Source organism: Carassius carassius, chromosome 9 (genome assembly GCF_963082965.1).
Source record: "Carassius carassius chromosome 9, fCarCar2.1, whole genome shotgun sequence".
Classification (NCBI taxonomy): domain Eukaryota; kingdom Metazoa; phylum Chordata; class Actinopteri; order Cypriniformes; family Cyprinidae; genus Carassius; species Carassius carassius.
The window spans coordinates 13,806,282-13,947,300 of NC_081763.1; the positions used below are offsets into that span (position 1 = coordinate 13,806,282).

The 141,019-nt window shown below is 37.2% G+C and overlaps 12 protein-coding genes and 1 pseudogene across 23 annotated transcripts; 5 read left to right on the plus strand and 8 right to left on the minus strand.

The window, feature by feature from the left end:
• Window positions 1-687: 687 nt before the first annotated feature.
• On the minus strand, window positions 688-7,313 carry LOC132148990 (BTB/POZ domain-containing adapter for CUL3-mediated RhoA degradation protein 1-like). 5 transcript variants are annotated; one of them, XM_059557843.1, is made up of 7 exons: window positions 7,130-7,313; window positions 5,270-5,546; window positions 4,998-5,101; window positions 4,696-4,782; window positions 1,811-1,863; window positions 1,381-1,576; window positions 688-1,304 (listed from the first exon to the last, which is right to left on the minus strand). In XM_059557843.1, the coding sequence occupies exons 2-7, from the start codon at window positions 5,508-5,510 to the stop codon at window positions 1,059-1,061; spliced, it is 927 nt and encodes a 308-aa protein (XP_059413826.1). In that variant the 5' UTR covers window positions 5,511-5,546; window positions 7,130-7,313; the 3' UTR covers window positions 688-1,058. The 5 variants fall into 5 exon arrangements, with proteins under 5 accessions (XP_059413826.1, XP_059413824.1, XP_059413825.1 ...); XM_059557841.1 differs by having other exon boundaries at window positions 4,932-5,101; window positions 5,270-5,539; window positions 7,130-7,311; XM_059557842.1 differs by having other exon boundaries at window positions 4,696-4,776; window positions 4,932-5,101; window positions 7,130-7,311.
• Window positions 7,314-7,726: 413 nt separating this feature from the next.
• Window positions 7,727-17,078, minus strand: LOC132148992 (seizure protein 6 homolog). Its single transcript, XM_059557844.1, has 18 exons — window positions 16,824-17,078; window positions 16,550-16,678; window positions 16,236-16,454; window positions 15,237-15,373; window positions 14,824-15,016; window positions 14,123-14,308; window positions 13,817-14,000; window positions 13,421-13,584; window positions 13,063-13,257; window positions 12,170-12,308; window positions 11,891-12,087; window positions 11,614-11,808; window positions 10,834-11,028; window positions 10,374-10,565; window positions 10,248-10,286; window positions 10,031-10,148; window positions 9,417-9,528; window positions 7,727-8,973 (listed from the first exon to the last, which is right to left on the minus strand). The coding sequence occupies exons 1-18, from the start codon at window positions 16,879-16,881 to the stop codon at window positions 8,944-8,946; spliced, it is 2,682 nt and encodes an 893-aa protein (XP_059413827.1). The 5' UTR covers window positions 16,882-17,078; the 3' UTR covers window positions 7,727-8,943.
• Window positions 17,079-19,181: 2,103 nt separating this feature from the next.
• Window positions 19,182-23,944, plus strand: LOC132148569 (aspartate beta-hydroxylase domain-containing protein 2-like). Of its 2 annotated transcripts, XM_059557260.1 has the most exons (7): window positions 19,182-19,597; window positions 19,695-19,771; window positions 20,224-20,655; window positions 20,767-20,973; window positions 21,413-21,620; window positions 22,274-22,387; window positions 23,208-23,944. In XM_059557260.1, the coding sequence occupies exons 3-7, from the start codon at window positions 20,230-20,232 to the stop codon at window positions 23,315-23,317; spliced, it is 1,065 nt and encodes a 354-aa protein (XP_059413243.1). In that variant the 5' UTR covers window positions 19,182-19,597; window positions 19,695-19,771; window positions 20,224-20,229; the 3' UTR covers window positions 23,318-23,944. The 2 variants fall into 2 exon arrangements, with proteins under 2 accessions (XP_059413243.1, XP_059413244.1); XM_059557261.1 differs by having other exon boundaries at window positions 19,182-19,771.
• A 1,725-nt stretch (window positions 23,945-25,669) lies between these two features.
• LOC132148570 (calcium-binding protein 5-like) lies at window positions 25,670-30,308 on the plus strand. 2 transcript variants are annotated; one of them, XM_059557263.1, is made up of 8 exons: window positions 25,670-25,876; window positions 26,228-26,389; window positions 27,129-27,201; window positions 27,591-27,621; window positions 28,425-28,568; window positions 28,717-28,826; window positions 28,930-29,077; window positions 29,929-30,308. In XM_059557263.1, the coding sequence occupies exons 3-8, from the start codon at window positions 27,154-27,156 to the stop codon at window positions 29,955-29,957; spliced, it is 510 nt and encodes a 169-aa protein (XP_059413246.1). In that variant the 5' UTR covers window positions 25,670-25,876; window positions 26,228-26,389; window positions 27,129-27,153; the 3' UTR covers window positions 29,958-30,308. The 2 variants fall into 2 exon arrangements, with proteins under 2 accessions (XP_059413246.1, XP_059413245.1); XM_059557262.1 differs by lacking the exon at window positions 25,670-25,876 and having other exon boundaries at window positions 26,161-26,389.
• A 5,227-nt stretch (window positions 30,309-35,535) lies between these two features.
• On the minus strand, window positions 35,536-47,409 carry LOC132148993 (phosphatidylinositol transfer protein beta isoform-like). The gene is made up of 11 exons (XM_059557845.1): window positions 47,274-47,409; window positions 46,823-46,853; window positions 46,464-46,609; window positions 45,200-45,291; window positions 44,989-44,996; window positions 44,755-44,829; window positions 44,084-44,167; window positions 43,765-43,842; window positions 42,810-42,917; window positions 42,044-42,166; window positions 35,536-36,411 (listed from the first exon to the last, which is right to left on the minus strand). The coding sequence occupies exons 1-11, from the start codon at window positions 47,360-47,362 to the stop codon at window positions 36,364-36,366; spliced, it is 882 nt and encodes a 293-aa protein (XP_059413828.1). The 5' UTR covers window positions 47,363-47,409; the 3' UTR covers window positions 35,536-36,363.
• Window positions 47,410-50,960: 3,551 nt separating this feature from the next.
• Window positions 50,961-55,181, minus strand: LOC132148994 (heat shock 70 kDa protein-like; annotated as a pseudogene).
• A 3,532-nt stretch (window positions 55,182-58,713) lies between these two features.
• Window positions 58,714-74,423, plus strand: LOC132148995 (SH2B adapter protein 1-like). Of its 2 annotated transcripts, XM_059557848.1 has the most exons (9): window positions 58,715-60,524; window positions 61,205-61,306; window positions 61,526-61,617; window positions 61,762-61,847; window positions 62,118-62,270; window positions 64,643-64,854; window positions 70,168-70,342; window positions 71,962-72,052; window positions 73,373-73,528. In XM_059557848.1, exons 1-9 carry the CDS (start codon window positions 58,848-58,850, stop codon window positions 73,392-73,394), a joined length of 2,610 nt encoding a protein of 869 aa, XP_059413831.1. In that variant the 5' UTR covers window positions 58,715-58,847; the 3' UTR covers window positions 73,395-73,528. The 2 variants fall into 2 exon arrangements, with proteins under 2 accessions (XP_059413830.1, XP_059413831.1); XM_059557847.1 differs by lacking the exon at window positions 71,962-72,052 and having other exon boundaries at window positions 58,714-60,524; window positions 73,373-74,423.
• A 1,089-nt stretch (window positions 74,424-75,512) lies between these two features.
• LOC132148996 (ataxin-2-like protein) lies at window positions 75,513-86,586 on the plus strand. Of its 4 annotated transcripts, none has more exons than XM_059557849.1 (24): window positions 75,513-75,811; window positions 76,046-76,143; window positions 77,132-77,171; window positions 77,321-77,377; window positions 77,821-77,892; window positions 78,048-78,225; window positions 78,310-78,428; window positions 78,555-78,646; window positions 79,103-79,330; window positions 79,421-79,776; window positions 79,859-79,945; window positions 80,791-80,922; window positions 81,003-81,071; window positions 81,158-81,219; window positions 81,611-81,957; window positions 82,050-82,119; window positions 82,212-82,361; window positions 82,482-82,545; window positions 82,979-83,139; window positions 83,489-83,615; window positions 83,732-83,904; window positions 84,015-84,197; window positions 85,752-85,926; window positions 86,165-86,586. In XM_059557849.1, exons 1-24 carry the CDS (start codon window positions 75,791-75,793, stop codon window positions 86,218-86,220), a joined length of 3,117 nt encoding a protein of 1,038 aa, XP_059413832.1. In that variant the 5' UTR covers window positions 75,513-75,790; the 3' UTR covers window positions 86,221-86,586. The 4 variants fall into 4 exon arrangements, with proteins under 4 accessions (XP_059413832.1, XP_059413833.1, XP_059413834.1 ...); XM_059557850.1 differs by having other exon boundaries at window positions 75,514-75,811; window positions 83,732-83,841; XM_059557851.1 differs by lacking the exons at window positions 75,513-75,811; window positions 76,046-76,143 and adding an exon at window positions 76,490-76,599.
• A 123-nt stretch (window positions 86,587-86,709) lies between these two features.
• LOC132148997 (uncharacterized) lies at window positions 86,710-94,943 on the minus strand. The gene is made up of 13 exons (XM_059557853.1): window positions 94,547-94,943; window positions 91,830-91,934; window positions 89,492-89,534; window positions 89,100-89,134; window positions 88,942-88,990; window positions 88,806-88,864; window positions 88,441-88,473; window positions 88,231-88,273; window positions 88,050-88,117; window positions 87,856-87,948; window positions 87,722-87,772; window positions 87,209-87,289; window positions 86,710-87,087 (listed from the first exon to the last, which is right to left on the minus strand). The coding sequence occupies exons 2-12, from the start codon at window positions 91,930-91,932 to the stop codon at window positions 87,213-87,215; spliced, it is 654 nt and encodes a 217-aa protein (XP_059413836.1). The 5' UTR covers window positions 91,933-91,934; window positions 94,547-94,943; the 3' UTR covers window positions 86,710-87,087; window positions 87,209-87,212.
• Window positions 94,944-96,262: 1,319 nt separating this feature from the next.
• On the minus strand, window positions 96,263-106,814 carry LOC132148998 (protein spinster homolog 1-like). 2 transcript variants are annotated; one of them, XM_059557856.1, is made up of 13 exons: window positions 106,551-106,814; window positions 102,137-102,346; window positions 101,366-101,431; window positions 101,137-101,273; window positions 100,839-100,990; window positions 100,340-100,406; window positions 100,024-100,166; window positions 99,124-99,276; window positions 98,738-98,927; window positions 98,523-98,588; window positions 97,664-97,762; window positions 97,421-97,589; window positions 96,263-96,764 (listed from the first exon to the last, which is right to left on the minus strand). In XM_059557856.1, the coding sequence occupies exons 2-13, from the start codon at window positions 102,342-102,344 to the stop codon at window positions 96,694-96,696; spliced, it is 1,521 nt and encodes a 506-aa protein (XP_059413839.1). In that variant the 5' UTR covers window positions 102,345-102,346; window positions 106,551-106,814; the 3' UTR covers window positions 96,263-96,693. The 2 variants fall into 2 exon arrangements, with proteins under 2 accessions (XP_059413839.1, XP_059413838.1); XM_059557855.1 differs by having other exon boundaries at window positions 102,137-102,349; window positions 106,551-106,813.
• A 3,963-nt stretch (window positions 106,815-110,777) lies between these two features.
• On the minus strand, window positions 110,778-114,572 carry LOC132148999 (NFATC2-interacting protein-like). The gene is made up of 9 exons (XM_059557857.1): window positions 114,487-114,572; window positions 113,819-113,926; window positions 113,592-113,646; window positions 112,684-112,795; window positions 112,398-112,481; window positions 111,970-112,222; window positions 111,686-111,830; window positions 111,368-111,477; window positions 110,778-111,286 (listed from the first exon to the last, which is right to left on the minus strand). The coding sequence occupies exons 1-9, from the start codon at window positions 114,517-114,519 to the stop codon at window positions 111,125-111,127; spliced, it is 1,062 nt and encodes a 353-aa protein (XP_059413840.1). The 5' UTR covers window positions 114,520-114,572; the 3' UTR covers window positions 110,778-111,124.
• A 2,419-nt stretch (window positions 114,573-116,991) lies between these two features.
• On the minus strand, window positions 116,992-121,049 carry LOC132148571 (SAGA-associated factor 29). The gene is made up of 10 exons (XM_059557264.1): window positions 120,881-121,049; window positions 120,502-120,581; window positions 120,297-120,372; window positions 120,034-120,106; window positions 118,787-118,851; window positions 118,579-118,708; window positions 118,314-118,460; window positions 118,171-118,206; window positions 117,515-117,677; window positions 116,992-117,273 (listed from the first exon to the last, which is right to left on the minus strand). The coding sequence occupies exons 2-10, from the start codon at window positions 120,574-120,576 to the stop codon at window positions 117,157-117,159; spliced, it is 882 nt and encodes a 293-aa protein (XP_059413247.1). The 5' UTR covers window positions 120,577-120,581; window positions 120,881-121,049; the 3' UTR covers window positions 116,992-117,156.
• A 4,174-nt stretch (window positions 121,050-125,223) lies between these two features.
• Window positions 125,224-126,244, plus strand: nupr1b (nuclear protein 1b). The gene is made up of 3 exons (XM_059557265.1): window positions 125,224-125,469; window positions 125,723-125,860; window positions 125,942-126,244. The coding sequence occupies exons 1-2, from the start codon at window positions 125,370-125,372 to the stop codon at window positions 125,848-125,850; spliced, it is 228 nt and encodes a 75-aa protein (XP_059413248.1). The 5' UTR covers window positions 125,224-125,369; the 3' UTR covers window positions 125,851-125,860; window positions 125,942-126,244.
• The last annotated feature ends 14,775 nt before the right edge of the window (window positions 126,245-141,019 follow it).

Below are 141,019 nucleotides of genomic sequence, written 5' to 3' on the forward strand. Positions count from 1 at the left end.
CTTGTTTTGGAATAGGTTTTCTTTGCTATTTTTAAAGAAAAAAATAAAATAACTTGACAAAAACTATACCAAAAACAATGTTTATTGAAAATGTTAATGTAATATATATAAATAAGACAATATCTGGACGGAATTCTACATATACTAGTTTAATTGGCAGAATTAAACGGGTGTTTTTTTGATCTAGGACAGTAATTACATACATTTATGATTTACAATGGTCAATAAAACATAATTTTGTGAAGAGGTTTGTCGCCTATTAGCAATGTGATTCAAATGCGCCATCTTTGTGTAGAAATGATCCTTAAAAAAAAAAAAAAAAAAAAATATATATATATATATATATATATATTTCTTCTCTTTTTTTCTTTTACTGTGGCAAGAAGTCTAACAAGTCTACATTTTTCTTTCAGAATGTATTGTTACATCATTTTAAAAACTAATGTGATCTTTTTCTTTTTCAACTAAAACAACATTAGTTTTAGAAATACTGTTTAACACACCCATAAACTTTTTAAACACCAGTTGTGAGGCACAGTTGTGTAAAATTATTTACTTGTTAAGTTTTCTTTTTGTGTTACAAAAAGGATGTTTCAAACTGGACCCCCAGTGCTGCAACAACACATTTTGTCAGTTGCTCAGAAGATAACATAAGACAACATATCACCTCCACCATGTACCTCTCAAGTCAAGCATACATCAGTTTACCACGAAACACAGAAAGATAAACTTTCACACGGCCCATACAAACAAATAAAAGCAAAAAAATACACTTATTTCACATTGAATCTTGAAAAAGGGAAAATTCTGGACAATAATTTAATGCAATAATAAATTAAATTTAACAAAAAATAAAAAAAGGTAAATGTATCTCACAGATTCAAATTGTACCACACTGTGGCAACTTCAGTATTGTTTATAAACTAGTCTATAATTACCCCCCACCCCTCCCATTTCAGTGCAGCATTGAACATACCAAAGTTGTCTTTCTTTCCTCAACCAATCTTTCCATTGTTCACATGCATATTGGTAGTACAATGTCTTTGTACCATTCTGATTCAGTCTTTGTAGACAGTCTGCTGTCCGTGACCCCTCTCATCATGCATAATATGTCTCCGCACATGGATACGTCTCACCCGCCTATCCCCGCCTCCCACACCTGCCCCTTCCTCCTCCGACTGGCCCACACCTGGCGACAGGACGCCCCCTGACTCCAGCAGGGCCATGCCTCCCGAACCTCGTCCGTTTTCATAGATCAAAATGTTGAGTGTCTCCTCGAAGATACGAGCCTCTGGGAACTCAACCTGTGTGAACACATGAAAAATAATTTAAGAAAACAAACATATCACAGAGACTAGAGTTCAAGTCCTTTTTGCTCACTTTGGTCTGTTTCTTCTCAGTGGCATAAACAATAGAGGTGCAGCAGACTTCGGCAATCTTGCGTCCCTCGCCGTAAAAAGACCAGCAGCATATCTCATCACCCAACACGTCTTTAATGAACAGCACTCTGCCGTTAAAGCGCAGCCCCAGCTTATCGAACAGCTCGATGTTCTTCAGAAGGTTATCATCAGAGTTGCTGAGGAAACAAAATGTACATTTTATTGAAAAACGGCACCTCCCACACACATTTGGCACACATTTCAAACTCATTTTCTTACTGCTTCCTACAGTAACCAGGTATAATTACAAGGTGTCATTGAGCTACATAGCTTTTGCCAAAAAGTGAGGTGTGTGTACGACTAAAATTATTAATTTAGATTCAAAACAGTATTTGAATAATCACATTATGTTTCAGCGAGTCTTAATGTACCTGGTATAGGAGTATTTATTGTTCCCTCTGTTATTCTGCAGTTTCACCACTGGCTGTATTGAGGAAAAGATTAAATATGAAACAAAGACCACTAAAATCTCATCACTATTATTAATATCAATGTCATTTTCCTCAGAGTTCCATACTACATGCCCATATAAAGCAGCAGAACACTGAATTTGGGTCCTTAAAGGTTGGAATATGCTACATGACTTTTAAGGCAAGACACCACAGATGAATAGAGTTGAAAAATTAAAATAACATACCACCTTATGGATATAATTATAATAGATATAATAGATAACTAATAGATATCATCATACTTCCCCAGCTGATTAATCATGGGACATTAACCTGTTAGTTCGTTGAAAAATCATAATTATGTCATTAATGACTCATCCTCATGTCGTTCATCTTCGGAACACAGTTTAAGATATTTTAGATTTAGTCCGAGAGCTCTCAGTCCTTCCATTGAAGCTGTGTGTACGGTCTACTGTCCATGTCCAGAAAGGTAAGAAAAACATCATCAAAGTAATCCATGTGACATCAGAGGGTTATTTAGAATATTTTGAAGCATCAAAAATACATTTTGGTCCAAAAATAGCAAAAACTACGACTTTATTCAGCATTGTCTTCTCTTCCGTGTCTGTTGTGAGAGAGTTCAAAACAAAGCAGTTTGTCATATCTGGTTCGCGAATGAATCATTCGATGTAACCGGATCTTTTTAAACCAGTTCACCAAGTCGAACTGATTAAAAATGTATTTTCGATGCTTCAAAAAATTCTAACTGACCCTCTGATGTCACATGGACTACTTTGATGATGTTTTTCTTAATTTCTGGACATGGACAGTAGACCGTACACACAGCTTCAATGGAGGGACTGAGAGCTCTCGGACTAAATCTAAAATATCTTAAACTGTGTTCCGAAGATGAACGGAGGACTCACGGGTTTGGAACGACATGAGGGTGAGTTATTAATGACATAATTATGATTTTTCGATGAACTAACCCTTTAAGACTTTGTGTTGAACGTTTTCTGAAATGTTTAAATTTGCAGATGGTGCATTATTCAATTAAATATGTGACAGTTTACATACAAATCTATCTTTTTTTTTAAATACTGTCAGATAAAAAAAACATTATAACATGTTTTAGGAATAAAATGTTATATAAATCTGGAGAATTACATAAAAGCAAACCATGTTGGTTTAATTACAGAAACAGCTTTCACCTCATACAGCAAGCCAGAATTAAAATTCTATCTTTATGGGCAAACGTGTTGCCCTCGCATTGTAGTGGTTGGAGTTGGGGGGAATCAGATATGTATATTTAGACGTAGGTTGGATGTCCAGATATCGGATGTGTTTCTGATTTAAAACCACATTTGGATTTGGCTCAGATCGAATATAAAAAAAATCTGATATTGTGTGGATTTTTGTCTTTTCAGGTGTGCAACAAATTTCGATCTGTGTCAGATGTGAGCAAAAAAAATAAATTGCAAACAGCCATAGAAACTTACACCACATTGCTAGGTGATGCATGTAAAAATGGCAACAAAATGCATGCTAAAATTTGCTCAAAATATCAAATGTGGTTTAAAAACTCTAGTCTCAGCCTCGCACACGGACTGTTGGCTAAATATCTGATGCATATGGGACACAAAAGTGGAAACACCTCTGGAATGTCGAAGTCATCATCGGATTGGTTGAATTATACAGGATTTCTGGGAGACGTGTGTGTCACGTTTTTTAACGTTCCACTTGGAAACAAAGATACCATGACACCAAACCCCTCACAAATAAGAAAGCTGTCGTGTTTAAAACTGATGATGAGCGCTTATCAGGATAAGAGAACTAAAAGCTGGATGCTCAAAAGTATGTAAAATATTTAAAGTTCGCAGCATAGAATCTTTACAATACATCCGAGAGCTTTACACACCGGGCTGTTATTGAGGTGACATTTCTATGCTCCGAAACATGACAATGAAGGAAATGAACAGTGATTGGTTGTTTGATGTGTCGGTCAAATGGCCTCATGTGCGGGCCTTGGCCAATGAAAGCTGCCATGATGCGAGACTAGATATGTTCTGACTCCCACTGTACACTACGGGTGCTTCTCAATTCTTATTTGTGCATCCTCATTTCCTCTCCTCGCTTCCTTTCCTCGCGTCTCAGCTCCGCCCCCTGTAGGATGCGAGGGAAGGCTGCAAGGAAAAGACGCGAGGACGGAGGGATCGAATGAAAGCTTTTTTTACACATTGGAATCCTTGATCACTCGAGCGTCACTTCGTTGCGTCATCAGCAGCGCTCAGAGGATCTGCCCTCATGTTGTTGAAATTTGTTTATTTAAGAAATTCATAATAAAGAAAGATACCCTGTTGAAATATGTGAGGTGTGTGGTTTATATAAACTGCAAAAGTAAAGTAGAAATCAAAATTATTGTGACCGATGTGAAGGGGGAGGAGAATTTATACGTGCGTCACGTTTTAGTCGATAAAACTCTTCCGCATAGGATGCACCTGTGTATCCTCGCTCATGACTCCTCTGGAAGCCTCCTCACTCCTCGATCCTCGACTCCTCGCGGTGCAATTAGAGAATTGAGATGTCCTTCAAGATGGCTGAGCTCGATCGGTTTCCGGGTCATAGGATAGAGGACGGAGGAGAGAGGAGACGAGGAGGGATATTGAGAAGCACCCTACATGATTTTCACAACCGACCAATATCTTCAGACTGGCTCTGACTTCTGGAAACAAGAGCTGACTTCTCCAGTCTGTGAATCAGGGAAAATCTCTGGGCAAAATTTGTGTATTCCAGCCTAAAGAGATCTCATTGTTCTTGTTGTTTTGGTCTAAGGGTGAAGTAAATATTCCATTCTGTTATCTCACCTTCCTACAGGTAGCTATCATCCTCTGTTCCTCTTTGGCTGAAGTGATCATAGGAATGTGACATCCCCTGCAGACATACCTCTGTTTCTGCATCAACATCAAACAAGCCATTAGTAAGAGACAGACCAACCCTCAGACACTTTCCTTGGCTCAAAGAAGCAATCCACTTCTCTACAGACATGCTATTTTAGACCAACACTGATGGTACAGAAACACGCTCCAGTGGATCCTCTGACCTGTAATGTGCTGAGGCAGTGCTGCACAAGACCCTGCAGCCTGTAGTACTGTGCCTCCTTCAATACCTCCTCTAGCTCCCGTGTGCTCTCTGGCAAAGGAACTGTCCCGTCCCGCAGGAAGTTTAGCACCAGGGAAAAGTGTCTCCCACATCTGTCCAGTACCACCCAGCCTTAAAAAGCAAGTGTTATTTAAAAAACAGTTATTTTATATTGCAGTAATATTTATTCATATTTACTATGCTTTTGATCAAATAAATTTAACCTTGAGGCATTAAACCCTACCAACACCAAACGTTTGAAAAGTAGCGTATAACATCACATTCTCGTGCTTTTCTTACCCTCAGAGTCTATGGTGACCTCTGTGCTCCCCTCACAAATACTCCTGAGCAGACTGTCCTCCTTGCTGAGTGTCTGGACCGTGGTGTAGTGGAGAGTTCCCCCCACATTGAGCTTCACATACTTACTCCCCGCCGGACTCCTGCCAGCCTTTTCTTGCCCAACATGGCTGGAGGAAGATGCGGCAGAACCGGACACAGTCACCACATTCCCACAAGATGAACCGGATGCATCGGCAGACATCAGGGGAGTAGAAATCAAATACTACTTATCTGCTGCCTAAAAATATAAAGCACAGAAATACAGAGAAGACAGAATTTCAGTCTAGTTGTTATGCACAGTACTGAGTCATTCTGAAATGCAGTGGTTAAGGAATCATTCATCCTAACTTGAATACTACATAAATGTTTACTCACTTTAGTGTCATTCCAAACCTCTATCATTATCTTTCTTCTATTGAACACTAAAGGAGAGTTTCTAAAGGATATTATACTTGTTTTCATTCATGTAATGAAACTGAATGAGGACTGGAGCTGTCAAGCACACAAATTACAAAAAGCAGCATAAAAGCATCACAAAAATGGTCCACATTAAATTATGCACTATTTTCCAAGTATATATTCTACAGTCATACAATAGCTTTGTGTGGGATCAAAATTTCAGTCAGTTATTGACTAAAAATCAGCACTAGCTCTCTTTGGTGTGTTAACAAGAGTTCATGAAAGAAGTTGCCATGTCCAATTTGTGAACAAGGCTGTTTATATAATTTCAAAACGATAATATCTGGTTGCAAAATACTTGGAATACAGCACACAAGTCATATAAGTCATATGGATACTTTTGTGCTCTATAAAAACTCTTTTTATCATTTAGGATGCCTGACAGTCCCAGTCCAGTCCAGAATATTTGCAAAATGCATCTTTTGTGTTCTACTTTGAAGATCAAGTCATGCAGTTTTGCATATAATAGCAAATAATATCAGAATGTTCTTTTCTGCCCTACTGTAACTATTCCGTTATAAAGAAACCTAGCCAGAAGGACATCAAAGCAATCTCTAGTGATTACTCACAGGATTTCTCATATGTACAAATGACACAAAATTTTACAAGAGCAAAATAAACCAATAAATGTTGTGACATTTTCGGAGATGAGTGAATAAGGTGTCAGTACAACGTTATATACAGTCATTAACTGTGCACAGCTTATGTGAAAACCACTGTAACTTTTTCCAAAAACATAAAAGACAACATCCAAAAAGCACGAAACATAACATATGAAATATAAAGCAATGCTTTTAGCATCTGTCATTGAGCATCCCAATTTTTCAGAGGGCATCCTAAAAATGAAAACATCTGGGAAATACATAGGGCTGGGCAAAAAAAAAGAAATTAAAAATGTAAATCGACTTTTCGATTAATAGTTTTTTTTTTAAATGACGTCGATTTGATATTGAGGGGTAGAGAGAATCGAATCGAACCGGGACATCTGAATCGATATCGAGCCCTAGAAATATAACACCCCTTTAGTAGTACCCTGAGACTTCGGAATATGTGTCCAGTCAACTGGGGAAGCCCAAAACTGTGCTTCCGTACTGATATCAGAGGAAATGGACAGAATTAGGTCAACACATTCAGTATGATCTTAATTCCAGTTGAGCGATCTCGCTAATCCTCGTCTAGACCACTCCAGATTAATTTCCCAACATTCACTAGTCATTTACTTGACAACAGGCGATTAAAGGGAAACACATCTACATAACGTGTCTAATGGCTATGATGTCTGTGTCTTATATTAAAAAGCTCATTAGCCCCTGAGCTAGCTCTTGATAACATTAGTGTGACTGTCAACGAGCAAACACTCACCGAGCTGGGTCCCCGCGATAAGGTGCACAGGATATACACTATTCGCGGCGGACTGTTACATCTATTACACTAAGCTTGCCGTGATTTTTCACCAAATCATATTTTCCTCTGTTGTAATGCAGCGCGACTGTCTTCTTCCTCTTTCTTGCTTGTTGTTGTGGGTTGATGGCTGCTTCTCCTCTCGCGAGAAGTGTCTTTCGTTGACTGATTGGTCCACATCAACGTCAGTTAAGAGACTTAGTCCCGCCCCCAATAACAGAACAGAAGCGCCGCGTAAAGCGCCGTTTCTTTAGGTCAGTGTATTTTCTTCTAACACAAAATATCATGTCAATTTTAAAACTATTTCTCCTGTCTTGGGAACGTGAAATACGTAAATGAGTGGACCATGTGATTGTGTATACAATCATACAAATGTGTGTATGTGTATATTTATCTATCTTGTGTGTATTTATGCACACACACACACTTACACACACATATACAATACATATATACGTTGAACAATGTATTCATACATACAGACAAATATATACTTTTGCTGATGGCAAGAAATACCAGTATGTATTATCCATTAAGTTTTGATTTATGAAAGACACATTCACCATCCAACAGAGAATTTTATTTAATCTTAAATCTCAGCAAATAAATGTCTTTGTGACAAGTATATTATGTTGATAAATAAATAACAATCAAGTAATACTATAATGCAACAAAGCCCTCCACAACATGGGCTCTGGTAATGGCACAATGGAAAAGACAAAAATCACTGCATGTTAACAAGAAACCATGAGATAAATAAATAAAAAATGCAATTTATAAAAAGCATTTCAATTCGATTACTGCATCACAGCAAGCAGTTTTTTTTCTCCTGTATATATTTTCCTCAACATAGTGCATATGCAACAACATCAACTCTGATAACAATGACAGTAAGTATAATTGATCATGAATCCCAAGCTGAAGCGGTAAAATGTACAATCGTTGCGTGCTGTAAGCGAGAGGACATTCTGCGCCTCTGAAACATGGTCATTCAACATCAAGCAGAAATAGATTCTTAAGAAACAGCAAAGAACAATATGAAATGCTGGCATTGTCCTCATTATTACATAATAATGTGAGAAATACTATGGCAACCAGTGAAACGTGAAGTGACGTCACATTATGGGATGTATTTTGGCACCGAATCTGTTTGTATACTCCATATTCAATCAAAATATTTACATTCAATATGTTCCTGTCATCATGTATATGTGTTTGTAAATGTGTGGCCATGTGTCTGTATACAAATATGGTAACATGAGAGTATAGTTTTTATATTCCAGATTATATACGTGCAGTATGTGTACTTATCTTTGTCTCACTTGTGTCCAAGTCTCTCTCTTTCTCTCTCCCCATTCAATTTCTTTCTTTCTTTCTTTCTTTCTTTCTTTCTTTTACTCCATCACTTTACAGTTCCTAGAAAACATGCTTGACTGTGGGAATCATACTCACAATATGTACTTACAACTATTTTGTTGTTACTTTCTGTATTTCTGATGTACATATACAGCCAATAACATACACACACGTAAACACACACTAACATACTACACAGGCACCTGCATAGACTCATGAGCAAACGCACTTGATTTGTACATACATCAGTGAATCGACAGAGAGGGAGGAGAGAGAGACTGTGTAGAGTGGGATTTATGTGTTATAATTAATTGAATAAAACAAATGAATGTCTTGCAGAGAGAAAAAAATAACAGTATCCTTCCTTTTTTTCTCCTTTTCAGTCACCCAAAATTAGGATTAATTTGCCGACTCCTGTCTCAGATGGACACTTCATACTCTCGTGTGTCCTACAGTGAGAGAGGGAAACAAAACGCACTTTACTAGCAAATACAAAAAAATCATCATCTAAAGCATAGCAGTGTTGCTGAAGGATCATGTCACACTGAAGACTGGAGCAATGATGCTTTGTCAAATAAATAATAAAGTAAATAAAAATAATAATTTCAAATGTAATAATATTTCTTTTTGATCAAATAACTGTAGCATTGGTGAGCATAAGAGACTTCCAAAAACATTAAACCCAAACTTTTGAATTGTAGTGTAACTATATATTTCTACAAATAAAATAATGCTGAGCTGGAAGATCTGCACGATTGAAGATAGCAAACAGACTATGATTCCCTAAAGAGAAAATATATGTGTGAACATGGCTTTGATTTCTTTGTGTTCAGGTTCATATTTGCAAGTATATTTTGTAAGTACAAATTTCACTAGGATGTGAGCATCTTACCCCTGCTTCATAGAGAGGGTTGTTAAAGTCAGACTCCACTGTTATGGGACTGTAGGAGTGAGTGTGAGAGAGAGACTTCCAGAACAACGGTTTCCACTGCCACCTACACACACTGAGAGAGACAGGAAGAGACGACCAGAGAGGTGTGAAGAAGGTTTTGACAATCGGGGAAAATCACTGAATTTTAAGGTCAACAAGAAATTGTGCTAGCAAACCATTCTGCTTTAGTAATTGTATAAATTTCAGAGTCAAATTAAAAGCAGGATTCATTGTATCCATAGGAAACTGGATTAGCAAATTGTGTAAGGTGGCCACTCCATGCCATGACTTCCAAAAGTCAGAGAGCCACACCTTTCTCTCTTTCTTTCCAATTTCTAGACCAAGAAGCAACAATTATTTTTTGCAAAATAAGAAAAAAAAAATCCAAAGTTGATTCTTTTAATTATTTACTAACAATTTCTCAGTGAAAATTGTTTAAATAAAGCAATTTATTAAAACAATTTTCCTAAATATTTGTTCAGTGTATTAAGAAAGTTAATAGGGCCAAGTTTGATTCCATGTTAACTTTTAACACAAACCAAAAGCAATGAGAAACCCAAGCATGCCAAACTTACTTGGTATAGTACATGTAGATACCACCAATCAGAAGGATGACCAGAATGATTGGCAGGATAATAGCCAATGCAATGTTCTCACTCAGCATTTGATGAGAGGCTTCTAATGACTGAGAAACTGCAAAGAGTGAAAGTTAATAACATGGACATCATAATGTGACACAGTGGGCCAAATTATCAAATATAAATAGTACTCAACATTGAAAATCAAAGTTACCCTCCAATTTATGATCATCCAGTAGCCCTTCATAGGCCACTGCAAATAAATAGAACATGACATTTACAAACTCTTCAGACAGAAATGCCTACTCTCTATGTATTAGACTAGTTCACATCCACATACCTTTACAGAAGGGTGGTGGGCTATTCCACTGAGAGGGGTGTCCTGGGACACAGTTGATGATGACTTCCCCAATGAGCTCATAACCCTCATAGCAGAAGAAACGCAGCGTCTCGCCTGCCTGGTAACTGTGCTTGTACAGAGTCTGGTAACCATTGTCAGGCACGCCAGGGTTTGGGCATGGATCATATTTCACTGTTTAGCAGGAAAATAAAGGGTAACATATTAATACATTAGAGAGAACTCTTCACTGGTACTTGGGACAAAATGTTTAGCCGTATTTGTAATGTTTTATCCTGCATATACTAGCATTCACAAGTTTGCGGTCAGTAAGAGTAAGAGTGGTCAAAAGTGTTTTTTAAAAATCACTTAGTGCACCTTTAAATCCATACAGAATCTTTTCTCCCACCAGACACAATCTCCCACATACCTCATCATGTGCACAAAAATAACATGTACTCACAGACACACTTTGGGCTGCGGTCACTCCATTTGGGCATGCCGGTGTCTCTTCCATGGCAGGAGATCTGGTTCGGGCCTTCCAGCTGATAACCTTGGTTACATGTGAAGCGTACCACTGTCCCCACAGCAAAACCAGACTCCGGATGTACTGAGCGTGCTCCATTGACCACTTCTCCTGGATCAGGGCACTGTTGGACTAAAGGGACATCAAAGCCAGGAGAAAAAGTGTTTGTACATTATAAATCAAATAGTCAAATCATGAGTCTACTAAAGCGAGTTTTCCACTGCGTGGTACGACTCGGCTCAGGATTATTAGAGTGGGCATGATTAGAATGAGCGGGATTATTAAAATGTTGCTATAAAAACTTTTTCATTCTACGTCACCCCATGAAGCTTTCACTGGATCTGCTCTTCAGCTGTCAACAAAAGAAACGTCTACTTCCTGAACAGAGAATGAAACAGCCATTTTTTGATTGTTAAAAAAAAGGTGCACTCATTCAAATCAGTTGTGAAGCATTTAGTGACGATTCTCTCCAGCCAATCAGTGATCAGCAGAGTTTACACGTCATGTTTTGGTAATGGTATGGTTCACTTGGAACCTCAGCTGAGGTGGTACTGAAAAAAAAGTACTAGGTACCAGGAACTGTAACCAGTGGAATCCCCCCCCCCAAAAGTGTACCGTACCGTGCCGTACCATGCAGTGGAAAAGCGCCATAAACGTTCAAAAGATGAACCGTTAAATACCTCAATGTGTTCTAAAGTTAAACATAACTCAGCTCACTTTTCACACAGGTGGGTGGGTTGTTGCTCCAGGAGAGATCCCACTGGCAGGTGATGATGTCAGAGCCAAAGATGTCATAACCAGGCTGACACTGATAGGTCAACACACTGCCTCTCACCAGAGACGGGTGGGAGGAGCTGCTCCAGCCAAACTCAATTTGTGGAAGCACAGGACATGTGTCATTTGGTTCCACCTCTGCAAGAAATAAAAGGAAGCAGCTTCACTGTAAGCTACAGCACAAAAGGTACAGGAAAAGGACAAGCCCTTTGACGTTTACCTCTGTAGTGAATGAGGAAACCTTGGCTCAATATAAACGTAGAGTCATCAGGATCACTCTGAAACTGAATGGTGACCTCTGAACCTCCTGATACAGCCCTGAACCTTTCTCTTGAGCCCAGGTACTGGCCAATCACATGTGACGTCAGATCATGGCCATCAAATAGAGTGAGAATGTCGTTATGACGGATGTTCAGTCTGCAAGCAAAAGGCAGGAAAATAGAATTAAACAAAAACCTGAATTGAGCACAAACGGTTTCAATCAAATAGATATACTTACATTTGTACATCCAGTTCAATCCGCTTGTCTTCGCTGACATGTATTTGCCACACACAGTCCTGCCCCTTAGAGTAGCTCTGTGGCCAGTCAGGAGACAACACAGTTCCCACTGGGTCCGTGAGCTCCCCGCCGCACAAAGCTGAGAAGAAGAGAAAGAGATGGAATCATATTAAAACAGCTTCATATTATTAGGCCAGAGTGATTACATAAGTAAGCTCCTTGAATGCCTAGTAGATACATTTTAAGACTGTTGTGAAATTTGCTTTGAGACAGAATGAAGGATCAAACTATTCTTTATAATTTGCACTAAATTAATGAAGTAAATTGATGGTAAATTGACTAATAAGGATCAGTAGATGACTTAACACCACCTTTAGATGGCATGACACCATCTGTCATAAGTTTGAAGTCAGTAACATTTTTAGACAAAAAGAAGTTTTGTCTACCAAGGTTGCATTTATTTGATTACAAAAACAGCACATATTGTAAAATAGTGAAATAACAATAAAGTTTAAATAACTGTTTTCTAATTTAAGACATTTTTTAAATGCAATTTATTTCTGTTATAGCAAAGCTAAATTTTCAGCATCATTACTTCAGCCTCCAGTGTCACGTGATCCTTCGGATCATACTTAGATCAACATTTGTTGTGCTGCTTAATATATTATGGAAACTGTGGTACATTTTTTTCAGCATTCTTTGAAGAAGTACAACATTTATTTGAAATGAAATATTTTTGTAACAATGTAAAAGACTTTACTGTCACTTTTGATCAAATGTGTGCTTGATGAATTGAAGTATTATTTTCTTTAATAAAAATATTTTAAATTTGACTGATCCCAAACTTATGAATGGTAGTGTACAGATATTGTAAATATGTAATGTATGGCTACCTCTGCAGACAGGTTCACTCTCATTCCAGTGAGGGTCATTGGGGTCAACACACTCCATAACTCCTGAGCCTTGCTCCATGACAAAACCAGGAGAGCATGAGAAGGTTACTATAGTACTCAATGGGAAGGTGATGTCACTGCTGCTGAAATTCCCATGAGGCAGGTAAGGTTCATAACAGTGTTCCCCATCAAAGGCTGAAAAAGAGAGAAGAGGAAGTAGGTTAAGTTATTAAGTAAGAGAGTGGAAGTATTCTGCATTCCGGTAACATTTTACTGTTTGTGTTAATAAATGTAAAAATAATGACAAAGTTTATAGTACTGAAATCTATTTTGTTGAATGTGTACCATGTTATCTTACCCTCATAGCGGAGTGCCAGCAGTAGTGGGATGGAGGAAGAATCTGCTGTGAGCTCCACATAGAGGGACATTCCCTCGCTCACGAAGCCTCGTTCTGGAATGTCATCTAGATCCGAGTCGAAGAGGAGCGGAGCTGTAGTGCTATTCCCACTACGCACAATCAGCCTAGGAAAGGGATGAAGGGGAATGGAAAGGGATCCAAAAGAACATTAAGAAAATTGTGACATTAAAAGAAAGTAAGGATCCACGAAGTTGTACTGGAAGAAGTAGTAGATCTCATTTGGTGTTCATTCATCAACAGAAAATTCTGTTATACAGTACTGCAACTACATGAGCGGAGACAATAATCAAAATAAGTAACCTAATACACAAGATTAAGGAAGACATGAACTCTTACTTGTCATTGTCTTCATCAAGAGCCACCCTCTCAAAATGGAGGTGGAGCCTGTGACCTTCCTTGGCTTCCAGCAGCCAATGACAGCTCAGGTTGCTACCGCTGCTATGGTTACTTGCAGATGGGAGGGTTGGGGACAGAATGCGTCCAACAGTAGCATTTCTAATCCACCCTCCACAAGATACAGCTTTAATTTACAAAAACACATGTGAATGCTTATACACATGGCAATAAACAGAATTGTCTTCAAGCTACTGTAGATATAAAAAAAAAAAAAATTTAAATAACTGAACGAAAATCACAACCCACCCACACACTGGGGTTCTGGGGTGCTCCATTTGGGTCGGGTGGAATTCAAACAGGTTGCAACCTCATGACCTCTGACCTCAAATCCAGGATCACAATGGAAGTGAGCCTGACCCCCAGGATGAATGTCAGTTACGGTCACTCCACCGCCCTCAGGGGAGAGAGGAAACGAGCAGGACAGGAGGAACGCTGGAATGGGTTATTAACAGAACAAGACAACTCTGTCATTCCGGTCATGTCAAAACAGAGAAACTACACTTAGCTTACAGTACAGTTTAAAAGTTTTGGGGTCAGTTAGTTATTAAGAAATATAGTAATTAAGAAATTAATCATTTTATTTGGCAAGGATGCATTGATTGATCAAAAGTGACAGTAAAGACATTTATAATGATAAAAGATTGCTAATCCAAATACATAATGTTCTTACTCATACTGCAGCACCACTGTTTTTGACATTGATAATAATAAGAAGCGTGTACTGAGCACCAAATCAGCAAATTAGACTGATTTCTGAAGGATTAAGTGACACTGAAACAGTTATTTTAAAATGCAATAATATTTCACAACATTGTTGTTTTAATGTGTTTTTTATCAAATAAATGCAGGCTTGGTGAGCATAAGAGTTTTTTTTTTATTATTATAAAAAAATCTTACAACCCCAAACTTTTTAACGGTAGTCTGAATCTTTGTTACAAGATAAATACCTTGATAGTGAAAGCTGAAAACACCATGATTGGCTTGCTTCAGGCTCTTATAGTGGATCTGCACTTGGTTGGTTGAGCTACGAATCACCTGACCTTCACTCATTAGTGTCTCATTGGCCAAAACCTCAGGCGCTGTCCCACCCAGCTCCAGAATGGTAAGTGACTCCTCCTTGGACAAGTTTACTTTCTTTACCTTTAAAACAGAAAGACAGGTGTTACCCTGACAACAGTTAATGATGTTGTTGTCCAAGATTGTATCAAGGGCAAAGATTTCAGAACTCATTAGTGTGATATCACCCATGCAAATGCCAACAAGAAGCATCAGCTGTGTTAACGGCTAGTAACCATGCTGAGGTAGAGAGAGGCTATCTGAGGTTATAACAGAAACCGTGGTAACAGTGAAGCTATCACACCTGTATTTCAACACCATATCCAAGATACACGGTGATGCTGTAGGTACACTCCAGCGGGGAAAAGGGTGATGAGGAGGAGAGGGGATCAGGGGACTCGACTATTCCCTCCATTCCTGACAGACTGGCATTGCACTGAACTGGAGAGACAGTTTCATAGTTTTAAAGACAAGTTTAGTTTTTTTTAACAATCACTAGGACCAGTTTCTTAATTAAAACTTTTCAAACGATGAGAACAAGAGCAGTCTATGTGGGCCAAACTGTGGCTCATTTAACATTTTCCATACAATTAAAGACTACATCTTCAAAATTACACTAATTATTTTATCAATCAGACATCACCGAAAATTATACGTACCTACTGGACAATTTGCATCTTTATAATTTGCATGTTTTTCAAAACCTTTCATCACAATACATTACTGACAGAAAGTGCTTAATTTCTACAGTACTACCATTTTAAAGTACATTCCAAATCTTAAAAATGAAATACTATCAAGACAAGTTCATACAGCTGAACACCTACCAAGTGTTAGCCTTTCAGTTTAATTACCATCTATACAAAAGGGGACAATACGAATATTTTTGTACTGTAAACATAGCCCATGTAATATATACTGCAGTGAATACTAAAAAGAAAGCTCTCAAAACAAATCACTGTACAGTGCTACCTGTTATTACCATTTTTAGGTCACTGTGTTATTATTGACAAAGTGTACTTGTTGGGTGACAACCTTTGATAGTGTTGCAACATTTTGAAACATATGTGAAGAGTTTTGGTGCATTTTGGATGTAAAATTTACTGCTGTGCCAAGCTAAAAGTTGGTTAGGTTTGAAGAGATTGAACAAGTGACTTTAGTGTTAAGAAATGTGTCCTGGCAATTGTAAAAAACTGTAAAATATAACTTAAAATCATTTAAATGGCCTGAGCCCCATTAAAGGACAATATCTGTAGCATTACTAGATGTCTCCAACTATTATGTGCTTTGCTGGTTATGATACCTGGTGTGTGCACCGTTGTTATTGTTGTTGTTGTGATAAGAGTGGTTGTTGTCTCTTCTTCAGCTGGTGGTGATGTCACAGCACTCCCAAAAACTGATTGGCCTCCTTGAGGTGCAGCCGATGAGGTCACTGCGGTGGTGAGGATTCCGGGTGACATCACTGTGGAGGCAGGATCTGATTCTCTGATGGACGGGACGGCCTGGGTCGGGTTAGTTGTACCTGTGAGTTAAATCCCAGATTTAGATAATGGTAAATAGTAACATAGAACTGCTTAAATTATGCAGTTTGCTGTGTTCTCTTTAGGAGGGACTGACCTCTGCTACCAGGGGTGTGGCCCAGGTACTCCTTACTGAGAAGTGCAGCATGGATGAGTTCTCCCAAGGGGCGGGGACTGGAGGTCGCGGTGGGAGGAGCCTCAGGATCTGACGTCCCTAAAGATGCACCTAAAAAGTATGCACCAAGGAACTGTCAAACTTAGTTTCTTTCAGCTAAATAGGTTCACTTTAAAGTAATCTACATAATTTGCATTCACCTCACTTGAACAGTTAAACATACAAAAGCACACTCACACAAGTATGTGCACATTACCTGAAGCCAGGTGCAGCAGTGTGACAGACAGTGTCACAGCAAAAACTGTGGACACCATTTTTTTTTAAATAAAAGGACAGCCTGGTTGCAAGCAAAGAAGAGAAAAAAGAAGTAGTAAGAGGGAAAGAAGGCTAAAAATGGAAAGAATAAAGTTAAGGGAGATGGTAAGTCATAGGTTCTTGAATCTTGAAGAACCCATGAAATCAAAACAAGAGTTTTGAGATTTTTATTTCACATGTTAGATTGGAAGTCAAATGTATGCTCATAAAAGTTGATATATACATAACATTCATTTAAAATTAGTCTTTGACTTTCTATGAAAATGCGTCCAACATTTTGACATAATGTATTAAAGATTTCAAAATTTTCTAATTAATTGAATAATACTGAAAAAATGTTGCAATGATTTCTGAAGGATCATTAGACACTGAAGACTGGAGTAATGATTGCTGAAAATACTATAATGTGTAATAAACTATACAACATTGTGTTATTATAAATTGTAATAATGTGTCAAATTATTACGGTTTTTACAATAATAATGCAGCTTTGGTGAGCTTAAGAGACTTTCAAAAACATTTTAAAAAGTCTTTCCAACCTCAGACTTTTCAACGTCAGTGTAAATCATCACATTCTTTCTAAACAAAAGCTCTCTAGAATGAGAATATCCCTCTCTCATACCTAAAACTCACTAGTAAGTAAAAAACACATAGTTTATGCAGCTTATTAGCTATTGTTTTAAAGCATGGAGTACTTTGATGTGACCCGCCTAAACTTTCTATTTCAAAAAATAGGAAAATACAGGGACAATAGAAAGAAAGAAAAAAATGATGGGGTCTTGAGCTAAAGTTAGTTAAATTAGTTAGTTTGGTGGAAGTTAGGTTTTTCCCACTTCTATTATAAATAAGTAATGATGATATCTGGCTGAAAAACAATGCAGTTTCTTAATTCAGAAGTTCAAAGAAAAAAAATAAACTGCAGAAATGCGTCATCTCGTAAAATATTCCATCAATGTGACTGGGTCTCTTGTCGTCTATCAGATCTTATGGGCCTGCCGTGACAGTGCACGAGACATATGGCCCCTGATGTGCCCACGTTCAGTGATCAATGATGTCACCAATAACACAAGAGACAGTCAGGTAACCGAGAGCAGGTCTGGGCTGATAGTGGCCCAGTCACCACCAAAAGCCTCATTTAGTATTTACCACACACGCCGATGCTGATAAAACAAACAAATAAACAAAAAAGGTTTCGTGATACAAATAAAAAGATGAAATCATACTTAGGCTCGTTAATTTATAATAGCAACACTGATGATAACCACGACAGAATATGCGGGCAGATGAAGCTGCTGACACTGCGGGCAGAGCCTTCAGATCATTTATTCAGACGCTCTTCTCCTCGTCTGCTTCAGAAAACATTGCCTATGACGCAAGAAGCCCATTCCCTCCCAAAACGCATTAACAAGCCGTCTAGACTGAATAAACCTGTATTTCTTTCTACAGAAAAGCAATATTGGATTTACAATACAAGTGATTCACAATGATTTCATGAACGCATCCATTGCATGTTTATGCAGGTGGATGTCGCGCGAGGTACCAAGCTCGCGAAAACACCAGTCTGTCGGAGGGAAACAGAACACATACGCACCCGCAATACGCCGTCTCTCTTTTTTATTCGTCACAGTGTGTCCTCTTGGTTTCCTCCCGCGTCCTGTTGATTATTGTAATATTTCGTGCGTGTTTTTCTGTAGCACCACTCTCGCTGTTTCTAGCGCGATCTTCCGAGTCTCGCTCCTCCACCCCCCTCCAAAATACCACGACTGGCGCTGCGCGTCAAACGGATTCTAAATAATTATTTGAACGCTTCCGGCCCAGTTATTGTCGAATACGAGCGTTCTATTCGAACGCACGGAGAAGATGACATAACGGTTTCGAGCCCAAGGGAAAAAATCAGTTTGCGTCCGTTCTTGGTTGTATATTTCATTCGTTTATTTTTGTCGGTTTAGGCCTATGGTAGGCTAGCAGTTGAGTGTGGAACAGGCATATAGCAGCTCCTACCGTGGTTGGCGCGTTTACTGTCAATTAGCGATCGTTTTGTGAGTCGAATCTTTTTAATGAACCGACTCATGAAACAGACTGAGCCTGGTCCGAGCACTTCTCGAGTCAACAACAGACTCACAGACAAAAACCACAACAAACAGATTTTAAATAAGAATTTTTTACGAAGCGAACTGAATTTTCAGCATACTGAAAACAAGTTTTACCAACACACATATGAAACACTTTTTTTCTTCAGTTTAACAAAGTCTTTTGAGGCTTTTTTGTAAATTACATTTAGATTCTAAATGATGTTTTATGAGCTAACTCATTGCTGCAAACTAAAACAATAACACTGTAAACAACTGTATGTGCACATCATGACTTTACCTTAACGTTTTAAAGCACGCGAATATTTCACGCAGTGATGTCAGTTCCCAGAACTAGTTCATCAAAACCAACTGAAAGAACTGATTCACCAAATGCCTCGGACTACCTTTCAGTACAGACTGGTGCTTGGTTGGTTTAATTGTATTTTGTGTCCATCTCACTTGCTCCGCACAGTGGTTGAACTTCTATAGTGCAACGCTCTGCATTGGAGCTGTCCAGCGTCTCGGTGCTGAAACTTGTCCAGTCGGCTTTTGGCTAAGAGGGGGTTATAAAATTCTAGAATAGGGCTTCACAACCCAGCAACGAGGGCCTGGTTGATTCAGATGCGTCAGTATATGGACAAAGGTAATAAAAACGCATCTTTGGTCTGTTCTGTAAAGAAGGAGGAGTCGTTCTTCCAGCCTTACGGAAGCGCTGTATGCGGAATCTACTGTATTTACAGGGCTGCAGATAAACAGAGGAAGGGACGTGGTGAGAACGACGGGGGAAAGAGAGACTGATTAAGACCTGGAGAAGTTGGTAAGAGAGCACACATATACAGAATAACCTAAAATGTAAGAAATTTGCTCTGCAAGTGTCTGACTGATAACTTGTAATGTTCGGTAAAAATCGGTTCTTTCCGTCGTCACGTTCTCTCCGGACATCCGTTTCAGCAACGTGAATGCTGTCTGAGAATGAAAGCGACCACACAAACTGACTACAGCAGGAGTCATTATGCAATACGGCGAGAGATATTTCACCAAGTGAAGCCCTTACCTCAAATCGATCAATATTCATCATCTGTGGTCAGCTGATGAATGAACTATAAACAGGGATGAAGGGAAATTAGTCAGAGAGTGTAAAGCCAAAGTGTATTGATTTTACTCACTGAGAAAAAGTATCATGTTAATAAGCACTTACGAAGTTCATGAAGATCATGATTATTGAATCATTTCTTTATTTCTTTCTTACATTCTTTCTTTCACCATAAGCTCATTATGCCCTGGTCTCTGGACTCGGTGCTGCTTCCCCCATGTGCGTTGCTGGGTGGTCCTCCCCTCAGCGGGCTGCTCTGGACCTTTCTCCTCCTCTTCCTCTGGTACTGCTACCGAGTGGGTTCTGACCCACCATCCCATTCTGGCATGCTGAAAAGTGGCTCTGGCCGATCCTCATTCTCTCGGTCATCCAGCTGTTCCCCGGTTGACCCCAGACACTTAGTGCCTAAAGCATCTGCAGCTATTACCATGGAGATGGTGGAGGAAGAGGAGGGCACAGAGAGCTACCTGACACCAGTGTTGAGCCACGCCCCTTTCCCCACCGAGGCTGCAGCAGAAAGCAAGAAGCTGTATAGAGCACTACAAGAGTATGCCAAGCGCTACAGTTGGGCTGGCATGGGACGAATTCACAAGGGCCTGCGCAATCAGGTCAGAGATGAGAAAAGTAGGATAACTTGAGGCACTTTTCTAAATATTTGTGTTGTATAACAACATTTATGTCACTGTTTGTCCCTTGACTTCTTCCTCGCTGATGTCTAGGCCAGGATCAATGATCGGCCATCCATTCAGAAGCCTCATCTCTTCTACCTCCCAGATGTTCCCAGCATACCTTTCTTTCCCAGGGATGCTCATCGTCATGACATTGAGGTTCTGGAGGCCAGTTATCCCATAATCCTTGCTGAGTTCCAAGCAATGTACCAGAGGGGGGTTGATACAAAGCTAGGGTGGAGCTACCAAGGACCAAAGGTGACTAAACATACTCGGCTCAGCTATTTCAGCAATTCCAATGGGTCAAATAGACTATTGTAAAAATCACAGTAAAATCTGTTTATTTTATTTTTATACATCTTCACAAACTATACATTCACAGCTCACAAGAATAGATAGACAGTCAGAGAGACAGACAGATAGATAGATCCTCTACTTCATTCAGCACACACATTCACCAAGACTCGTTCATTCTCTGGCTGTCCTTGTCACCCTCTCTTAATGTCTTGCAGTCATAATCTGTACTGCACTGCTGTTAGGAATCTGTTTGGATCCAATTCATCATTCTTGCATAATAATCAGGCTATAAAAATTCAAGTTATACACATACAACCTCACAGCTGAGCCTGAGAAAAGAGAGGGAATATGTTATGTGCATATGCATGTATGATGATGAGCTCATGTGTTAATCTCTCAGGGCCAGACTGTGTTCCCGCTCTATAATGCTGGAGTGTGTGTGGCCAGAAACTGCCGTGCGTGTCCGTGTACGTACCGAACTCTCCTCTCTCTCAGAACCTTCATCAGCAGTAACTCTCTGGGATCTGCTGGCTTCTGTCTCCTGGGTCCTGGGGCCACACTGGGAGGGGCCTATGGCCCTACAAACACACGTCTGCGCTGCCATCTGGGTAAGTCACAACACTGAAAGCACAGAAAACTGCTCTACATCAGAATACCATTTGTAAGTTCGGGGTCATTAAGATATTTTTATGTTTTTGAAAGATATGTCTTTTGAGCAACATGACTGCATTAAAAATACAGTAAAAACACCAAAACTGTGAAATATTATTACAGTTTAAAATAACTAGTTTCTGATTTACTATATTTTAAAATGTAATTTTAAACTTCAGTGTCACTTTCGTCAGAAATCATTCTAATGTGCTGATTTGCTGTTGAAGAAACATTTCTTATTATTATCAATGTTGAAAAGTGTTGTGCTGCTTAACATTATTGTGGAGACCATGATACATATTTTTTCGGGATTCTTTGATGAACAGAAAATTCAAAACAATAGCATTTACTTGTAATAGACTTTTTTAAAAACAATGTAAATGTTTTTAATGTCACTTTTGATTCATTTAATGCATCCTTATATATAAATGTACTGACCCCCAAATACTTTTAATGAAAGCTGCAAAATTATTTGAAGTACGGTAAGGGAAAATACTGTACAAAATTTTACACATGCAAATGCAAATGTTTGCATACAATTGGGGAAAAATAATTCAACATTATGTGATTTTTGTCATTCTTATGTAAGTTATGTGTTTCTGTGTGTCAGGTCTTCAAACTCCTGCTCAGTGTGAGCTGGTGGTGGGTGGGGAGCCTCAGTGTTGGTCAGAGGGACACTGCCTCCTTGTGGATGACTCCTTCCTGCATACCATCTCGCACAATGGTCAGAGAATTACATCTTACAAACCTCATTATTCATAATCATAATATGACTAAATGACTGAGACTCACTGAGAAGAGCTGTTACAGATCACAAATCAGCTCAACAAACTACATCAATACCTTACATATGTGTAAGACAGGAATAGCTGAGTGGTACTTGAACAAAAATTCTGATGGAGCACATGGATCATTTTGAACAAGTATGATGCTTCTGTAGTTTCTTATTTGTGTCAACTGGGTCAGAGATGTTTCTTTTGAAATCCTTTTAAATACAATCAACACAACTTGTTATTGACATATACTTTTGATTAATATAATGCATCTTTGCTAAATAAAAGTATATTTTCCTCCTAAACTTATGTTAGTGTAAAAAAATGTATATAAAAAAATGTATATGGATATTTTAGAATTACATGGGAAATGTCTGCATTCATATCAAGATCTTTTTATTTCTATTGGATTTTGAGACATTGTTGAGACTTGATAGTATAATCTTATAAAAATGGTTCATTATATGGTTCCATGAAGAACCTTTAACATCCATGGAATCTTTCCATTCCACAAAAAGTTAGGAAAAAATCAGTTCTTTGAGGAACCCAAATGGTTCTTTAATAGAATTACTGCCAAAACTTCTTTATTTTTAAGAACGTAGACTCTTCTGACACTCTGTAGGACACACATTACCCCAGCAGAGACAAACTGAGACAAAGAAATCTATGCAGAGATCTCAATTATTTATTCATAATAATTTATTTAAAAAAATGAGATACTACAGTACAGAGGTCTCCTGTGTAAGCAACATCTTTACGTCTGTCCTCTAGGGGGAGCTGAAGATGGTCCCAGAGTTATCTTCAGTGTGGACCTGTGGCATCCTAACGTGGCTGCAGCAGAGAGACAGGCTCTAGACTACATCTTTGCCCCTGAACAGTAATTCCAGCTGCATTTCCCAGGACGCACTAGTCAAACCCACTTCATGTGGGTTCAATGCAGAAAATGTTGTTTTAAAGTTTGCAAAACATCTTTTGGTTTAGTTAAAGTTCATAGTGAGGATATTTATCATTTAACTACTACATACTTTCATGTCTGACTCTGTTCAGCCGAGACCTTTGAAATGTTTCAGACAAATGACTTCAGTCAGAACTGCAGTTTATCATACAGATCAGACGACATACTGTGACAACACGCAAACAATTTTCGAACTTCATATCTATGTTTGACTTGTGCCTGTCTTGAGAATCCCGCGCTCCTGTTCTATGGTTTTTGTGCCTGATTTCTCCTCTTTACCTCTCTGATGTATACTGTGATACATGGTTCACCGTAAATACTGTACATGTGACTCACGGTTATGCTGTATATTTTGTTTTATTTCATCAGATGGCAATTTATTTTCAGACCTGTGAAGCACACACCGAAGACAAAATACTGTATATGAACAGATTACTTGCATGTGTTCTGAATTTCGATTTTGTTGCCAACAATGCACTTGATGACTGTCCTGCAAGTCAAGTATGTATTCAGCGGAGTTAAACTCAAAAATAAAAGATTTTGTCAAATTGAATCCCTCTAGTCGCTGATGGCATCGAAGGGGGAGGAAATATCAGTTTCCACTCACCTTCACACACTCACAGTTGGACAGATACACTCAGCACCCAAACAGACAGCTGGGGTCTGAGGGCTCCTCTGTCAGCAATTCTATCTTCCTGCATTGAACCCTGTGTGAGCAGAACAGAAAATAAAAAGGATAGAATATCACAAAGGGGATCTGGGGCCTGAATACTATCAAAAATGCTCGAGAGACTGCATAAGATGAAGAGGCAGCTAGAAAGAGATGGCTAGGACAGTGTGTTTAGAAATAATGTGTGTGATGTAATGTGTTTTACACATCTGTTTAGTACTGGCATAATACAGTGGAATTACAAAATGCTGCTATATATATATATATATATATATATATATATATATACATACATACATACACACACACACACGCACGCACACACACACACACACACACACACAAAGCATAGTATATACTTTAGTATTTATTTGAATAAACATTTCAAAAGTTTCAAAAGTATGAGGTCGGATAAACTGCTTTTTGTTTAGAAAACTTTTTATATTTTTAGTCATCAAGCATGTCTTAAGTTGATCAAAACTGCCAGTAAAGACTTTTACATATTTCGGTTTCAAATGCAGTTCTTCTAAATTTTTCTATTTATCAAAGGATCCTGACAAAAATGTATCTCGATTTCCACAAAAATGATAAGCAGCACAACTGTTTTCAACATTGATCATAAAAAGAAATGTCACTTGAGAATCAAATCAACATATTTAGAACGAATGAAAATTCAGCTTTGTCATCACAGAAATAAATTGCATTTTAAAATATATTATAGAAATCAGTTATTTGAAATATTACACAACATTAGTGTTTGGACTGTTTTGGTCAAATAAATGCAGACGTGGTGAGCAGGAGATCTTACAGACTCGAAACATTTAACAGTAGTGTAATTATAATTATATTTAAAAATATATATTTAGCATTATAGATATATTATATGTATAGCTATATTATAACTATATTCATAATTTAATAGAAAATAATTATAAAGTTATAAAAGAACCATTTATAATGATTAGAGATTACCCTTACCCTAAAACACAACTTTTCAGTTAAAAAAAAAAAATAAATAATGATAAAATATGATAATATATGTTTTTGTTAATCTTGATTGTTTTTTCCCCATTTAAAGATGTATCCAGATGCCACACATAGTTTTCTTGGACTTGTCTTATTTTTTGCACACTTTTGATACCAAAGAGATGTTTCTGGTGTCCTCTTACTCTTATCCATAAATTATTCATATTTGGTCCTGTTCAGTAAGTTTATTCAACAGAAAAAAAGACTGTGACAAATAAGTTTCAAGATGTCAAAACATTGTGATCACAATTTCACCATCAGTTGCCATAGTAACAGTGAGGTTTATCCTCCTCATAGATTGTGTTTATCTATGCATTTCACATCTCTGTCTAACTATTAGTTATTCCTCCACATCCTCTCCAAAAATCATTCCTTCTGCTCCTGCTTGTCGATATACCTCATTCTATCATATGATCATTTGATTTTTTGCTATTCAACTATTCTAATCCTCTTTTCTGATTAGACCAGTTTACCCCCACCATCTCTCTCTGTCTGTTGAGCAGTAATCTTAGCAGACAGTACTAGTAATGTTGGGGAGTGCAGAGAGCTCCGGGATTACTGGGCTACTCTTATGCAAACACAGCAGGATTCAAGAAAATGCTGTGCATTATCATTTTACGTAACAAATAATTCATGCATGCGTGCATAACATACTGACATAGACAAACATGATGACGATGTAATACGTCATTATATTCAGTCCTTTTATAGAACACATACACATTTGGGTTATGATACATTTACATCTGCAGCAAAAAAAGGACACAGCTCCATTAAACAGCATTTAAGGTAACCTTGTTTTGCATTTTTAGCAAAATGAATTTTAAATAATATTTAGCTTATTAATTTAAAAAGATTTTCAATGCATCACATTTTGATATTTGTTCATTATAATAAATTATAAATGAATGCAGATGTTTTTTGGACATGCGTGTAACATGCAGACTAAAGAAAAATCAGGGGGGAAATATAAATCAAATGCATGTCAGCCATTTGCAGTCAGAGAAACTTGTTTTGTCTGGTTCTGTTTAAGAAGCTGGATTTGATCTCTCAGACTCCGTTTCTCTCTCACTCTTGCTCTCGCACACATGGGCTTCTTCTCTGACTTACTCCCTCTCTCTGTATCAATGAATCATTCAGGAGCTGTTGACTGACAGTGAGAAAGGTTTGTTCTTGCTCTGAATTGAAGAGCAGGGGGAAAGAAGAGTTGGCTGACAGAAGCACCACGAAGCAGAACAAAACTTGGGAGGACTGCTTTTCCTTCACTGCTTCCTGTGAACAGAGGAGCTGAGAACTGAACAGGTGAGGTCATATTTGAGTTAGAAACTTCACCTCTGAATTGCAATATATAAATATATATATATATATATATATATATATATATATATATATATATATATATATATATATATATATATATATATATATATATGGTTTACTGTACTATTATCTTACTACATATTTTATATTCTGTTTGTGACCCTTTACAAAAAGGTTTCATTTGTTAACATTATTAACTATATAAGTTAACGCAAACTAAAAATGAACAACTCTACAACATTATGCTAAACTTAACTTAATTTTGTCATTTACTAATTCATTTTTAAAATTAAAAGTTGTATATGTTAACTTTAGTGAACAAACAATGAACAAATTATTTTAATTATCTAAGACTGACAGATAAAATATTGTAAAAACATATATTGCTCACTGTTTGTTAATTTTAGTTAACTAATGTTTACTAATATGACCTTATTGTAAAGTGTTGTAAAGTGTTACAATTCTAAAATATTTCTACCAAAGATTAAAATATTATTTGGAATGTATTCTTTTTTAAAGCTATGTATTTATTTTGTACATTTGTTCTCTGTTTTATTCAAGAAATGTCTCCGAAGGATATGTTGGATTGTAAATCATATTCATAATCTATAAATGAAATGTGATGGCATGTGTATACAATTTGGTGTTATATTCAGAAGTTGAAGAGTTTAGTTTAAGTAATGTTCACATTACAGTATGTTAAATATTTGAACATTTTTAGAGACACACAGAAGAAGCTGTCAGATATGAGTCTGGGGCCTGCGTGCATTTTCCTGAGAGGAGCTAAAAACATCGTAAGTCTATTGACTTTTATCTATTATTTTATTTATGTTTTCTGTTTGTCCTGTAATATACTGGAGTGATACAGATTACACTGCTACATTACAAAATCCAGCAATTCCAAGCTGAACTCATACAAAAGCAAATAGTTAATACCCATCTCGGGTTATACATATCTGAACTGCTCTATCTAGCAGAAAAATGTCTCTTTATGCTAGTGGATATAAGTGATTAATGGGCACCTGCAGGAAATATAATTATACTTATCTGAGAGATTGATTTTAAAAGATACTTTGTAAATGTTATGTAAAGGTCATGCAGTTCTGCTGAATACAAAAATGCAGTTAAATGTGTAAAACTGATGCACATACACAAAGAGATCCTAACTGTAGCTGTTTTACAGGAGCGTCCGCTGGCTGATGAGGAGATAGACGGTAAGCCATTTGTTTTACTCTGTTTACCCTGAAATAAAATACAAATGAAACCGTATTTAAAACCAACCATTACAAACAGATATAGTTTAAATATAAGAGAGTAGCTGTTTTAAATGATTGTAAATGAACTAGTCACTTATTTTGTTAATGCACACCCCCCTTTTCTGGTTCATTTATATAACCAGATTAACTTTACAGAATAAAATGCAAACCAGATGTGAAATGCCAGATGCCAATGCAGTTCAGTGAAGTCAGCGATCAGAATCTATTACTGAAACTGCTTCTATTTAATAAACTTTTTCAATTTATTAAAACATTTGTTGATGCATTAAATTATATTATCATCAGTTTAAGTGAAAGCTGCGTGACCTCCACAAGTTTGATTTGAGAATGATTCAAATCTGAATAAAATAGTCACATGATCAGTCACAGATTTACTTGTTTGATTAGTGACCTAGACATTTAAATCTTTTTTTTTATAATAATAATAATACAAACTTTCTTTTAAGGTTAAAAAAAAACTCCAAGATTTTCCATTTATTTAAAAAGGTGGTTGTGACGAGTGGGGCGGGGCCGAGGGACATGGGAGCGAGGCCTGGTCCTCTCTCGTCCTTCACTGTCGTCGCTCCAGTTTTATATCCTTCCATCTCCTCCATGGGCCTCGAGACCGGTGGGACGAACAGGTGTAGTTCATCTCCAATCACTCCACCGGCCTCGCTCCCATGTCCCTCGGCCCCGCCCCACTCGTCACAGTGGTTATTTAGAGGCCTGTTAATTCAGTGTTAAATCTGTGTGTGTTGCAGAGCTGCGCGAGGCGTTTGCCGAGTTTGATAAGGATAAGGATGGTCTGATCAGCTGTAAAGATCTGGGCAACCTTATGAGGACGATGGGCTACATGCCCACTGAGATGGAACTGATTGAACTTAGCCAGAACATCAACATGAACCGTGAGACAACTATGTTTTGTGATTTGATGCTCCAGTCAGTGCACTTTGTGCTAATGTCTGTTCATCACTCTGCCTGAAACACTGTGGATTAATCTTAATCCATTGTAGTTTCATTTATTTATTTATCATTTATCTGTCTCTTTGTCAGTCGGAGGATGTGTTGATTTCGAGGATTTTGTTGACCTCATGGCCCCAAAGCTGCTGGCGGAAACGGCTGGAATGATCGGACTGAAAGAGTTAAAAGATGCATTTAGAGAGGTAAGAAAATGTGCCTTTTTCTTTCAATTTCAAAAACATATTTCAAATAAAACCTATAACTTAGTGTAATATTTAAATGTAATCTGTTCATATTTTTGTGTAGTTTGATATAGATGGCGACGGCACTATCACCATTGAAGAACTGAAGCATGCCATGCTAAAACTGCTTGGTGAAAATACAAACAGGAAAGAAATAGAAGCAGTGGTCCGAGAAGCAGACAACAATGGAGACGGAACCGTTGATTTTGAGGGTAAAATAGATTCATATTTAATCGAATAATGTAGGCAGCATACTTTTGTTGACCCATTGTCATAATTTACTAACTGTCATGTTTTTCCAAACCTGAATGAGATTCTTTCATTTGCTGAACACAACAGAAGATATTTCAAAGAATGCTGGTAACCTAATAGTCACTGACTTCATATTTTTCTCCTTCTACTATGGAAGTGGATAGCTACCAACAACTGTTTGCTTACCAGCATTCTTCACAGTATCTTCTTTTATGTTCCAGACAGGTTTGGAACAACTGTAGGATGAGTAATTGATGACAGAATTTTCATTTTGCTGTGAACTGTCCCTTTAATGTTTAAACATGTTAGTATTCACACAGGATCATCTTCACACTCTGTTCTAGTTAAGCACTGCCACACATCTGTAACACTGACAGATCTAAAGTACTTTTCCATGTCTGAAAATGCACGGAAAGGGATCTTTAGATACCATCCTGCTAGACTGACCTTATTTAGTAATTACCAAAGCTGAACATTCTTTAATATATTAATGTCAGAGCAGTGGAGGTGTTTCAGTAATTAATCAAGACCCACACACCTGCGCTGCTTTATCTACAGTTGGCCCAGAGGAAACAATTATATTAGAAAATAATAGAAATTCATAACAAAAATTCAAATAATAATCATTCAGGATAATAATTCTTCTAAAATGTTCACATGATGCTGACTGTTGGGAATTGAGAACCAAAGATAAAAATAATACATTTTAGTAACATCTGTTAGTTATGAACTGGATACTAAGACTTAATCTGACAGTATCAGCTTTGACTCTCTAGTTAAAACTTTGGTCTTTTTCATCTTTCTTCTTCAGAGTTTGTCAAAATGATGTCTAAAAATTGAGAACTACCCGAGACATTGAAGAAGAACTGAAAATCCCTGCAAAGAACAAAACATCTGACTCCGTTAAAAATTCAATAAAGTCACTGGAGATGGTATTATGCATATGGGAACATTATTTTACACTACTTTGTTTGTGTATATTAATACTCTTTGAGGGACACTTTGTTTTGCTTTACTGTTACATGACATCAAACACTGAATCTTCCTTAAACTCTGTAAATTATAATATTGTCATATATCAGTATTATGTAACAATATTTTGGTACATGTCTGATATATGTTCGGAAATGAATTGTGTCTTTCATTGGACATGCATACTTGAACTTTTGGCATAAAACCAAGTTAAAACCCCTCTTGGACTGTTATTAATTTTACATCAGTGTGTGTGTGTGTGTGTGTGTGTGTGTATGGCCTGATATTGCTGTAATTTGATCATCTAGGCTTTAGTTAAGCTCATCAGTAAAAATGACAAATGTCATCAGAGGATTGCTGTAGTGCATCAGTGTGTGTCTGTACATACTCATAAACAGACATTTCAAATTGAAAGCACACTGCATGAGTAAATGTTATGAAAGAAATAGTCTGCCATAATCTGCCTGTCATTTCCCTATGCAAGTTCAATCAAGATTTACATGAATTCATTTAGCAGCAACTTTTACCAAAGTTACTTACAAATAAGAGTAATAGAAAAGGACGTTTTTTTTAATAAATAATAATTTTAAATAAATAATATCAGTAATGCTACTATGAACATTTTAACTTAATGTGTGTGTGTGTGTGTGTGTGTGTGTGTGTGTGTGTGTGTGTGTGTGTGTGTGTGTGTGTGTGTGTGTGTGTGTGTGTGTGTGTGTGTGTGTGTGTGTGTGTGTACACAAAAAACATTTTTGAAATATCTTATGAAGATAAAGACGTGTGAGATGTTCCATGCATGACTTTTCAGTTTAATACAAAGTTTAAAGTATAAAATAAAAAGTGAAACATCTGTTTAAGTGGACTGGAGAACATTCTGCATTAGACCAATAATCTCAATATTGACACAGATTATTGGCACTTGTAAATTGCACTATATGGCCTGAGAAATGGCATTAAAGGCAGAGGTCACTGGGGGAAAAAATATTATAATAAATATAATCAGATCCTGCAGTCCACTAATCCCTTTAACCTCATCAGCTGATCACGCATTTCCACGAACTCCACGGCAAATCTGCTTAACTCATGCTTCTCAAACTGATCTGCTAAACCTGTGCTGCTCTTAAGAAACATCTGCTTCATGATGAACCGCTGTGCAGTCAGCATGCTGACTATACCCTCTACCTTAACTATCCAAAACCTTGCTCTCTTTTAATATAGTGGACAAGAAATATCTTCTGTAATTAAATCCTTCTATTGTTTCTGATCTGGACAGGCAGCAGCCCAGATAAACCTCTGTGCCAGATGTGCTGAATGACCTCACTAAGCCATTAATGATATCCGCTCTGTCAACGATCTGTTTCTCTTGGAACACAACAAGGAGAATGCATACACACGCACAGATTTACACAATATTACATCATAACCTGTGCATTTGTTCCAGGGTTCCTAGTAAATCATATGAGGCTTATTTGCGCTGCTGATTATTTAAATGTTTATGAATAGGGTATTTAGGATTATGTATGGATGTGTTATGGAGTCACTACATAAAGATTATAGCCTTAATGTTATCATCTGAAATAAACAAATTAGAATTAAAGCTGCAAGCAGCATTGAAAGGGCCCTTGCACCCGGAGCCAGTGAAAACAGTGAAAGGTTGGCAATATGCATTTATAGTGGTTTATATTGGAGGAAAATGTCAAAGTCATTTCTATATGCCAAATTTCCTGCTGCCAGCTGGTGACGTTATGAACTGAATATGGGCATGTAGATATCTTCAGGCCAGGACTCTTATCAAACAAGCAATTTAGGGCAGATCGGATTTATTCAAGTTAGTGTAAAACAAGTAATTTCCAGTAGCCAGCAAGTGGCTGTGATTGTGTTCAGGCCAGCACTCTTATCAAACATGTGTTTTTTGTTGCAGATTGGACATTATATGGCTGAGTAACAACAACTTCCTTTTCCATGGCAAAACATTGAAATTTGGCAGGCTACCACAGACATGCCCTTTCATGAAAGTTCAAGATCTTTGTAAGTTAACATCGCAAAGGGCTTTAGATTAGACTGACCAAATCTGGTGTCAATCTGATTAAATCTCTAGGAGTTCGTTAAAATATAGCGACTGAAAATGACAAAAAAGGAACACATTTTGCATAAAATTAAAAATGACTGGCTTCCTGTTGAGTTTCGGATTTTGCATCATGAGAATTTTTTGTAGGTTTTGGTATGTTACATGTGTGTACCGAATTTCGTACATGCACATGAAACGTAGCTGGAGGGGCACTTCGTTAAAAGTGTATAAGTGGTGCTATCAAGCTATTTTGCCACACCTAAATCTGAAATGTATACGTACATTTTCGCCATTTCCAGTGTGTGTGCATGTGCGTGTGTGTGCAAGGTTTCATCAGTTTTTGAGCATGTTCACACTCTAAAAAAACGATTTCATTTTTTCATTTCAAATATTCTGCACTAGGTCACTAATCAAATAAACAAACGCATATTGACTTTTAATGATATATACGGTCTAATGTGTAATGGGGAAAAAACTATTAAATTGCAAAATAATGCATAAATGCAATAATAATATGATAATAATTATTATAATAAAAGCATTTTCACTAGTCTCTGACTTTTGGCACTCATTCTAATTTTTATTTGTGTCTTTTTAATATTTAATATTGTGTGTAGAGAACATACAAGGTCAGTTGTTTAAAAAAAGGCAACAATTTATTTTAAGGACCAATTCTGACTATTAACTGGCATGCATATTACTTACATATTGGCTGTTTGTTAGTTATTATAGTAGTTATCATTATAGTTATTAGTAATTATAAAGCACATATTCTGCATGCCTTATTCTGCATGACCATATTTTAGATCTTTTAATTCTACTCCATACCTAAACTTAAGACTTACTATTAATATACAGCAAATTAGGAATTAATTGAGGCAAAAGTTGTAATTAATAGTTAACAGAAATTAAAGTGAAAAATTAAACCTTAAATTAAAGTGAGACCAAATTTTAAATATGATTATATTACACATACATTCACAAATATACGGTGCCCTGTAAAAATGGGTGCAGAGAAACCTTTCCCTTTCACTTTTCACTTCACAGAAATTACTATAGTACATTTTTTTATGGGTTATGAGAAGTAAAATTGTGTGCAAAGAAAATGTGTTCATTGTTTTTGTTGCTGTTGTTGTACAACTTGTTAGTCAAAATTATTAAATCTAAACTTCTGTTAACCTGAGCTCTTTTTTAATCATATTAAAGTATTATAAATGCAAATATTACATGTATTATTAAACATTAATATGTGTCAAATTTATTGCATTTAGCAAAGAAACAAAAATATTTCAGATTTTTCCTTATTTTAAGATTTTCACCCTTATTAATATTTCCTATCAATCAAGTAAAGGAAGATGTCATGGCCAAACCGCAAACATCACGAATAGTCCAAAATGTTTTCTTTACGAAACTCCAGGACTTAAAACTATAGCATATATGATTTCAGAGCAAGTCTCTGCATGGATGCCATATCGAAAATGAAAATGAATAACTGATACCTATCGTAATAGATGATGAACATAATGGGTCGCTCTGGCTGGAGCAGAGGCAAGGACAGACATGGAGTCAGAGCATGACTGAGAGAATTTGTAAAGATAAATTACATAATGCTAACCTACTTTCTTGTTTATTTATTTGTATTATTTAATCCCACTATATAGGCATTTTTCTGCTCTGATGCTACATAATCCTTTATTTATCCGTCACACTCTCCTTCTGTCTTCCACTCATTGTATGCATCTAATCCAGTATTTAAGTATTTAAAGCGGGATGTTTTCAGTTTCAAATCTTTATGATATAACAGGTTTGGTGTTCTGCTCAGTCTCTTCACCTCAGCATGTTCGCTGTGTCACATTTTACATTTTTCAAGTTTTGTTTATAAAAAAAGTCTAGCTTTCTTCATCTAACATATAAAATGCACCCAAATGACAAACTGATTAACAATTTTTCCAAAAATATGTGATAGGTGCTAACCTTTCCCTACACAAACGATCCATCCATTAATAACACTAACAACCATTAATGCTAAATCTGTGACTTGTCCCCGATTTCATCTTCTCCACTCTTTTCTCTCACTATAATCCTCTTTTGCTTTCGTCCTTTACATTAACAAACTTGATTGCTAATGTTTGTGCATTAACTAGTCAGCGCTTGCAATTTTTACGAAGGCTCAGGATATATGGGGTGGATGACAGTATTATGTTACTGTCAGATCAGATATTGAATCTATTATATGTTATAATTTTACAATATGGTTTGGTAATTTAGGTCACAACTACAAAATGTGGTTAGGAGAGCCAGTGCTCCTAACTTCCCTTCAGGAGATTTTTGAGAGGTCTGTGATCCAAGTCATATTCTCCATTAATAAGGAGAAGCCTATGAGCTGATGCCCTCGGGTAGGAGATATAGTACCTACTTGTAAGATAAATATGTACAGATTCTCCTTAATTACATCATAAATTACATTATTAAATAATACCAAATGATCTCTCTGCGTGGGTATGGGAAATGGGTTTTGTGAAATGTATTTAGTGTAATATTAATATTGTGAAGTTGAAAATTTGTAAAGCTGACCTGCTTTCTTGACAAAATTCTCTTTATGGAGACAACAAAAGATGCTAAATGAGTATTGCCCTAGTTTGCCATTCAATAGCTTACCTTTACATCCTTAACCGTGTTCATTGCGTCTAAATATTGACTTACAATTATCTAATGATGGGTTAATGAGCAAACAAATCACCCCAAGATCATCTCAAATGTTGCTCTACAACATTTAAAACTTTCTTTTTTTTATGTTTCACTGGTGCACAGAACTTTCATGAACACCTGGTCGAAAGATTTAAGGCGTTTCACATAATAAGGTGACAAGGATCTATGCTTTATATATGTAAACGTTTCTGTATTGAAAACGTGTCACTGTCGACGATCTAACATGTATATATATTTTCTGCAGTGTTTTTCAGATTGAAAAATCTGAAATTGAAGTCGAACTACACGAAGACCTAAAGGACGTCACTACCAAAGCAATCCACAAGAGGACGCTGTTGGTCACGTGGTGAGAGGACGAGGTCACATGGTGCCACACAAGCGCGTTCACGAACCTACAGATTATGAATCTAAATTGAGGATTTAATCTAAGATCACATACACGGCAACATGCTTTATTTATATCTTAGCTTTTGTACCCGCTAAAATAATATAAGATATTAAAAACAAATGTAATTTCAAATAAGTCAGGGCATAAATCATGCTTGTTAAATCAATGTTTTTACAGAAATCTACAGAAAAAGATACAAGGCAAAGCTTGCAATTTAAAAAGGCCAAAATCAGACACCTAAAAACAACAGTGCAGAAGAATCAATGGATGCACACAGCTCATGGTAGTCAATGATCTTTTCTTTTATTTGTTGTTACAGTATTGTAAATTGTACTTAACTCTCCAAAAATTCAGACCGTTCCCACCCGAGCGGAGGGGCGTGGCCTGTGGCATGTCAGTCAAAGGTGGGAGGGGCTTCAAGGCTCTTCCACTCAGTTTAAAAATGAAACCATATCCATCCACTGCTCTCAAGGACATCCGCACTGCAACCAGTGCAGAACCAAACAACTAAACCAGAAAACCGTAATGCTTGAAGCCACATGAGTTTAACAAGCCTTTCATCTCAACTTATCTTTAACCTGACATCAATGATCTTACCTCTCGAGGCATTTACAAGCTCTACCGATATTTCCTGAACAACGTGACAAATTCAACAGAATTAAGAAGTAAATTACTTAGTCATTTATTTATGTTCAAAATACATGTAGTGAAATGTTTCCTCAGACTCTCTGCGGAACGGGCTTGGGATTCGTTACTCCACTGGTGCACTCTGTAAAAAGCTGATGGTTGCAAAATGAACCAAAAACCATTAAACAGTTATAATATTTAATTATAAAAAGAAATGCCGGTATCACTTAACATATCTTAAGTGAATCCAAAAGAATTTGGCAGCAAATTATGAAGTTTAAAGTCAGACTGCACAAACCACGGATACACATGCATACTGTGCACATTCACGCTCATGGAAATGGACATGTCCTGGGTAAGGGATGACAGTATCCTGTTTGGAAGGGCTTGATGATGTGGCACGTTGTGATTGGCCACCAGGGCTGAAGGAGGTAAAATAAAAAGAAGCCTCTATTGTGTTTGTTCCATTCTTTAGGCTCTCCCTAGTCCTCGCCTGCTTTCATCCCTCGCACAGACCCTTGGCTACGCATCTGAAAATTAAAACAAACAGATTTAATAATAATCTGTCACATTTAAGTTTTTTTAAAGAAAAAAATTAATACTTTTATTTAGTTAGGACAGATTAATCAAAAGTGACAGTACGATTTTTAAAAAGGAAAAAAAAAATGTATCAAGATTTCCCACAAAAATATCAATCAGCACATCTGTTTTTTACATTAATAATAAGAAGAAAAGATTCGGTTACACTTTACAATAAGGTCTCATTAGTTCATGTTAGTTAATGCATTAATAAAACAAAACAATTACAATGGACTAGGGCTGTAGCTATCGAATATTTTAGTAATCGAGTATTCTACCAAAAATACCATCAATTAATAATCGGATAAAATGTGTTTTTGCTTAAAGTGCAATATTAATTATGCAAGAGAAAATAAGACTCCTAGGTCTCTTAAAATTAACAACTAAGTTTCCTTTTTTAGAAAAAAAAAATATATATATTTTTTTAAATGCATAGAATGCAATGCATACATCAAAAATAAACATTTAATTATTACCCATTGTTTCTCTGTCTGTACTTGTACTGTGAACAATGACAATAAAGTTGACAGATGAATTAAGTGCATTTAAAGGAGCATTGCGTAGGTTCTGAAATTTCGAACCGTTACTGACACCAGTTGCCGTTAGAGGAACTGCAGCCAGTCTCATGCTCGTTCTCAGTGCGCACGCTCTTTTTTTTTTTTTTTTTTTTACTTACGAGGAGTGTCCGTGGGTGTCTGAATTGTGCTGGAGGCTGGTCGCTTCTTTCCATCCGCAGAGTCCTTTTGAAAACACTTTTGCCGCTGCTTACTATAATGGCTGGTGTGCCATACTGTTGTAAGCCCAACCGTGGTGGACAGTCGAGGTGTCATTCTTTTTTTTACATCATGGTTGGCTCATACATGTACAAATGAAAACTCTATCTTAAAGATTTTTTTTAAGTAAAACTCTCCACATAGCTCCTTTAAGTGCCATTCAGTTGGGGTTTTAAATAAAGCATTTTCTGAGATGCACATTAAACACATAGAACCACATAGGACCACAGCCTGCCTTCCAAACCGTGCGGTTCACGGCCCATAGACAGACAAAGCCTATACTTCTGAGGGAAGGCAGCTTCTGCTCTTCATGCCAGGGCAATACTCAAGGTGTTTCAGGCAGACGGTGGCACAATAGCGCTGACGTCATCAGGGATTTGCGCGCGGCAACTGATCTCACGCTGATGACTACTAAGCGCTCTGCTCAGCCGTTTCATGGGGCTCATGGTCGTCCTTACAGGCACCTATGGCTTACCCTAGCTGACCTGGAAGACGCGGACCGTAGGACGCTCCTAAATGTTCCAGTTGCTCCCTCCGGCCTCTTTGGTGACGCCATAGAGTCATAGAGCGTTTCTCAGAGATGCAGAAAGCGCGCCAAGGCGATGAGCCACGTGATGCCCCGTCGCTCACTCCAGTCATCATCTGCGAGGTTCTCCTCTTCTGCACCTCGTCAGGCTCTAACACCAGCTAAAACAGCCCGCCGTGGCACCCCGCTCTGAACCGGACGCTCGTTTCGGCCGAACAACCCATGCGCTGAGCCACAACCCATGATTGTAATGGCCTCGTGAGGGCGCGAGAGTGCCAACACCACATAAACACGGTGTCACTCTCCCTGTTCAGATGCATCATGTCCCCCATGTTCCTTCGGGCGACGATTGCTATGTCTGTTTAAATGCTGTTTGTGTGAGTTCCACAATAAAAGCATGTATACAATCAACAAAAGAGCTTTACTTCCTCTTACACTCAACACTGTGTCACTCGCCCTGTCTCAAACAGCGCAGAGCCACAACCCATGATTATAATGGCCTCTCGAGGGCATAAGAGTGTCACACCATTATATAGCCAACGCGAACCACCCTCCCACCAGTGCTTCTAGCCTCGCGGGGGCGGGGCCCTGGTCAAAACAAGTCATCAGTGGCTGTAGACCTAACGTGTCCGCGGTGTCATTTCATGGACGGTAGGAGGGCTATCCCGGGAGTTTCGCCGTGGATACTGGGAATAATTCATGACGGATATTCTCTCCAATTCAAACGCTGGACCACGCTTCAATGGCGTGGTCCCGTCACTGACTTTGCCCCAAAACCGTCCTGTTCTGCGACAGGAAGTTCTCAGTGTGCTCGAGAGGGAGCAATAAAGCGAAATTTCCCCTCAGATCGAGCGGAATGCGCATGTTGAATTATCTGGACGATTGGCTGATTTTAGCCCACTCAAGAGATGTGCTATCAATCATGTGGAAACAATGCTTCGCCGTTTGGATACACTGGGACTGCGTGTGAATATGCAAAATAGTGTGTTTTTACGAGTCGGACTGTAACATATCTGGGAATATGTTTGGACTCGATTGCGATGCGAGCCCATCTCTCTCTAGAGCATTTCATCGACTCTGCGCTGTTTCAGACCGGGCGGGTCGTTTTAACTGAGGGAATTTCAGAGGCTTCTGGGACTGATGGCGGCGGCTTCTTCAGTGTGCCATCTGGGTCTGCTACATTGCGGCCGCTACAGTTTTGGCTGTAACTCGAGTTCCGCCGAGGGCGTGGTCTTCGGTCCACAAGCACATACGGTCATTCACAGTTGCGTCAGCACTCTGAGACCGTGGAACAGCAAGGATATGTTCAGCCCAGGAGTTCTCTATGAACGCGTCTACTTCAGGCTGGGGAGCAGTGCGTCTGGGCGTACCTGCCTCAGGCCTGTGGTCGGAGTCAAGGAGAAGGTGGCACATAAACCGTTTGGAATTAAAAAGGGAAGCGGTGTCCTTAGCCCTGCAAGCCTTTCGGTCGAAATTGGAGTGGCAACATGTACTGGTTCAAACCGACAACACGTCTGTGGTCCCGTACATAAATCGCCAGGCCTGCGTGCGCTCCAGAGCTCTATTCAAACAGGCAGCGAGTCTCCTGTTGTGGGCGGACCGACACTTAATCTCCATAAGAGCGTAGCACAACCCCGGTACTTTGAACCGTGGAGTGAGCATGCTTTCGAGGAACAGGATTCCTCAAGGAGATGGAGGCTTCACCCAGGATCAGATCTAATGATTTGGGAGGGAGGAAGTGGATTTGTTTGCCACGAGCGAGAAAACACACTGTAATCTCACTCCCCCCTGCCGGGAAATGCTCTGAAAGCGCCTTGGAGACTTTCATGAGTTTTGGTGAACGATATTACATCGGTTTCGGACCTGGCGACTGTAATGTCACTCTCCGGCCGAGACCGGGTTTCGTTCCGAAGTCACTCAATACACCGTTTTGTTTCCCTGCCCGCCTTATCTGTTGAGCCGTCAGCCTCGCGTGATGCTGATGCTCAGAGCGCCGGGACCCTGTTAGGGTTTTACAGATGTATATGGATCGCTCGGCCGCCTTTCGTCAGTCGGACCAGCTGTTCGTGTGTTGGTGGATGTAATAAGGGACGTGCTGTTTTTAAACAGAGACTTTCTCACTGGATCGTGGATGCTATCGAATGCAAGGCGAAGGATTATCCCCTCAACATCATAGCTCATTCTGCGAGGACAATATAAATGCTTCCTGATCGGCCTGGTCTAGAGGTATGTCTGTCCAGTATTTATGTTTTGCTGCTGGCTGGTCTTCCCAGAACACAATTGCCAGGTTTTACAAGCTGGATGTACCCTCTGTAGAGTCACATGTACTTTCGGTGAGTTAAGTTTTATTTATTCTGTTATAACCAGCTATACAGTAGTTACCATGGCTGCTAACTCTGTGTTATGGTTTATATGGTTTATGCAGTAGTCACCGCAAACGCCGTCGACTCTGTTTAACTCTCATGCTTCAGTGCTTATTGTGTTGTGTCTGTCCTGGTTAGTGCAGACTTCGATTTATTGCTTGAAGTTATGCAAATTTTGTTAGGGTCGGAGCAGATGTCTCATTGGTCTAGTTCCGCCTATCAGATGCAAGCCCTCTTAGCGACACGGCCATTGGCTAGAACTGTCCTGCTTATGTGTGGGGGTGATTGTCTCCGTTCAGGGCTTATCTTCACTGCTCTCACGACGGGATTTTATACAGTTCCCATATACGTCTTAGCTGACGTAATGTTGAGTTACCGCCTCGAGAGGGAACGTCTCCGGTTACTATCGTACCCTCGGTTCCCTGAGAGGCGGGAACAAGACATTACGTTAGCCGCCGTGGTCGCTGTTTGATCAGCTGTGCTAGCGTTCAGTCGTGATTCTGACGTAATTTTCGCACCCATGCATTTTATACTGTCCGCTGTCCTGTCAGTATTTGCATGCTTCGCTTCAATTGGCCAGCTGCCCCCAGCTGGCATTAGCCAATAAGATTTCAGAGAAAGTGAAGAAGGGAGGAGTTCCCATATACGTTTTAGCTGACGTAATGTCTCGTTCCCGCCTCTCAGGGAACCGAGGTTACGATAGTAACCGGAGACATTCTGTGTATGTGATGTGACGCTAGTTTTACTCAAATCAAACGGTCAAATGCTCATGAAGTGACTGTCAGGGCAGTTCTGGAGATGTTGTTCATGTGTTCACGTCTTTATTTAGTGAGACAGCAGACGCTGAATTCACCGCGAGCTTCATGCGCGCTTCCGTGTTTAAAGAATGAAGATGCGCTTCAGCTTCATTAATTAACAAAGACATGCAGAACATGCAAGATTCATATTTAAACAGACTATTTCGGTTTAATATTTACAGATATTAGTCCATATAGTGATTTGATGTAAGTGCAATGACCTATTTTGGATTAATTCATTCAAAATGTGGCAAATTCCGTGCCATTCCGTTTTTATGACTGGATTCCGCGATTCCCTCCGCGTTTTCTGCATCGCGGGAATCATAGGGCCCTAGTTGTGGTATGCCAGCACTATCTTGCAATGGACACACGCCACAACGTTCTCTTTACGTTTGCCCGCGCCCTCAAATCAAAACACTGCTGACTCCTTGCAGTATGCGATTTCGGAAGCAGCGCTTGTGTCTCCTTCCGCTTTTTGGGTGACGTAAACGCGTTGTCTCACATTAAAAAAAATAATTGCCAAAGAACCTGACGTGAGATTTAAAATAAATTAAAAGAGGCTTCGACGCAGAGGAATTTGTCTCAATCATTTTTTGCAATCGAGTTACTCGAGGAATCGTTTCAGCCCTACAATGAACAACACGTTTGTTAAAGTATTTATTAATCTTTATTTAAAAATAAGTTCATAAAAATGCAACTCTTCATTGTCAGTTCATGTTAGCTTAGGTCTATTGAAAAATATTAACGTCCAACTTTTGAGTTGAATAATGCATTAGTAAATGTTTCAATTATGTAATTTAGTTCACATGAACTAACAATGAAAAATACTAGGTATTTAAAGTTAAATAACGAAACATTATTGTAAGGTGTTAAATTATTATTACTGTATTTTTGATCAAACACATGCAGCATTGGTGAGCATAAGAGACTTTCCAAAATTGACCGAAAATGATGATTAAAATACCTTTGGAACATCAAAGTCCAGCTTTATGTAACATAAAACTGATAAGAGTGTATATCCAGGTATAAATCATCTCCATTAATCTTAATAAATCCGGATGTCTTGCAGTCATTCTGTTGATGATGGAAGAACTGTGTTGCATGGTTTCTACAGAAACACAAACCTGGTCCAACTCCCTCTGTGTTTCTTCCTCCATCCTACGAATGTCATCCATAGTGAGGTCCACCCAGCGGTCCAGCCAACAGAAGAGCTGCCGATGGAAATTAGTGAAAAGCCTTTTCTCCTGCTACTCAAACAGAGAGAGAGAGAGATGGGGATGATATTAGTACAACAGCATGAACAAAGACTTATTAACACCTCACAAGAGCAGTCAAATCACCAAGAATCTAGTCCCATTGGTCTGAAAAGTGATAGGAACAACTCCCAACATCAGGGCTGATTTCATGTAGTTTGCTCATACTTCATAGTATATTGCACTCTGTTTGCCATTTATTATTAATATAGGAATGAATTTTTGGCTTTAGTTCTATTGGAGGTATTGTGCAAATTTTTAGGTCTGCTGATAATGCCTTTTTGCAGCAGTGTCTGCTTTCTCATTTGCTGTGATTCCACAGAGCCCAGGTACCCAACCAGATATTACATTTAAGACCCATTAGTTCCAGCAGACAGGACTATGAATCTGTAATTTTAAGAAAATGTATCTGGTTGCATAAGTCTTTATGTAATCCAATTCCAATATTGTTAGGGGGTTTATGCAGATGATACATGGTCCTCATTTTTTGATCCATCAGTAACTATAGGGATAGAATCATTTCTCTGACATAGATGAGTTGTTGTTGAAAGTTAACCAGCACAAGTAAGTAACAAGTAAGTAAGTTAAGTGTTTTTGTGCTGGTGCCATATTGAATTCTTCAGTGCTGATGGATCACCTTATGAATGAAGTTCTCCACACGTCCCTGCAGACCCCACCAGCGAAAGTGAACCGTCACCAGCTTGTACGCTGTCATATAGGGACAGTTACCATTATGAAGCTCTTTCTGCAAGAGACAGAGATGGGTGGGTGCATGAGGAACAGATATTGTAGATAATCACTCACTTTGATAGCTAAATACAATCGATGTGAACAGAAACTGTGCATTCAAGACTGAATGAGAATATCAATGACAGCATTAGCTCAGTTCTCTGAAAAGAATAAATCCAAAATGGAAGACAAGGCTAGAGAAATATGTTGATATCAAATAAACCTATTTCAGTACTTAAAAGTATCAATAAAAAAGTAGCTTACTGTAATTTAAACTGTTTAACTCTTGTGTCATGCCAGCTACAATAGATATACTTAAGGCAAGAATCAAGTGAAAAATAGAAAGCTAAATAAATAACAAAACCATATATGCATAAAAGATTTCTAAATGTAACCTTTTATAAACAAAATCCAACAAAAACATACAAAACAAATCAACAAAAAGTAAAGACTCCTAGAAATGTTCAAGACATCACAAACAAGCTTCAGAGATAATGGACTCTGGTATAAGGGGCATAAAGAAGGACCTTCAGCCATTAACAAAAATTTGTAGGATGCTGCCTTAAGGTGCAACATTGATATTTTACCGTTGTTCACTGAATTTTTCACAGACAAAATGCAGTTATTTCAAAAGAAATCCACACAATCTGAAATCGTGCATGAGGACTAAAGATTTCCCCACATGGATTTGGTGTGAAAGTGAATTCTATGTGCTGTGCATTATGTATCACTACACTATTGACAATAAGCAATGAACCTGTAAAAGGCAGCTTTCTATGTAGGGAGTATTCAACAAGGCAGCTCACTAGGGGTTTGTACTTTTGTGTTTCAAAATGCATATATGAATATGGCCTTTTGTGTACCTTCCATTCAGGTCCCAGAGGTCCTCTCCCAGTTTTCTCTGAGTGGTAGATGGCAGGGTCCTCTTCTGGTTTATAGTCCTGAGAGATGAATGAAACAGAGATGGAGGGATGAGGAAGGAAGATGACAAATATAAAAGCAAAATGGCAGGTCAACAGAGAATTCTGTGCTTATGTATGGATTTGATTTAAATCTGTAGGATTTTAATGAACTCGACATGAAGTAGAATAAGATTAAGACCTGGAGCGTCTTTAGCACTAATACAAATTCGGGACCTATAATTTGACAAACACAGAAATGCACTTGTCTATTTCAACTCACCACATCATCCACCTGAGAGCGATCAGCTATATCGATCGGCACAATCTCAATGTCCTCCCACTCCTCAGGGGGAAGACCATGAGGCTGCATGAGAGGAAGAATACAACATTTCAGTGCAATTTACTCAGACGTATAGGGGTAGAATTGTTGTATTATTCCAAATAAACAGATTATGATCCACAAATAAATGTAAAGATATTTACAAAAAATGTACATATCGACAAATAAATAAAATGAGATCCACAGATAAATCTCAAAGTTTCACAACAATAATTAAATTCAATGTTAATGAACAGGTTAATAAATAACATGATTGGTAGTAGCGAGAACGTGCTATTATTGGTCAGCAAAGTGTGGCTGTTATCTGATTGGCTCTAGTAGATGGTGGGAGGAGTTTATACTTTTGTGGATTGTCAGCGTCTTGACATTAGAAATGTTTCAAAATCCACAAATGTTTCAAAATCCACAAATGCACAGCAAGCGATCTACAAATGTACAGGACACGATTCACAAATGAATGGCAGGCAAAGTTGTGACTGAGACATAAAAATGTATTTTTATGAATATGGCTTTTATTTTAAGACTCTCTGGTTGAAAGACTCCACCTGTAGCATCTGTCGCAGAGTTATTTGGCACGTAAAGTTGCCGATAAACTGTGAATTAACACTCACATTCTCAGTTGTTTCCATGTCTGGTTTATGCCAAGTTTCTATCTTAATGAAGAAATCATCCTTCATGTATTCATTCTGAAAAGCAGAAGGAGAGCTTCACAAAGTGAATTCATTTTTAATACAGTATTCAGATCAAAAGAGTGAGACATGCTGACTAAACTCTGATTCAGCAAAAACAACCCATGAGGAGTCTAGAATGATCTCAGAGCGTGATGATTTCAAAAACACACTTACTGTAACAACTGCGGTGTCCCATGATTGATTCAGTTGTGGGAATGAAGAGAACAACGACATTGACAATGAGAAAAGTGATTTTTTTTTTTTACAGATCAGTAATTTATCCATGTATTAAATGCAAAAGCAAAAGAAAGGGGTTGAATTATGCACTCTCATTCATATTTAATCACTTATTCACACATGCACAAAATAATTAGTATTTACTAACTAGTGCGACAGTATGGATAGGCGTTCCAGGCTTTCTCATGAAAAACCAGGGCTCCTTCAGGGGCAAACATCTGAATAAAACCGGGAACCTTGCTGTAAAGACAAAATTAATATTCATACTATTGCTTGGGAATAGTTGTAAAACAGAGAAGTTGTCACAAGGGCTGCATGTCATTAATTATAAGACTCAGAAGACCAATTACACAAAAGCTTTTCTTTTCTAAAAGTGGTTTAGTATATTTATTTTAAACAATGCAATAATTACAATTAATTTTATGAATATTATCCTTCAAACGTAATGTTTGTTTGATAACAAAGCAAACACAATTATACATTAAAGCAAGTGTCAAGTATGTAATAAATCAATTTTAACCAAAAAAAAAAAAAAAGGTTTTTAGGACGAAAGTATTTTATAAACATATGGGCAGAGACAAGATGCCACATTCATTTTATAGTATAACTCCTACATGTGTTATTACAGTTATCATTAACATCTTTGCAATTGTTTTATTGTTTACATTTAGCTGAAAAGTCTATTATTGTGACTTAACTCATGTAATGTGAAACATGTCCCATGATTCAGTCAAATCTTTTTTTTTTTTTAATTATGGAATTTCCAAATATTTTTGTTCATTTTTTTCCTTAGTGAGACAAAGTAAGAAGTGTGGAACTTACCCCAGAATTCCCAAAACAGTACTGATTGGGGTCTTTTAAGATTTTCTTTATATTTTTGAAAGTCTCTTATGCTCACCAGGGCTGCATTTATTTTATCAAAAACACAAAAACTGGAATACTGTGAAATAATATTTATAATAACTATAGAATATATTTGAAAACCTAATTTATTCAAAGCTGAATTGTCACAATGTTTCTGAAAAATCCTTCTTATATTCTAACTTGGAGCTCAAGAAACATTTCTTATTATCAATGTTGAAACAGTTGTGGAGCTTAATATGTCTGTGGAAACTGTGATACATATTTACAGGATTCTTTAAATAACAGAAAACATAAAAAAACCAGCATTTATTTAAAATAGTTAATTTTTTAACTTTTGTAATATATACTGTTATATATACTGACCCCAAGTTAATGGCAGTCAGTGTACATTTCACTCCATATAACTAGAATAGTAAGTGTATTTGCTAAACAGAAGATGTTTCTGCTAGAGCTTCCTACAACAATTCTGAGATCACAGTCTTATCTTACTGATAAAGTGCAACCAGCATGGCTGTCAACATCATTAAAGCCTCTACACATGCTCTCACCTGTGTATGTGGTAGATCTTGTGGGTGTACTGGCCCTTCTCTCCGTCCTTCTCATAAGGTTCATTTCGGAGGACCTCGATCCCTTCTCCTCCTCCTGTGTTGTTCTTACTGGCCTCTGCAACCGAGTACAGTTGGCCAACCTGGTACTGAGAGCGGGGCGAGCGGGTGTTACATAAATTACTAGTGTCAACTGCCCACCAGTTCACAGCACAACAGAGACAAACAATGCAATGCAGAAGAGGTGCTGCTGACTCCATTAAAGTGAAGGAAGCTGTCTAAATATTTGCTTAAGCAGAAGTGTTTCTTCTAATACCCAGCTGACCACAGCAGCCGGTTACTGAAAAAGCAGGCACTCTTACCTCTTCTACTGAACATGGCAACAGCACCTGGCTGAACAGAGAAGTGAGCAGAGGTTAAAAACCGCTCAGACTCATTTATTCTCTCATATCATAGACAACTGCCTCGCGTCGCGCCTGTATAACGGGTGTGTCGTTAGCCGGCCCCGCTTTATTTGGCCATTAACCGGCATTTAAACACCCAACAGAGTCTGAACTCAATATATAACTCTTATTAATTACCCATCCTATCATGCTGTGGTGAATAGCGGCGTCGGTGAGGACGCAGTCTAATAAACTCTATAATACTGTATCAGGCAGGCTAACGTTAAGCGGCTAGCGTCACATCCAAATCACGGGCTTAAAATTATCTGTTTATTATTCCATATGGTCAATTGTTTAAAATAAAGCAGCAGCTGACTATAAAAAACAGCGTAACTGGAACTAGTTAATGTATACAGTGAAAGCCACTCACTATTGCTTGATGAGTACCATCCCGAATCTGGACAGAACAGTACATTCAACAACAGACTGCGGTCGCCGGAAGTGAGGCACGCGCGTCATCAGTGGAGAGGGGCGTGAGGAGGACACGCAGGGGGCTGAGAAGAGAGAGAGAGACCATGATGGGAAGGGAATTTCGGGCGACTAACAGTCTTGTCTGATATAAATTAAACAGTAGAGACTGAGTATTCTTCTCTTTCCTCATTGTAAAGTCTAAAGATAGATAGATAGATAGATAGATAGATAGATAGATAGATAGATAGATAGATAGATAGATAGATAGATAGATGACAAGTAATGCGAGTTATGCAATCAGATTACTTTTTCAAGTAACTAAGCATGCAGAACTGGGAAGTAACTGATTACATGTAATCTGGATTATGTAATAAGATTCCAAAAATCAAGTAGGCCTACTTGTAATTAGATAAAATTACATTTGAAAATACTCATAATCAGTAACATTTTTATTGATTACATATTATTTCACACAATAGCAATATATTATTGGTAATTTATTGATTCTCTGTAATTTTTCTTTTTAATCTTTAAATTTTTTCTTTCTAAAATATCGTAGCGCATTCATTCAGAAAGTCTTCCAGTTTTGTGGACATTCACACAAAAGACCAGTCAATAATCAGCTGGATACAGCATTTGACCACTGGGTTTACAAAAATCATTTTCAGGGGAAAGATGCATTTCAGCTTTGCATCAAGTACTTATGAACACATTCATTTTTATTTGAATTATGGTGGGTGGGTTAACCGTGTATTACTATCTCTTTGGAAGGCGTTTGTCTTTCAAAAACATTAAAATGCACATATTCATGTTATTTACATGTAATACATGGATTCCCAAACTTTCCTGTCATCTGAACCTCTTTTACCTATATTTACATGAATACCCTTGAGATTTTAAAATAAATATGTTGATAATTAAGTGTAACATTTGCATGTTCACAGTTCTTTTCTTTTTTTTCTTTTTTTTTTTATTATGCTTGCAAACAATAGAGATGACAAACATGGTATACAATTTTGTATCAGAATTACAAAAATGTCAATACAAAATATAGTAATAATGTACGGTTCAATGTCATCTGAACATACAAATTATCAGAACATAACTAAGACAAATAAAAATAAGGAGAAATGAAGAAGAAGAAAAAAAAGAATCATGAGGGTAAGACATCTTATACATCATTTAGTGTATACAAATTAAAATCATTACAATTTGAAATAGTTTTAATAGCTTTCTTATTTACTGAGGATGAAATAGTGTTAAGGTACATTTTAAATTCTTTCAAAAAAACAATAAAAATTGGTTTGTTATTGGTGAATTTACATTTATGAATGTAAAATTTGCCAATAAAATAAAATAAATTAATAACAAAGCAGGCTTTTTTTTATTGGGGTCAGACTCAAAATATCCAAAAATAATGTCTTTAAAGGTTACTGATATATCTTGCTGGATATTATCATTAATAAATATTTCAATATATTTCCATAGTTGTTCAGTATAGAAACAAGACCAAAATAAATGATAAACAGTTTCTGTGTGAACTTGGCAAAATGAGCATTTTGTGTCAATATTACTTTTATATTTAATCATAAAATATTTAACAGGGTAGAATTTATTTATTATTTTAAAGGACACTTCTTTTACTTTATTAGTTAGAAAATATTTCTGTTGTAAGGACCAAATCTTTTTCCAATTTAAGTTTTTAAATAAATTACTCCAATAAGAAATTGCAGGAGAAACAGAAATGATATTATCAAGAAAAAGAGATCTAACTTTATTATTTCTTTCTTTTTTTCCTGAAAAACATATTTTACCTATTGGAGTTTCGGTTGGCTCAGGAAAAGTAGTAATTATAGAAGGAGAGTGAATGTAGTTTTTAAAGAGGACACAGATTCCTGATGGTATTGCTCCCATGACTATGGCAAACTCTTTGGGGGTAACTGGCATATTGTATTCAGACATGTTCACAGTTCTATGAAGTTGGTTAATGGTCACATGATGCAGGTAAACAAATTTCATATTTTTAGTAAGTGTTTTATTTTGATTGATGATATTTTTAAACAATTTCTTTTAATTTTACAGTATTATGATTTAATTTTTAGCTTTTCATTAAACTCATGAACCCCCTGCAGTTGCTTTACGAACCCCAGTTTGGGAATCCTTGATGTAATATAATGTTTAATGCACTTCATGTTGTTAATAACATCAAATGGAATATATTTTCTTACTCTTACTCTATTTTTATATCAATATGGTACAATTGTCCTGTTTAAATCAATGTGATAAAAGAGTTTGGTAATAGTAATTTAAAATTAATCAAAAAGTAGTCCGTAATGGATAAATTTATAACTATAACTATGCTAGTAAGGTAACAAATTACTTTTTCATTTACAAGAAAATATCTGAAATACTTTTAAAATAAGTACTGGCACTTAATTTGTTTTTCCATTTATTGACTGACAGCTCTCCTGTCCCTATGTAGTGCAGAAGTTGTATGTGCACTGTGTAAACACGATGGTTACTGTAGTTCTAGAATAAATGTGAACATGCATTTACTCACTTGCACAAAAACAGATTCACTATTCTTCAAAATAAATTCAATTTAATTCTAGTTTATTTGTATAGCTCTTTTTACAATACATATTAATTGCAAAGCAACTTTACAGAAAATTAAGTTTCTACAATATTTAGTAGTGGCTTATCAGTGTTGACTGTCAGTTTATGTTCATATGACAGAACTGTACAGAAAAATTAATTAAAGTTGTAATCAAACAGATGGTGAACACTATTAACAGCAATTATTATATAATGCAATCACACTTATAGCAAAATTTGTTAGTTCTGTATGTTGTTTCAGGGCTAGCATCATCTGAGTTCCTCTGAGGTGTTGGCATTATCTCTTTTCAGGTGTTCGGGATCCAGACTGAAGCTTGTGTAAATCCTAGTTACTTTTTTTCTCAGTAACTGTAACAGATTACAGTTACATTTATTTTAAAATGAAATTACATAATTCCGTTACATGTAACTAGTTATGTCCCAACACTGATTTTAAAGAATATGTTTGGTAACCAAACCATTTTGGTGACTCCCAAAAACATAGATATTTATTAAAATATGTGGTTATGTTCCACAAAAAATTAAAGTCATACTGGTTTGGAATGAGATGAGGATGAGTAAATGATCCCAGAGTTTTCGTTTTTGGGTAGACTGTCCCTTTAAAATGAATGAAAACATGAGCTCTGTAAAAATTGCAATATTACTGTATTTAGTTCATTTTATTAGTTTCTATTTGGTTTATATTTATTACTCTCTCTTTAACCCAGACTGCTTTAACCACACTCTGGAATCTGTAAAATGATTTTATCTTCATGTTATGTAATCGATTAGTTATGCATTTCACTGTTAAATAATAATTAAGTAAGCCTATAATAATCATTGACATAGTTAAATAAGCTTTGGCCAATTTAGGAGTCAATCAATTTTAGGCATGCATATGCATTTGAGAACATTAAGTGAACAACATCTAAAAAACAGTCTTTTGTAATATTTTGTTTATATTTTTAACCATTTATTGTAATGATCAGATTCTTGTTAAAAAAAAACACTTCCATATGGAATATGGCAAAAAAAATCACATTTCAACATCTCAGCATGCAAAAAACTTTGTATTTATTTCTTAAAGTGCATATAACACATTGAATACCATTAGAGGTCTTATACACGTATACATTAGCATTTCATATAATGTAGCAGAACAGATATACGAAAAATAACTTTTATATGCACTCTTTCAAATGTAAATGTTCAACTCGAATCTTTGAACAATATTGTAATATTCTCAACAAAAAAAAAAAAAAAATTTAATGTAGCATACAATGCACCAGAAAATCAGCAGTAGTGGTCCACAAGAACATCCAAATAAATGCTCCAAAAATTCTTAAACAACAAATTATTTAAATGGAATTATGAAGAAACCTAACCAAAATTAATTACACTGCTAATCTCATACTTAATCCACCTCTTCAATAGTGGGCCCCTGAGCACTGGCCCCTGATCCTCCACGTGCCTGAGCTCCACATCCTCCAGCTGATATCCATCCCTGATACAGTTTAGTGATGATTGGATTGCAGACTTTCTCCAGCTCCTTCAGATGATGTTCATACTCCTATTTATCAGCCAGCTGGTTGTTTTCTAGCCAGCTGACGGCCTCGTTACATTTCTCAATAACTTTCTTCTTGTCGCCCTCACTGATCTTTCCCTTCAGGTTCTCATCTTCCACACTGTTCTTCAAGTTGAAGGCGTAGGACTCCAGAGAGTTTTTGGCAGCAATCTTCTCTCTTTGCAGATCGTCTTCAGCTTTGTACTTGTCCGCTTCCTGCACCATCGTCTCGATCTCCTCTTTACTCAGTCTGCCCTTGTCATTGGTGATGGTGATCTTGTTCTCTTTTCCAGTGCTTTTGTCCACCGCCGACACATTTAGGAACCCGTTGGCATCGATGTCAAAGGTCACTTGGATCTGCGGGACTCCACATGGAGCAGGTGGGATTCCTGTTAGCTCAAATTTACCCAGCAGGTTGTTGTCTTTTGTCATGGCCCTCTCTCCCTCGTAGACCTGGATCAGGACCCCGGGCTGGTTGTCTGAGTAGGTGGTGAAGGTCTGGGTCTGTTTGGTGGGGATGGTGGTGTTGCGTTTGATGAGTGGCGTCATGACTCCACCTGCCGTCTCGATGCCCAGGGACAATGGAGCCACATCCAGCAGCAACAAGTCTTGGACGTTTCCAGATGTGTCTCCCATGAGGATGGCGGCTTGGACCGCAGCACCATAAGCCACTGCTTCATCTGGATTGATGCTCTTGTTAAGTTCTCTGCCATTAAAGAAATCCTGCAGAAGCTTCTGGATCTTTGGAATTCTTGTTGATCCACCAACCAACACAATGTCATTGATCTGAGACTTGTCCATCTTGGCGTCCCTCAGAGCTTTTTCCACCGGATCAAGTGTTCCTCTGAAGAGGTCCGAGCACATCTCTTCAAAGCGAGCTCTGGTGATGGACGTGTAGAAGTCAATGCCCTCGTACAGTGAGTCGATCTCAATGCTGGCCTGAGAGCTGGACGAGAGTGTCCTCTTGGCTCGCTCACACGCTGTCCTCAGCCTCCTCAGGGCCCTCTTGTTCTGACTGATGTCCTTCTTGTGCTTCCTCTTGAATTCTTTAACAAAGTGATTCACCATGCGGTTGTCAAAGTCCTCTCCACCCAGATGGGTGTCTCCAGCCGTGGCCTTCACCTCAAAGATGCCATCTTCAATGGTCAGGATGGACACATCAAAGGTGCCTCCTCCCAGATCAAAGATCAGCACGTTGCGCTCTGAAGCTTTGATTTTGTCAAGGCCGTAGGCAATGGCTGCAGCTGTGGGCTCGTTGATGATTCTCAGGACATTCAGTCCAGCGATTACTCCAGCATCTTTAGTCTCTTGCCTCTGGGAATCGTTAAAATATGCAGGAACTGTAATAACAGCATTCGTCACCTTATTTCCCAGGTAAGCCTCTGCAATCTCCTTCATCTTCACCAGGACCATAGAGGAAATCTCTTCAGGGTAAAATGTCTTGTTTTCTCCTTTGTACTCAACCTGTACCTTAGGCTTTCCTCCATCACTGATGACTGTCAGACTGCACAACTGGGTCATCAAACTTCCTGCCAATCAGCCTCTTGGCATCAAACACAGTGTTGTTGGGGTTCATGGCCACCTGGTTTTTAGCTGCATCTTCAATCAGCCTCTCGGTGTCCGTGAAGGCAACATAGCTGGGTGTTGTTCTGTTCCCCTGGTCATTGGCGATGATCTCCACTTTTCCATGCTGAAACACCCCCACACAGGAGTAGGTGGTGCCCAGGTCAATCCCAATAGCAACTCCTTTTGCAGATGACATCTTTTTCACAGGTAGTTAAGAGCTAACTATAAGAAATTAGAAACCATGTAAATATTTATTATTAAATAAAACATTTATACATTATGCAAAAAAAGCAGTAGGCAAAAAAATATAATATTAATGAAATTAGTAAATAAATATAAGAAACAGCAAGGTCTATGGAAGAGGCTGACTAACTAAATACCAAACGCACAAATAAAAATTATTATTTTTATAAAGTTCCAATTGATGTTAATAGTGTTCACGAAGTGTTAGAGAACCAGTATTGGTGTTTGGATATTTAATTTATCTTTAAGACACAAAAGCAGATATACACACTTTAACAGTGAAATAATACAGAGATAAAATAAGATAAAAAAGAGAAACTAGCAAGAATAATTTGCAGGGACACGTCAATAGAATATTCTGTTTATATTTTTTTACATCAGAGAGGTAAGGAATTTAAGCTAATGCGGAGATAAAATAAGATAATAAAGAGAAACATATAAATATGCTTACCTCAAAATATTGTAAAAGTAGATGCACCGTAGCTTCTTCAAAAGTTTTGATTCTTCAGTCTTCACTTTCGTTTTCTTCGCAAAATCGTGGCTGGTCCTGCAGAAAAACTGAAGCTCTCAACCTCCGCTGCTGTTTATGTAGACGTCTGTCTCATTCTCATTCTAAACCAGTGCTTTTCAATCTGTGGTCCGCGGCCCCCTAGTGGGTCTGCAGGTGGTATTGCAGGTGGGCCGCCAATTATTTTCTGTTCATTTCCAGTCCATTCTAGGGCTGTGCGATTAAAAGAAATCGTCATAAAATCACGATTTGAGCGTGCGCGATTTCTAAATCGCTTTATAGCACGATTTTCCGCGGCCCTGACCTCCCGCAGATCCAATCAGAATGCACTGCGCCTAGCGCGAGAACAGAACAGACTGGGCACATGCCTAACTACAGGTTCACACACTGTCTGTGATGCGCCTTTTTCTGAGCCAATGTTAAAGGATCAGAGCGTTCACACAGCACGCGGTAAAAGGCTAGAAATAAAAACGTGCGAAAATAATTAATATCTAACACATGAGCATAGAGAGAGTTGTGAGTGTACAGGACGCAGTTTAAGTGAGAGGAGACACGTTTTAAGTACGCACACTCTCTCCGCGCAGAGCAGCGTGTATCTGAGCAAGCACGACTGGTTTTGTGACAGAGCAAAGGAAATCTGCGTGCGAACAGAGAGAGTCGCGCTCGTGCATTATTTTAATGTGCTTTCGCGTTATATTTATGCGCTCTTGCTGCTGACCGCATACACATACTGTATGCACACTGCAAACACCTGAGACACCACTACAATTAATGAGCTCTATGAACAATGCTTGGCAAAAAAGAAAAAAAAAGTCCCTGTAAACGGGATTTTTATTTTTGCCATAAGTCTGTACATTTTTTTTAAAATCTTTACTATAGTGATAATTTTGACTTATGTCTGTTCTAGAGACGTTACAACTTTTTGATAAAACTCTAATTGGTTTTCTTTTGGAAATATGTTTCAAATTAATCCTGAATGCATTTATGACTGTAAAAGCATATCAGTGTGTGTCACAATCGCAAAATTGATCAAAGAAATCGCGATAGGTTTTTTTTTTTCATATCGCACAGCCCTATTTCATTCAATAAATACAGTTAACAATCTAGTTTCTGAGTACTAAGTTATTACAATAGTCAGTTAATTTTTTTTTTAAGTGGGCCCGCGCAAACATATGTGTGTGGTTGTGTGGGCCGCGAGCTGAAAAAGGTTGGGAACCACTGTTCTAAACATTTCTCGAAGGCTCGCGCTGAGCTGACCAATGGAAGGATGAAACACAGAAAGTTCCGCCCATGGTTGCTGTGGCAGCATATAGGAACATTCATGTATTTTCTGGAGCCTTCGCTAAGATTCTAGTCATAAAAATGAAAAACTTGTTTAGTATTCGTATAGGCTGCATGTACGGCATCATCAACATTCAGAAAACGACTTAATCTGTATAAAACACATTGGATTTATTTCTGACGGTCAATCCAAACGCTTTCTTCTTCTTCTTCTTCGTTTTTTACCATAATTAAATAAAACATTGTATAATATTTGATGTCTGTGATTGCCGTTACCCTGATGGATTTATTTATTTGATTCTAGCATAATTAATTTTCTAAGTTTAATTCATTTACATATCATCCACAGCATACAATCAATGATATGCCTGGAATTACTGATATTCATAAATCACATTCCCGGTGAAACACTAACGTGTGTCAAACGTAATTACAAAAAAAAATCAATTTGGGTCAAATGTTTTCATGAAAGCTAAAATGTTTGCCTAGCTTGTCATTTTATTCTTAAATGTTAAATATCTTGTTTTGTTAAGCCGTAGTCAATAGAGGGCACTAAATGCACATGAAAGAGAGACAAATGTTTCTGTTGTTACAAACACCTGTCTGTTCATGTACTTTAAGATCTACTCTGGTATACACTATATGTAAATGCTTTTTCACTGTTCTTAACAGTCTGCTGATCTGATCATTATGAGTGAAAAGCACATTTACCTTTTACAGACAACAAAAGTGTGAACAGAGATTGTAAACAGCCAACTACACATTGTCCAAAATTATCAGAAGTGATTTGTATATAACAATAGTAATCAGGTTTAAAAAAAATACCAATGTAATTTTAGTATTTAAGAATATATAAATCTCATAAATATGAAAAAGGATGCTATGCCTTAGATCATTATCAAAACCAGTCATGAATGAGTCTTTTGCTACCTTAGAAACATTATATTATCTTTATATTTAACACTGAATGAACATCACATTAAAGACACAGAGCCCTGCTGATCTCTGATGACAATACCAGCTCATCATCATAAGCTTCAACAAAAACAATACAGTATTCGGTGGGAAAATAGTAGCCTTTTTTCCTTTCTACTCTGCTGGGAGACTGCAATGTTTACTGTGTGAGGAGAAGAAACTGTACTTTAAGCAGAATCTGCATACTTAAGCCTAATGAATGAAATTTGTGCTTTATTCTACTTCAGAGCTCAAATTCTTTACCTCTTTGATGTAAACAAAAATAAACCTAATATTATATTGATGTGTCCCTGCAAATTTTCCATGGTTACACAGAAACACATGTTCTGAATATACAAGACGTAAAAGGGGGAGTGGGAGCACCATAACGGTAAAAAAACTATATAAAAAAGTTGGGAGATTTTGAAGTCAAATTAGATCTGATCTTCTACAATTATGTAGCTGATCAGATAAACAAAAGTACATTATCAAATTATCATGGGTTAAACATTTTTATTTTAAATGTATTTTACATAGCATTTCTAATTTCACAGTCCTCTGAATAGCTTTCAGTGAGCACAGCTTCTCTTACTGGAATAATCAAGAAGCAATCTCAAGTTGTGTGTATTACAGCCTCGATATATGACTCAGCCATCAGCCAGAACAAAATCCATCCTTGTTTCTCTTTTTTGTTTTACACAACTGTCCAATGTGGCTTCTCCAAAAAGAGCACATCCCTCTTCCTCAGATGTTTTTTGTCCCATTGAAAATCCCCCTTCTCCAACACTCCCTGTCCCCCAAACTACACCCTCTCCCTCTGTATCGCGAGAGACTGACTGGGACAGCAGGCACAGAAATATTCATATACCTGCAACACGAGCAGTTGCAAAACCTTTATGAATAAATAGATGCCATTTGATTCATCAATACGTTAAGCATCAACGGGGTACAGCTAGACGGAGAGGAATGAATAGTAATTTGAATACTGGCAGACACACTGCCTGCTTAGCAATACAACCATCTAGCTGACCAGCAGCTCAAACTTGAGCTTTTATTAGCAGTGCTGGTCTAGCTATTTAGCACCAGGCTTGTTCAATATACATTTGCATTTCAACCTGTTCGGATTTCACTCACGCCAGCGAAAAATAGCGTCTTTTGTGCAAAAAAGGTGAGTTGATTTGACATTTTATTTCTATTGCATGAGATCGTTAGCAAACTAGCCAGCGTTTTCATTAGCTAAAGTTAACAGGCTAGCCCGAGTTAGCATGGTGTGTTGACATTATCAGCATGAGACCATATTATGACAGTTAACTTAAACTTATTTCAGTCAGCTAGTTCATCGAAGCGTGTTGTTAAGCCTTGTATGATTTCCCATATTGCTTAATTATAGTGTAACTGCAGATGACAGGGATTTAAGCTTGTTGTGTTTTCCTTTCCAGCTAACTGACTGCACCGGCCTCGCGTTACACACTGGCCTGAACTTGGTGAGTTATCACCGGAGCTCACGAGCATCACTTCAACATCTTCCGCTTATGTAAATCGTCCTAACTGGTTTCATATCAGTGTCTCGGTCTCGATTATTTTTGGCTCAAATGCTCAAGAAGCTCCCATTCTTGGTTGTATGTGGCTCTTTAATAAAATAGATGAAAAATTAGCACTCAGCAAGTTCTTGAGATATCAGGTGTATTGAGTCTCATAACTCAACAACACCCTAACTGTAAATGTAACATTTGCATCACTGGAAGTTCTGCAAAGCTTGTGCTTAGATTGATCATGTTCATGAAATGCTTAGCGATAACTGTTAAAGTCTATTTTGATGTGACATTTACTTTTTTTAGGACACTTTTGTGCTTAAAAACAGAACCTAGACTTAAACATCGTTCTATAATCTTAACAGGATTGTAATGTAAATTTAGATAAAATATAAGTGAGCATTGAGCACATTTAAATTATTATTACTATTATTATTTGCATGACATGAGTCAGACTGGGTCAAGAGAGATCTACTGTGATGTTATTTATTACAAATACTTTGTGTTTTTATAGATAGATAGAAGAAAAAAAATCTATCGTAATTTATTCATTTTCATGATTTTTCCAAACCTGTATGACGTTCTTCTGTGGAATACAAAAAAAGAGATGTTAAGCAGAAAGACAGCCTCAGTCTCCATTCACTTTCATTGCATTATTCTTCAATCCAAGGAAGTTGTCATTCTGCCATTTATCTCCTCATACAGGTTTGTAACACCATGATGATGAGTAAATATGACAGAATTAAAATTTTGGGGCAAACTATCCCTATAACCATAATGTCGTTATAATTTCTGGGGGGATTTTTGCCGGATTACTTTATTTATTATTAATTATTATTATGATACATTTTTTCAAAAATAACATTATTAATTTTATAAATTTTTTCCCTCTATATTTGACATTTAGGTCACAAATCCCTACCACAGAATCCTCTCAGAGCCTTAAAACGAACGGAGATCACCTGAGAACCACCATCAAACTCAGCCTGCTGCTCATGACATGTTTTAGTGATATTCCCCAAACATACATTTACACATTTTGTGTAGAATGTGAACTATTTTAGAGCACCAGACGTTGGCATTACAAAGTTAAATAATCTTCTTTAAATGGGGGAAAACAAATATCAGTCATTTTCAGGCTACATTTTCCAGTCAGGTTTTCCAAATTCATGTCTTGTAAAACCGTAGCCTGATGAGCAGATCGCGCGCCCCCCAAACACACATAGATCACAAAGACCCTGACATCCCTGATGATCGGTTGGTCTTAAATCGGGCACTTATTTGTTAGTCATGAACGGCTCCCTCTTAACCCCGCCCAGTCCACGGACTGCGCCAAATTCGTCTCCCCTTCCACCCTCCCCATCTCCATCACCTTCTCCTCCATCTCCATCACTGTTGCCCCTCTCCACAAGACCCCCACCACTGCCTCCTCCAAATCCTGCCAGTCAGCCCTTGTCATCGTTATCTGAAACCCCCACACCATCTCCGTCTCCCTGCCTCAGCTGGACCGAGTTCTGTGAGCTCCACGCCCGAGTAGCTGCCGGTGACTTCGCCCGGCATTTCCGGGCCTTCTTGCAGGAGAACCCTCATTACTCCCCTGATTCGGCAGCTGCTTTTTGCCGCCGCTTTACTGAACGATTCGTTCAACATTTCGAGAGCGAGCTCGAGGGGACCACTGTGGGTAGGGAAGGAACGGTGTGCTGGGTTGCCCAACCCGACGTTACGTCGCTGGAGGAGGACGCAGCATCTCCGTCCTTGTTGCCGCCAGAAGCCGCGACCCCATGCCTGCCTACTCACACGCGGGCTGCACCCAAACCGGTCTCGATCCAGGAGGGCCGCGGCACGGAGCAATTCCAGAGTGCCGGAGCATTTCAGGACTCGTATGCTCATACTCAGATTCTCCCTCCGTCCTCCTCTTCATCATGCTCTTCCTCTATGGGTGGGAATAATGGGAGGAGGGAGGAGAGGGGAATAGCGGTCAAATATAACCAACCTGAATACAAAGACCTGGAAGAAGAAGACGACAGCTGGGTTGGGCCTGTCGCTGGAGAGGAGGTGGAGACAGACTTAGTAGGAAAAGACAATGAGGACGAGGGTGATACGACCTTGGATAGAGCCGATCTCAGCCAGACTCCGACATGCCCCAGTCCCTCTAGCACACCAGCAAACTCTGGGTCAAAAGGCAATGGGACACCCATTGGGGGTCACTCTAAAAATAAACTAAAAAAGCGGTTCTCTTTGCGCAGTGTGGGCCGCAGCGTCAGAGGGAGCGTGCGAGGCATCTTGCACTGGCGCAGCTCCTCCAGTGACTCTCCTCCGAACTGCAGCTCTGGTAATTCTGCCCCGCTTCCTTCCAGTTACAGCTACACTACAGGCCTGCAAGACGCCAAGAGGAACTCCGCCTCGCAGGGTGTTCCCGCTTCTATCCCTGTCTCTCTCTCCCTTCCCCTCTCTCTCCCTCACTCGTCGTCCTCTTCATTGCCCCCATCATCCTCCAGTAGCGCCACCTCTCTGTCGCTCTCTGAGGTCCGTGACTGGCGGAGAAGCAACGGTGATGGGGAAAAGGAGAAATGGAGTCACCGGTTGGAGAAACTGCGGCTGTCTCGCTCACCGCCACCGACTCTGTCCACCACAGCTCCACCTTCTTCAGCCGTGTCGCCTTCGGCGCTACCCCCAAGCAGCATCGGTGCCCCGAGGAAGATGGGCAGGCTGGTACGGGAGGGAGGTGTGACCGTGTGCTCCTCTTCGGACGAGTTTGCCAGCACTCATGGATTCCCAGGATTTCCCTTTGGACTGCTGCATCACGGCACAGACAGCACAGCGTCAGGACATCCCACGGCCATAGGAGGAGCTGCAGATGGAAGGGGTATGCGTTGGCACAAGTGCCGTCTAGTTCTGAAAGAACGAGATAAGGATGGAGGGGATGGAGGGCTGGAGTATTTCCTGGAGTTTTACATCCCACCTAAGGTGAGTGAGATGATTTCTGCTCTTATGTAAATTGTGTATTTACATAGATCTACACATTTTATAAATGCACCACCATCGTTCATAAATTTAAGGTAATGTGATGATTTCATGTTTTAGAAGAAAGTCTCTAATGCTCACCAAGGCTGCATTTACTTGATCAAAAATACATTGAAACTTTAATATTGTGAAATATTATATTTTAAAGGGACTCTTTTCTATTTTAATATATTTTGAAATGTAACATTCCTCCAATAGGAAAGTAGTTTTTTTTCATAGCAATCATTTCTCCAGTCTTCAGTTTCACATGATCCTTCAGAAATCAGTCTAATATGTTGATTCGCTGCTAAAGAAATATGTATTATTATTCTAAATGTTGAAAACAGTTGTGCTGCTTAATTTTGTTGTTAAAACTGTTGATACCTTTCTTCAGGATTCTTTAATGAATATAAAGTTCAGAAGAAATGCGGTTATTTGTTCTTTTGTAATGTTATAAATACCTTTACTGTCACTTTTGACCAGTTTAATGCATCCCTGCTGAAGAAAATATTAATTTCTTGTAAAAAATCTTCCTGACCCCAAACTTTTGAAGAGTAGTGCATGTGTATTTATTTAGTTATTTGTATTATTATGGTCTAAGTTCTAAATCATTTATGTATTTTTATGTTTTTGAATACTTCTAGTCGTCCAAGCCCAGAGTGAATGTCCCATGCTGCTCGACTGTTAATGTGAGGAGCACTACAGCTATAGAGGTGCCAGACAAAGAGAACACCTTCCTTCTACAGGTACGTCAGCACAACTCTATTTTTGGTGGTTAAAAAGCAACAAATAATATAGAAATATTCTACAAATATAATATAATTAAAATCTTTTTAATATTTTATACAAAACTGTGATTGCACGTCACTTTGCATTGTTACATCCTGTGTTGTAACACCCGTCTCAAAGATCCAAATCATTAAAAAAATGAACACTTTGTATATCTGCACCTTTGATCTCTTCAGGTGGAAGGTCAGGTGCGGTACGTGATCGAGACCAGAGATGCGGTTCAGATGAGAGCTTGGCTTAGTGACATCAGAAACGCCATTTGTTTGAGGTAAGTCTTCATGTTTCGGATTTTGAATCATTAAAAAGTGAATGTGTAGTCAAAGGTTATAAAGAGATCATTCTTAGTAGTTTGCTTGCATGTATGACAATCAAAACTCAGATCTCAAATGTACTCCTTGTTCTTTCTCATCAGTGAGCAAGAGGATGTTGAGGGAGTGTGTGGCAGTGCTCTCAGCGAGCTCAGCGGTATGCCAGAATTCAACGACCGCCTGTCTCAAGGTAAGCGTCTGGAGATGATGTCACCATGATGTGGTCAGCTGCATTCAGGACAGTATGTGTAATGGGACATGTTCTTACGTGATGTTTGCCAGAGCTAGAATCAGCCCACAAAACTCAAACTGCTTAAATAGAGGGGAGCAATTTTGTGATTAACAGGCATTTAAAACATGTGATCCTGAATTCAATTATTTATATTTGACAGCAAAAATGAATATAAAGGCTTATCAGTAACTACCGATGGTGATATATGAGTATGTGTTTTCACTATAGTGTGCTATGGTGGAGTTGGTGGTTCGCCCCAGCTGGAGCCTCTACCTCCTGAGTTGCCACCCCGTGCCCCTCTTGATGAATCAGACAGTCGACTGCTTGGTGGGGGTGGAGCTAGTCTTGGCACACCTTTTGCTGAAACTCCTGATGCCACAGGTGATGTACTGTGTGAAACACACACATTTTGAGACCAGAATGACATTTATAGCTGTGTTTACATGGGCCCTACTATTGTAATAGGACTAGAAGCACAATCAGAATAAAAAAAGTCACATGTAAACACGTCAATCGGATTAAATTGGCCAGATCCAACTAAAATTTCGATCGGATTGTAAGGGGTGGTTTATTCCTTTTGTAATCCGAGTGAGTTGACATGTAAACACTTGATCGGATTGAAAATCGAAACTGGAAAGTACTGTGCATGCAAAGTGACGTAGAAATAGCGTAATGATGTATTACGCATGGAACGATCTGTTCTTCCTGGTGAATAAAGTCTCAAGTATCCCATGATTACAAAACTCCCCTTTCACTCAGCGTCTGTGAAGTGGAGCAGGACAACGTCCACTAGTCCTCGTTTAAGAATCTCATCAACAAACGTCTAGTTTTGGGTGCGGGAAGGGGCACTTTTACTACTTGTTTTTTCTTTTTTTTTTTCCTTCAAGTAAGCAAAACGGCACAACAGTTTATGTGCTGGTCGTCGCCTAATTAGGACCGGAAATAGATAAATATCAAGTGTGCTTTTTAAAACAGTATGCGACAGCAGTGGGGAAACTGTATATTCATATAGAGTGCACGTCAAAAGAGTAAATCCGATCAGAAGCTTGTCACATATAAACACGCATATCAACCCGATCACTTTATTTATCGTCCATGTAAACACTACGTTCGGATTCGTCAATCAGAATGAATTCATTCGGATGGAAGCAAAAAGTGTCCATGTAAACACACCTTATGTTACTCTAATCCTGTTAATATTTAATGCACTTGTAAATATTACATGATTAAATAGGGCACAGAAGTCAGTGTTTCAGTCCAAGCTGCTTATTTAATTTCTACGAAAAACAGGGATATTGAGAAAACAATTTGCAAATAAAGCAGAATCCCTGTCCCACATGTTAAACAGAATCATTAATTACGTGGTTGGCTCAAAATCAAATATCATTTTAGCCACAAGGAAAGGCATGGTTGCTATTTCAATCAAGTCAGCATGAAATAAAAATGCACCTATTTATTTTCTAATTCCATCTTATTGTGAATGACATCCATGCGTGTTTTCTGCTTTTAAGAATTTTTTGACGTTGTAATTCTTAATAAAAAGAACTGTACCATCAGGTGAAATAACAGACTTCTCTCTGGTGACGTATGCTGTCTGCCATGTTGTTTTTTTTTATTATCCATTGTCTTCTCTGAGCAAATTATTTAGTAACATGGCTCATATTTTTCTTACCAGTATTACAAAGTCCAGGTAGAAATACACTATATGGACAAAAATATTGGGACACACCTCTTAATTATAGGATTTAAGTGTTTAAATTCATGCATTTAAACCCATTCCCACATGTGTAAAAAATCAAGTACCTAGCCATGTGGTCTGCAGTTTGCACAAACATCAGTTACAAACACAAGTTGTGAAAAAAATGGTTTGTTCTGAAGAATTTTATTGTGTTACTGTAATGGCATGCCGCCTTTGCAATATATTAGTTCATAAAATGTATTTCCTGCTAGATATTCCATAGTCAACTGTAAGTGGTATTATTGAAAAGTTGAAGTGTTTAGGAACAGCAGCAGCCATGAAACAGAAAACAACGTAAAGTCATAGAGAGGCGTTCTGAGGTGCATGGTGCGTAAAAGTCACCAACGTTCTGTTGATTTCATAACTGAAGATTTCCAAACTTCCACTTACATTAATGTCAGCACAAAAACAGGAGATTCATCGAATGAGTTTACAAGGCTGAGCAGCTGCATGAAAGCCTCGCATCACCCAGTACAATGCCAAGCATCAGATAGAGTGGCATAAAGCATGCTGACACTGGACTCTGGAGCAGTGGAAACCTGTTCTGTAAAGTGACGAATCAAGCTTCACTGTTTGTCGATCTACTGGGCAAAGTCTGGATTTGGCAGATTCCTGACGTAACCTGGACACTACCTGTATAGACAACAAACTGTATAGTTTGAAGTAGGGATAATGGTACAGAGCTATTTTTGAGGGATTAGGCTAGGCCCTCACACAGAGCCATGACCTTAGCCCAATCAAACAACTTTGAGATTATGAGCCAGACTTTCTCGTCCAACAACCTCACAAATGCTGTACTGGATAAAAGGACAAATGGCTGTTGTTAGCTGCTATTTAATAATATCTATGTATTTAGAATGCGATATCCTTTAAGTACCTCTTGGTGTAATGGTCAGGTGTCCCAAAACAATCTCCATATAGAGTACACAGATGGAATCCCAGCTACTGACATTAACTCTTATCCTTATCATAGACCAAGATCAGAGGTATTCAGTTTGTTCCTTGTTTTCCACAGGGTCATTCCTGTTCTCTGAAGGTTCTGTTTCAGAGACGGTGGAACATCCTCTGAGTGAGTGTCAGTGGTTCCACGGCACACTGTCCCGTCTTAAGGCAGCCCAGCTGGTGCTGGCGGGCGGCATGGCCAGCCATGGAGTGTTCCTTGTGCGGCAGAGTGAGACACGGCGTGGGGAGTATGTCCTCACCTTCAACTTCCAGGGCAAAGCAAAGGTAAATGTGAATGGGGTGTATTTTTACACTACCATTTAAAAGCTTGAAGTCAGTAAGTTGTATCTTCCTTCTGTTTTTTTTTTTTTTAAGTATTTTATTCTCACTAATGCTGCATTTATTTGATCAAATAGAAAGATATTATGAAATATAATTAGAATTTAAAGTAACCGTTTTCTAGTTGAATGCATTTATGTAATTAACTTCAGTTACTTCAGAATTACTTGAACTTTAAGAAATCATTCTAATTCAATAAAAGTTTATTTGTATAGCCCTTTTTACAATACAAATCATTGCAAAGCAACTTTGCAGAAAATTAAGTTTCTACAATATTTAGTAGTAGCTTATCAGTGGTGACCCAGTTTATGTTCATATGGCAGAAATGTATGGAAAAATAAATTAAAGGCGTAATCAAACACTATTAACAGCAATTATTATACAATGCAATCACACTTCACACTCTGTATGTTGTTTCAAGGCTAGCATCATCTGAGGTCCTCTGAGGGGTTGGCATCATCTCTTTTCAGATGTTCTGGATCCAGACTGAAGCTTTTGTAATTCTTAGTTACCACGGGATGTAAATCCCATGAAAAAACAGAGAAACCAAGAGAGACATAATTAGCGTAGCTGCTGTTCCAACAAAGTAAAATTAATTTGTTTAACCCAAGCTAAATAATAATAATGTGCATTTGATCAGTTATAACTGCAGTCCAAAATTATGAGATGCATTTTTTGAATGCTTTACCCAAGAGATGTGTCTTTAACCTAGATTTAAACAGAGAGAGTGTGTCTGAACCCCAAACATTATCAGGAAGGCTATTCCAGAGTTTATGAGCCAAATGCGAAAAAGCTCTACCTCCTTTAGTGGATTTTACAATCCTAGGAACTACCAAAAGTCCAGCATTTTGTGACCTTAGGGAGTGTGAAGCATGGTAGAAGACTAGTTAGGTACACAAGAGCTAAACCGGTAAGGGCCTTTTATAGGTAAGTAATAATATTTTGTATCTAGACATGTGCTGGTATTCGGTAATGCGATATATCACGGTATCGTGGGCACTTCTAAATACCGTGAATAATTATATATTACAAATGATTCATAATTTGGAATGCATTTTAAGAATACTTTTCCCATTATCTGGTCAAAATGCACAACACTGCTGTATGCTGCTTGAAAGAGTGTGTGCTCATGTTTTTATACAGTCTATGGTGCACTCTGATGTAAACAAGCACGCTTGAGAAGCACATTGGGGAACAAGTGAGAGATACGCTGAATGAAAGCACATTCAGCAGATGGTGCTAAACTGCTGAAAATTTAGCCTTTACTCTGGAAACCAGAGTAACCAGAGTAAAGCATCTGCACTACTTTCTAAAACGTATTTAAATAGCCATTCAAGTTTGTGCATTTGCTATTGTTCATCACAGTGCCAAATATTTCAATATTTAGACTTAATAGGGAATTATTTTCAAGCTTTTTTTTTTCATTTTAATCTGGACTACTACATGCTCTAGATATTGTTTGAAAGTGTTTTGATTCTTTATTGTTTGTTCACACTTTACATTAGGGCTTCATTAGTTAACATTAGTTAATTAATTAGTTAACAAACTGCCAATGCAAATTTCTTGTGAACATTCCTTACTCTTAGATATTCCAATATTTGATAACACATTGTTAAAATCGAAAGTTGCAACTGTGTTATTTATTTTGTATACCGTGATAAAAACATGAGCAATTAATTGCAACATGAAAATTGGATACAGGCATATCACTATTTGTAACTGATACGGAACTTAATAGGTAGCCAGTGCAGAGACTTAGAATTGGGGTAATATGATCATATTTTCTTGACCTGGTAAGGACTCTGGCCACTATATTTTGGACTACCTGTAGCTTGTTTATTGTAGATGCTGGACAACCACCTAGAAGTGCATTACAATAGTCCAGTCTAGAGGTCATGAATGCATGAACTAGCTTTTCTGCATCAGAAACAGGTAACATGTTTCGTAGCTTGGCAATGTTTCTAAGACAAAAGAATGCTGTTTTTGTAATATGGGAAATTTGGTTTTCAAAAGACAAGTTGCTTTCTAATATATCACCTAGATTTTTTTAATGGAGAGGAAGTAACAGATCCTTGTGGCACTCCATATTTTACTGGTGATAAATGAAATAATTCCCCATTTAAATAAACAAAGTTATAGCGATCGGACAGGTAGGATCTAAACCATCTTAAAGACTGCCCTTGAATACCTGTATAGTTTTGTAATCAATCTATGGTTATGTCATAGGGCTGTGAATCTTTGGCAAGGCAGCGATTCGATTCGATTACGATTCATAGGTTTTCGATTCGATTCAAGAACGATTTTTGCAAATTTAGAACGATTAAATTCGATTCGATTCACAATTAAATTCGATTCGATTCGATTATAACGATTCGATTCTGCATTCTTTAAGTGCATTCACGGGATTATTTAAATGCTTCTACTAAATTATTTAAATGCTTAGTCAGGGGGCAAATTACAGTAGCATTTATGGTTAGAGAACCATAGGTTAAAAAAAAAAAAAAAAAAACCTTTTGTCCATTGTTAAATGCTAGTTTAATGATGCGACATGGCATACGTAAAAATGTATGTAAGCCAAGTTTTTAAAAAAGAGCTTAAAGAGTATTATGTATAAGCTAACATTTTGTCACACCAGGGGCGTAGCCATAATTTCAGAAGTGACAGAAATGTCAAATACAATCATTTTATGTATGTAGCCTATATAATAATAATAATAATAATTATTATTATTATTATTATTATTTATTTATTTTTTTTACAAGGAATTATTTTTTACAAGGAACTTTTTTAATTACTTTTAATTAGCTGTAATAAATCAAATACACTGCTGGACAATAATCAATTATTTGTAATATATATTTTTTTCCTAATGGCAATTTTATGATTGTTTTATATACTAGGCTACATTTAATTAGCAATTATTTAAATTTTCTGCACAGAATAAGGTAGAAAATATACTTTATAGTTTCTGTACTGTAATAAATGTCAATTAGCACTGCATCATTCATAAATTGTTTATGTTTTTTTTTAGTTTCATCAGTTCATTCTGCTTTTATTCAGTTTAGCTGCAGATATAGCCTGGCACGTCTATGAGAGCGAGATCGCTTCTCTTTCATTGTGAAAACGTCTTCATCTCTATTTAACTTTTCCTCTCCATCAGCGAATGATTCTGAGAGAAAACGCGCCAGATGTCTGTTTGCTAATGAAACAAACGAACTTTCATGCATCTGATTATCAGATAAATCTCGTGCTCTTATTTCAAGGTCGTTGTTAATGCTGTGGTTAATTTTAAAAGTTTCCTTCGTATATTCGGTTCATCCGCATTGTTTAAACACACTTATCATTCAGTGGAACTGTGCGTATAATTTAGACACTTACATTTCTGCTCCGTCCATGCAATAAACACAGCTGTCGACGGCTCCGGTAACTCCGTCGGTAAGATGCAGAGAGCCATTGACAAACTGAGCCATTGCGTCAGAGACGAACGGAGCGCGAGCGCAATCCTGTGAAGCGGTAAACAGTGGAGCGCGTGAAGGACAGATAAGAGGATTCACGAACACTCTTCAAGGTCTCCATTAATTCGTGCGTGTAGTAATTTAATGTGTATACATTTTGAAAGCATTGAATCGCTATAGAAATCGCGATTCATTCGATTCTTAGCATTTTGAATCGATTGCTGTCCAAGATCGGCGATTCACGATTCAAAAATCATGTTTCAAGATCGATGCATATGAATCGACAGGGTTTGTAATCGATGCATCGAGAAAACGAGTGAATCGTTACACCCCTATTATGTCATGATCTATGGTGTCGAACGCAGCACTGTGATCAAGTAAAACTAGAAACTTTTTTTTTTTTGACATAAATGTAAAATTTTAAATGGGCCTATAATTTGCCAGTTCACTAGGATCTAGTTGTGGTTTCTTAATAAGAGGCTTAATAACCACCACCTTGAATGGTTATGGAACATGACCTAAAGATAATAACGATTTAACAATATTGAGAAGCGGTTCTTCAGCTACAGGTAACAACCCTTTTGGTAATTTAGTGGGTACAGGATGTTGTTGGTTTAGATACAGTGATAAGTTTATTTAGCTCTTCCTGTCCTATAGTTGTAAAGCACTGCAGTTTATCTTTGGGTGCGATGGATGAAACTGAAGTGTTAGACGCTGTAGAATCTACATTTGTTATTGTATTTCTGATGTTATCTATTTTATCAGTGAAGAGATTCATAAAGTCATTACTATTAAACGTTGATGGAATATCAGGTGGCGTCTGGTTATTTGTTAATCTAGCCACTGTGCTAAATAAAAACCTTGGATTGTTTTCATTATTTTGAATGAATTTGTGAATATGCTCGGCCCTGGCAGTTTTTAGAGCCTGTCTATAGCTGGATAAACTGTTTTTCCACACAATTCTAAAAACTTCCAAGTTAGTTTTTCTGCATTTGCTCTTAAGACTACAAGTTTCTTTCTTGAGAGAGAGGGTATTACTGTTATACCATAGCACAGTACATTGTTCTCTAACCTTTTTCAGCTTGATGGGGGCAACAGCTTCTAATGTATTAGAGAAGATAGTGCCCATGTTGCCAGTCATTTCGTCTAGTTCATGTGTATTTTTGGGCACAAAGAGCAGTTAAGATGAATCAGGCAGGCTATTTGTGAATCTGTCTTTGGTGACTGGAACAATAGTTCTGCCCAGACGGTAACGCTAAGCCATATATTTAATATTAGTGATACGCAGCATGCACGATACAAGAAAATGATCGGTAACATCATCACGTTAAGGTACGATATCTATATCAGTAAGATCGATTCCATATGATATAACTAAATCTAATATCCTTATTTGATGCTCAAAAAACATTGCTTCTTACGTCTTGAAAAAAGTTTGCTTGATCAATTAAACTGCTTAATATTTTCAGAAGCCAAAACAGGATTGAATAGAAAAGAAATATGAATAGAATGTTCAGAAAAACTGCATTTATTTGAAACAGAAATTGTAACATAAAACTCTTCACTGACATGTTTATCAATTTAATAGTGGTCTACTGATTAATGTTCATGTTATCAGTCAGTTATCATTGTTGGTAAAATCCACTGGTCCATCTTTACAATTGAATGCATCCTTTCTGAATAAAATTGTTAATTTCAAACTTTTGAGTGGTAGTGTCCATCTGATGAGGAGTATCGGTATGTGTCAAGTAACCACTTTATACAGTAAATACCTCTTCCTTTTTCTTTGGCATCTTTCTCACAGCACTTGCGTCTCTCCCTGAACGAGGATGGACAGTGTCGTGTGCAGCATCTCTGGTTCCAGTCCATTTTTGACATGCTGGAGCATTTCCGTGTGCACCCCATTCCCCTGGAGTCTGGGGGTGCCTCTGATGTCACCCTCATAAGCTTTGTGGGGGCCACAAATGTCCGGCAACCAGGTATTGAAGGCTGGGCTCAACTTTAAGGCATGAGGGTTTACAGCATAGTATAGATAACAGGGAAATGCTGCATTTTTTAGATGACAGATTATTTCTGAGAGCACGGACAGGTGATCACGTAATCACAGGTGCCACTTGCATCTCCCTCAGAACAGCTGAATAGATAAAAAAGGACTATAAATACACTGACTATATAGCCAAGACTTTGTTTATTAGTTTATTTGACTAATTTATATTTTATACACTGAATTATACGTTTTTTTTAAAAAAATATAACACTTGTGATTAAAATTTATAACAATGTTAATTTTTTAAAGCAATTGTTACCATATATTTAATTTGACAATTTAATAATTCTGTTCTGAGAGATTAAAAGCTGATTGAAAGAAAGCTGGTGGAGAAAAACCCTTTTTATAGGTTATTCATTTATAAATGAAACCCAGATGATATATTTTGCGAAGGTAAAGTCATTTGCATTCTTAGTACGGTGAAAGGAAATTATTATTGATACTCAAGGAGTGAAATATCACCAAGAGTGAATCCGAGTAATGCATAGAAATGTTAATGCGTACACGAGTCTGCACCTTCACACCACATTTGACATGACATCCATAAACTATGACTTGGGTTGTTTTACTGTTGAATTATTATATGATATGTATGCATTTCCTGTGCATTTTAATACCATTTCAAAAATATTGACTTGTTTTTGTGAGGGAGAGTAGTATGACTTCATTAACTATGACGAAGTGATTGATTACTTAGTTGACAGCCCTATTAAATACATAAATGTTAAGTTAAACAGCTGTTTTGGGGGAGAACATGATGGGCCATGAAAGGAAACAAAACAACAAGAAAGATTTCTTAGAAGGCATTCATCTCCTGTCAGTTTGATTGTCTTTAATCCTGGGATGATTTAAGCGACACACACGGTCTTTGGCACCGAGCTTGTGTGTGTCATGTGAGTGGGATGAATCTGGAGAATGATCATATGTGTATGTGTGTATTCATAAACAGCATGGTCACCGCATGAGTAGTTTGCACCTGTCACAGAGATATGACTAAATGTGGGATCACCCCGTGTGTGAGATCACTTCCTGTCACGGCATGCTTTTGAAAGGACGCATTGTGCAAGCATCTGCTACAACTACTTGAGCACACACGGATTCATCGCTGCTGCCAGAGTCCGCTGCTGGATGGCTGCGCATGGCTTTGCTTTTTTTTTATTCAATGATTGTCTCTTTATTAGATTTCTGTGTGTTTGACCTGACATATTACCCGACTAAACTTCTCTTAAAATGTTTAAAACATTCCTCATCATGTCCTCAAACCTGTATTTCCTTTTCATCACATCATATCATCTAGATGCTACAACTATACTTCTCTTTCAGTGCATCTTTTCTCCTATTCTTCTATTATATTCCATTCTTCTTTCTAACATGAATCTATTTTCTTTCCATCACCGTTGCCTTCCTTCATTTTGATCTCTGGTCACTCACTAATTCATAGTGTACCTCTGCTCATCTCGTCCTGCTTCAGCCTCTGGCTTTCTCCATAGTGCATATCAGAGCTCTGATTGGCTGTTTCTGTTGTTGTTTGTCGTTGGGTCATCTTCGCAGGCCGGGAAAGGGCAGGCAGCCGCCCCACAGTCTGTGATGTCATCACCACGCGCCACCCCGACTCTCCATCAACCCCCATCTCTGACTGTGTGTAAGTGAGACCAGATTCAACAGAGAGAGTTAGACAGAGAAGGTCTGACAGAAGGAAATCAAATCATGCTGGTACATGGGGGTTAGCAAATTAAACACACAAAAATATTAAAGGTATAGCACCAAAAACAGCTTGTTTGATTCTAAGTGTCAGATACAGGAAGGAAATGGTCATTTGAAAACTAAATTACTGTACCGTAAGCAGTTATAGCCCATTTAACTTTAATAAAATGACACTACTGTGTTAAATGTTTGGGTCAGCAAGACTTATAACTACCAAGGCTGCATTTATTTGATTAAAAATACAGTAAAACATTAATATTGTGAAACATTACAGTTTAAAATGTTTTCTATTTTAAAATGTAATTTAATGCTCTGATAGCAAAACTGAATTATCAGCATCAATACTCCAGTCTTCAGTGTCACATTATCCTTAAGAAATCATTTTTTATGGTAATTAGGTGCTCAATAAACATTATATTATTATCAATGTTGAAAACATCTGTGCTGCTTCATATTGTCTGTCATTTTGTTAAATGTCTTTGATGCATAAAAACCTTTTTAATGTAATGTATAACTTTTTTTATTTCATGTCTTCACTGAAACTACTAATTTCTTTAAAAAAATTAAAAAAAAAAAAAGCTGACTGACCTCAAATAATAGTGTATTTCCTAGTGGAATAATATATTTAATGAGGAAATGTAGGGTGGGACAGGACTGAATCATCAGAGTGACTGTCATCATGCAAATTAGTCATTTCCAATGTACAGAGCAACTACATTTCCCCAAATTATGCAAATATAAAAACAGTTTTTTCACATTTGCATAATAAGATGAGGAAACCATATTAAGAATGTGAGGAAGAGGAAGCTTGTTAGAATAAGACCGAGGTAGCGACAGGTCATCCGTTCACTTCAGTGCACATCTGTCTGCTTAGCTTCCTCATTCACAGCTGGGTTTCAGTTGCACACATCCATCCTGAAATGTGTGTCACAGGGTAACACATTCATTTAACATTTGCTCATTATAGCTTGCGTTAATAGCAATCTTTATTAAATGTCACACATTTGTAGACAGTGAGCTCTGTCTCCATATAAACTTAATTTAGTATGTAATGAATGCAATCAATCGATGACTCTTTAGGGCTGTTTAGTGGAGGCAGGGTGTGAGCAGTCTGTGTGCAATGTGTTGACCGATTCCATTACTAGCATGTGTCATAGCTGAGATTTCCTTGCATCTTATTGTCATTACTCTAAATTTTTTGTCTTGTACACATTCAAATGTCATCCCTCTCACCTCCTCTCTCTGTTGCTGTTCTCAGACTTGACCAGCAGACCCCGTAGTCCTCCTCAGCCACCTCCTCCCCCTCTGCCTCCCGGACGCCCTCCACCCCCAACCCCGCCGCAGGAACGAGGGAGTGAAACGGAGGCCGCTGGAGCAAGCAGCGGGGCGGAAGAGTGCGAGGAGCGGGACCCGCCCCTCCTCCAGCTGGAAGGGGTGGAGGGCGAGGAGAGAGAAGGAGGGAGAGCAAGAGCCATCGACAACCAGTACTCCTTCTTCTAAAACGTGGAGAACAACGAGGTGGGATGGAGGAAGAAGAGGAGAGCCCTTCACAATCAGTTTTCAGTATTCTCCAGCAGAAGAACTGACCGATGGGTCACACGACCGAGTTATTAACACTATTAAACATTCATGGTATGAGAGAGAGATGGAGAGAAAGAGAGAGAGAGACACCCAAACACATAAGCATATATGATACTGACGGTACATTTTATTAAAACACTAAGTAATGGTACTACACTAAACTGGAGGTGCATTGTGAAAATGTTGGTTAGCTTCTACTCACTGGTTCTCCAGTGTTTGTCAGTGCGAAAGGTCCTCCTCTGGTGCTGCTGCAAAGGAAGGTACGAAAGACTCAGCGCCGCCACTGAGCTGGTGTTGTTTTTATTTCTTGAAGAGTCCTTCACATCATCGCAATGTCAAGTCATTACAGTGTCGGGCTCACTTATTGATTTAGATAGTATTCTTTGACCCTTCGCACTTATAGAAAAGGAGTTTCTTTTTTCCCTCAGGTGAGAGGAGATTGTTACCCACCAGCACTCTTGTTATTATTAGTAGTGATATTATTATTACTGGAGCTGTTTAAGCTGTTTTCTTTTTGTTCTGCCACTGACAAACTACGAATGTCACAAAGTAATAACTTTTTATCCTGTTAATTTCAATTGTACTGATTTTTGCTAGTTCAGTAGCAGGCATTGCCTCGAGCCTAACAACGTCCACTTTTGCCAAACATTTTCAAGCCCAGTCCTCTGAAGTCCATTAGTATTCCTTCGTAAGGTTAATTACCATATTAAACATCTCCATAGACTCCACTATTACCTCAGAGTCCTGATCTGTCGCCCGGCTCCTCTGCTCTCTCTCTCCCTCTCTTTCTCCCTCTCTGTCTTTACATTCTACCCTTCCTTTTAGCTTTACAGTCTTTAGTTTTATTGGTGCGTTTATTTCTAAGATAGAGTCCAGAGGAAGGAGAGAGAATGTCCTTCATTAAAAAAAAAAAGAAATCGAGAAATTATTGAAAAAAACGATAATAACTGATGATGGTGATGATAATAATTGTCCAAATAATAGTATTATTATTTTTTGTTCATTTCAAAATGCCTTTATTTTTGTTGTTTATAATATGAACGCATAATATTTGTTCTCCAAAATCAGTTTTTCTGTTTCTAATTTGTTGTGCCTTCTTATATCTCTTCTAACCTCACTCTGTCCCACTGCGGTCTCCTTCAACTGTTCTTCGGTATCCACAGATTTCAGGAAACTTTTGAAAAGGAAAAATAGATAAAGAGCCCCTTTCTTGTTGTGCCTTTTCGTGTTGTTAATTGTCATTCCCTCTTGTTTCGTGCCAGTCATTCTTGATTTTGTGCCTCAGTCTGTCTTTTTGCAGTGTCTGCCATCCAGTTCAGTGCCTGCATCTGTATTCTCCTGCTTTGTCTCTCTCGTTCTGTCTCTGCTTTTTCACTTGTTCTCTTCTTGATCCTACAGATCATTTGTTATGATTTGTTTTCTCTCCATTTTCCCTGTGCTCCCCACTTTTACCCTTTATTTAAACCTCTTATTGTGCCTTCTCTCTCTTTTCACTTCTCTCTGTCTGTGCTGGGACCGTGTGTTAAGGTGGACATTGTTGCCCACTCTGTGTAATTAGAGTTTCAGGTACTACATGGAATTAAATGATGATGATATAATATAATTATTCTGAAACAATATGTCTTGGGTTGTGTTTGTGATAGATAGATAGATAGATAGATAGATAGATAGATAGATAGATAGATAGATATACTTATTAATATAGACGATTCTTTTGCAAAGCACGCTTAACGTGTGTCTGTCGACGTGATACGGGTCTTGTACGCCATTGCGTCATCACTCTACGTTCTACGGCGTCGTCCAATTGTTATCGAGGGTTTTTGAAAAAAACCCAGCCTTCGCGTTTATCGCTGGCTAATTCGCGAGACGTGGTGCCGGTAACATTTAATAGAAAACTAAAGGCTTATCTCTTCGTGTCCTGTTCGTGACAGAATATCGGACTGAATTGGACCTCGGTCTGTAACGGAGATCGCGCTCGTGCGGATCTGAGAACGCTGCGGAAAATCAACAAAAATAGCACCGCGGGCAGGCTAGTCCAGCTGCTAGCTTGTCGCAGGCAACAAGGGGAATTTAGCGGGCAACTCAGTGGTTAGTTATGTCTTTTCGCCGACAGAACGTGAGTACCACATCTAAAAATATTTACTAATTATACCATCGAGAATATTAAAACTCATATTAGATGTTATGGTCCAAATATTGTCGTTCTCCATTAAGCTTCCACTTTCTTATTTAACGTGACGTGCTAGTAAACCTGCTAGCCTTTACCACTCGGCTAGACTTTTAAATATACGTAAATTTGTTAAATACTTCATTTGTGTCAGCATTTAAGAATCGTTATGCTTTCTGGCAGCAACCTGGACCCGGTGGCCGCAAAACATCCAATGGGACTTCAGGGTCAATGGCTTCATCCGTCCCGGGGAGCAACTCGAACAGACCAACCCCGGGCAGGTAACGCACAAGTTGGGCTGTCCCGCTCAGAAAGTCCGCGGATTGTCATTTCAACACGAGGCCTACCGGTCAAAGTGGGCGTGTCCATAGCGCATACTTCATCTAATCCCTAGAACGCCAATTGTTTCGAGCCTTGTTAGATTACCAGTAGCACCGGCCAATCGCAGCGGAGAATTTTTGAGTGACACAATTTTGAGCCAATGGCTATAAAGATTGTTTTAATCGGTACACATCCACCCAGAAATAATATTGTCAACCAATAGAATTTAGGTTTTAATTGACTGCCAACTTTTCCAGCTTATGACTGCTCTCGGGAGGCGGGTCATGGGGAAGGGATCAGCAGTGTTTTGTTGTTGTTTTCCGATCCCATATGATTCAGGGTTGTGCTCGACTTTCAGCTTGAGCCATTTTAGACACACGCCTTCAAAGAAGAGCCGGGATGCATGTGACAAAAAAGTACAAACATTCGTATTTTATAATCGATTTGATTGATTGAAGCCAGGGGTGGGAAGTATGTTCGTTTGCGCACGTTAATGTGACCCTGTTTGTCTTGTCTTCGATACGGCATTAGCTTGTGTTGTTAGCTGTCTGACGTAATAAAAACACGCGCCTGGTTGCGTTTGTTTACACATTAACATTGCACAACAATGTTTTGTCGGGATGTGCAATCAGATTCAATCTGATCGTTATTTTGTTGTATGTGTATGATTGTTCTTTTGTTTCAGCTCGCGCTTCGCGGCGGTGTTATTGTTGTCCACACATGTAACAGCAGAGCAATGCCTGCAACACCGGGGCTGTGTTTCACATTCTAGTTAGATGCACGCATAGACAAAACAATGATCCGCGTTCACAAAGATTTGACGTAACCCATGAAAACAATAAATGTTAAATATACAGAAATCTTTTTTGTTCCGTTCCTGTTGATTTCCATGGTGAAACACACACACAAAACGAATTATTGTTTTCTTTTTCTTTTTTTGTCATGAAGAAACAGAAACTCTGTGAAGACTCCCTCACAGTCACCACCAGTACGTAAATCCTTACACATTTTTAAACTCACAATTTCCCATTTAAGATTATAAAATGCCTTGGTATCCTCTAAATATTTGACTGCATTTTTGGACCACCAAATGCTCAAAGATTTTTGTATGTACCTCTTTTTTTTTCTTTTTTGAAGGTGTTTGAGGGTGTGTACAACAACTCCCGGATGCTCCATTTTCTCACAGCAGTGGTGGTGAGTTTGGGATGAAATTGTTAAACTTGTTTATTTAATGGCTGAATAAGAAATTTTTTTCTCTCTCTCTTTCTCTAGATTTACTGGATAAGAACTCAATTTCTAACTTTTTTTAAGCCATTATTACCATTTAATTAATTTACATAATGTTCACAGGTCTGAAAACCAGACCTTTTTTTTTTTTTTTTTTTAAAGTAGCCTACCTGATATATCCAGGCTTGTCTAGACATTGGGACCCCCTGTTTTATCCTTTTAAAAAAAAAAAAAAAAGAGGAGGGGGGTGAAATTAAATAAGAAATATCTTGATTTTTTTATTGTTTTGTCTTTATTGTTATGCTTGTTTGGATTATTTACAATTGTATATGATTTACGCCATCACTTCTCTAATTTGGTTTTAGCATTAAACAACAAAATACTTTACAAACATGCAATATTTCCCTCAGGGCTCCAGGTGTGATGTTATGGTGAAGAACGGCAGTTTATATGAAGGCATCTTCAAGACGTTAAGCTCGCGTGTAGGTTTCTTTTAATATTTAAATACCTGAAATACAGAAACAATGGCTTTGTTCAAAATTTGATCTTTGATATTGCCTTTTTCTTTGTGGTCTATATGAACAAAGCATCAAGTTTACTGTATGATAAAGTCTCACTCAGGTGTCTGTTTGTTTAGTGTGAGCTGGCAGTGGACGCTGTACACAAAGTTAAAAATGAAGAAGGAGATGGAGGCGGTGGCGGAGGCACACCAGTCCATCCCAGGAGAGAAGAGATCACGGACACCATGATCTTTGGCCCCAATGACCTCGTCACTATGATCTGCAGAGATGTGGACCTCAACTATGCTACCCGAGGTGTGTACATGACTCTGGAGAAGTAGTATACATGTACGGTCTTCTAAAATATAGAAATATAAGGCTTTGTGTGCATGTCTTCAGACACTTTCACAGACTCTGCAATCGGCTCAAAAGTAAATGGTGACCACAGAGAGAAGGTGCTTCAAAGGTGGGATGGAGGCGATAGCAATGGCGAAAATTTTGACCTAGATGCAGATACAGTGAGTTCAACCAACATGCTTGTATATTCAACCATATGTGATCACATATTAGTGTGTTTTTGGAATCAGTTTAAGTATTAGTTGTACATACATTAAGCTCTTTACGAGGCCTTTTCTGTCTTTCAGTCTAATGGCTGGGATGCCAGCGAGATGTTCCGCTTCAATGAGGAGACCTATGGGGTGAAGTCCACCTATGACGCTAGTCTCTCCATGTACACGTACGTTGATGTTCTGTCAGGGTTTTTTTTTTCTTTCCAGAGAGACTGACCTTTGAATGTTGGATGTGGAAAATAAGGCTGAAAAGATTAATCGACAATGTCAACCATAAAAAATTGTCTACAAATTAGGGATGGGTGATATGGCAAAAATATCATATAAGGTTTTATTTTTTTCAGGAATATCACAATTGTCACGATTTTTTGCCATGTTGGTTTTACTATTTTTGGAGGTTGTCTGAGTGGTACAGGCAAACTAATTTCCTTATTTTAAAAGCAAAGCCTTACAAGGTGACAAAATAAAAATATATATTTAGGCCAAAGATAAAAATAGTTAACATTATCTTCGTTATTAAAAAAAATAAGAACAAAAAGGCCTTAGTCTTAAATTAGATTTTTTTTTCAGATCTGATGTTCAAAGAAATCAAGTAAATATGTTCTGTTGCCGATCTCTTTTAGGGTTCCTCTGGAGCGGGGCAGCTCTGAGGGCTTCAGACAGCGAGAAGCTCGAGCCGCCCGATTGGCCAATGAGATTGAGGCTAGTACACAGTATCGTAACAGGGTGGCGCTGGAGAATGACGAGGGACGAACTGAGGAAGACAAATACAGTGCTGTGCTACGGGACAGAGACCGCGATGGAGGAGAAAGAGGGAGAGATAGTCCTGGGTTCTCCAGTGCTGGGAGCAGGTTCGAAGAAGTCCTTCTTTCCATCACACTCTCATCTAGTTTTTCTCCTGCGTATACTGATGAGCATTGCTGTCTGTATCTTTGTTATAGGGAGGGCAAGTACATTCCTCTACCCCAGAGGGCAAGGGAGAGAGAAATGGGAGTTTCTGGAAGGGGTGAAAGAGGAGCTGTATCCACCCTGCCTAATCGAACAAGTAGACCTGGCCCCTCAAGCTCCTCGCCTAGACCTCTCCCCTCTGGTAGTGGACAGACACTTCCTCCCACTGATAGGAGCAGCCCTCTGTCCGTCAGAGGAGGATACTCTGCACACCAATCACAGAGCAGCCCCACTGCACAGCCCCGCCCCTCAGAGCCGGGTCACGCCAGCCCTCCTTCCCAACACACACTCCCACATTCACTCTCACACCCGCAGTCTCTCTCAGACTCGGCCCGGCCTGTCAATGGAGGTAAGTTTTGTGTGTTTTTCGATGATTGATTATGATGGTTACCGGTCTGTGTGGTGTTGAACATTGTGTCAATCTCTTGTAGTGTCATCCAGAATGTCACCTAAGTCTCAAAGGCCTGGACAGACCAACAGAAGCATGCGTACCTCAAACTCTCACTCCTCCCCTACAGGTTAAAATACACACAATATACACATGCCTTCAAACTACTTTTTAACATTTAAAATTGTTAGCCCAGGGTAATATTACCTTTTTATCTTGGCCATTGTTGTATGCTTTATATTTTACAGTGGGTTAGTAATAACTACATATGTCAACTACAACAGTGCAACCTTTTTACTGTTACTTCCTATATGCAAATTGAGTAGAACACCCTCAAGTGTTTATTTACAGTTCAGTAGTGATTTAATTATGCTTGTTTCAGTTATAATATAAAGATTATTTGTTAGAAACAGGTAAACTTGTCACAGGCCTACATGTACATTTAAAAAAAAAAAAATAATAATAATTTGTGTATTGTTCAAAAGTTTGAGGTTCGTAAGATTTTTGCACCAAGGTTGCATTTATTTGATCAAACGTACAGTAAAACTGTAATATTGTAAAATTATTAGTTAACCTAAAATAATTACTTATTTAATTAACCTATTAAAATTTGTTTTAGTTTTTGTATTTTTATATATTTTAAGAGGTAATTTACTGGCAGAGCTAAATTTTCAGCATCATTACTGCAGTAATCAGTGTCACATGATCCTTCAGAAATCATACCTAATGTTTATTTGGTGCTCAAGAAACGTATCTTAAAATTGTTTCCTATTTTTTTTTTTTTTTTTTTTTTCAGGCTTCTTTGAATGTAAAGTTCAAAAGAACAGTTATTTGAAATATAACTCTTTTGTAACATTATAATTTTTGATCAGTTAAATGCAAAAAAAAAAAAAAAAAAATTGAATGTTTTTATTTCCAACCTCTATGCCCTTTTTTCTCTTAAAACTAACAAATTACCTTTCTCTCTCTCTCCAGTCTCTCGTTCCCCGAAACCAGATGCTTCTTCCCAGGACCCTCCTCCGTCTAATCCGACCTACTTGGATACCTCTTCGGTTAATATGGTGACCCTCAAACCCACTGGCCCCACCCCTCTGTTCCCTGTAGATGGTGAGATGTTACAAATTTGAGTAGTTACACTCTGTTCAATTGTACCTGCATCCAAGAATCTGACTCTCTTGTCATTTCAGTGAATGAAATCCTGTCGAAGGAAAGGACTGAGAGTCCAGCTAGTCCTCAGGAGGGCAAGAGCAGCAAAGGTAATCCTGAAGTTGTATTACGCTTTCATTAATTTCACTGTGTGCTTCTCATTTAGCTAAAAATGTTCTTTGCTCTCTTTTTGTAGCCTCTTCAGTCCAACAGAGACCACAACTCGAGGAGCTTCGCAAGTTTTCTAATAATTTTATTGTGAGTCATTAGTCTCGTATTTATTTTTTAAATGAACCTTGGAACAGCAGTCACCCAAGAATACCATTAGAGTCAGAGCAAAAGATTTATATGCTATAATTTAAAATCTATTGTTTCTATAGATATAATCACCAGCTTAAGTTCTTTACCTCACTAAAGCCATTAAGTACAGTCTTGTACCTTTGTCTTTGTGTCCAATTTCCAAATATGAAAAAAAAAATTCTGCACAAACGCTGCTGAAAAATTGGCCATGCAGTAATGTACATTATGGCACCCACCCAGAACACTTAAGCATTTTGGCAATTTTATTTATTTACGTTTGTATAACGGAGTTTGAAACTATAGTATAAGTGTCTTTTTTTGTTGTTGTTTTTTTTTCTTCTGATATTAGCTTCCATCTAGTTCCAACCTCTCGAGCCCCAAAGCTGCGACCTCGGACTCTGCTCAAGCAAACCACGCCCACAACACACAAACAGACCCCGCCCCTCTGACAGAAGCTAAAACAGCCCCGCCCACAACTCCGACTGCAGAGCTTCCAGCCGAGGAGAGGAGTAGAGAGACAAATGCAGAGGGGGCGGCAACCCCCACCCCTCCACCAGCCACATCCATCTCTGCACCCTCTGCCATACAAAATCCAACTGCAGAAGGGCAAACATCAGGCACGCCCCAACCTGCAAGGACCCCAGGCAGTGAGGAGGGCAAACCGGAGTCCTCTGAGAGCTCAGAGGGCATGGCTGAGTGAGTAGAGCATTAGTTAGTAAATAAGTCAAATCTGACAGCCGCTAGTATTAAATCTGTTGGTCATGAATGCATTTCTTTTTCTCACACAGTCAAGTGAAGAAGTCTACACTCAACCCCAACGCCAAAGAGTTTAACCCCATCAAGGCTCCTCTCAGCATGGTAAGAGCACTGATTTCCCCCCATTTCATTTCCTCTATACAGCTGTTGAAAAGTTAAATGTGCCGAGCCAATGTGTCATGTCTTGTTTGCAGGTGAAGCCCTCGGCCACCCCGACCCCACCACGACCAACTCCACCCAGCCCCACGGTGGTGCTGCAGCCCCCTCCAGGCCAGGGAACCATTTACAACACTCCGTACCTGAGCTATGTCTCGCCCATCCAGATACAGGGCCACTCTGTACAGGTCTCTATTCCTGCTGCTTATGGATCATTTTGGACAAAATTCAAGAACTTTCTAGAGAGTTTTGCAAATTGGATGTTATGTAGTAGAATTTTTTTTTTTCTCTCTCTCCCCTTTTCGAAGGCACCTCAGATGTACCAGTATTCCATGACAACTGTTGGTCAAGGGAAGTACCCAAGAACTAAAGGTAATGCTTTCATTATTGGTTGTACTAATGTTGTAATTGATATTAATTGGTATTTGCATAAGCTTAGCTTTTACCTTTTCTGTATTTAGTTTTTGTTTTATAAATATTAACAACAACAATAATAAATGGGGCTGAAACTTTATAAATGCTTATTTAATATTATTATTATTAATATTATTAAATTTTTAATAGAGGGGTTATTTTAAATACTTTTATTGGTATTGTTAAAAATGAAGCTTTAATTTTAATGTTTTTAATTGTATTTGTATAAATGTTATGTTTTTTATTGTCATTTTAGGGATCTAAAACTTTAATTTTATTATTATTATTGTTACTAATATAAAATGAAAAGTTTAAAATATGGGTGTCAGGCCCTTTTGTGCACTCTACTCACGGAAAGAGTCTCAGACTGGTGTAACTTTACCTGTCTCAGGTTCTGTGGTGACTCCTCGTCCAGACCACAGCTCTTCAGCGCCCCCTATGATCCAGGCTGCAGCTTCAGCAGCAGGACCTCCTCTGGTGGCTTCTCCTTACCCTCCCTCGTATCTGCAGTACAACCAGGTCATACAGGCAATGCCCCACTACCATGGACAGGTACCAGCCTACACGTCTTAAGTAGAACAAATGCTTCTAGTATTTTGAGTCCAAAGAATTCCACACCATTCCTAGATGGGTAATTAGTGAAGCTGTAATTCATAGGCAGGGAATATGCTAATTGGGAATGAGCATGCATGCTCCATTTACAAATGATTGCAATTCATTACCATACACACATTTAACTATTAAATCTGACCTTTATGAAGTATTTGTGAATCCAGAGGAGAGTTTTCGGGAAGGTCTTGTTAACATGTAAATTACTCAGAATTTACTCATGTGTACAGATGTTTCATGAATGAGGTTGTCTCCTCTTCTCAAAAAACCCTTTTATTTCTCTCTGTCTCAGATGTACTCTATGCTCCAGGGTGGACCACGAATGCTTGGATCAGGAGCGCACCCACAGACCCTGGGACCCCCAGGCCCCCAGTACCCTGGTCAGAATGAAGGACCAGCCCCTCAGCAGGGGATGTATGGTAAAGTGTATCTTTTTATTTTTTTTCATAGATTGGATTTAGTTCATTGTGTATTTAAATCCTTTACAGTGTTATCACCGGCTTTTTTTTTTTTTTTTTTCTTCTTTGTTCTTCAGCTCCGCAGTCATTCTCTCATCACTCTGGTTCCATGCATCATCCTCAGCCCTCCAGCACCCCCACAGGCAGCCAGCCGCCCCCTCAACATCCCGCCCCCAGTCCAGGACAGGTACATCTGCCTGCCAGTCAACCAGTCCACCCAAAACTGGCATATCAGCTACACATCTATTCCGTAAACTCCCACTCAAAGAACTTTCTTTAAATGCTTGTATAAGAGATCCCCTAAAATTTCACATGCTCTCAGTTATACTAAATATGTTCTGTCCGGACTTCTTTTTATAGTCTGGTCAGTCTGGTCCTCAGCCTCAGTCTTTGTATCACTCTGGGCCGCTGTCAGCCCCCACGCCCCCTAACCTGCCCCCAGGACACAGCTCCCCACAGGCCTCCTACTCCCTTCAGGGCTATAGCCTGTCGGGACACCAGCCCATGACTCACCACTACCCCTCTCTAGGACAGCTGACACAGGTAACCACACACACAACACCTCCACAACAACAGTCACATTTCTGAACAGTGCAGTCGAAAGGAAGAAGAAAAAAAGCATACTACCCTACTAACCCTAACTGAACCCAATAAAAATTGTATGTGTGTGTGTATATATATATATATATATATATATATATATATATATGGGGTTGCACGACTACTGATTTCTACTAGTCGATTTTTTTTATTTAAAAAATACTGGAGTTACTCGACTACTCGTGGTTCATGCTACTGTAAATGAAAACACATTATTTAAAAATTTTTATCAATAAACGCTTATTAATTCATAGCCTTATGCAACAATTACAAAAATAAATTGTCAAATATTATGACATTACATATTTAAAGTTTCATGTAACAGCCAGTATTTGTATTTGTGTCTGTAACAATCACAACATTTTTCGGATATGCATTCGGATACAACGTCGTACAGTACTTGATAAGACCGTTTTCTTTTTTTTCATAGTTATCACTGAACAAGTATGCCGTGTTAAACTAAAATAATTATTAATTTCTAAAATAATATTTTTATCATGCAGGCAGAGAGATGTCATGACAAATGTTAATTGATCATTTGAACACGACTGAATCAATTCAATGCGCACATTTTCATTACATTAACTCTTTAAGCAAGTCTTAATGTTTAGTGAACTTCACTAAAAAAATGTGCGTGTGCCGTGCAAACCAGCAAAATATAAAGATGCAAACATGTAGGCCAAATAGAAAATGTATCCATATCTAAGTTGATTATTTGCTGCTCTCTCTCTCGGAACTGGTTTTAGAGAGACTGACGCGCCGTGCAGCTGTTTGATTGATGAGCACGCTGTGCTTAATACACTCATTCGTATTATATCGTAGCCTAAGGTTTAAAGCATTGCCTTTTTTAAATACATACAATAGAACGTGTATGATGTATTATTATAGGTGATATTTTTCTTGCAAAGCTTTGATTTCTAAGAGATGCACGGAGAGACAACAGCAATGCTGTGTTTGATTTGCGCTCTTTTCACTCATAAAGTTTACATTCATTCACTTCACACTCGTGACTTTAGAGGTCTGTGTATAATATTGTGCTGATCCCCTGGCTCACCGGTTATCTAGCAAACTCCGGACTTCACCAGCTTCAGCCGAGTATTCAGGCAGAATTATTCCTTGTCTTTTATTCATTTTTGAAGCCATTATCCATGCCATTCGGAATAAGGAATTCGGCTTCAGGCACAACCCTATTTACATATTTTAATTTTAAACGCAACATAGATAAGGTCATAGAAAGTAACAGCTACACACAATATTGTAATCCTAAAATTCACGTCTTTTATACGCATTATGGATGATGCATGCTCGACTAGTCGATTGTTTCCGACAGCGCCGACTAGTGGTTGAAGTACTCGATCACTCGACTAGTCTATGCGAGCCCTAATATATATATATATATATATATATATATGTATGTGTGTGTGTATATGTAAGTACAAAAATATACTTTTTTTTTTTTTTTTTTTACCAACTTAATTTTTTTGCTTATTCTTTCAGACCCATGTTCCAGGTGCTCTCTCGGGTCCTCACCACTCAGGAAGTCATGGCCCACCGCCTGTGATGTTGCTTCATGCCCCACAACCTCCCCCTCAGCAGGGCTCTGGTCCCCAACACGGACCTCCACCCCAGCAGGGACCCCACCAGCACTTCACCTTCTTAGGACCACCTCAGAGTGAGTTTCTTTGCATACAAACAAAAAACCAAACAGGTTTCTTTTATGTTGCAGTCACGTAATTTATGAAAGCTACGAGCTTACAGAATCCCATTCAGTTGAACATTAGATCTAACTGATATCTAATATACAGATATGTGCAAATGCATTTAGCAAGATTTTATTTGTATTAATTTATTATTACATTAATTGGTATTATTACAAAGTATTAATTAGTGTTTTTCTCTGCTCCCATCAGTGCAAGTGCAGGCTCATCCTTCCCAGCAGATTCAATTCCACCCTTCTGGAAACTGACAGAGCGACTGAGACTGTGCGGATCACCACTGTGTGACCGAGCGCTTCTGTGTGATCGCATGTTCACTTGTACATAATATCCACCTGAACAGATTTTGTTTTAGATACCTCTGGCAAGACTGAATGTGCTCGTTTTATTTTTTGTTATTTTTAATTTGAGTGGACAGGGACACATAGTGTCTAAAGCAGAAAGAGGGAATGAGTGAGCGTGTAAGACAAAAATTAGGGACATTTTTATAAAAAAAAATACAATGGCCTCTCCTTTTTGTCCTCTACCCCCTTATTAAATAAGCAAATAATAAATGGTTAAAAAATGAACAAAAAAATAAAAAACAAAAGTGCATAAAAATAAATTTTTAAACTCTCCTTGTGTGTTTTTGTCTTGTTTTGAATGTTTTTCTCTAAAACGTGTTGATATTTACTGCTGGCATTTACTACATTTTTTGGGCATAATTACAATTTCTATTCATATTGTAGCACCATACACCATTTGAATTAGTAAAACTTTTATTTCCCCATTTACAAACCAATAGCTAAAAGGTTTATGAATTTTTATGACAAAAAGCTATATATTACATGCCGGAGTTGAAGAAATTTGTGCTCATATTTAGAAGTAAAAGCCAGGATGCAGTACATTGTAAACAGCAACTGTTCATGTAAAAAATAAAAACATTCTCAGGTATCGTCAGCAAATCTGTCGAAAGGATTGAGGGAGGAAGTTTTCCGAGGGGACACTGGTTCAATGCTTTCTTGGTGATGCACTTCAAAATTCAAAGCCTAGTTAACTCCGGAAACTCCTCCGGCAGTCAGGATGATGGTTAGGCCTCTGACCTCATTAACTGTCTTTATTTGGTAAAAGGCAAATTCTAGAGAAAAGGAAAATGGAATAAGATCGTAGTTTTCTACCTTTGCTTCTATTTAATGGAAAATCCAAAATGCATCAAAATATTCACATACAATAAAATAAGAGCACTACATAGTACCTTGATTGATTATTGTAAATTAGGGCCTGTGTTGACATAATCAGAGCTGTCTCGGTCATCACTGCTATGACTTCCACGGGACAGACCTGTTGAGAAGGAGAAACATAAAGAATAAACACTAGTCTTTGTCTGAATCACTTCTACAACTTTCATAAGAGAAACAGACCCATTTTACCTGAATTCACTTGATTCACCTGATTGCTACTTTCATAATTATTGTTTGATAAATTAGAAATCATAGTACATTTTATGATTTTATTTATTTTTGTAATACGTTCTGCTATTCGTGTGTTTGTAAAACACCAGCCCTTTATTTATGTATTTTTTTGGCATTTATCAAAGAGCAGCTTGCTTTATATATTTTATATATATTAAGAACATACATGCATAACATATATATGTTTGTTGGTGAGGAGTGAAAGGCAAAGCAAGTGAAAAGGGGAAAAAATATACTTTCACTCCTCACCAGCAAACGCACATATAAAATAAATAAATGCTATTAAACCAAAAACACTTACTTTTTTTTCTCTGGCCTGGAGAATTATTGAAATTTTCATAATCAGGGATGTCTGTAAAATCAGCATACACAAGATAAGGTTAGGACATGCATAGCGGGGCTTTGTAGTCATTATTTATTTTCAGCATGTAGTACCTGAATCTGATTCTTCCAAATATATCTCATGGTTGCTTGTATCTTCTTCCCGTGCACTGACATCTTTATTATCTACATTAATGTAGCATTCTCCTACAAAGTTAGCATCAGCATTGTCATTATAAATAACCAATGTATTTATAATGAAGCAAATATGAATAGATTACTATTCTTGTTAATCTCAGCTCTTCTACCTGAGCTCAGGGATGAAGCTCTGCTGGGTCCCAGAGACGGCGTGATCGGGGAATCGGGAATAACAGTTCTGGAGAAAAGACAGATATTTTTAATCAGGTTTATATGGATAATGACTCGACTTTAGCATGACTAGTTTAGAACAATTTGTGAAGATTCGGGTTGAGGCATGCGCGCTCTTACATATATTCACTTGTTTGCTGATTACTCCGCTCATCGCCACTCTCTAGAGAAGAGTCACAAATTCAGCACTGTGTTCACATGTGTTTTCTCACAAAGAGTTTACAGTTAATCCAAATTCAGTTAAGAATGTGCAAGCTACTCAGAAATACAAAAATGAGTCATTTGATTTCTGACCATCATGATTGACATGAATGATGATTCCCTCCTCACCGTTTTGATTCACATAACTGGCTTGACTTCCAGCTAGGGAGACAAAAACAGAAATGCGTGTTTCAGTAATAATGCTCCTTAAATTTTACTTGCATATTACCTTTTTTACTAAAATGTAGCTCAAAGTGCTTCACAACTTTAAAAAAACACTACAAAAAAAATTACAATGAAATACATTTAAAGAAAAACTATATATATAATATATATATATATATATACAAAAGTGAAACATCTTTATGTTATAAAGGTTTGAATTAATGGAGCAATAGAGTTGTCAACACTGGTGAGTTTTTTTTCCACTATTATATTTGAGATATTAGATTATTATATTGTCTCACATGCAATGATGACTGTATGTTACTCACTTTCTGAGGGAGGACAGGAGCGCACCTTTGTGACAGTAATAGATGGTGAACCAAGAGAACTGAGGAAAGAGTGTTTATTAACACACTGAAGACCAACACAGTCTGTGTGTAAATCTGTGTGTGTGCGTGATCTTACTTGGAATGTTGGTAAGGTATAATTCTGGTATGGTCCATATGGGGCGCATCTGAATAATAAGAGATTAGATTATGTATTTATGTAGATATTCATATGAATTATGCAGATAAAACAATGTGTGAGTTTTGTTGTGTGTCAGAAGAGGAAAATATATTTACATGTCGACACGGGATGCCGAACCACAAAACCTGATCTGTGTAAAGAGAGACAATGTTGAGCCAGTTTTGAGATTTTGAGCTTTAAAGTTTTTGCATTCCATATAATGATGTGGGATATGGGGAACAAGTCTCTTTTACACATCAGTCCCAAAATGTACACAACTTCAACAAAACATCAAATGATGTAATAAGAATATGTGAATGACAATTTTGACAAAAGTGGCAAATAGAAACTTTTAATTAAGGTGACAATATACATATGTATGAATGCATATATATATATATATATATATATATATATAGATATATATATATATAGAGATATATATAGATATATATAAATATATATCTGATCCTGTAAGACAGAGGCTATGTGAGATTTGATTTCTTACGCTGGGGGGTATTCTGAGTCACTGGACCTCTGATGGATGGATGCTATAAAGGAAATCAAATATAGCCAATAAACAAACTAAATCATCCCATAAGACAAAATATGTTTTTAATATATGATGTAAACAGTGAAGCTAAATGAAATAAATGTATGAAATTGAAAATATATTTAGTTTCTACCATATATTTCAGAATGTATTTCAGAGGCAAGAAAATACATTTCAGTTTCTGTAATATAGCCTACATTTAGGCTAAATGCAAATATGGATGAAAAAGCCTATCAAGACTAGATTGTTAATGATTTAACGTTTAATAATTCAACATGTGTGAATATATTTTCTTGGACTGAACTATATGGAGGCTAAAGTATATTGATTAATACACAAATACTTAAAATCATTAATAATTAAATACTTTTAAAATGTGCATTTTCTAAAATTTATTTTCAAATGTAACTGAAAATATAGGCTACAGAAATGGTCCAAAAATACATTTATATATGTTTTTTTTTTTTAGGAATTCGGGCTAACAGACCTAGATACTAATAACTGTTGGTCGGCTTCAACCAGCACATACATCAAATATTTCAAGAATGAGTCGTGCATCACCTGTCTCTCTGACTGAGCATGTGCAGAATGCCAATGTGATTAACTGGCCACGGCATTCTGCGCATACTCAGTAAAAGACAAAAATAGCCGAATAATATATTTTTATATTTGATACAATCACACGGGTGTGATGTGCGGCACATCAGCAGCTGCTAAATTCAAATCTGCGATCGCTGACTGGCGCTGAGCCAAAGACAGATGCGTTTTTACAGTGCTGCCAATTAAAACTAATCATACATGATTCTGTTGAGATTATGAATGCAATGGCAAATCAGAGGAGTTCAGATAAGTCATCGCTGAAACACCGGTGTTTTCAATGCACGCATCGCTGACTGAATTCTGCTCTCTGGATCTATTTTTTGTGCAGATTACACTAACATTAGTTTACTTTGTCCATCGCCCGGTATAGATCAATTTACATGATCTATAAAGGTGCAAAATGCATTTACTCCAAATATTTGAGAAACCCAAGTTGTTTCACTTGGCAGCCATCTTTGAAACGCCTCTTGGGCCTGCAAGTGCAGCTCCTATCTCTGAATGGGAAAACATCAAATTCTGCAAAACTGTTCCTCAAGTTTAAGATTAAATATCATAATTGAAATCACCAATGAAATCTCACAACTGTCTCATGTTTTTTCATTTTCTCAAATAGTGTTAAAAAAGCTTATAGAGCAGCCATATTGAGTGTTGCATTTCCCCCCATTTAAAACTATACATGTGAGACGTCTTTGTATGTATTTATATATGTATTAATATATGTATTAATATATGTATTAATATATGTATTAATATATATATATATATATATATATATATATATATATATATACACATACAAAGACAAATAAGGACAAAATAAACAGGCTGAATAAGCTGATCTATAGCATGTTAAATGGTGGTAGCCTTTTTTTACACTCAAACAAGTATTTAACGTGTTGTTGACTTGTTAACATTAACGTATTTTGGCCCTTTTGGTCTTCCATAACCACATATTCCATAGATCGAATCATGTTGCATGCACAAATAAAAGCCTGACCGTGTGTTTGTTGAATTTATCCCTCTGATAAATTAATTTACCCATTAAACTGTGGCATTAAATGCCAGTTCTAATATCAATATGTAGGCTAATAGAAGAATAATGTATACGAACTGCATATGGCAAATATTTTATCTTCCTGAAATAATTGTATTCTTCCAATTGCTTGTATGACTGGGTATTTAAAACTGTAATTAAATAAGTCTGAGTGAAAACTTACTCGTAAAGTAAGGTCAGGGGTTCGAACATTCTGACATGAAAGATGAATCGCGAGCGTGATTGGACAGAAAGTGAGGCTTCGTTTGTCATTTGTGACATGATTTCTACGTTAACAACAGAAGCCTCAAACAGAGGCGTCGTCTGATGTCCTTATTTATTCTCGACACAAGCCTCGGTTCAAATGTCACATCACTGTCGGCTGCAGTGCGTCATGTGTTGAACAGAAAGATGGTTACAACAGCTCGACTACACAAAACACCTTCTTTAGCTCGAGTATAAATGTTCGTGCTGAATCGTGTAACGTTACATCATACAACTCTTTCACAGGGTTATTGTTATAGTGGTTCTAAGCCATGTTGTACGGTGAGTTTTACATACATTTGAACTGAAGTATACCACAAACATCCTTTTAAGCATAAAGCTTTGATGAGACAAAATTTTTTTTATTTATTACAGATAAGACTTGGGAGGTCTTACTTGGTTGTTTATGTCCCCAACAGTATGTACAAAGACTGGTTACAAGGATGATTGACAGGAGGAGAGCCCCGCCCACCAACGACAGCAGTGTAGTGGAGTCCATAACTGAGAAGACGATGCGAGAACATTGATTTATATGACATTATCTGGCCATAGCAGAGAGCAACATCATTCTTCTGAATCAGTGGTTTTAGGTTAGTGTGACTGTGACTAAACCAGGGAAATGTTTCCATGCGCTCATTTTGTATAAATGAAACCGCATATGAAAGGTCAGGTGAACTCTTTTCATTTGGTTTTGTACCTGTTTTAACTATACAACTGAAAAGACATCAACTTATCATTTTGTTTCTTAATTTTAGCAATAAGTACTGGTCTCTAAAGTCATTAAGAAACCGATTAAATCACACAGATCTTCCATCCATGAGCTTTTAAATACATTAATCATGATCATTTATTCCTTATCATTTAATACACTGTTCTTAAAAGCGAAGAGCTGCTCTGATCTCCACCATGGACGTTTAGTTCTCTTAACTATCTTGCATCTTTGTGGGTTGTTTTCTTGCAGAACTTGGTGTTGATGACAAGTTTGTCTAATAGTCCTTTGTACGTGTATCATTCCAGTAAAAACATCTTAACATCTATAAAATAGGATATTTTAAACGAGAAGCCAGAGAAGTGATGTATAAGGACTTGTTTTTAGAGAATACATATTGAATATAAAGGTGTTTCTTCAGCTATAACTAAATTTTAATTCAAATTAATCTATATTCACCGTTTCAGAAAAGAAACTCTCTCACTATTTTAATTGGTCTTTTAACAATGTCAAAAAGTTCATATACTAAATTCTTACAGAGGCATCATATCTCAAATTATCTATTGTGTTAGATTGTGTTTTGTGGTGAAATTGCATTTTAAATATTTTTGGAATAAAATTATATACTCCCGTGCTAAGGATAATTTCTTAGCTTGCATTTTGGGCACACAATAAAATATTTTCACACTTCACAAAATTCTACAAAATGTACAGCTCAACTGGAAATAATATATAATTGAAATATTTGAATAACATGCTATTTACTTTGATTTCTCTTTATTCACACATCATGTCTAATTTTACAACAAAAAAAACCCTCCTTTGTTTATATTATTAAAGATTTAAATATGTAATTTTCAAATTTTGATGATGTATTTTCATGTATTAAAATGTAAAGTTTGGTTTTGGACATGGCAAAAAAAAAAGAATTTAAAAAGCATGAAATGTAAATTTTGAAAGTATGATTAAAAAAAAAACTTTTCAAGACCATTTTAATGTGACAAAGCAAAACATAATAACTTTCATGAAAAAAAAGAATAAAAAGTTAGTGCTCACTAGTTTCATTACAAATCCGTGACATAAAAGCATTTATGGTAAAGAAACAGCCTTAAGTGTGTATTTTATCTGATTTCTATACCGTTTTAAATATATAAATTCCTTTTTTCTAATAGTAATTTTTGCAATGCATTATTTATTTGCTTTATAAACGCTATTTTCTAATTTGAACACTGAAGTATAACACTCAAACGATAAAATAAACTCCTGATTACCCCAGCATGGATCACTTTGTGCATTTTAACGGATACAAAAAAACTCTTCTCTGTAACATTTAAAAAAATCTCTCGAGTGGCCGAAACTTTTGAGTTAAAACGTTTTGCCAGTTTTAATTAGGCAAATTCTCAATCTGCGAAATTTCACTCAGCATCACCTGCCATGCAAGTTTTTACACATCTCTATATATGTGAGCGTGTGGCTGTCTGTGGTTATATTGAGTGCCAGGAAACGGATTTCCTGTATTTTGCAGCGAAAAAACGATGCATTATGAGAGGTTTGGTCCTCACTCTAATCCCAGAGCTGTCAAGTTTTAGAGAATTACTAACCAGAACCCAAAACGCAGGGCAAATGGCAGCCTTACCTACATTTTCTTAATCTAAGTACAGGCAAAGTTGCCTTGAGCAACCAACATTACTCTGATAGACATTTCATAGACAATCATGAACTCTTCAATATTATAGTGCACTTTATCATGCACTTTTATTATTATAAATCCAACAAAATAGGACTCACTTATATGCATAAAATGATTCACATAAGTAATATGGTTGTTCGGAAGTAAAAAACTCGTGAATGTTAATGTAATTGGCTTGACGAAGGACAGTGAATGTGATAATGAGGTTTTTTTTGCGGTTGAAGAACTCTTGACCCTATGATCGTTATCCAACTACAGCCACATTACAAACCAGCATTTAGAGCAAATTAGTAAGTAAATAAATCTTTTTGGCGAAACGTTATGTTAGATGACTTGCATAGGCAATGTGTTTTGAAACATTTGCTGTCTTAATATGAAGTCATTACCCAGAACTGAGGAAGATTAATCATTCTGATTAACTTTCATGGCAATTTGAAACCTTTTGTCAATCAAGTTTGGTGCTAAATGGCATGTTACATATACAGAAGAAACACAAGGTCATCTGCACTGATTGAAATTGACAGATCATATACTGTAGGATTTCTTCAGTTTGTAGAAACGAGATTGTAGAAAAAAGGGTGATTAGCAAATAAATCAGTATGAATGAGTTTTACTGTATTCAAACTCAAGCTTTTTGTATCATAGCACAGAAAACCTTCTCCACAAAACGATAAACCAGTTTTACTTGAAGAGGAAATAAAGTAAAAAGCTTACCAGTATCACTAGCAGCAATCAGGTCAATCAAGAAACCACACGTTCTGCTCAGCAGAAACCTGCAATTAAACTGTCGACCAGTTCACACTCACACACTGCAGTTTGTAGAAATCACACCTAGCTCACAGCTCACACTGAAGGTGCCACCATTTTCCTCCCTCACAGCTCACTCCTTGTTCCTCAATTTCTCCCCTTTAGTTCACTTCCCAACCAAATTGAAGCAACCCCAGTAGTCAGTTGCTTAATGCCAGTTGCTCATATCTGCTGAAGTTATTTCCTTGAGTTTTATTATTTCATATGAGCTGCTGAGGTGTGTCCTGATCTACTGGGCCTTTGCCGCAAAGAACTTTACGTTTAGGTTTCTTTCCTCGCTGCACTTGCTCTCTGCCTCCTCATAGGCTCAGAGAAAGAGTCGTTCTGTCACTCGCACCAGTCAGCATCTTTTTCTCTCTCTTCATCTTTGTAACTGGCTTACTATCTTGCTCATTTCACCTCCCTCCTCGTCTCATCTCTTATATCTGAAGGTTTGGTTTCTTGCCTAGTTTTCTGCCGCCATGCAGATTTTATGCATTTTTTTTCATCATTTGTCAGACGTTAGACTCTGAAGATAAAGTCGTTAAGACATTAAACCTTATAGAGTTAGAAAAGCATTATGTTCTCTTTAAATTGATTTACTAGAGGGAGAAACTGACATTTGAACAATTGTATTTTTGTGGTGTCCCATTGCTAGATTTACTGTCAAATAATAATTGGTCATTTAAATAATAATAAAAACAAACAACAAATGAGTTATAGTTCATGCTATATAATCTTCGTAAATAAAGTGTCACAGAACATAGATGCTTCCCTGCAGTTTAACAAGAGAAAGGGAGTAAAATAAAAGAATATGTATGAATGTTGTCTGATTCAAACTGTGTTGCTTAGTTATGGCGGACAGTGAGTCATAATTTCTCAATCTTGCCTCCCACTCTTGTGGCATTTTGTGGTGTTCTTGTAACCTACACAAACAAACTACAGGAATGACATATTGCAGGTTCATTGTATTCCCACAAGCACAACATCATCCACCGAATGTTCCACTGCAATGACAACGCGTGCTTCGTTTCAGGCGCTTCAGTGTTCATAATTCATTCACGAGGCTAATTTTCACAGCAAATTTACCAAACAGACCTGCATCTCTAGATCCCACCTACAAACAGGAAACCACAGCAACTGAAAAAACCTTGATCATCGTTCTTGCCACTGCAAAGAGAGAGAGAGAGAACGCAAACTTGCAAGAGACAGTGAGAAAGATGAAGATAAAGCAGAAATAAAATACTCGCCATTATTTCAATGTGCTGTAAGAAGAAATGAGAACCGATTTAAAACAAGTTTAACACAAGAAAACTGATTAAAGACAACTTGGAATAGATTTCTCATTTAATTTTTAATGTTTTTAAAAAGGTTACAAAACAAGATTAGCAAGAAACAAACAAACAAAAAAAATCTGATTATAAAATATATATATATATATAATGAAGTTAATATCTGAATCATGCTACAGTAGCATTAGTGTTTGTTTTTGGTGCGTTTCCTGAAAGACCCCAAAAGCTCAAATGTTAGTATAGAAGAAAAGACATTAAAACCGGAGGAAAGACTTTAGTTTGCAAAAGCAGATCACATACAGAATTCAGTGCTGCTCAAGCGCAGTCCAACTCTGCTACTTCTTAGAGTCCTGCTTCGATGAAAACAAATGCAACAGAATTTCGAAAGTACCTTGGTTTTAGTTTACTGACTTAAGAACCTATAGACTGAGAAATCAATTGAGATCCCCTTCAATAAAAACATCTAAAATATAATTTACATGAATCCTAAAACACATCTTCAGGAGTTTCAATAAAAGGTAATGAAATGTTCCCACCATATAACCGCTTTGCTTTTTTTTTTTTAAGGACTACCAGGTAAGATGTTACTGATATGTTTTTAGTCCAAAATGTTCCCAAATCAATAAATGAGTTAAGAATATAAACAAAAACATAAGCATAATAAATTACTATAAAACTCCTTATTGGTATCCAATCAGTGATTGCTGCTCCAGGACTGGCTCTATCTGCCTGCTCCAGAGTGCTGTTCCCCGTGTTGAGAACAATCCAAATCCTTGTGCCATCTCAAATTAAAACACTTGACACTGATACTTTAGTGGACCTCCCTCTCTTTGGAACAATAATTGGTGCATCATCTTAAAAAAAAAAAAAAAAGACATGTCAGTATGTTATATTTGCAAAGCATTTATAAAGACTATAGTGACTGAGAATTGCACATGAAGAATTAGCCAAACCCACAAATGGAAATGATGACTTATAACAATTAGTCAGACTTTTGTTTAATGAAGAGACTGAAAGGAATATTTACAGATTCGTTAAAAAACACGTTTACAATAATGCACTTATGACAGCAAGGCACAAAATGCCATGGATAGACCCTGAGGCTGTATTCAACCAGCAGTATTTCTTTCAAAATGCTTTCTTAAAAGCAGGAATTATTATTGGCAATTAAAACCAATCCATTGTAAAATACACAGAATATAACAAACTATATATACACCGGTATATATATATATATATATATATATATATATATATATATATATATATAAAGACAATTTATTAAAATAAATTAAATATCTAAAAACTAAAAATATTAAATAATAAACTTTAAAAACCTTAAGTTTTAGAAATGTTGTCCTTGACAAGCGCATAAATTACTAAAACTTGTACTAAATATAAATACTAAAATAAACTAATCAAACATAAATGGGACTTCCAAGGTTGTCCTGAAATATGAATGGCCTCTAATCTAAGACAAGACTGTGATGTCATCAGTGATGTCACGCACCAGAGGGCACATAGTTCTCTGCCAGATGTCGGTCTTTTTCAATGAAGAGGGCCGTGGTGAGGAAGAAAGCTCCACCCACCACGGCCACGAAGGAACACAGCAGGAGTGACATCTGAAGTGAACGAAACTCCCACATGTATGAATCCGACTTCTTTATTGAGTCTGACACCTTACGAGAAAAAAAAACCACTTTAAAAAAGAACTTAGAAAGACTTTTTCTGTGCAACTGTGAGATTGACGTACCACTCCTATGAGGTAAGGGCTGATAGCGTCACCCAGCAAGTGTGAGAGGACAATCTGAAACGCTTCCGCCGTGGAGCGCCGTGTGGGGATCACAACATACTGAGCGAAGAGAGAAATGAGAACAATAAAGAAAGAGAAATCATGTTGTTCCAAACACATATTTCATTAGAACCCGAAAGACCACATTTTTAAAGCATTACAAAAACATCAAATGTTTCTCAATCTTTTTGATCTGTGTGGCTCCCAATGTCCAAAACAATATTCAAACAGAGATGACAGGAAGGCACTGGGTGGAAAGAGGGGAGTGGGATCAGCAAAGGAATCGAACTCGGGTGAGCACAGCTATGCTGTATGTTGACACACAAACCACGAGGCTATCAGCACCAAACAAACTTAACTTTTTAACAACACAGAAAGTGTTGAAATTAAATTCATTAAATACGATTCATTTTGTGATTCTGTTAGATTTTGATTTGTATAAAAAAAAAACAATAATAATAAAAAAATAAATAAAAAAAACTATCAAATAATTATATATATATATATATATATATATATATATATATATATATATATATATATATATATATATATATATATATAATTTTTTCTTTTATGGTGGTTTCTTGTCCTATTTAGAGTTTGACAATCTGTGGACACTAAACACTACGTCCTTGAATGGCAATAACTGTATAACATTCTTCAAACAATTCTGTTTTTGTGTTTTACGGGAAACAAAACATCATACAAGTTGGTAAAAACATGAGGATGAGTGAATAATCAAATCAAATCATCTTTACATTGTTCTTTTTAATTGGTAGTGAAAAAAAGGGATGAAATGGGAGGAAGGGAAACTCACCAGTAGGATATCCGCAACAACAGCCCAATTCATAGACAGGAATGTCTCACCCAGGAAGATAAAGATCTGATGGCAACACAAAATGGTTAACCAGCATAAAAGTGCTTTACATTCAACACTAAAGGTCAATATTGCATTGAAAACACTTTCTGGGGGAAAAAAAAAACTTTTTGGGATAAAACAGGGTCAAAGGTGAAGTCAAATGAGTGACTTACATATGTGGCCACAGTGCTAGCCTGAGCAAACATGATGGACAGATAGAGAAAGGGAGCAGCGAGGAGGAGTCCTGCAGCACAGACTAATGGATCGGCTCGAGGGGTCCTGGTCCTCAGCTTCTTGCTCGCCTGCACCCCACCTGCTACTCCCAAGATGCCGGTCACAACTGTGATGACGCCAAAAATCACACTGTGGGGCGAAAGATATTAGAAGAACATTGTTAGTGCATGTCTTAACAGAACAATATTTACAATACAGCATGTACAAGTGCACTGCTCATAACATCATAATGTACCATGATATTAAAAGACTACAAAGACATTAAAAGAAAACAAAAGTGATGGTATGTATTGAGAGTGAGGTGGTGTGTATGAGGGGCTGACACCTGTCAGAGTTGTCACAGGGGGCTTTGAAACATGGCTGCTTCTCTCCAGTGAAGACGCCCGCTCTGAATAAAAAGGCAGGGGCCCACAGGGCTAGTGATCCTGTCACAAAGGCCACAGTCGTGAAGCCCAACGTGGACAGAACAAAACTTGGACTGCAACAGAAACAAAGAGGGAAATAGAAAGAGACATTTAGTTCAGAAAAGAAACATTCAGCTATTGCAAATAATTACACAACAAATAGCTCAAGAACCATATACTTTTGACTTCTTGCTATATTACACTACTGGTCAAAAGTGTGCAATAATTAAGATTTTTAAATTGTTTTGATAGAAGTCTTATGATCATCAAGGCTAAATTCTTTTATCCAATATATAATAAAAACAGTAATATTGTGAAATATTAACATTTAAAAGAACTCATCTATTTGATTATACTTTAAAATCTCAATTATTCCTGTGATTGCAAAATTTTCAGCGTACTCCAGTCTTCAGTGTCACATGATCCTTGAGAAATCATTCTAATGTGCTGATTTGCTGCTCAAGAAACATTTCTTATTATCAATGTTGAAAACAGTTTTGCTGCATAATATTTTTAATTTATGACACTTTATTCACCAGGAAGAACACCTTGTTCCACGCGTCATACGCTATTTCTACGCCACTGCGCATGCGCAGTACTTTCCAGCTTCGGTTTTCAATCCGATCAAGTGTTTACATGTCCTCTCGCTCGGATTAAAAAATGGATAAACCAACCTTTACAATCCAATTGAAATTTTAGCACGATCGAGCCAATACAATCCGATTGACGTGTTTACATGTGACTTTTTTTATTCTGATTGTGCTTCTAGTCCTATTACGATCGGATTAGAAAGGTCCATGTAAACGCAGCTACTGACTCACTTCCTGCAGAGTGCTTTGATGTCCGTCATCCAGCTGGTTCTGTGCAGCGTGTGCTCTGGACGAGCTTCGATCGCACCACGCTTCGGTTCCTGAACTACCAAAAACAACAGGATTACTGCCAGCAGCCCCAGACCAGGGGTCACCTACAAAAACACGCAGAGAGAAAATTAAAGTGAGAATAAGTGTGAGGACATTACAGAGAATTGTTATTAAATTTAATCTCCAAATGAGATATTGTGGTTAAAGCAATAAGCATATGTCATGCAATCCACCCAGAGACAGATAAACAGATAGAGGTTTGGTGCTGCAAACGTACCCGAAGAGCCCAGTGCCAATCCCTAGCCACCTCATTCACCTTTGAGCCCACGATATAACCCAGACCACTGAGGAAAGAAAGGCCAGTAGATCTGAATGAAAATCGGCACCAGGCCTGGGTCCACATTGTAGCTTATGCTGTCCATTCAATAGTCAGCTCTTTAAAATCATGTTTTAGGGGCACAAACTAATGTTCAAAACAAATGTTTTAATTTACATGAGAGAAAAGAAATGACAATGTGCTATCTATTAACAAGGCTGTAAGTAAATTTTGGAAATGTCTGGTCAAATAATCAATCAATATATGAATCCATTTAATTATCCTCATAAATGTTAAATATCCAAGGACTAGTTCTTTCTCGGAAGTGCTTAACTGTAGCAGCCTGAAAACATATAAATGCAGCTTTGTTCGGTGTTCAGTGTGAGAACGTAACCATTCAGTGTGAATATATCCTAAACACCAGTATTTCCATTGAGTGTATGTTTGTGCATTCTCCCACCTGCCCACTGGGATCGCAAAGTAGAAAATGGAGAGCATGTTGGTCCTCATCTCCTTGACAAACAGGTCAGCGATGATGGTGGGAGCAATGGTGGAGTAACTGGCCTCCCCAACACCCACCAGCCCTCGCGTCAACAACAACGCCCAGAAATGCTGAGAGAAGATTTATCCTATTAGTTTACTCTCTGAATAACACCGTTTAGTATAGAAGACATCGTATCAGAGACTAAAAGCATGAAAGAAAAGAAGAAAGTATTGTATGCATTTGCAAAGTCTGAAAGGTGTAATGTAGGACTTACTTCTTTGCCAATGAAGGAGCTGGCTAATGTCACTAGGGACCAGAAAAAAATTCCCACACACATGATGTACTTCCTGTTATACCTGTCGCCCAGGTATCCAAACACAGGAGCCAAGATCATGTAACTGCAGATGAAGACTAAAAAGGAATAAAGAATCAAAGTGAGTGAAAAGGTAATAAATAATTATAATGATGATAAAATGGATCACCGATGGTAAGAATCCACTCGCCTGTCTGAAGTAGCCCTGATTTTCCATCGCTCATGCTGAAGAACTTCTCAATGTCTGGAAGTACACCTGTAAGACAGGAAGTTCACTCTTATCACGATTTATTAAACGACCAGTTGCACATTTGCGCCATTGCACATTATACGTTTTGCAGAATAAAACAACAATGAAGTCTTTCTATAGATATTTATAAATTAATTTTTGGAACAACAAATATCTTTGCTTTCAACAAGGTCTCTACTACTGATGAAAAAATATGTTTATGAACCTCAGACAGATTACTGTAAACTAAAACGATTAAAATTAATTTCCCTTAATTGAAATAAAGCTAAATAAAAAATTTAATAAAATAAAGCTGAAATAAAATAAAAAATGGTAGCTGAACTTAATTGTAAAAAATAAAAATTTGAACGTTGCAATGGCAATTAACTGAATTAAATGTGAAGTTTAATAAATAAAATGACAAAGTATATAAAAAACAACTAAAATTCAAATGGAAATATAAAAAAGTAAGCTGATTTAATTTTTTTGATAAACAATAGTATATAAATAATACTAAAATAACACGCCATCAGACAACAATACTTGAACCTAATATTATTGAATTGTTGGAATCCAAGATGGGATTTAAAAGGCTTCTGATTCAAAAAGAAAAAAAGTAAATCAAATTATTGTCATGTTGTGTATCTTTGTCTTGCGCATTTGATCTGGATTAAAAGGGGCCCAGCATTGTATAGCAGCACTGATGCGCTGAAATCTACTAGTGCTGGTTACCTGCCACAGTGAATCTGTCCATATAGTTCAGTAGATTGATGTAGCAGAGTACAACCACGGTCACTTTAGCTCTTCTATCAGACACTCCGCTGGCAGACTCCTCCTCCTTGGGCTGAGGTGAACCCACCCCATTGCCAGTAGGTCCCTCCCCCTCATTATCATCTGAGAAGAAGGGTGTTGTGTCGGCAGAAACATCTGTCAGTGACATCACTGCTGCAGAAAAAGATTAAAGTTGAGGAAGAACAACAAAAAAAAAAAGCCAGTGTTTAGTTCAAATCAACAGTTTCACATTTACATTTTTCCAATGGGCAGATGCTTTTGACCAAAGCAGATTACACTGCATTTTATCAGTTAAAGGTCCCATATTGTCAAAAATGAAACTTCACGGCTTTTTTAATGATAACTGAGGTCTAGGGACTATGTAACTACCATAATAGTTTCAAATCAGTCAATCCACAGTCAAATGCACACATCCCACATAAAGTAGCGGTGCCTTTTCACGAGCCGTTGTGACTTCCGAAAAAAGGTGATGTCAAAACTACTCAGTTGTCTACGTCCCACCAGACAACATGGCATCTGTGCCACTGCTGGGCAACAACACGGAAACATGTCAAGAAAATGCTTTTCTGTCGATGGATGTTAGGAAACTACATCATTGCACAGGCTTCCGAACAGGTTTCATATAAGAGACCAGAAGCTAATGTTCATTGATTCGGAAATACCACAGCAATTTAGTTCGAACTTAACTGTCTGTTCTGCACATTTCACAAGTGACTGCTACATCAATCAGGAACAGTTTAATGCCAGTTTTTCAAAGTAGATAATCATTAAAGATGCTGCAGTCCCTACATTGTTGGGTCCAACCTTAAACCCTTCAGTAAACTTCTCACACATTTTATGTTACATTATGGAGCCAGCATAATCTGAAATTATAATTTGTAAATTTATGCAATGCTAACGTGAATTTACCGTGTCAGTAGGAAAGCAATAGTTACATAGTGGGTTGTGACAGTGAGGAACATTTCCCACCAGATAATCAATGTGTAACAACACCGGTTATACTGGTATCACCATGGGGGCAGGGCGTTCCCTCTTTTTCTCGCTTTCCTCACTCATTATGGGAATTTTACTTTCACTTTCAAATAGCTGCAATTCGTAAAGCAATTATTCGTTTTTAGTTTGTTTGAATTTTCCATCTTTTCCTTGCTTTTAAACAGCTTAAAAGCACCGTGCATATTTTACTTTTACTTTTGAATTAGCAGCAGTTCGGCATCAATTGCTTGAATGCAACAACAAAAATGTAACATCAAATTGTAACTCAATGTAACTCAATTTAGCCTATTTATAAAACATAGAACTTTTATTAACAAAACAAACAAAAACACACCATGTTATAGGGCAGGCTAAATTATTTTTATTCCTACAAAAAATCAAAACAACAGTGGGGGTCGGTGCAGTATATGAAAACAGTTCTCAAATAGGCCATTCATTGAAGGTGCGCCTTATAGTGCGGAAAATATGGTATGTCATTAATGACTCACCCTCATGTCGTTCCAAACCCGTAAGACCTCCGTTCATCTTCGGAACACAGTTTAAGATATTTTAGATTTAGTCCGAGAGCTCTCTGTCCCTCCATTGAAAATGTATGTACGGCATACTATCCATGTCCAGAAAGTAGGGCTGCTCCGATCACGATCGGCCGATCGTTATGCGCATCTCGTCAGTAAAGCCGGTTCTCTAATCAGCTGTAAATTCCATCAGGTGCATGATTTCACATAGAGCAGCTGTTACTACACAGAGCCGTTGTTAACTGAGGCCGGTGACACACTGGCTGCGTGGCGTGAGCGTCGCATGTCTGAAGCGTCCCAGAAGCGTCCCAGAAGCGTGGCGGATTCTGTGTCTTTACACACCAGAAGCGTGCCTGGCGCGGCACTGGCACGCTGCTGCTGTAGAGGGAGACAGTTGACAGACCAGGCTCTTGTCTTCATGACAACAATATCAACTTTTTTTTACACACCTACACCTACGCCTACTGATAAAGGACACCGTCAAAAGTATTTAAAGCTAAATAGATTATGTTTGACAGGTGCAATATTTGAAAATCGATAATTATTTATTTATCTTTTAAATTACATTTATATCTGAATTTATGTTAACCTATAGACTTTCAAATATCAAAATATCATGAATTCATATGTATTTGTGTACAAAATGACATAAAAACACATTTTCCTATTATATTTTGCCTGGAAACGCTTCCAACACGCGCGCGTGTCGCGGTAAAAATAGGCGTCGGTTCTATTTCTAGCATGCAGGCGTTTTCCGCGCGGCTCGAGCCGCGCCTGAGACGCGCGACTCACGCAGGCAGTCTGCAAGCTCTAACCTGTTAACATGGGAGCCGAATTAAAAACCGACACGCCACGTGGCTGAGACGCTTGCGCCACGCATCCAGTGTGTCGCCGGCCTGAGAAGATGCGCAAATCCACGTTCATTTTCAGCGTTTATTTGCGCATCTTCTCAGTTAACAACAGCTCTGTGTAGTAACAGCTGCTCTATGTGAAATCACACACCTGATGGAATTTACCGCTGATAAGAGAACCGGCTTTATTGACGAGATGCGTATTAACGATCGGCCGATCATGATCGGCACAACCCTACCAGAAAGGTAATAAAAACATCATCAAAGTAGTCCATGTTACATAAGAGGGTCAGTTAGAATTTGTTGAAGCATCGAAAATACATTTTGGTCCAAAAATAACAAAAATTATGACTTTATTCAGCAACAACTGTGTTCCAAAGATGAACGGAGGTCTTACGGGTTTGGAACGACATGAGGGTGAGTCATTAATGGCATAATTTTTATATTTGGGTGAAGTAACCCTTTAACAAAGGTATCACCATCAGCACAGTCTATCGCAGCAAGCCTATAACATAGCTTACTGCATTTGGTGTTTGAAAAAGAGAAAAAAAATTAGCTAATTACAATTCTGAAACATCCTATTTTAAGCTATTTTGAGGAGGTGGTTGGTTGTCTCCTGTTGGCTTTGATTCGGGGTCTGAGTTCGGCTCAAACATGTAAGCCCAGACAACATTTCCCTCAGCAGTGGCCATCATTATAGGTGTTTCTATTTACCTTACTTGTAAGTATCACCAAGCCACAGCAGGCTACAGCATAGATGACCCTAGTTAACTGTGGTTGGCCTGGCCATGCGTCACTCAGAAAACAACAATCCAATCAGAAGAGAGGATCATGAATATTAATTAGACTGTCCGAAATCGACCTGTTCTTAGTAGACCTCCTGAAAGAGGACCTGTAAAAATATATTGAGATGGTTTTTGGCATTTATACTGGAAATATATATTCTTAAGGACATCAAAACCTAAAATAAAACTCCAGAAAGGTGTAAAATGTGTGTGACCTTTTTTTTTTGTGCTTTGGGAATGGAATATTGCACGTATACAGATACAAAACTTTTCAGGAACATGGATGGTTTGGTCTACCACAATCAAAGATCATTATGGGAAGCAAAACCAAAGACTGACACACTGTTTGAGCCATAAGGCTTTAAATAAAATAAAAAGACCAAAGTCTGTCACTGATTACACAGACTATTGATCACATTCTAATCGCATCCTCACATGAGGATGTACAGTGGGGTTCAAAAGTCTTCTGAAGCCTGTCAAAATGCTTCTAATTTGCCTTTTTAAAATGAAAACAAACATTTATAATCTAGTTTGTTTGTCAGGAGTTTAGACACACAAGGAAGACAGATGGAGAGGGAAGTATATAGGCACATGCTCGTGATACTAATTAATCTTAATACCACAATATCATGTGATTAAAGTGATGAAGAAAAACAATATTGAAAGAGAAAATACACTATGAGCTCAGAAAGTTGTGCATGTGTGCACATTTTTAATAAATAATATATGAATGTAAATGTTTAGATTTAAAACTTTCAAGTGACCAAACCTACACAACTATGTGGGATAACAAGTCAGAAGTATCCTTATCAACTTTCAATAATTTATATCGAAACTCAGATTGTTAACTGAATCCAACTAAAAAACACCAACAACAAAAACTGTTTTGCTGACTGATGACATGTGATACTTGATGTTGACCAATACTAGTCTATGTACAGACATTTAGCTGGTTAGGCAACATATTTCACTGACAGTGGTGCCAACAGTAAGTAAATAAATAAATAGTGTTTCATCAACACTTGTAAAAGCAAAACATTCAATCACAACCATAGCAGAGCCTTTCATTTAACACTGTTTACGGAGGCATGCAAATCCCGAAACAGAAAAGAAGAAAAGAAGGCTATGAACTGTCTCCCGTATGATATATCCGAGACTTTGTTTACTATTCTATAAGCAGTCCTCATGCTTAAACTGTTGTTTAAGTTACCTGGAAAACGCAAAGCGATGTCAGAGGCGTCCTCAGAGCTCTTCTTCTGGACGCTGCTGGGCTCCCTCCGAGTTGTCAAGACGTTTCAGGGGGCTTTCTTTACCTTACCTCCTGTGTGGGCATTTTTGAATCTCAGTGGAGGGTCTAAAAGCTAACTGTGCAGTCGACAGACTTTTAGTTGTGTTGCTGATCTACAAGCTCAGCACGACGCCATATTGGAATGACGCAGGGCTTCCGCTCCTCAGTCATGTGAGCGCCTGCTTCCCCAAGCGTGGTTTTCACCTCACTGCGCAATTTTGAAAGATAAACTCAGACTATGGAAAGCCTTTGTAACATTTAATCTATAAGCTGTACTAGTATCTTTTTTCAAGTTACTAGTACTTATTTTTTAGATACTAGTATCTTTTCCATTAAGTATACTGGACTTATTAACTATTGCTTATTCTTTAGGTACTAGTGTCTTTTGTAAAGTTACTAGTACTTATTCATTAGATACTAGTGCTTATTTATTATGTAAGTATTTATTTATTAGACACTAGTACTTATTCATTAGATACTAGTGCTTATTTATTATGTAAGTATTTATTTATTAGACACTAGTACTTATTCATTAGTACGGACGTTCTAAGCGGCCATGCATTATAATTTTTTTTCCTTTTTGTTTTCTCGTTATAACAACTTAATTTTTTCGTTATCTCGGCATAACGAAAGTCGTTTTCTCGTTATAATGACATGACATTTTTACTGTTGCTATAGTAACAGACTCAACTTTGACAGGCATCTGATGGACCATGCAGGCTCTCTTACTGTAGACTATATTTCAGCAAATTTTGCTTCGCCTAGGTAATAACGTCTACAATACTGTACATAAATAAAGGCTGATCAATCACTGATGATTTTTCAAGAGACAGTACACCAAACGTTTTGCTGTTGTAATTAACATGTTTAAATGGCAACACCGCGAACACTTCAGAAGGATGCAGAACTATTCTAAGATCTTTTAGAGCTGATTGGATTAAACTCACTTTTAATTTTCCCTTTATTTGAAATAAAATTATATATAATTTGTAATTTTTAGCAGTCATTATATGCTGTGGCAGATATCATGTGCGTTACAAGCTTCTGTTTGAAATGATCGTTCAAGTGCAGTGTGTGTCTGTGTGTGCAGAAAAAAAAACCGATTACAACATTATAGAACAAAACTGAATTAAATTAGCCTGTGCACTTTACATATACATCAAATTTCTCATCAATATGGTTAACAATAAAGATTAATAATAAGGAAAAGAAGCACATCACAAATAGCCTACATCGTTAAATCCTGTCCTACTGTAGATACCATCTCCGCTAATTAACTACCTAATCATGTGCCTAAAAGAAGCACAAATAAAGATATAGGTGCAAACAGAATACAGTGACGTCAACCTTGGTTTTGATAAGCAGTTATTTTATGACCCAGAACGCGTTGGTGAAAATCATGCATCTAGCAAGAACTTAATACACAAAATAATCATGTTGATTAAAGCATTTAACGTTTATGAATTAATTAAATGTCAGTAATGAACAAGACGGCACAAATTATAGCAATCACAAGGAAGTTCGCGTACAGTAAAGTGAACAGTGTACAACACCCATCAGTTATATTCAGGCCTCTAGTGCCACCTGCTGGCGCAGTTTTGTAACTTAGAGAAAATTAAGTTGTTATAACGAGAAAACGACTTTCATTATGTCGAGATAACGAGAAAATTAAGTCGTTATAACGAGAAAACCAAAAGGAAAAAAATTATAAAGCAATTATTGGCCGCTTAGAACTTCCGTACATTAGAGTACTTAATTCAATAGTGTCTAGTAACTTTTATATTGTTACTATGGAAAGCCTTTGTAACATTTAATCTATAAACTGTACTAGTATCTTTTTTCAAGTTACTAGTACTTTTTTTTTAGATACTAGTATCTTTTCCATTAAGTACTAGTACTTATTCATTAACTACTAGTGCTTATTCTTTAGGTACTAGTTTCTTTTGTAAAGTTACTAGTACTTATTCATTAGATACTAGTACTTAATCATTAGATACTAGTACTTATTTATTAGATACTAGTACTTAATCATTAGATACTAGTACTTATTCATTAGATACTAGTACTTATTCATTAGGTACTAGTGCTTATTTATTAAAAACTAGTTCTCATTCATTAGATACTACCTATTAAATAGGTAATAGTACTTTAGATACTAGTACACATTTATTAGATACTAGTATGATTTTTTATTTTACTAGTAATTTTTTTTGTTGAACTCTACTGTAGCCATTTGGACTATTGATAACATAAGACGAGTAAAAAAGCAGATCTGACTAGTAATATAAGAATAGTTACTAGTAGTGATTAAAAAAGGTACTAGTGTCTAAAGAATAAGAACTAGTACCTAATGAATAACTACTACTATCTATTAAATAAGAACTAGTATCTAATGAATAAGTACCAGTATCTAAAAAATAAGTACTAGTATCTAATGAATAAATAGATACTAGATACTATTGCAATAATTACTTGTCAGAAATTAAAAGATGATATCAAAAACAGAATAACTCCGAGTCCCTGTTCGTTTGGAGATATCTTCAACCTCATTAAGAACTACTTAGAATGTATTTGGAGATATCTTCATTTAAACATATCATTACATAAACATGAGTACCTCTCCACCGTCCAATCAGAGTCCACATGGTAATACAACACGCAGAATAAATTTGCATTAGGATTGCATTTTAAACTTTATTCTCAAAAAATACGTGCGATGGTTTGAAGAGCAGAGATAAAAACATATATTGTCGCAGGCATTGTTTATTTTCATCAAGTTTCATCAGTAAAACGTCTATCTGAATGTTATTCAGCTACATCTACAGCGAAAGTTGAGTTTCCTGGAACTTCATCAGTGAGTCTCACTTGTGGAGTTTCTGCGCGAGGGCGCCCTCCGGCGACGAGTATGAATTAAAAATTAATTAATTGAGTACTCATTATTGCTTGCAAAACCCTAATTTGAGTAAAAATAGCTAAAATAATTAAGAACTTTGAGGTAAAAAACTGGCTCATTAATATTCAACATACAATTACCATACTGGGCAGAAATTTAAAAAGTACTAGTATCTAAGTTCAGAATATCTCTTGTCTAAAATGTTACTAGTAACTAAAAAATAAGTGTTAGTTCTATTTTTTGTTAACACAAATAGTTTAATTAAATACTAGTCACAATTGGAATAAGTACTAGTGTCTAATAATTAAGTACTAGTATCTAATGATTAAGTACTAGTATCTAATGAATAAGTACTAGTAACTTTACAAAAGACACTAGTACCTAAAGAATAAGCACTAGTAGTTAACGAATAAGCACTAGTAGTTAACGAATAAGCACTAGTATCTAATGAATAAGTACTAGTACTTAATGGAAAAGATACTAGTATCTAAAAAAATAAGTACTACTAACATGAAAAAAGATACTAGTACAGCTTATAGATTAAATGTTACAAAGGCTTGCCATACTCAGACCAATATAAAACCATGAGTGAAATTGATATTCTGAATTGTGCCCCCAACTAGCATTAAGCAAATGACTAAAAGAGGCTAACAAAATCACTAGTGAATCTGAACCTTTCATTTCTCTGCTTCTCGTGCTGATGATTGCTGGTGCTTTATCAGCAGACAACTCACTGTAAAGCAGTGATGAATTGTTAGAGTTGATCAATAACCTGAAATAACACACGAGTTCACATGAGTGTGAAGTTAACTTTTGCTGCAATCTAGGTTTTTAACAGAGTTAGAAATCATACTCGGGCCTCTGAATGTGACAAAATACCCCACGTATCCTCATTTTCCTTATCTAATATTTCAGTATAATCTATTAGGCCTATTGCAGGTTTGTTTCTTAGACTGTAAATACTGTGATGCCTACGTTGGCACCACAGTATTTACAATCTAAGAAACAAATGTTGTCCTATCTACAAGTACTTTAGCAATTGCTGTTGGTTTATTTTTATAGGTAACTGCTATAATTGTTCCAGTTGATAACTTATTTCAGTTAAGTTGAATTACTTGACATAAATGCTTGTGATGTTTTATAAGATAAAAATAGTATGCTCTTAGGATAAAAATGCCCCTTAAAAATAACTTCAGGGAGAAAATATTGCCCTTTAGAAAACTGACACAAGTACTACATAAAACAAAACCATCTAATAAATTTGACATTTTATTATAATCCTTTCAATTAAATAAATTCTTTTTATTAAAAAAAAATCTATTCTTTAATAAATCTGGTGTATATACGCAATGTAAAACTGCATTTATATTGTTTTTGCACGTCCTCAAACACAAGTCAAATGTGTATTGTTCATGAAATCTTAAATTAATTCTGTGGTCATGTTTTAAGTGATAAGGAAGTCTAAACAGAAGTCTGACCTCTACAAATCTTTTTCTTCATCCTTGCGAACCACAAAAACTGTACAATTTTACATGTTACAATGCATCCAGAATATGGTTTCAAAAAGTACAGAACTCCCAACGACATCAATAGTAGTGGGCGCTTAGGCCCAGACTTCAATGACGTCACCGTCCTCCATGTCTAGGTCAGCTGGAGTCTGACTGTGTGTGACCCTTGACCCATCAAAGAGAAATCTGGCTTTCCGTCTAGCACTGGCGCTCAAACCAGAGACATACTGAGACAGGATGGACCCTAGAGTAGCATTCTTTAAATAAAAAAAAATAAATGAGTACTAAATTAATTTCACATAATCACAAGAACATCCTAAAAGATGTATAGTGCAGACCTTTTGGAGGGAAAACTCCTGCGCCGATGCTTTCTCTTTGCCTTGCAGTCGCACAGTAATGACATTACTTTTGTCACTCTCTTCTTGTTTATTCTCTGTTACAACACAATCTGAGAAAGACAGTGGAGATTTATCATTTCAACAATAGCAGAGCTCACAACAGGTCTGTATTTAAAAGTTCATCTTTTAGCATTAATATTAATTTCCCTGTGAAGAAAATGGAGTTTTTACAACTGTAACCTGACTAGTGCACTCTTATAAGTGCACTGTGATGCATGCTAATTAACTCAGCTCAAAATCACTACTGCTTTCTATTACCTATAATGTCAGCTATGCCGAGACCCAGCTCACTGATGGACGAGTGAACAGGGAGATCGATATCTTTGTTTAATAACAGAATTTGGCTGGCTCGGACATTGAGTTTGTTGGCCAGCTGCTCCACAGCTTTACTCAAAGGAGCAGTCTGCAATCAAAAGGCACATAAATACAATTACAGTCAAATTTAAAAACATTCTCTTTCCAGTTTGAAATAACTCAATTCACATTTTTTTCTACCAAACAAATATTCCACATATCTAAACAAAAGTGTTTATTCCACTTACAGACAGTATTGGGATTTTGTACAACTCTGTTCGACAGCGAAATTTTAGTGAAATTTCTCGTACAGAGCCTCTTTCCTCAGTATTTAGTGGACGTCTTTTCTTTTTGCTGTCAGAAGAAACGATGATGATGTCATCGTCGTCATCATAGTCCTTCACAGGAGACGGAGAGTTTCGGTTTTCAACCACAGGCTCCAGAGGCTCCGGTGAGAGACACACCAGAGAGCCAATCGCATCAAATTTCCTGTTGATTTCTCTAGGACAGAGATCGAGAGAATGTCAGACCTGTTCTCTTATCTCTAGCCTATTTAAAAAACGCTAATATTGACTGTCACTATATTTTATAACTATAAAAACTGCATGAGAAAAGAAGTTCAGTCTAAAAGAAGAGATCATTCAATGTCTTATTTCATCACTAATACGTCACTTACTGTATTTTTTGGTTTGCCCGTCTGCTCCGTTTCACTGGTGGACTACAAGGTGGAGGGGGTGGAGAGGGGGAATGAAGGATTTCCCTTTAGGGAGGTGAGGAAGACGATGGTTTAGATGGCTTAGGTTAGGCTGATCATTCATCAGATGATTAATAGGCAGGGCTATCATTCATTTTAATGTCAAGGAGCTATTTTTGAGTCACAAAAACAAACAACATTGATTGTGCGTGCATAATGACACACTTTTTGTATGCCAAGGTGAAGCAAATTCAGTCTGTGTACTTACTGAGCTTCAGTCTGTTCTGGCTCGTCCTCAGAGCCACTCAGATCAATGCTGATTGGCCGTTTCTCTGCGCGAGGTGGGGACGGAGACCACAGAGGACCACCCTTTTCCTCATCTGACACAATAAATGAAAACAGTGAGGATGGTGTGGATTAATCCCACTGACAAAATGCTAATTATCTACAATGAAGATAGGAAGGAAGCATTACATAAAGGCCAGATATACACTATTATCAGTTTGGAGTTGTAACATTTTAAAATGATTTTTTGAAAGAATATGCATTCATTTTCTTAATCAAAAACACAGTAATATTGTGAAATATTACTGCAATTTTAAACTTTTTAAATCATTACATTTTGAACATATTTTAAATATGTAGCATATTCCTGTGATGCAAAGCGGAATTTTCAGCATCATTACTGCAGTCTTCAGTGTCACATGATCCTTCAGAAATCATTCTTATACGCTGATCTTCAACTCAAGAAACAATCTTATTATCCATGTTGAAAAGCATTGTGCTGCTTAATATTTTCATGCAAAACGTTTTTCAGGATTTCTGATAAATAAAAGAAATTCTAAAGAAAAGCATTTCTTTGACAAAGACCTTTTTTTACACTATAAATGTCTTCTTGGTCACTTTTGATTCATTTAAGCAGGGGTGTAAAAATCAATTTCTGGATGGCCAAAGCCCTGCAGAGTTTAGTTCCAACCCTTCTCCAACACACATGCCATGTTAGTTTTCAAATAAGCCTTGAGGACTTGATTAGTTGGATCAGGTGTGTTTAATTAGGGCTGAATCTAAACTCTGCAGGGCTCCAGTCCTCCAGGAGCGGAGTTTGACAACCAAGACTGAATGGGTCCTTGCTAAATAAAAATAAAAATGTTAGTATATAACAAAAAGTTTTGATACCTGTGAGACTGGTGTGTTTGAAGGTTATTGGCTTCAGATTCAAAGAGCTGTTAACCTAAAACAGAATAATGTAACATCTGAATCATCTTTTTTAGCCTATGTTTGCACCTTGTAACACATCATCCCAATGCATTTAGAATACAGACATATTAACAGACAAAGATCATCAAGTATATTCTTTCGAGTCATGAAGGACTTTTAAGTCAAGCAGGGGAGATCTTACTCACCTTGTTGGAATAAACAGGTACTGTTGTGAAGGAGGAGGCGTCGAGGATGCGTCGGCGTTTAGGAGCTTGTTTTGGGGGGTCTGATACACCCACGTCACTGTCTGTTCCCTGAAATAAGGGAAAATATTTCCAATATTATCTCATGGGTTTAAACGGAAATTATAATACATTTAGGTAATAGCTAGCTGTCTAGCCTGCCAATCGCAACTTTAACAGAATTATTACAACTTATATATCACAACAAACATCAAAACTGTTCACTAAACGACTAACACAATGTTTTAATGGCTATTAATAACTCCAAATGAGAGTGAAACCAATGTAAGTGTTTATTTAAACACATGGCCAACCGTATATAAAGTAATTTTAAACTGGTGCTCTGTCAGTACGTTACCGCAAACTTGAAAATAAAACCTGCACATTTACTTGAATAAAACCAATTAAAGCGCTTCACATTTTCTGTTGTTGTTGTTGTTGTTCATTAATCGATATGACAACTGATTAGCTAGCGTGCTATTGCACAAGGCAGTTATAGATAATATATATTCAGGGTTGTTTTTTTGACGATAACTATTTAAACATTATGTCCCTGTAAAATGTACAGAATTTGAGTAGCAATAACTCTTTAAATTTAGCATTGAATGAATAACTGCTAACAGAGATCTCACCCTTTCAGCCATGGTCCGTTTCCGCGCGCTCATCAACCGTGCGCGCTCTCGGTGGGTCGGCGTGACGTCACGTAACAAAGGCTCGCTCACTGAACACTTTATTCCGTTTAAAAAATGTGAAATATTATTTATACACGATTCTATAGATCTATTAGTTGAAATCATACCAGTAAAGGACTCTATTAAATACCTTGGCATTTATATTTCTAAAAATAAACTTATACGTGAACAACTGAATTTTATGCCTAAAATAAAAAAAACTAAAAATATCTTTAACAACTGGTTACAAAGGGATCTGACTTTGTTTGGGAGAGTTGTGCTTTCCAAAGCTGAGGGTCTTTCCAGATTTGTTTATCCAACTCTCTCCCTTTATGTCAGTGATAAAACTTCCAAAGAAATTAATAAAACCTTTCTCGACTTTATTTGGAAAAAGAAACCTTGCAAGTTAAAAAAGGACATTATATCAGGCAAAAGAGTTGATGGTGGCTTAGAGATGTTAGATTTTTTATATATATATATATTAACAATACTTTTCAACTTAATTGGTTAAGAAACTGTCAAAGAAATTAAAACTCATTATGGTTCTTTATTCCTCAGTCCATCTTTAACAAGCTTGGAGGCTTATCTTTTCTATTGAGATGTAACTATCTGCCTGGGAAATTACCAATTAATCTATCCAAATTTTACCAGCAAGTGTTATTAGCTTGGAAAATTGGTTCCCATCACAATTTTTCTCCACACAAAATGCTTCTCTCGAACAATTGTCTTATTACCTCTAGGAATAAATCTTTATTTTTACGCAAATGGTTTGAAAAAAAAAATATTTTGTCATGGATTTGTTTGATGAAAATGGAAATGTTTTGTCTTATGAAGATTTTATGTTTATGTTACAATTTCCCCATTCCATTTAAAGAGTTTCAGCAAAACTTCAGTTAAAGCTATTCCCAATGGGTTAAAACATTTGTTGAAAAGTCACCTTACTTTTGGAAGTAGCGAAAGCTAATTTCCTGAGTTAATAGTTGATGGTATCAAACTATTTTCTCATTCCTGTAAGAATGAAATATCAGATTCATTTTTCAATCCAAACATAAAATTTCTCCTAGAGGGAATTTTTTTTGGAATGCACAAATTGCTGATATTCATTGGAAAGAAGCATGGTTAAATCCCAATAAATTTTGTATGCTAAATAAAGTTTAAGAGGTACACTTTAAAATACTTCACAAAATCTACCCATGTAAAGCCTTATTATCAAAATTCATGGACCTTGACAACAAATGTATTTGTTGTACTGTACATGAGGAAGACTTGGCTCATTTATTTTACAATTGTGATGTTTCTTTAAAATTTTGGTCTGACGTTAGTTCTTTTCTTTTTGCCCCAAAAAAGGTGAATTATAAATTATCTCTTAAAGATGTTATATGTTCTTTCACACACAGAAGCAAAATGTTTGAATATGTGGTGAAGTTTTACATCTTTCATGGTAAATATTACATCCATAAACAAAAATGTGCAAAATGCATACCTAAATGTAATTTATTCTTAATCGAGATGGAATCGCTAAAGAAACCGTTAAATTTAATTAAAAATAAAAAGAACGAAATTTCATTCAAATTTATGGAGAAATTCTTGATACTATAATGCCCCCACTATGTTCACTAAATTATATATATTCTGAATATATAAATAGGAAAAAGGAGGAAATATATATATTTTTTTTATGTGTTTTTTTGTTATGATTTGTCAATATATCTAAAAGTGTAATATTTTTTATGTGAACCATTATTGTTGTATGTTGAGTTGTTGGAATTAATGTTTTTGAATAATTTAAATAAAAAATAAAAAAAACACTTTATTCCGTCGAGAAAAAAATCTATAAATAATAATAATTTAAAAAAACATTATTCTGTCATACGTCTATAAATGGTTCTTTGCAAGTAATGTCACATCTTTGAACGCAACAATGACATTCTCTGTACTTTTATCTTTGGTACCTGGGCATCGATATAAAATAAAATAAATAAATAAATAAAACACTTTATTACGTGGATTCTTACATTGATGATGAGTTGAATATTTTAGTGAATATATAGTACGATAAGATGACTCATATAACTATTTTAACCAGAAAACAGAAGATAAATGATTAATAACAGCTTCATTCCATAATACAATACTACGGTAGAAAAAGGGACTAGGAGTGGTGAAATGGTTATATTAAAAAAATGTAATTTATCTCAAGATCAAGGATGTAATTATATATTCAAGATGAATAATAATAGTAATTTTAAAAAAAAACCTTAACAGAATCTGCCATTTAAAAATAATATTGACTGAACATCAATTCCAAATATTAGGTAAACTTTTACAAGACCCACTTTTAAGATTTAAAGCATGTATTATTTAGCCTTTATAAATAAGAGGCGATAGATTTGTGTACCATTCATTCATATGTAAAGGGTTTATTACGTTAGCACAATTCACTTGCAGTTGTTGTCCTTGCATCCAGATCCACAAATACAAAAGATGCAGTATAAAACATACCAATACATGTTAACCAGAATGGGGGGGGGGGGGGGGGGGGTCACATAAAACAGAATCAATGCTCAATTTCTTGTTTTCAATCACAACAATCATGCAGGGTCTTTTTGCAAACATTGTTTCATATTGCTGTCACTTCTTTTTGTTCTCCTTGCAGGCCACTACATATCGCTGAGCGACGTTGAGAGGTGGAGAATAGCCATCAGCATAAGATGTGTCCTCAAACAGAACGGAGTAGTCATCCTGGGGCTGGAAAAGACGCAAGATGTGTCAAAATACAGGGAAATAAATATTCTTTGTATATAACTGGTCTAATGATGCCACAAAACACATAAAAAATAAATATTCTAATAGACTAACATTAATTCTATGACTTTCAAAGGGTTTAGAAAAGCACTGCAAATCTTCAACACTTCAAGTACCCCTGAATCCTCTAATTCTACACTTCAATCAGTCTTTGAACTCTTTTTGTCTTTCTTGTTGCGCTCACCCGATGTGGCGGTGTGTGGATCAGAGCTCTGTAAAAGCACGTGGTCTGTGGATAGAGGGCCAGCACCAGCTGATCCTTACTGAACAGGGCCTCTGGGTCCGTTTCTGGGTTTGCTTTCCACTGTGGGAGAGGAATTATTCTCCTCCGACTCAATGTGTGTCTCCTGAACAAAACAGAAAAAGAGCTCGTTTGAATAAATTCCTGGAAGCATTCCTGGAATCACATTACTGTTCAAACGTTTGGAGTCTCTAAGTAAAATAGTGTCAGTTGATATTTGAATATATTTTTAAAAAGTAATTTATTCCTGTGATGGAAAAGCTGAATTTTCAGAATCATTCCTCCAGTCTTCAGTGTCACACGATTCTTCAGAAATCATTCTAATATGCTGATTTGCTGCTCAAGAAACATTTCTTATTATTATCACTTATTGAATTTTTTTTTTGTGGAAACTGTAATGCATTCTTTTCAGGATTCTTTGATGACTAGACAGTTAAAATGTATTTATTTTAAACAAATGTATAATTTGTAACATTATAAATGTATTAATTGTCAATCAATAGAATGCATCCTTGCTAAAATATTAATTTATAAAAATAAAAAAAAAGAACAGCAGTGTATCAATTCATATGTTGGATGAATAATGGAATTGTACTTACTCTTTACCCTCTTCATCAATGTCATCCACTTCATACCTGATAAAAGATAATATCATAATGTTACATTATCATTTCACACAATCAGGTTTAAAAGCTAAAATGAAATATAGCCCTGTAGCTGAGCTCAACTGGTGGATGATTACTTGTTGGTGGAGTGATTGTAGCTGACAACTTCGGCAAGAATCCACTGTTCATCACCATCCACAGCCTTCACACGCGCCGCCACCTTGTCGCCCTGTTTAGCCCCATAGTCACTGCTTGCTGGTATAGCGCCACACAGTGGTGGTGGACTGAAGGAGTAAGACGGGGATGAATTTGTGAAATGTAATAATTGTAACTCATTATTCACCAACTAAAGAAGCATTTCTAAAACAAAGAAAACATAATGTAGGAGACTCTGCATGGTACCTCTCGCCAGGTTTGCCGATCCAGAGAGGAAGTGTCATGGCTGACTGCTGTAACAGGGTCATCAGGACACCTCTGCGCATGGTCTTTTTGGGTGGGTCGGTGTCACTGTACACCCCTGCCATTCTGGCAGCTGGAGAAAAGGAAGGGTTTGATTAGCTTCCACAACTGTCCAGATGCACACGTTTACAAACTAATGTCCAAGACTTACCAATCCGTCTTTCCTCCAAAAGGGATTTAATTTCTGCAATCTTGTCAAGTGCCCGTCGAAGTATACTGTGGGAGAGATGCATATAAATCTGATCAAATAACGCTGTGAAGCCTGACATGACAAAATGGTCAGAAAAATAGAAGTTCTTGAAATGGATCAGTTATTTGGGGAGAAAAAAAACATTTTGAGTATCATATTTGATACATCAGGCTTTTATGGCTCATTTTGTATAATATAGGGGAATATGGAGCTCATACTCAAGGAATATCTCAATTTTATTCAGAGGCCCATATTGAGCAAGAATATGCGGTTTGGTACAGCTGATATTTACATGCCCAAAAAGTAAGATCAAATTCTGATAGCATGTAATATAGGCTCAATCAATTAAAACAATCAGGATAGCAGATAACTTACATAAAATGTAATGGATGGATGTTATATCACAAATAACCCCCAGTGCCCGATTATTTCAGCACCAATATCACACATGTTAAATATCACTGCAGTAATATGTCTATATTATGTGGTATAGTATGTTGTCTTTGTCAAAAATATTAATTAACTAGAACATTGAGTGATAATGTGATTTTCGCCATTTTAACAGGTAAAAAAATATTGTATTTATCCGTTTTAGAAACAATAAACATGGCTGATAGGGATTAGAAGTTAAAAGGGGGGACAGTTATATTTTAAAGCATTCATGTGAAAACAGCCCTGTAAAGAGACGTGAGGAATTGGGGAGAAAAACAAGCGATTCTTGGTGCATTCAAGTGAATTATTCATGGTTTATATCAGAAATGAAATCAGAAACATTCCACAGATGTGCAGTATATGTTGTCTTTTTTCATACCGTTTCAGCAGAATACAAAGGAAACATTAAAAAAATAATGGGAAGGAAATAATGCAGTGGACTAAGAAGAGCTCTTCAAGAGATATTCTTGTTATACCATGTCACATTGAAATACCAAGTGTTAAAAATGTACATCTCGTTTAGTTAAACTGACATATAAGGATTATTTGTAGTGCACACATCTGAGAGCCTTAGACAAAAGTTCCACAAGATGGGGCTATACAACCACAAGATGCTCAAGATCTTCCAGATGTTTCTTGTCAAGACGAAAACAATTCATTTCAGGAACAGATCATTTTGTGAATCATCTTGTGTATTTCAGTACTGATTTGTGTATTTTAGTATTTCTTAAAGTCAAGGTGCATCCTTTGCATTGATCCAAAAGGCAGCAGCTTACCTACATTCAGCCTCAGCATCAGCTTTAGCTGTAGTGTAAAGACCCCTCAGTTTTGTCCGATAATATGGAGAAGCTGAAAAAGTTAGAAGTAGATTAAAGGATATCAGATGAGAAATTAAATTCATAAATACAAATATAAGAGAGATCTAGTTTGACAATAATGAACATTACTTATTCTCTTAATGTGATTATTACAGTTATTAACTTAACATGAATGTGACTTATTTTCATTGTAAACAATGCAATAGGAATTCATGCCTTACTCTTATTTTCTGTCTGCATCCTTTCATGTGTTTTCTGGATGTTGAGAAGGTTGTGTTCACTTCTTGATCGCTCTTCCTGTGTATTTAAGAAAGATTAGGAAAGAAAGACTGGGTGAGTGTAAAGTGTACGAAAAAGGAGGTCCTTCCTAAAGCATACAGACTCAAACTACAGTGATCATGCATGGGACAGCAGAGGAGTGCTCACCTGGGTTTGTTTTATGAGCTGATGCAGCTCATTCAGCAACTCTGCGATTTTGGTGTCTGCTGACACTAAAGCCATTGTACCTGCAACAACAAGAGTTATATCGGTTAGATTTAACTAACATTATTAAGACTCCAATTAAAATGTAAAAGAACCTTAAAGAAAAAATATAAATATTACAATTACAAATAATACAATTAAACGGTACCACTAACATTGCCCAAAATTAAAATATCATTTCCATAATACAATAATTCTAAATAAAAAACTAATGTATTTTACGTGTGATTTATGTAGCTTAAATCCATGTATACAACAGAGCGCCATTGACTGGACGGAACTCCCGCGCACAGATGAACAAGAAAAGCGTGAACGATCTCACCTTCAAACACAGTTCAGCGACGCTCTCCAGATTCACCTCATGCATATATACACGAACTATGAACGAAAACCATCTATTTGAAACAGTTTCACTTTCCTTAAAGCATATTAGGATTTTTTTTCTTTCTTTCTTTCTTTCTTCTTCTTCTTTGGTGTTTTATTGGCGGTTGGAAATCCATCTTAAGTGCATCGCCACCGACTGGACTGGAGTGTGGATCAACATACATGCATATACATGGGATGCGAAAAAGCATAATAATAATGATAATAAATAAATAAATCAATAAAAACTCTATCTTACTTAATTGATTTTCTTTTATAAATTTATTAATATCATCATATATCTTACTAGATGTTTTCCCTAATAGACCTGATAAAGAAAAGTCATGGTGTTTTACCTTCTTCATTGACCGAATAAGAAGATATCTCTCGTTGTATTTCATACAGTGAAGTAATACACATTTGACTGCTTCTTGTTGACATTCCCCAGTTGGGTGCTTGCCAATGTACTATTAAGTCCAGTATTACAAATTCTGAGGCGGGTTATGATAGTTCCTATACTCTCCTTCCTCCCAGCATAAATCATTAATACTAATAGTTTAAATGATGCAACTATTTCTAAAACATATCCTATATGTTGCCACTATATGACATTTACAACACACTATAAAATCAAAAGATAATGAAAGTCCTATGTAATGTGCCACAAAAGAAGGGATTATCTTGAGTTATCTTCAGCATTATCCTCACTATCACCACACTAACCTAAATATTTGGCTAGTTAGATGTATCTAGGGTTAAGTTTAGGCCCATACATTTTGGTTATTTTTGGGGTGGTTGTTCTTTATTTTAAACTATTTATATAGATATTATTATGTCACATTAATTTATTTATACCCATTGTGCATTTAGATGTCTTTTATATTCATTTTTGTGTTTAGAAAAAAAATGTCCCTTGTGTTTAGAAAAAAAATGGGTTTATTTCAAGAAGCATTTATGTGTTAAAATGGTTTCAAGGTTTCTGAGGTTAAAATTCATTGTTTCTTGTTTAGCTGGTGCTATTTATGTTTTTATACTTTTGCAAAGTACCATCATGAGCAAACGGGCCAAAGTTTAAACACATGGCAAATGAGATGTATGGAGAAAAAAAGCAACTGTAAAATATGAAATGAAAGAGTCAGTTGAACATTCAGTAAGCCCTCATATGTCTGACTTGAACATTACTGTGTCCAAACGCTGTGAATGTTGAAATAATATGGAGTTCATTTTCAACAAACAGACTGTTTCAGACTGGTGAGAGCATGTGGTTGAAAGTAAAGTGTGGTTTATCTGGCAAAATGTTACTGATCTGAGCTAGAAGGATGGAGAAAAACAGAGAGATTTGTTATGTCTTCATAGCTGAATGCATATTGGCTCAGCCAATAACTTTGTAAATATTTACTGTACAGAATGCCTCACCCTCACATGACATCAGTTTGAGAGCCAAGGCAAACAGTCAATGCAAAAGAGGGAAAGCAAAAGAGAAGAATTTGTACTAAAACAGAGCATAAAATTAAAGAGAATATAGGGAAAAGCAAGGTTTTATTTTATGGGAGAAAACATAACCAAACATATCACAGAGTGATGGTTAGAGAGCTCCAGAAAAAAAAGAGAAAAACACACTGTGTGTTCTGCTCCTGTGCTCCCTCAGCATTGTTTATGGCTCTGAAAGAAGAAATAAATTCTGTAATGTCTAGCCTCCCTTAGCTCATGCGCTCATGTACACAAGGCTACATCGTGGAATATTTGAGTGCAGTAGAAAAACTGAATCTCTTGCACTCTTCCTCTGTCATTACAACAACACAGAACCACAGAAGTCTTACTGTAAACTACATCACCCAAAAATATCCACAGCAGTCATCACACAGACCTCTGCCAAATTCCATTGTAATGAGTGAAGAATATATGCTTGTACAATGGAGTTCAAAATGGGAGCATGCCAGGGGAAAAGTAAAACAAAAACAGTTTAGCAATAGAAATAAGAAATGTAAAAGTATTTTTTAAAATGGTGTACGATTTAAAACAATTTTTTGCTAGAAAATTGCTAGTAATTTGTAATGGTTACAAAGAAACAGCAAAGAAAAAAATGACAAACAACACACTGAATTAAACATTTTATATTAAAAAGACTAAAATAGTCAATCTTGTAAAATACATGGGTGAATTTTGAAGACTGCATTTATTTGATCAACAACTAGAATTGTTTTACAGTTATTGTGAAATATAATTACAATCTAAAGTAAGTTTTTTAAATGTTAATGCATTTTAAAATGTAATCTGTTCCCGTGATGGTAAAGAATTTTCACCAGTCTGAATTCTTTGATGAATATACTCCTAAAAATAAAGGTGCTTCACGATGCCATAGAAGAACCTTTTTGTCTAAATGGTTCCATAAAGAACCTTTAACATCTGAAGGATCTTTCTGTTTCACAAAAGCTTCTTTTTGGTGAAAGAAAGTTCTTCAGATTATAAAAAGGTAAGAAAGAGATGGTTCTTTAAAGAACCTTTGACTGAATGTTTCTTTGTGGAACCAAAAGTGGTTCTTCTATCGCATTGTTTGAAGAACCTTTTGAAGCACCTTTATTTTTAAGAGTGTAGAACATTTAAAGATATTAATATTCCGGTAGCACTTTATTTTACAGTCCTGTTCCCCATGTACATACTATGTACTTATTGTAGTAATTACAATAACTATGTAATAACTAGGAACTAACCCTGAACCTACCCCTAAACCTAACCCTACCCCATGTAGTTACCTTGTATTACCAGAACTTTCTTAGATAAATACACTGTAAGTACACTATAAGTACATGTAAGTATACGTACTGTAAAATAAAGTGCAACCAATATTCCTTTTGATTGGCTTTCATTGGGAAAAGATGTTTTTTTGCTTTTTAGAATCTCACATAATGGCATCAACAGGAACTAACTGGGTCGTGCTAACTAGATTTTGTTATTTTGTTGAGAAAATGTTATTTAGTCTATGAACTGCAGTAGGGTGGAAGCTTTAGTCTGTTAGTCTTTGCTTTGATGGTGCAATAACGATTGCCTGATGGCAAGGAACAAAACAGCTTGTGGCTGCAATGAAACTAGAATGATGGATTGGGCTTCCCCTTTCCCAGTGGAGGAAGTGGTTTTGCCAGCTGTGGCAGACTGCATCCCACGATCCTCTATGCTGATGACAGAAGCCGCTGTCGGGCATTTTGTCATGCTTGGTTACACACACACATTTGATGAGTCTGTTTAGCTATTAGGCACACAAGCAGCACTGACACACAAAATAAACTGAGAAAGGATTAAACATTGTGAATATTGCCAGTCACACTGCAAAAAAGAGGCATTTATTCTGCTGTTTTTCCCAGCAAGTGCAATTCAAAGATATTTCCTATGATCAGTCAAATATGATACAGTTACCCATTTTGACACACTAATCATCTGGAGTAGATCTCCAACAGTGAACAAGCAAACCTTTTAGACATTCACACAAAAGGCTACTGAAATGAGTCTTGCACTCTCTAAAGACAACAAATTTGTATATAAAATGTTTTCTTTACAATAGAGAATGTTAGTAGGTCACAGTCCACAGAGGGACGTGAGAAGTCTGAACACAAAGTCAGGTGCAAATAACAGAGGGACAAACATTAACTAAATTAATCTAATCTGTCTAATCTTTATCAGATATAAGCAAACACACTCAGAGGGAGAAAGAGAGTTCGTGAAAACAGAAATATTAGACTAATTGAAATGTTTTTTTCTCTCTCTATTACTGAAATGAAGAGGAAGAAGAAAGGGACAGCATGCACAGACAGTTAGACCTAAGTTCTGAGATCCTTATCAAGTGAAATTATAAAACAAAAGTGCGAGTGAAAACAAAAACAATGTAATCTGCTCTGAAGGACATCCGGTCTAGAAGTAGGTGAGGTCTGCTGAGGGTTGCCAGGTCCGCGGATTAGGGACATTTAGTTTTTCGTTTAAACGGGTTGAAACGACCAAAATAAAGTGGTATTTAGCCAATTAAACGTGTATTTTATTTTATTTATTTTTTACCATGGAAACCGGCCAAAAAACAAAACAAAAAAAACAACAACAACAACCTTGTAGCTATTTTACCCTCCGCCCAAGACGACTGGGTTAGTTTTGAGTGCCAATCGGACGGGTTTTGTTGTGACAGCCTGGCAACCCGGTTCTGCTGATTAAACATTAACTCACATCTGATGCAATTTTTCTTCCCTCTGGTCAGGTTGACCCATCCATAGGCGGGAACTGAAGGAACTCAAGGCGGAGCGACGTCTTTAAATAAAGCAACTTTACAGGCTCGTAAACAACACTTGAACCGAGGACAAGAAAGACGACAAGACACACATCTATAACTGAACCTCGCACATTTCCCAGCTCTTCAGAGTTGAACGTTTCTCCGCTGTTGCTCCAGAAGTTTTCTCTTCGCTGACAATATGAGCAACCACGTTGACGTGAAAAACATTGAACCGACCACTTTTGAGGACCGCTACTACGATGAATATGAATATTATAACTTAACAGACCGTTATACCGGTAAGTTTTTAAAACTTTTTTTTATTATTATTAGGTTATTATTATTATTAAGCTACTCTAAAGGTTTAGAAAAAGTGAAGTTTTTAGAGTTTTAGAGTTGTGTAAGACGCAGTGTTGTCATGGCGGCTTTGTATGGATTTGGCAACACTAATTGGTTTTAAAGGGTTTCGTTCATTATCATTGTTCTTCAAAATGTATTAGTTCTGAGTTGAACCCGTACTTGTAACTGACTTGTTTTCTGTGTTGACTACAGAGTGCGCTAGTCGCAAGGGCAGGACGAAGAAGGAGGCGAGCTGTAACACGAACAGACCCAACCCCGCGGGACACGAGCGCAAAATCGTGGAGAAGCTCCAGAACGCGGAGAAGAAATCCAAAGAGTGACGCAGAGGATGTGTGTCAAACATCTCTTCTCACATTAACATCGAGAGAGAGGGTGAAAGAAGTTAATTGATCAATCATGTTTGTCTTACAGATTCAATCGGACGGCTATTACTGGAAACCGACCACAGGTGTCTCTGCGGGAAACGGGCGCCGAGCTGCAGCGGCTCCGCCTCGGGGTGAGATGAGCGGGCCGTGACCCGTCGAGAGGACTCTTTTGTCGGCCACACCGCTCCGTAAATGTGGTGGACCCTGCAGAACGAGCACCTGTTCAGCGGAACCGATGTTATGCTTGTGATGTCGAATGTAGTGTTTTAAACCGTAGCTTTGAACACGTTTGGTGTCTTGGTACATTTTAGGAGTTCTTTTAATAAAGACCACTTTTTCAAAAAATAAATCCCAAAAAATGGACCATTTCTTTGACACCTTGCAAATAAATTGTGTATATATACAAGTAGTCAACATTTGAAGTGGATCAAAAGCTTTCATCGAGGTTGTCCTCAAACCAATAGGCTACCCATTCTTGTCTTGTATGGGGCAACTGTGAATTTTTTTTTTATCTTTTTATCCACTTCAAATGTTGACTGAAGTGTGCCAAGTGACTTCTTATACCATTAAAATCTATAGCGGTCATGTGCTAAAGCCACATGGTGAAAGCAATCTCTCGCACACAAAATCTGACCTCATCTCGAGACAGAAAGAGGGCAGTAAAGAGATGTGGAGCTGAATATGAGACGTGTCATGAGAAAATGACATTTTCACAGAGGAAAAACTATGTATCTCATTTAAGAGTGTTTTGAAAAGCATGTGCACTATATTTCAAAGCAAATATGACTCTCTGTATAAGTGGTCTTTTCAACAGGAGCGAGAAGTGCAATGAACAAATGCAACCACTCCCACACAACTTCTCATGCAGAGATTGAGCTTTATACAGTACATAAACCATACTTCATAAACAACATTCTTCATACCAAGTCAAGTATTTGTAATTGGACATTTAGTAATTGGACACTGAAAAGGACAATTATACTCACAGAATGCACAGTTGTGGCTGCTTAATATTGCAGTTTCTTAAGCAAAGCTAGTCGATAAACGAACTGAATAAGAAGCAGAAGGCAACTTAAATTAATAAGTTTAGCTTGAGTTATGTAAGCACTTTTAAATGGAGTCCATAAATGTTGAAAGATATATAAGGCTAATTTAACATGCAGAGATATGCGCACTGAACCAAAGCATTAGGTCACATAAATCTGTAGGTTGAGCAGATTTTAATTCCTTTTCTCTTTCCAAACATGCTTTGAATTATATCAGCATGTGAAGGTCAAGAGTAAAGAACTGTCATCTGCAGCCTAAAGGCTCAAAAAGGTTAACTGTAGGATATATGTATACGTATAAACAAGAGGACTGAACAACAAAAGGAAAAAAAGGAAAAATTATTATGCAATATATAAAAATGTAGGAATATCTCATGTCTCAGAGTAAAATGACACATTTAGCAGCACGTATCAAATAACATCTTGTTTAGTGAAAAGCATTTTATAAACTAACTTTTAAAAAAATGTTGCTTCTCATCTGAATCAGGAGATAAATATTTTCAAGTAAAGCACCATTTACAAGCAAATGCAGTGCAAAACAGATGTCAGTTGATTTTGATATGAGAGGACATTTTTGAGGAACCGTTATTATAGATTATGGACTCATATTTTGGCAAGAAGCAACAGTTTAAATTTAAAATGGAATGTGTATCTTTTGTTTGTAATTTTACAGCTGTAATGCCATTACATGTTAAAGGTCCTATGACATGAAAATTTCACTTTCTGAGGTTTTTTTAACATTAATATGACTTCCCCTAGCATGTATGTGGTCCCCAAGTTTCTAAAAATTTTAATCGGTGCAAATCGAGATTTTGCTATCTTTCTCTGCCTTTGAGAAAATGGAAGCTCAAACGGGCTGATCTTGAATCTCCTCTTTGTGACGTTGTAAAGAGAAATGTTACCTCCCCTTTCTCTGCTTTGCCCGCCCAAATATTTACATACAATTCAGTCGCAATGTCAGCACAGGCGTTACAGACAGACTTTTATGATATGGATTCGACAGCACCGGCACAAACAGTGAGTAACAGTGTTCATTAATGCCTGATCTGTGATCAGTGATTTCTGATGTGTAGCTAATCATTCAAGTTCACACAGACTTTCTTTCTAAATCGTTTAATACTGTTTATGCATCAGTGAATCAAGCCAGTGACTAAACGATCAACTTCACGTTGTTTCTCTTAGTAGCATGAAACAAATCTGTTATTTAAATTGTGATTTAACTACAGAGAGCGATCAAAGAACGCTCCCTTTTTTCGGAGCTGTCACACATCGCGAGTATTTCTGCACACTTGCCCAAACTGCCGTTACATTGAATGACGCTGTTATGCTGCACAACGGTGCTCTTACTGTATTCATGTGGTGTATTCATTTGTTTGCTGTTAGTTGTGGTGAAAGCATTTTGTGAGAGAAAACGTGTTGCAATAATGAAGAGATCACTGCATTCACGCGATAAACAGACTCTGTCTACTCAGCTCATCACTGCAGCCTTTCATGTGATGGGAAAAGATCGAAAAAATTATTATATAATCAACAAATCCACGATTCGTTAATCTCGACAGCTGTAGTATATATATATATATATTTGAGAGGGGTCCACATGTAATACGCATTTCAAATGCAAAGATGTCAGCCAATCACAACAGTTGTCGTTTACTCGGAGTCTCACAGCAGACACGCCCCTTCAAACAGAGCATTCAAGCCAGAGGGCTATTATCAGGATATAAAAATGCTTTTTATTTCTAAATTTTAAATGTAAAAATCATACTAACAATATAAGTACACCTAAGGAAACATTAAAAAGCATTTAAAGAAAAGGAAATAATCCATGTCATGGGACCTTTAATCACGTTTGAAAGCGCCGCTTTTCTATCGCGAATGTGCCGAATCTGCTGATGGAATTACAACCGCTCGTGCCTCCGCTCCGATGGTTAAAAAAATAGCCAATCACTATCGAGTGTTCACTTACAGCGCTGAGGAGTGTTGAGAAAAGAACCCTTGCAGAGGAGACTAGCCTCCCTTCTGGTAAATCAACCAATCATCATAGAGACGTAAATTTGAACGTCTCCCGCTGCGCTGATAATGTACCAAGTACTTATGATTGCAGACAGATTTACCAAGCTGTCATTAAAACCGTATATACAAATAAAAAATATAGGGAGAATAGGCCTAAGATGGATATAGGTTACAGCAGTCATCTTAATTAAATGGCAGTACAGTCAGCTCTCTTTTAACATATAATTTTAAAGAAGGGATGGATGTTTGCTTCAAGCTATTGGACAGGTAACGTTAAAGGAAATTATATTATCTTGCTGTATGCATGTCGATTTCTTTATGTTTTCTGACTAAAAGCCACCAAAAAGCCATTTTAAAAATAATAATGATAATAACAATCGACAAGGATCCCCAGACCAATACAATCAGTGTGCCTCCTCTATTTTTAAACCCACGAGCCACCACAGCAAACCTACAGCTTTTCACATTACTAGATATTAATTGACTGGGCTGGATGATGGATTACTGTGATGTTTTTATCAGCTCTTTAAACACTCATTCTAATGGCACCCATTCACTGCAGAGGATCCATTGGCTAAATCTAAATCTCTCTTAATCTGTTCTGATGAAGAAGCAAACTCATCTATATCATGAATAAACTAAAGTGAGTAAATATTCAGCAAATTCACTATTACTTTATATATTTGGAACGGTTTTGAAAATAGATGCAAACATAACAGAGTATCAGTAACTTTGTGGAGTAGTTTTAAAATGAAATTTAAAGTATTGTATCTATCTCTCAATCCATTTCCTTCCACCATATCACCACGGCCAGAGAATCTCCTCTTGTTGCCTAGCAACAAGCCTTTGGAAATTCCTAAAGAGACCACAGAGACCATAGTCTACCTCTTATCATGGTGCATGTGTGCGTGTTAGTGAAGACGGATGGGTGCAAAGAGTGTGTGTAGAGTCAGAAACTTTGCTCCGTATTTCAGATATGCATATGCGCAAGTGTGTGTGTGTGTTCGTGTGCTTATTTGTGCATTTGAATGAATGTCTCTTCAGTTTGAACATCTGGCGGGCTCCTGCTGTTGCAGTAAGGATGTGGAGACCGTGCCAGTGTCAGCTGGTGTGAGAGTGAGTGTGTTTCTGTAATCTGGGGGTTATATTAGAAAGCAACTGGTCTTTTGAAAATCATATTTCCCATGTTAAAAAAACAGCATTCTTCCATCTTAGAAACATTGCCAAGCTACGAAACTGTTTCTGATACAGAAAAGCTAGTTCATGCATTCATGACCTCTAGACTGGACTATTGTAATGCACTTCTAGGTGGTTGTCCTGCATCTTCAATAAACAAGCTACAGGTAGTCCAAAATATAGTGGCTAGAGTCTCTGCACTGGCTACCTATTAAGTTCTGTATCAGTTACAAATTATTATTTCTTACCTATAAGGCCCTAAATGGTTTAGCTATTGCGTTCCTAACTAGCCTTATACCACATTACAATCCATCACGCTCCCTAAGGTCACAAAACGCTGGACTTTTGGTAGTTCCTAGGATAGTAAAATCCACTAAAGGAGGTAGAGCTTTTTCACATTTGGCTCAAAAACTCTGGAATAGCCTTCCTGATAATGTTCGGGGTTCAGACACACTCTCTCTGTTTAAATCTAGATTAAAAACGCATCTCTTTCGCCAAGCATTCGAATAATGCATCTCATTATCTTGGACTGCAGTTATATCTGATCAAATGCGTATTATTATTCTTTAGCTTGGGTTAAACTAATTAATTTTACTTTGTTGGAACAGCAGCTATGCTAATATGTCTCTATTGGTTTTTCTGTTTCTTGGACTTACACAAGCTTCAGTATGGATCCAGCCCTTACAAAGACCTGAGATGACCGAACACCTGAGAAGAGATGATGCCAACCCCTCAGAGGACCTCAGATGTTGCCAGCCCTTAAACAACATTAACTTTGCTAAGTTTGATTGCAACATATTATCATTGTTGTTATTAGTGTTCATTGTCTGTTTGATTAAGTCATTAACTGAATTTTACTGTACATTTCTGCCATATGTACATCAATTTGACAGTCACCACTGACAAGCTACTACTAAATATATTGTAGAAATTAAATTTTCTGTAAAGCTGTTTGCAACGATTTGTATCGTGAAAAGCACTATACAAATAAACTTGAAATGAATTGAATTAATCATGCATGAGACCACTTGGGTCAGCACTTGTGTGTACCAGTGTACCAGAGTACATGGTTAGACATTCATAACACACTTTGACATGATCCCTACTGCCTATCTGCACACATGATCAGTGTATTAATGTGTCTGTCATTAATGTGCCTGCCTGATAGTCTTCCTTTATGTGTGTGTGTGTGTGTGTGTGTGTGTGTGTGTGGTTGTGTGTGTGACTCACATGTGTCCATTTCTCAGGGGGTCTCAGCACCCAATTTTGTATATATTAGCCTCTACATTACGTTGTAGAGGAGCACTTTTTTCCCCAAAATATTTGCATGATTGCAAATGTGATACTGATTTTATGCAACTGTTTAATATTGTGTTACATTTTAGATACAATATTGTCTGTTTTTTTGTGTCCCTGAATAACACACAATGGTGTTTCATTACTGAATGAATCCACATTTTTGTATGTATCGAATGATTCAGTGACCCATTTATAAAGATTTGCTTCATTTGTTTTTGAATTAGCCATTCGAAACAAATCGGTTGAATGAATGACTAATTAAGACTTGCTGCCACCTACTGGCGGTTTTAGTTTCTAATTTAGAGTATCATTTAATTAAAATAAAAAATGTGTGTTAAAACAACACATTTATTTCTAAATCTAATCTTTGTTATGTCTATTAAATGTTTTTCTCTTATAACACAATGACTTTAAATTATCTTTTTGCGGTTAATTTTTAATCTCACATGTGATGAACTTGGAATTCATTTATTTAATCGGCACATCATGTAATTAGATTTAAAAAGAAAAAAAAAATCACTTGACCGTCAAATTATAGACATAAACTGTATATATATATATATATATATATATGAGAAACTATAAATATAATTTCTTAAAAAAAAAAAAAAAAAATACACTCTAAAAACTGCTGGGTTGAAAACAACCCAGTTTGGCTTATTTTGGCAACCCAACGCTGGGTCAAAAAGGGACGAACCCAACGCTGGGTTATTTTAACCCAACCAGTTGGGTTATCATGTTTAACCCAGCCTGCTGGGTTGCTTTTTTATGGTTTAAAATTACTACATTGCAGGAATTAAAAAACCAGAGCAGGCGTTTTTTATCACTGTATTTCAGAAGGAAACCTGTATTTAGAAAATGTTCGAGTTCATTTCGCATGTAATGCTTAGGCAGCATTTGTGAGCTCAGCGCTGCTTTGCAGTTGTTACCGGAGAAACCTCTTCCGCTCTCACTCTTAGGGAGTCCTACTGGCAGAAAATGAACTTGCAGAGTGCCACCACGAATAAGGCTGTGGGAAACACTGCATTGCCAGGCTAAAATGAACCCAAATTGAGCTAGGCATTAAACCTACAAATCTTGTTCCTTTTAAAAATTACTTTTACACACAAATAATTATCCAAAAGGAAAATACTTATTAAAAACAAGAGAATGTCAAAAAGTAACATGTAAGAAGAAATGCAGAAAAGGATGGCATTAACAGCTACGGAGTTCATAAAGCATGCACATTGAAAATAACTTTTAAGATCAAATTGGACCGTTAAATTTTATATATATTGTATAAAAATATACGATTATTATACAATAAATGTACAATTAAGTTCTTTACCAACTATTCTAGCATGACAGTACACAAACCACAACATTAACATTGATATTATAACATTTAACAGACGCATGTGTGTGTGTGTGTGTGTGTGTGTGAAAGAATGTGAGCATGTGTATGAATGGGTGTAAACTCTACTAAACACAGAACAAGCATTTAACATTGTGGTTACAAATTAAACACTTACAGTTTGTTTCATAGTCCATGAATACAGATCATGCATCACTGTCAACTTTCATGATCTCTTTAGCATAATTTATGTATTCATGAAGAAGCCCCATCAGCACAGCATGTGACGACATCTACATCATCCAGGGCAGCGTCCTCCTTTAAGACCAATTTACAACCCAATGTCCTACGCAGCGGTCCTGTTACGACCCGGTTTAGGGACCAACATAAGAAAGCCATTCTAAAGGCAACAAACACCACAGTGGCCAGGGCAAAAGTTTAAGTTTTATTATACAGGTAAAATTAATATAAAAAATAGGAAAACAGCAAAAAGTGTATAACAAACTAATCCTATATAAGGACTGGTGAGCTAACTAATTTAAACTACCACTAACTCAAGAGTCAAGGAAACTTCCTATCTCCCGAGGAAGAAATCAAACACAGCAAAAGTCTTCCGGGTCAGCTCACTTACCCATGCTTTCTATGTACTCTTTGCTAACTAAACAGGCAGTCACTCACCATCCTTAAACAAAAGAGAATGTGAAACAAGACTAAACACAAAACAGAGTTCCCAGGGCAAGTCGCCATTGAAGTGCCAGCAGCTCTTGAACAGGTAGAGGCTTCAGGTGTTTGTAGTAGTCTCCGCCCACATCCAATTAGCAGCTGCATTCAGGAAAGGAAAGAGAGAAAGAGCAGGGGCTCGTAACAGGTCCCAACCCAGCGTTTTTAAGAGTATGTAGTATATGTATGTACATCTATCTATAATAATAGTCAATATTTAGAGTGTTGACCATTGTTCTTCATAACCTCTGCAGTTCGCTTTGGCATGCAGGATATTAGCCTGTGGGCCAAATCCTGACTGATGGAGATCCATTCATGCCTTATTACTCCCCAGAGTTGATCACAATTTGTGGGTTTCTGCTTGTCCACTCGCCTTTTGAGAACTGACCACAGGTTCTCTGTGGGATTGAAATTCCTGGGAGTTGGCTGGCCACGGATCCAAAATTTCAGTGTAATGGTCTTCGAGCCACTTTATCTCTCTTGCTTTGGACATGGTGCTCCATCATGCTGGAAAGCGCATGAATCACCAAACTGCTCATGGATCGTTGCAAGAAGTCACTCTTGCAGGAAGTTTTGATACCACTCTTTATTCATGGCAGTGTTTTTGGGCAGAATTATGAGAGAGCCCACTCCCTTAGTTGAAGAACAACCCCACACATGGATGATCTCAGGAAGCTTCTCTGTTGGCATGCCACAGAACTCATGGCAGCATTCACCTTTTCTTCTCCCAACAAACGATTTTCCAGATGTCCCAAACAGTCAGATGGGAGCTTCATCAGAGAAAATAACTTTGCACCAGTCTTCTGCAGTTCAATCATTGTACTTCCTGCAGAATTTCAGTCTGTCTTTTACTTTTACCTGTAGTGAAGTGGTTTATTTGGTCCCCTTCTTGACATCAGTCCGTTGTCCAAAAGTCTTGTGCTCATGGTGTGTGCAGATGCTTTCACACAAACCTGCTGCCGTTCCTGAGCAAGCTCTGCACCACTGGAGTCATGATTCCTCAGGAGGAGACGGTCCTGGTGCTTGCTGGACACTCTGGGACGTCCTGAAGACTTCTTCACTGCAGTCGAACCTCTCTCTTGATGATCCAGTAAATGGTTCTATCAGGTGCAATATTCTCTGTAGGCTATTTTAATGCACAGTGATAATAGCTGCACATGTTTCTTTGGAGGTAATCATTGCTAACAATGACTGGAAGCGCTTTTTCCCTCCTTTTATAGCAATCAGTCTGCTCTTACAATCTAATTAGTATGAAAGTTATTTCACCCGACTAGTACTCATGCACACTTTCACATGTGATGCTGATATGATTACACAGTTAATGTTAGCTCCTCATGTTTTGTCTATTTTGTGAAATTATTATTATTTTTATATTTTTTTATGAAACGTTCATTTTTTGGCCAATGAAGATTTAAGCAATTATTTACAATGCATCTGATCACTCTACACAATAATCTAAAACAATGTGAATGAACACCACAAGAGCTTAAGCAGCAATCTCTGCAAAACCCCAAATTTATGTCACTGCCAAAAACTTTGGCCTTTACTGTATGTATGTGTGTGTGTGTGTATATATATATATATATATATATATATATATATATATATAACCCGAATTCCGGAAAAGTTGGGACGTTTTTTAAATTTTAATAAAATGAAAACTAAAAGACTTTCAAATCACATGAGCCAATATTTTATTCACAATAGAACATAGATAACATAGCAAATGTTTAAACTGAGGAAGTTTACAATTTTATGCACAAAATGAGCTCATTTCAATTTTGATTTCTGCTACAGGTCTCAAAATAGTTGGGACGGGGCATGTTTACCATGGTGTAGCATCTCCTTTTCTTTTCAAAACAGTTTGAAGACGTCTGGGCATTGAGGCTATGAGTTGCTGGAGTTTTGCTGTTGGAATTTGGTCCCATTCTTGCCTTATATAGATTTCAAGCTGCTGAAGAGTTCGTGGTCGTCTTTGACGTATTTTTCGTTTAATGATGCGCCAAATGTTCTCTATAGGTGAAAGATCTGGACTGCAGGCAGGCCAGGTTAGCACCCGGACTCTTCTACGACGAAGCCATGCTGTTGTTATAGCTGCAGTATGTGGTTTTGCATTGTCCTGCTGAAATAAACAAGGCCTTCCCTGAAATAGACGTTGTTTGGAGGGAAGCATATGTTGCTCTAAAACCTTTATATACCTTTCAGCATTCACAGAGCCTTCCAAAACATGCAAGCTGCCCATACCGTATGCACTTATGCACCCCCATACCATCAGAGATGCTGGCTTTTGAACTGAACGCTGATAACATGCTGGAAGGTCTCCCTCCTCTTTAGCCCGGAGGACACGGCGTCCGTGATTTCCAACAAGAATGTCAAATTTGGACTCGTCTGACCATAAAACACTATTCCACTTTGAAATAGTCCATTTTAAATGAGCCTTGGCCCACAGGACACGACGGCGCTTCTGGACCATGTTCACATATGGCTTCCTTTTTGCATGATAGAGCTTTAGTTGGCATCTGCTGATGGCACGGCGGATTGTGTTTACCGACAGTGGTTTCTGAAAGTATTCCTGGGCCCATTTAGTAATGTCATTGACACAATCATGCCGATGAGTGATGCAGTGTCGTCTGAGAGCCCGAAGACCACGGGCATCCAATAAAGGTCTCCGGCCTTGTCCCTTACGCACAGAGATTTCTCCAGTTTCTCTGAATCTTTTGATGATGTTATGCACTGTAGATGATGAGATTTGCAAAGCCTTTGCAATTTGACGTTGAGGAACATTGTTTTTAAAGTTTTCCACAATTTTTTTAGGCAGTCTTTCACAGATTGGAGAGCCTCTGCCCATCTTTACTTCTGAGAGACTCTGCTTCTCTAAGACAAAGCTTTTATAGCTAATCATGTTACAGACCTGATATCAATTAACTTAATTAATCACTAGATGTTCTCCCAGCTGAATCTTTTCAAAACTGCTTGCTTTTTTAGCCATTTGTTGCCCCCGTGCCAACTTTTTGAGACCTGTAGCAGGCATTAAATTTTAAATGAGCTAATTAAGCTAATTACTTTGGATAAAAATGTAAAATTTCTCAGTTTAAACATTTGCTACGTTATCTATGTTCTATTGTGAATAAAATATTGGCTCATGTGATTTGAAATTCCTTTAGTTTTCATTTTATTAAACGTCCCAACTTTTCCGGAATTCGGGTTGTATATATACATATATATATATATATATATATATATATATATACATACACATACATACATATACATATACAGTACAGACCAAAAGTTTGGACACACCTTCTCATTCAAAGAGTTTTCTTTATTTTCATGACTATGAAAATTGTAGAGTCACACTGAAGGCATCAAGGGCTATTTGACCAAGAAGGAGAGTGATGGGGTGCTGCGCCAGATGACCTGGCCTCCACAGTCACCGGACCTGAACCCAATCGAGATGGTTTAGGGGTGAGCTGGACCGCAGACAGAAGGCAAAAGGGCCATCAAGTGCTAAGCATCTCTCGGGGAACTCCTTCAAGACTGTTGGAAGACCATTTCAGGTGACTACCTCTTGAAGCTCATCAAGAGAATGCCAAGAGTGTGCAAAGCAGTAATCAAAGCAAAAGGTGGATACTTTCAAGAACCTAGAATATGACATATTTTCAGTTGTTTCACACTTTTTTGTTATGTATATAATTCCATTTATAATTCCACATGTGTTAATTCATAGTTTTGATGCCCAAACTTTTGGTCTGTACTGTATATATATATATATATATATATATATATATATATATATATATATATATATATATTTTTTTTTTTTTTTTTTTCATATAGTTTTTTCAGACATATTTATACACACATACATACTTTTTGTTTGATGTTGACAAGTAATATGTGTTTTTTTTTACTGTTTTAATGCCACTTAGTCATTCCAAGCTGCTTGCAGTTTTCTGTTCACCTTCTGGCTCTTACATGTTATTTGTACCAAACCAATTATCCATCAGTTTCGCTCTCATTCCATCATCACCTGTAACTTGTTTTCTTTCTGCTCAGTAAGTACTAAACAGCTGGTTGACAGTGCTAGGCTGAAATAATGGTACTCAGCACTATTAGATTCTAATGGCCTTTAATTAATTGAGAGGATAACAATCCAGTTTTAATTTCATACACATTAATGTTCAATGCTCCTAGACCCTTATGGCTTCTCCTTCTCCCCCCTCTATCCAGACTGACCCCCAGCCCCTCCCGATCTAACGCGTCCCCATTTGAAGATGCTTTTCTCTCCTCTGCTACCGCACAAGACAGGAATTCAGATACAGAGTCCAATTAACTCTCAATTTGAGTTTTGTTTGACTAAAAGGGAAACATGAGAAAGTGAAGTGAATGGCATGTATTCTAGTGCACTTCAGTAAAAATTGGTAATGTTGTGCCTCAACTCATTACCATGGTGACAGCCAGGTCGAGTTTAGGGGACATAACATCATCACTTTGATGTCTGGTAGTGTCAATGTCACTGTCACTTATAAGAAACAGAGGCTGTCCTCTATATCTCACTTGTGTCCTTTCTTTTTTTCCTTCTGTACAATAACGAAAGCTTAAGTTGACACCTCTTTTAATTTAATTCAGTCACGTTCTCATTCAAAAGAAAACCGTGAAAAAAATCAACTCTACAATGTGTATGTGAATGTCCTGTTTTGTTTTGAAACAAAGACACAAATAAATTAAAAAATGTGTTATGGAATCAGTTGCACTTGAGAGCTCATACAGAAAACTAATTTGAGTTTGAAAGGACGAGGCGCTAAATTATCGCTGAAATTCTTTGTGTAGTAAATTTATTTCTAGCTAATTTGTCTCCTCAAACTGAAACATGGCTTTGCAAGAAAGGAGACTAGACAGCATGTCTAGTAAAGGGGTCATATGATGCTTTTTTAAAGATCATTAATTTCTGCATTTGGTGTAACAGAATATGTTGACATGCTTTAATGTTCAGAAAACACATTATTTATCAAATACTGTACATTATTGTAGGTCCTCTATGCCCCGCCTCTCTCAAACATGTCGTTTTCTACAAAGTCCCTCTCTCTGACAAGCGCAGTCTGCTCTGATTGGCCAACTGAACCAGTGCATTGTGATTGGCCGAACACAACAAGCACGCGTCGGAATTGTAACTCCCCTTTCCATAATCGCAACAATAAATGTAAAGACAGTTAATAATGTCCTTAGTTTTACCATCAGTTCAAGCCCAAAAGGGAACAGAGACACGTGACAGACACAGTGATGAAGCTCGTATGTGCTTGCAGCACACAAGCAACGGACGGCTAAAGGTCCCATGACATGGATTATTTTCTTTTTTTAAATGCTTTTTTTTTATATTTCCTGAGGTGTACTTATATTGTTAGTATGATTTTTACATTTAAAATTTAGAAATAAAAAGCATTTTTATATCCTGATATTAGCCCTCTGGCTTGAATGCTGTGTTTGAAGGGACGTGTCTGCTGTGAGACTCAGAGTAAACGACAACTGTTGTGATTGGCTTACATCTTTGCATTCGAAATGCATATTACATGTGGAACCCCTCTCAAATATATATATATATATATATATATATATATATATATATATATATATATATATATATATATTGTTACTATTACAGCCGTGAGATTAACGAATCGTGGAAGTGTTGATTATATAATTATTTTTTCGATCTTTTCCCATCACATGAAAGGCTGCAGTGATGAGCTGAGTAGACAGAGTCTGTTTATTGCGTGAATGCAGTGATCTCTTCATTATTGCAACTCTTTTTTTCTCACAAAATGCTTTCACCACAACTAACAGCAAACACATGAATACACCACATGAATACAGTAAGAGCTTTGTTGTGCAGCATAACAGCGTTATTCAATGTAACGGCAGTTTAGGCAAGTGTGCAGATATACTCGCGATGTGTGACAGCTCTATGGAAGTAAAATAATGACTTATGTCTTTGAAACAAAAAAGCATGCTGAATAGCACTATCTGAAAAAATAATGCATTGAATTAACAGTACTTGCATTTTAATGCCTTGTATTTCCAGGGCTTGCATCTTTAGGTCCTGAAATTTTATATAGTTGTTCGTTTAAGCTGTGAATATTTCAATTAAAAATATTTCACACACTTTTTCATAATTAAAAAATCAATAATTCATATTCACGTTCCAGAATTCACTTCCAAAATATTAAATCGGTTAAAAAATACGATGTATAATATTCGACAGGCAAATTTCGGTCCATTTTATTTCACTTTCCAAATTCGCTTCCACAAATTCAGTGGTTAAAATTCGGCAGATAATTCGCCCTTTCACATCCGGGAGCTGCAGGAATAGCAGTAGAGCACAGAGGCATGATCTCCAACTGCTGTCAGTTGCTCACCAGCAGGTGGTGCAAGCGGCTGTTATATAAGGCCAAAGCAACAGGTGGATTAAGTAATACAGTTACAAAAACTGATCTGCAGATATTAAGCAAGCGCTAAGTAGAAGTTTTGATTATCGGGGCATGTGGAAAAGCTGATTGTGCGTATGTTTATTTCAACCTCTTCGCTGTTACCAAGTAAGCAGCATTCAAAGGAGATTATAATGGTGTTTTACCCAACACTGAATTACAGAACTAACATTACATCTAAGGAAGACACATATTGCTTTCGGTTGTTTAGTTTGCCTAACTTTGTGTCATGGGTTGTGCGTCGATGTGCTGTAATACTGGGGATCCCCTCACGTCACACTCCAGGATTCCCCAGTGACGAGTAACGCTTCTCAACCAATTAATACTGATATAAGACCTCAGATCTCAGAATACATTTTATTGATGATTATGCAAACTATATACAGGCAAGCAAATGGGGTCAAAAAGAATCCAATGCGCTGCATCCCCAATGACGAGTAATGCTTCTCAGTCAAATAGGCTAATACTGTGATATAAGACCTCAGATCTCAGAATACATTTTATTGATGATTATGCAAACTATATAGACACTTAAGCAGATGTAAAATATGAACGAACGCTCAAGGTTTCACGCGGTTTCCCTCAGGAATCTGCTAAAGAAAATAAAACACATTAGGCCTACGTGGCTCAGCGCACTAACAGTGACAGCGATTAAAAGACAAACTCACATCTTACTGATGATGCAAATTATATACAGACAGATGAGGATATGAACGCAAGTTACGGAACAAGAAAAAGTGCATGTTATATATATAAAATTATTTATTTAATTTATTTAAAAAATAATTAATGAATGAATAAGGGGCCATTCACATATCGCGCCTAATAACGCGTGGAAAAGGCTATGCGCGCCGCTTTCTCCTTTTTTCCAAATCGCTCGGGCAGAAGCGCTCCTGAGGCTAAGCAACAATGACGCGCTCTCTCCGTGAAGACGTGGAAAATTCAGCAAAGGATAAATGGATTTGTAGCACAAAAAAACACGCTTCCATTATGAACGTGCATACCGCGCGCCTACATTGGAAATAACGAAATTGAGCATGCAAAAGACGCGA

What these genes read in the sequence shown, in the direction of transcription:
- LOC132148990 (XM_059557841.1), bottom strand. Translation starts at nt 5,510, where the DNA reads ATGTCTGCCGATGCATCCGGTTCATCTTGTGGGAATGTGGTGACTGTG. An exon ending in GGTCACCATAGACTCTGAGG is followed by an intron (nt 5,102 to 5,269) that starts GTAAGAAAAGCA and finishes TTGCTTTTTAAG; the next exon opens with GCTGGGTGGTACTGGACAGA. An exon ending in CTGAGAAGAAACAGACCAAA is followed by an intron (nt 1,305 to 1,380) that starts GTGAGCAAAAAG and finishes GTGTTCACACAG; the next exon opens with GTTGAGTTCCCAGAGGCTCG.
- LOC132148992 (XM_059557844.1), bottom strand. Translation starts at nt 16,881, where the DNA reads ATGGTGTCCACAGTTTTTGCTGTGACACTGTCTGTCACACTGCTGCAC. An exon ending in TTTCCTCATTCACTACAGAG is followed by an intron (nt 11,809 to 11,890) that starts GTAAACGTCAAA and finishes TATTTCTTGCAG; the next exon opens with AGGTGGAACCAAATGACACA. An exon ending in GGATGATCATAAATTGGAGG is followed by an intron (nt 10,149 to 10,247) that starts GTAACTTTGATT and finishes CACTCTTTGCAG; the next exon opens with TTTCTCAGTCATTAGAAGCC.
- LOC132148569 (XM_059557261.1), top strand. Translation starts at nt 20,230, where the DNA reads ATGCCCTGGTCTCTGGACTCGGTGCTGCTTCCCCCATGTGCGTTGCTG. An exon ending in ACGTCTGCGCTGCCATCTGG is followed by an intron (nt 21,621 to 22,273) that starts GTAAGTCACAAC and finishes TCTGTGTGTCAG; the next exon opens with GTCTTCAAACTCCTGCTCAG. An exon ending in GCATACCATCTCGCACAATG is followed by an intron (nt 22,388 to 23,207) that starts GTCAGAGAATTA and finishes TCTGTCCTCTAG; the next exon opens with GGGGAGCTGAAGATGGTCCC.
- LOC132148570 (XM_059557263.1), top strand. Translation starts at nt 27,154, where the DNA reads ATGAGTCTGGGGCCTGCGTGCATTTTCCTGAGAGGAGCTAAAAACATC. An exon ending in CCAGAACATCAACATGAACC is followed by an intron (nt 28,569 to 28,716) that starts GTGAGACAACTA and finishes TCTCTTTGTCAG; the next exon opens with TCGGAGGATGTGTTGATTTC. An exon ending in TAAAAGATGCATTTAGAGAG is followed by an intron (nt 28,827 to 28,929) that starts GTAAGAAAATGT and finishes ATTTTTGTGTAG; the next exon opens with TTTGATATAGATGGCGACGG.
- LOC132148993 (XM_059557845.1), bottom strand. Translation starts at nt 47,362, where the DNA reads ATGACGCGCGTGCCTCACTTCCGGCGACCGCAGTCTGTTGTTGAATGT. An exon ending in ACATGGAAACAACTGAGAAT is followed by an intron (nt 44,168 to 44,754) that starts GTGAGTGTTAAT and finishes CCTCTCATGCAG; the next exon opens with CCTCATGGTCTTCCCCCTGA. An exon ending in CACAGAGGGAGTTGGACCAG is followed by an intron (nt 36,412 to 42,043) that starts GTTTGTGTTTCT and finishes TTTAATTTTCAG; the next exon opens with ATGCGTAGCCAAGGGTCTGT.
- LOC132148995 (XM_059557847.1), top strand. Translation starts at nt 58,848, where the DNA reads ATGAACGGCTCCCTCTTAACCCCGCCCAGTCCACGGACTGCGCCAAAT. An exon ending in CAACGACCGCCTGTCTCAAG is followed by an intron (nt 61,848 to 62,117) that starts GTAAGCGTCTGG and finishes TTTTCACTATAG; the next exon opens with TGTGCTATGGTGGAGTTGGT. An exon ending in TGAAACTCCTGATGCCACAG is followed by an intron (nt 62,271 to 64,642) that starts GTGATGTACTGT and finishes TGTTTTCCACAG; the next exon opens with GGTCATTCCTGTTCTCTGAA.
- LOC132148996 (XM_059557849.1), top strand. Translation starts at nt 75,791, where the DNA reads ATGTCTTTTCGCCGACAGAAC. An exon ending in ATTTTCTCACAGCAGTGGTG is followed by an intron (nt 77,378 to 77,820) that starts GTGAGTTTGGGA and finishes TATTTCCCTCAG; the next exon opens with GGCTCCAGGTGTGATGTTAT. An exon ending in CTCTCACTCCTCCCCTACAG is followed by an intron (nt 79,946 to 80,790) that starts GTTAAAATACAC and finishes CTCTCTCTCCAG; the next exon opens with TCTCTCGTTCCCCGAAACCA.
- LOC132148997 (XM_059557853.1), bottom strand. Translation starts at nt 91,932, where the DNA reads ATGGACTCCACTACACTGCTGTCGTTGGTGGGCGGGGCTCTCCTCCTG. An exon ending in ATACCTTACCAACATTCCAA is followed by an intron (nt 88,865 to 88,941) that starts GTAAGATCACGC and finishes CTCTTTCCTCAG; the next exon opens with TTCTCTTGGTTCACCATCTA. An exon ending in AGCTTCATCCCTGAGCTCAG is followed by an intron (nt 87,949 to 88,049) that starts GTAGAAGAGCTG and finishes CTAACTTTGTAG; the next exon opens with GAGAATGCTACATTAATGTA.
- LOC132148998 (XM_059557856.1), bottom strand. Translation starts at nt 102,344, where the DNA reads ATGTCACTGACAGATGTTTCTGCCGACACAACACCCTTCTTCTCAGAT. An exon ending in ATCAGGGCTACTTCAGACAG is followed by an intron (nt 101,274 to 101,365) that starts GCGAGTGGATTC and finishes ATTCCTTTTTAG; the next exon opens with TCTTCATCTGCAGTTACATG. An exon ending in GCCCTTACCTCATAGGAGTG is followed by an intron (nt 97,590 to 97,663) that starts GTACGTCAATCT and finishes TTTTCTCGTAAG; the next exon opens with GTGTCAGACTCAATAAAGAA.
- LOC132148999 (XM_059557857.1), bottom strand. Translation starts at nt 114,519, where the DNA reads ATGAGCGCGCGGAAACGGACCATGGCTGAAAGG. An exon ending in AACGGACCATGGCTGAAAGG is followed by an intron (nt 113,927 to 114,486) that starts GTGAGATCTCTG and finishes CCCTTATTTCAG; the next exon opens with GGAACAGACAGTGACGTGGG. An exon ending in ACAAAATCCCAATACTGTCT is followed by an intron (nt 111,831 to 111,969) that starts GTAAGTGGAATA and finishes TTTTGATTGCAG; the next exon opens with ACTGCTCCTTTGAGTAAAGC.
- LOC132148571 (XM_059557264.1), bottom strand. Translation starts at nt 120,576, where the DNA reads ATGGCTTTAGTGTCAGCAGACACCAAAATCGCAGAGTTGCTGAATGAG. An exon ending in GATGCTGAGGCTGAATGTAG is followed by an intron (nt 118,852 to 120,033) that starts GTAAGCTGCTGC and finishes TCTCTCCCACAG; the next exon opens with TATACTTCGACGGGCACTTG. An exon ending in ATTGATGAAGAGGGTAAAGA is followed by an intron (nt 117,678 to 118,170) that starts GTAAGTACAATT and finishes TGTTTTGTTCAG; the next exon opens with GAGACACACATTGAGTCGGA.
- nupr1b (XM_059557265.1), top strand. Translation starts at nt 125,370, where the DNA reads ATGAGCAACCACGTTGACGTGAAAAACATTGAACCGACCACTTTTGAG. An exon ending in CTTAACAGACCGTTATACCG is followed by an intron (nt 125,470 to 125,722) that starts GTAAGTTTTTAA and finishes TGTTGACTACAG; the next exon opens with AGTGCGCTAGTCGCAAGGGC.